Source organism: Lepus europaeus, chromosome 11 (genome assembly GCF_033115175.1).
Source record: "Lepus europaeus isolate LE1 chromosome 11, mLepTim1.pri, whole genome shotgun sequence".
NCBI classification, from domain to species: Eukaryota; Metazoa; Chordata; class Mammalia; order Lagomorpha; family Leporidae; genus Lepus; species Lepus europaeus.
The window spans coordinates 10,677,803-10,812,823 of record NC_084837.1 but is presented as its reverse complement, the minus strand read 5'-3'; the positions used below and the strand labels follow the sequence as shown (position 1 = coordinate 10,812,823).

The window sequence follows — 135,021 nt, the reverse complement described above, 5'->3', positions numbered from 1 at the left end:
GCCTGCGTATCTTACTCACTTTGTAAATAAATTTTGTCCCCTTGCATTAAAAAAAGTTTGCTCTACAATAATCTTGTCATCTAATTCCATTTCCTGTTTGTTTTGTGGCGAACCCTTGGATATCCCACCATGTGGATTATCAATACTTTTGGTTAAATCATGTCTCTCTTTACTGTGACTGCTAATACCAGCCTAGTATTGGGTCTGTTCTTGTTTCACGATTGCATTTGCCCTCCTTATGCGTCTTTCTGTTTTACCTGGAGCTGTTCAATGCCTTGTTTTCAATGCACGTTCCTAGAACCCAGTAAGTGGATGTCAGATTTTCTAGTTCAATGTGAGTCCAGTCCTCAATTTTTTTTTTTGAATCTTTCATCTCCTAGTTGTCGCTCCTATTGTTTTGCCTGTTTTATTTACTGGGAAATTCCTTCCGCTTTTTCTTCAATTAGTTAGGATTATACAGAGAAACAGGATCCTGAGGGTGCAAAGACATTGATTCGCTGGATATGCACAGAGAGACAGATGGAGTGGAGGGGGTGGATTTTAGGGATTGGCTCCTGGGAGTGTGCGAGCTTGCTAAGTCTGTAGGGGAGGGTGGCAGCTGGAGACTGGGAAGAGCTGCAGGTTGAGTCCAAAGGCAGCTTGCCGAAGGATTCCTTCCTGCTCGGGGGAGGCCACTCTTTGTTCTGGTTCTTTCTCCAACTGACGGGTTGAGGCACACTCACATTAGGTAGGGTAAGGTACTTCACTTAAAATCTACCAATTATATGTTAATCTTATCCAAAATATGCATTCACAGAAACATCCAGAATAATGCTTGACCAAGTATCTGGACACCACAGCTCAGCCAAGTTGACACATACTCTCACAAGTCCCCCCTTGTCAACTCGGTCCCCATATTCATTTCCTTAAACCATACTCCATTCCTAATAAAGGCAGTACCATGTCATACTTCTGCCTGGTATGGTACAGCCATCTTGCCCACAACGAGCAATTATGCAGAGGTAGGAGCTAGGCATAGAGGCTGTGTCTGCCCTTGGGACACCCACATCCCATATTAGAGAGCCTGGGTCAAGTCCAGCTCTGCTCCTGAACCAACTTCCTGCCAATATGCATCATAGGAGGCAGAGAGCATTGGCCTGAGTCCCTGGGTCCCTGCCACCCACTTAGGAGACCCAGACTGGGTTCCTGGCTCCAAGCTTCAGTCTGGCCCAGTCCTGGCTGCTACAGGCGTTTGGAGAGTAAACCAGAGGATGGAGGACCTCTCTCTGTCTCTCAGTCTCTCTCTGTCTCTCTGCCTTTCAAATAAAATAAAAAGCAAATCAATATGAAAAAGTTTTAAATATGCATCAAAACATCACAAGAATATAAGAAAATATATAAAAACAATTGTAGCAAAATATTATGTGTAAACTTTATGACATGTAGTAAAACCTAAAAATGTGTAAGTTAGAAAGTTTGAAAATTAATTAACAGTCACCTCAAGAAGTTAGAAACACACCAACAAGAGGAAAATAGTGAAGATAGGAGGGAAATTTTGCAACAGAAAATGAACGTGTACTAGAGAATTTCAAGCAAGGAAAAGTTGCTTTGTAGATTTCACAAAATTAAAATATCCATCAAGAATGACCACAAAACTGAGAAGGCGCAAATAACTAATATCTAGAAACAAAAAGGAAGTGTTCTTAGAGGCTACACAGGTATTAAAAAGAAATTCGAGATTCACACGAACTCTTTACACAATAAGCTTGAAAAATTAGATAAAATGGACACATGCCTTACATATACAGCTTATTCAGGAAGACACAGGAAATCGTAGTAAGAGATAGGGAATCTTATAATTATGGAGCCCATATATCACATCTTGTCTAGATAGTCCCAGTTTATGCATACTATAACATAATAGCCATTAATGATTTTCATAACCTTTTTATTCTCTCAAAAGTGCTCCAGTTTAGAGGATAAACCGTATGTTCATTCTTCCTGCTTTAATAATTACAGAAACAAAACCCACATCCAAAATGCTCCTCCTAAAGGAAGTTCAGGGCCAGACTCCCCAGCAAGTACTACCAAACACTCATGGAAGAAACTGTTTTCTGCGTAGACACGCTACCTCAGAAAATGGAAAAAGAAAGCCCTTCCCTGCTCTTGAGAGTAGCACGGTCTTGTTACTAAACCCTGGCAAAGACTGTAGCGGAAAAGCAAATCACACACACTCTCACTCGAGAGGACAGGTGTGAGAATCCTAGTGCAGGTATCTTCAAACCAAACCCAGGAGTTACATATAAAGGCATTTCAAGGGGTCTTCAAAAACTTCATGGAAAATGATGTGTTATGAAAAAACTATGTGGCCGGTGCTGCGGCTTCACTAGGCTAATCCTCTGCCTGCAGCACCAGCACACTGGGTTCTAGTCCCGGTCGGGGTGCCAGATTCTGTCCCAGTTGCCCCTCTTCCAGGCCAGCTCTCTGCTGTGGCCCAGGAGGGCTGTGGAGGATGGCCCAAGTGCTTGGGCCCTGCACCCGACGGGAGACCAGGAGAAGCACCTGGATCCTTGCTTCGGATCAGCATGGTGCGCTGGCCGCAGCAGCCATTGGAGGGTGAACCAACAGTAAAAGAAAGACCTTTCTCTCTGTCTCTCTCTCTCACTGTCCACTCTGCCTGTCAAAAGTAAATAAATTAATTTAATTAAATTAAAAAAAGAAAAAACTATGCATGAATTTCAATTTTAAATCAAAATTATCATCTTTTTGTTCCATCTTCCACACTTTTTGAAGTCCTTTTGTATATTATGACCAAGTTCCTAACATCCCAGGAAATCAAGGTTGATTCTACACAAGATAATGCACAATATTACCACATTAGAGAAGAAAACTATAATACTTGTCCATAGATTTTTCAAAAGCATTTGTAAAATTCAACGTGCATTTGTGATTGAAAATTCTTATCAAAGTGGGACTGAAAGGCAGCTTCCTTGATGAAAGTTATTGAAAATCATACAGCAGGAGCCGGTGCTGTGGTGCTGGCATCCCACGTGGATGCCGGTTCAAGTCCCGGGTGCTCCACTTCCGATCCGGCTCCCTGCTAATGCTCCTGGGAAAGCAGTGGAAGATCCTGCACCCATGTGGGAGACCTGGAAGGAATCCTGGCTCCTGGCGTATAGGATCAGCCCAGCTCTGACCACTGTGGCCATTTGTGGAGTGAACTAGTGGATGAAGACCTCTCTCATTGTCTCTCCCTCACTCTGTAACTCTGGCTCTCAAATAAATAAATCAATCTTTTTTAAAAAAGAAAATCATACAGCAATGTCACGCGTGATGATGCTGACAGGTGGTGGGCAGCACGTGAGTTTCCTGATGTCCTCTGCTCTCTTGCACATTGCAGCTAATGTTGGTTCTAGCCAACAAAGTCAGGAAATGAAAAGAAACAAACTGATTAAGAACTAGAAAGGAAGGAATAAAACTGTAGTCATTAGTGAATGATAGGCTTATAAAATGAGACGCTTAAATTGAAGATATTTTGTTATTAGAAGTAATCAAAGAGATGAACAAGATTGTGAGATGTAAAAAAAAAAATCAATTACATTTCTATACACCAACATTGAAGTACTGGAAAATAAAAAATATCACTGCAATAGTATCAAAATGTACGTAGTACCTAGAAAGAAAATCTAATAAAAATATCGTGGAGAAAATGAATCTTTTAGTGATACTGAAGATGTTTAATGTAACATTTTTTAAATTTTATTTATTTACTTATTTATTTTTTGACAGGCAGAGTGGACAGTGAGAGAGAGAGAGACTAGGAGAAAGGTTTTCCTTTACTGTTGGTTCATCCCCTAATGGCCACTGTGGCCGGCGCACCGCGCTGATCCGAAGCCAGGAGCCAGGTGCTTCTCCTGGTCTCCCATGGGGTGCAGGGCCCAAGCACCTGGGCCATCCTCCACTGCACTCCCGGGCCACAGCAGAGAGCTGGCCTGGAAGAGGGGCAACCGGGACAGAATTCGGCGCCCCGACCGGGACTAGAACCCGGGGTGCCGGCGCCGCAGGCAGAGGATTAGCCTATTGAGCCACAGCGCTGGCGTTAATGTAACATGTTTAGGGATTGGAACATTGATACCCAAATCTATCAGCTTCTCCTAAATCTATAGATTCAATGCAATCACAATAAACAGAATCGTTTAAGTTTTTGAACGTGGTAAACTGATTTTGAAGCTTATATGGAGCCAGAGAGCACCTGGAAAGCTGAGCCATCCTCGAAGAAGGAAAACAAACTGGGACTAGTTGCCCGTAAAACATCAAGACTTATCACACACTGTGTGGGGACATCTAAAAGTCCATGTAAATACGCACTATGAAAAACTGCATGCATTTCAAGTTTTGTTCTTAAGTTACTTTACCTTGAAATGTTTTGGGTTAACATTTTATATCCGTACGTTTTGATGGGGCATGGTGTGATACCTCAGCCCATGGATACAGTATAAACCAATCAAACCAGGAAACAAGCCTTTCTATGTCCTTCTCTTTCCTTTCCTGTTTGGTTCCTATAAGCTCCTTTCTCTCGTTCTTTATGCAGCAGAGAATACACTGCTGGGAACAACGTTTCCCTGCTGTACTGTGGAACCTTGAACTTGTTACGTGTATCTGAGCCTGCCATCTCCCAACTGCTCACCCACCCCAACCTCTAACAACCACTTTTCTAAGTTCAGATGAACTCTTTTTTAAAAAACTTTCCCTTCGAGATAGAACATATGGTATTTGTCTTTCTATGTTTGGCTTGTTTCACCTGACATAATGATCTCCAGTTCCATTCATTTTGTGCAAATGTCAGGATTTCATTCTCTTTCATGGCTGAATATTCTGTTGTGCGTGTAATCCATGTTTTCTTTATCCACTCACCTATCAATGGATATTTAAGTTGATTCCATATCTTGACCATTGTAAACAATGCTGCAATGAACATGGAAGTGAAGAAATCTTTTTAATATGCTGATTTTATTTCCTTTGGGTAGATGCCTAGAAGTGGGATAGCTGGGTCACACAGTAGGTTTTTGTTTTTTGTTTCTTTTTTTTTAACTTTTGAGGAACCTCTATACTGTTCTCAATAGTGGCTGTATAATGGGCATTCCCACCAATGACATATAAAGGTCAAATTTCTTGCACCAAAATAAAGCCATACTGACTTTTTATGAAATGGCAGAGCTGGGCTCAAGGTTGGGGCACTACAAAGACACCAGTTGCAGGAGCCCCTGTCAAAGCAACAGGAATTCTGCCAAAACTGAAGCAAGACCAAACAGCAAATCTCCTGCGATGCGTGGGTGACAGATCGGTGGAGTCACTAATGCTTTATGAAAAGTTTGTGGGGACAATGCCCCCAAGGAAATCAGCACTTCACAAACAGAAAGCTCATTTAAGAAAGAACAAGATGGTGCTGAGAATTAAGCCCATAGTGGCAGATCACTCACATGAATTTTCCAGGAGAAAAAAAATCTTGTTCTTGACCTAATTGAAGAGGACCATGATTTTTTTTTTTTTTTAGATTAATTAATGGGCATTGTATTTGAAAGTCAGAGAGACACAGAGAGATCTGCCTCCTGCTGCTTCACTCCCCAAGCGCTAGCAAAAAGCCAGGGCTGGGTCAGGCAAAAACAAGGAGCCCAGAACTCAATCTGGGTGGCAGGGACCCAAGGACTTGAGTCACCACCCGCTGCCAGCCAGGGTGCGCGTTAGCTACAAACTGGATCAGAGGCAGAGGGGAGGGGATCCAGCCAGGCACGTCCATGTGGGTACCCCAGGCGGCGTCTTTAACTGCTACACCACATTTGCCCTGAAGACCGACGATGGAGAGCAGAAACAACAACCAACGCCACCGACATCTCTGTTTGGCTCTCACGTGGAACAGACTTTGTGCTTAGGGGCACCAATATGCTTGGACCTGGGTTGGCCGCAGACAAAAGCAGAGCTTTCGATGGAAATTTTCCACAAATGGGATCAAGGTCCTCAAGCATTTCTTCCAGGAGTTTTAACTGGAGATGAAGTACGGCTTTACCGGGATGATCCAGAAGCCAAAGCACAACCACGGCAATGGCTGCCAAGAGATGGCAGTGGTCCGGACAAAGCGAAGGTGGCTCGGTCAAGAGCAAAGGTCACGGCAACAGCTTTTCTGCTGTTCAGGGCGGTTTGCTTGCTGACTTTCTGGAGGGCCTATGAACAACAGCACTGCTCATCAGGAGAGAGTGTGGAGAAACTTAGCCAAAGCCATAGCAGAAAAGTGCCCAGGAAGCTTCACCAGAGAGTCCTACTGCACGGCAATGCTGCTGCCCACTCCTCTCATCACACAGGGCTATCTAATTTTTTTAAAAGATTTATTTATTTATGTGAAAGCCAGAGTTACACAGAGAGGAGAGGCAAAGAGAGAGAGAGAGAGAGAGAGAGAGGTCTTCCATCCTCTGGTTCACTCCCAATTGGCCAAAATAGCCGGAGCTGCACCGATCTGAAGCTAGGAGCCAGGAGCTTCCTCCAGGTCTCCCACGTGGATGCAAGGGCCCAAGGACTTGGGCCATCTTCTACTGCTGTCCCAGGTAACAGAGAGCTGGGTTGGAAGAAGAGCAGCTGGGTCTTGAACCAGCATCGCTGGGATCCCATATGGGATGCCGGCGCTTCAGATCAGGGCATTAATCCACTGCACCACAGTGCCGGCCCCTGTTCCCTAATCTTAAAAATTCCTTAAAGGGCACCTGTTTTTCTTCAGCTAATAGTTTCAAAAAGACCGCACTGACACAGTGGACTGCCCAGGACTCAGTCCTTGGGGACGGGGCCAAGTCTCCGGCACCACAGCTTACACAAGTGTCCTGAACCTGATGGCGCATGCGTGGCACAATAAAGTGTCCACTTTCAATTTTTATCTTTTAACTCCATTTTCCCTTACACTTCTTGTGGCCCCTCATATAATAAATATGTAGTATTGGCTTGGGGTAGGCAGTAGGGCAAAGGAACAGAGTGAGTTCCCAGAAATAAACCTCTGTATGTATGCATCCCGGATGTACAACAGAATTGGCATTGCCCACAGATGATGAAAGCAGGGGTATTTTCATGTTAGATGGTACTGGAACCATTGAGGTCTCTTATTTTAAACCCCCCAAAACCGAAAAATTATCCTATGCCTCACATTGCACACAAAACTCACTTATAGGCAAATCATATGTCAAAAGCAAATATATAACTATTTTTAGAAGATAATGGAAAACATACAGAGAAAATAGTTAAAAAGATAATGCTGAGACTGAAGAAGGATTTCTTAAATGCTACATAAGAAGCATTTAGATATAAAGGAAAAGAGTAACAAAGAAGTCGACTTTAAAGCTAAGAGCTCCAGGGCCTGTGTTGTTGTTTGTGTAATGGGTTAAGCGCCAGATTACAATGCCAGCATCCCATATGGGTGCCGGTCCAGCTGCTGCACTTCTGATCCAGTTCCCTGCTGATGGCCTGGGAAAGCAGTGGACGATGGCCCAAGTCCCTGGGCCCCTGAACCCACGTGGGAGACCTGGAAGAAGCTCCTGGCTCCTGGCTTCATCCTGGCCCAGCCCCGGGCCTTGCAGCCATTTGGGGAGTGAACCAGCAGGTTGGAAAATCTTTCTCTCTTTCTCTTTCTCTCTCTGTCTCTCTCTCTATATATAGAACTCTGTCTTTCAAATAAATAACAGAAAAAAGATATTATTAAAAATAATTAACAGCATCACATCATCCAAAGTCACTAGAAGTAGATTCATATCAAGAAAAAAAAATTTAAATGCCCATTAATCTATTTTTCAATGGAAAAATATACATAGAATTCAAACAGACAGCTCAGGATGGAGGAATTCCAAATGTGCAGTAAACCTGTGAAAGGTGTGAGCTTCATTTATGTTCCAGGAAAAGCCCCCAAAGCCACTGTGAGACACGTACATCCTGCACGATGAGCTCTAAACCAGCAAACTGAGGAGGGCTGAGGAGGGAGGGGGGCGCAAATGCAGGATGGCCTGAGTGTAAACTGGTAACACAGCTTTCAGAAACAGCGCAGCCACGCGGCCAACGGCCAGCGGTCAGTGCAGCCCCTCTCTGCTCAAGGTCTCTCTGCAGTGAGTGGAATTCCCTGAAGCTGAGCTTTCCCAAGACAGGGCCCTGGGGCTGGGGCTGGGATGTTGTGGGGGGTGGGGAGGGGCTCTGGCAGTCACTCCCCGAGGCTCAGTGGTCCTCAGTGCGGCTGGGGATGGGTCAGGTGCATGGCTTTCCTCCATGATCTCAGGATGTGCAGTCCCTCGGGGCTCTGAGCCCACTGTGATCCTCTGGGTATGGTCACTGCGCGCCCCAGGCACCCACGCCCGCTGCACACCCCACACCGGCCCCCAGCCATGGCTCACCCGCCCAGCCCTCCCTAGAAGGGACGTCTCCTGTCTTCTCTGTGTCCACTGGATTCAGCCACAGTCAGGATGCACTTCTAGGGCGGGAGACCCTCGCAAGCATATTTTTCTTTGGGTGACTCTTTCTTGGTACCAGGCACAGTTTTCTTATTTCCTATAGTTTAATAGTTCTTCACACTATGCTGCCCTTTGTGGTTTAAAATCACTCTGTGGTTTCCATCTCTGCAGGCTGCAGAGTGTTGAAGATGTGCCTGTGACTACACAGAATTCTCTTCTCTACGGAGCCTTTTGCCCAAGTGCACTGATCCCCTTCAGTGGGCGTGTTCATGGCAGCAATCTGCCCAAGAGTCAACATCTGAAGAAATACCATAGTTCCCTGCGGTCTGCAGGTGCTTCCAAGACCCCTAGTGGATGCCTGCAGCTGTGGCAGTGCGGAACTCGGTACTTTCTGTTTCTTATATACACACACGCTGACGACCAGGTTACTTTATAACTTAGGCATGGGAAAAGAGTAACAATAACTAATAGTGAAACAGAATAATGGCTGGCTGGCATGGTGGCACAGTGGGTGAAGCTAGCGCCTGCAATGCCGGCGTCCCATTTTGGAGCAAAGATTTGGGTCCCTGCTGCTCTGCTTCTGATCCAGCTCCTTGCTAATGTGCCTGGGAAGGCGATGGAAGATGGCCCAAGGTGAGACGCCAGGATGGAGTTCCTGACTCCTGGCTTCTGGCTTCAGCCTGGTCCAGCCCCAAACTTTGCGGCCATTTGGTGAGTGAACCAGCAGATGAGAGAGCTCTTTCTCTGTCTTTCCCTCTCTCTATTTCAAAAAAATATATCTAAAAAAATCAATAATCATAACAACATAAGGTAACGAAGTTCTATGAATGTGTACTGTACTAACTAAACTTGACTCTGGGTATCTGAAACTATGGATAGCAAAGCCCCGGAAAATGGGAACGATTGTAACTCCAATGTGCATCAAGAGTAGGATGAGTGACTGCCATCCGTGGCCTGAGAATCAGGGAGCTGCCACCAGCTGGAATAAAATGGGCGAATCGCACAAGCCCGGTGCTCACTGATACAAGATGATGTACAAGATGCTATTTACCACGTGACCTCATTCATACGACGTTCAGCTTCGGTAAAATTAAACTACGTTGCTTTAGGGTAAGCATCTATAGAGAGATGGTTAAAATGTGAAGGACAAGGAGTGAATGTTTCAAAAGTTGGGATTGGGGGTCACCTTCAGGATGTCAATTTTGAGCTGATATTCTTTTATCCTGGGTGTTGGTTGCAAAGTATTGGATTATTTTTAACCTTAAGTTAACTTTAAAGCATTCTGTTAAAGCATTCTGTTAAGGTCTTCACAGTGTTTAAAACTGCTAACCAGAACAGAAAGAGACACAGTTCCTGCCTTTATAAAAGGGGGTGGGGAAGCACAGAATCACATGGGTTAATATGGACAGCAGGATGGCTTTTCTGGCTTGCATTTCACCTTTTAAACAAATATCGCTTTACCACCTTTCCCGGTAACAGTGTGGAATAGATCATCTAAAAATCCCCTCCCTGGAACAGACCTCAAAACAATGCATGAAATATGACAAGTATTTTTTTAATGCATTGTCTGGCAGGAAAGTACAGTGAATTCCCAAGATGTTTAACAAGGTGATCACCAACAAGTAGCGCCCTGGGGAAAGACGCCTCGGCTGCCTGCCGGAGGGAAGTGCTGTGCTTGGTTGTAAGGTCACTGACCAGCAGAGAGGCTTTGGGCCAGTGGGAGGTGGGAAGGTTGAACTGGGAACTGGGCCCCTGCAGGAAGGTATTCTACCAGGACAAAGCAGACCAGGAAACTGTCTACCTCCTAACGTGGAGAGGTAAAAACAAAGTTTGCGTTTTAGTTTCCACCCCAGTTAGAATTAAAAACGGGGTGAAATCTTCCCAGAGGATTCATAATCACAGGGCTGGACCTCACACAAGCCTGATATTTGAAATTATCTTAGCCATGTGGACGAGGAACACTATGGCAGGAACATTAACGTTAGGCTTAGTGACTCCAGGCTGATAATTCTTCCGGGCGCCCAGCAGAAGGCACACAAAACCTCTTTGGAGAAACACGGCTGCACTCAGACGTATGAGGCGCCCACCAAGGGTAAACTCAAACCAAAATCTCAGTGACTCGAGGAACAAGTCTGCTGACCAAGAACCAACAGACACAACAGTCAGCAAGACAAGATTCTCAGAACTTCAGGAAGAATAATAAGGAAATATTAATAAAAGATCCAAACCATAAAGCAAGGAACCAACTAACAGGAGAACTTAGTATCAGGAAAGACAAAGTAGATTTGAAAAAGAACCAGACAGAACTTCCAGAAAGGAAAGTCTGTGGTCCTTCAAAAAGTTCGTGGAAAACAGAATTAAAAGATGAACTTAAAGAAAAAAGAAATTTCCAAGTAGTGTTTTTCATGATACACATTATCCATGAACTTTTTGAAGCACCTTGTTAGAGAGGTCACTAAAATTAAATACATCTTCCTGTGTTCTGCAGGCCATGGGCCTCGAAGGAGCCTTTACTGACCTTGGAGCTGCCTAGTTATAACATCCGAACCATCTGGCCGGTGGTTAAGTTGTCTGCATCCCACAATGGAGGACCTGGGTTCAGTTCCCAGCTCCGGCTCCCTGCTCATGCATCCTCTGGGAGCAGCAGTGATGGTTCAAATCACTGTGTTCCTACCATGCACATGAGAGGCCTGATTGTGTTCTGGGCTCCTGGCTTTGGCCTGGCCCTGCCCTGGGTATAGCAGGCATCTGGGGAGTGAACCAGTAGATGGGAGCTCTGTGTGGGTTTGTGTGTCTGTGTGTGTGTCTCCCTGTCTTCCTCTCTCTCTCCATTTCTCTCCCTCTCCAAAAAAAATCATTCCTTGGGTGCATGATAATTTACAGTTTGGAGGTAAGAGGAGTCTTACACATGTCCTTGGTGGGATCTCCTTACCAAAAGTTGTGCACAGCACAGCTCCAGGAGGTAAACCAAGTCCCAGGCAGTACCCAAGTCCCAGCGACAGCCCCCACGCTCTGATGGTTAGGGAGCTGACTTCAGATACATCGCCTTTCCCTGTCAAGAGGCTCGGGCACCTGCTTGAAGACAAGGCGGAGAGTTTGGTGGCACTCCCTGCCGTGAAGCGCTGGTGCAAACAGAGAGAGGATGGAGTCAAAGGGCTGGGGAGGCCGCTTTTGAACACTACAGCAGAAAAATGGCCTTTGTGTCCCAGAAACAGGAATTGAATGTGGTGGCACCAGCCCAGAACTCTGGGGAAGGTTGGGATGCCTCCCAGCTTCCCCGTGGCATGGGTAGGCTGGAGTGAGGGTCAGGGCAGCTCTTGTCAGTCCTCGCACTGTTTCCCAGACACCACTCAGTGGAGATAAGAGCTCTCATGCTTTAATAGTTTGGGCCCCTCGACACACGATGGAGAATGTCTTCCGTGGGAACAGTCTAACACTGCCAAGAATGGGCCGAACTCCCAACGGCAGCCTTGACTTTTGGCCTCTAGAAGCTCTCAAATTCTTAAATGAATCACACAAATTTTGTAGAAAACAGGAAGGGAGAATTGTCTGCCCATCAAGGAAACACACCGCTTTCCTCTTGTCTTCTATCCTGTATGATGGCTTTTTTTTTTTTTTTTTCAAATCTGCTCAGTTTACAACCTGCATATCTTACCTTCCCAGAAACCTCCTAAACTGATGCTTAGTTCACAGCCATCCCAAGACCCTTTTACACAATCTATCTTTCCACAATCACGGTTGTATTTCTTTCTGTCTTGTATTACTTGTGAGCGTATTTATCTTATCTCCTGCAGTAGACAGCAACTTCTTGGAAGACAGAGGAATTCTTTTCTGATCCATTTCAGTTTTCCCACAATCCCTCTCCAGTTCCTTGAACATAGTGGTGCTTAATAAGATGTTTGTCTCATGAGTCAATTGATCTTTGATCTGTTACGTGATAAACATCCCAAATCAGGATGCAACAGTACTTGGAATCTACCATAGTAGTCAAACCAATTAAAGCATTTTTCTCTTCTGTAAAAGAGGTAGCTGCCATTCTAGTGTTGGTAATGCAGCTCCACCTGTCGCGAGGGACCCAGGCACTTCCCTCTTTCTGCTCCATGTTCTTTGGCATGTTGCTTCCACCTTCCGTCTCCAAAGTCAAGATGAAAATCTCACCCACATAACTTCCAGACGGATTCTCTTGCACACTGTGGTACCCTGTTAGGTCAAAGTGCTAACTGGTCAGCTGTTGGTCTAGTGTGTCACACCAGCATCGTGGAGGCTGTGACCCACCAACTCCTGACTCGGGGCCCAACACTCTGGGAAGGCTCCTCCACCTGCCCACTCTCTACAGCCACCCAACGCCCGCACATTGGGCTGTTTACAGATGCACTGCCAGCGACCCTACCAGGAGGGGAGTAGTAGGAAGCAATCGTCACGTCGAGGGCCTTTCATGGACCAAGGCGTCCAGCCCACGCTCACTACGCCTATATTTCACACTGAGGTTCACGTCCCTAACCCTGCGTTCTTTCCACACCGCCACTGTGTCCTGCACAAACACCTCCCTGCCCGTTCCCTGTGTTCTCCTGGGGATTAGATGGAAACCCGGAGCCTGGGCTCTGTTCCTGGCTCAAGACCCTGTCCTTGTAAAATCATCTTTGGCCCCAGTCTAGTGTCACCTTTCCCTAACAATGAGATGGCCAAATTACTGTCTCTGAACTCTTCAGAGGTCTCCTCGTGTGGTTATTGGGAATGAATGGGGTAACTCAAGTAAAAATTAACACTGCCGGTGCCGCGACTCAACAGACTAATCCTCCGCCTGCAGAGCCAGCACACTGAGTTCTAGTCCCGGTTGGGGCGCCGGATTCTGTCCCGGTTGCCCCTCTTCCAGGCCAGCTGTCTGCTGTGGCCTGGGAGTGCAGTGGAGGATGGCCCAAGTGGTTGGGCCCTGCACCCCATGGGAGACCAGGAGAAGCACCTGGCTCCTGGCTTCAGATCAGTGCGGTGTGCCAGCCACAGCGCATGGGCCGCAGAGGCTATCGGAGGGTGAACCAACAGAAAAGGAAGACCTTTCTCTCTGTCTCTCTCTCACTGTCCACTCTGCCTGTCAAAAAAAAAAAAAAGAAAAAAAAGAAAATTAACTTACGGCCTAGTGCCCTTTAAAGGCCCAGAGTTAGTTCCTGTTCTTCCATCTCTTTGCTTCTCAGCAAGCATACAGTTTACCCAGGATGAAAGGCGGGAGTCAGTTGTCTGTGTGTCAGGGGGAACACAAAACCAGAGTGCCTTCTCTCCTGAGGGGAGAGCCGTCCCGTCCCCTAGGGCGGAGTGAGTGGGAATCAATGGCGAAGGGGGTTGGGATCTTGTGGGCATCTCGTCGGCCTGGCCTGGGCACGGGAGGCTGATGCTGGAGGGGAGAAGGAAGGAACCAGCAGGCGGGGACAGGACACCGCGACAAGGCTGGGACAGCAGAGTCTGTCCCGAGAAGCTTGGGGATGGCAACTACCCGCCCGAGTCGTGAGAGCAGTCTGGCCTTCAGCCAGCTCTCCTTAAAAGCTTAAAGAGTGACGTTCCCCCCAGAAAGGGAGCGGATAAAGAAGGCATGCATAGAGGGAAAGGGGTTTAAGTGTTTTCAGAACTAAGGCAAGGGCCACCCGCCAGTCAGGGTGGATGGCAGCCGCACTGGGGTTCTAGACAATTTGCTTTGTAAGTCATTGACCACATAGAGGAGAGTTTGTTAGGTTTGCTTTGTAATGCTAACTAAACAGTGTTCAATATTTATGCTCGAGCTTTAAGTTGAACTCTGGCTTAGAGAGAAAGTGCTGTTAGGTGCCGAGGGACAGCAAGCCCAAGGACACGAGCTGACCACCTCTTGCAGTACCAGAGGCCCTGCGATAGGGGTCTTGGAGGCCTCTAGGTCCCTTCAGAATCTGGAGAGCGGCCCAGCCAAAGTTCCTGGTGGTTGTGTAACCTCAGGCTTCTAAGAAGTTAACCTCCGCAGTACCCCGGTAGGTAGGTGTCTTCTCACGGCAGAGGCCTTAGAACAAAAGGTAGGTGTGTTTAAGGAGGTCAAGCCCAGGTCATTACCATTTGCTTTACGGAATCCATGCTGTTTGTATTTTACATCCTTAACACATGGAAAGAGACCTTGTTAGAAGTAAGAGATTTGCTTTGCTATGGCAACTAAAAGGTGTGGGATATTCATGCTTGAATTGTTAAGTTGAAATCTTGCTTAGTTTCTGTGTCGTTTTGGAGCATTTAAAATCACCTAAGACTTTCTGTTAAAAAAAGAAAAGTCACAAGACGGCTGCCAGAGCTCCAGCCATCATGTCTGCAATTAGGAGAACAGGAAAGGAAAGACAAGGGGCAAATAAGCTCTTCTCTCATCCAAGTCAGCCTCTTTAAAGTGAGTTGGAGGAATCGGCCTTCCAAACCTTCGATTACATTCCATTGCACAGCCCCTTGACTGCAAGGGAGGCTGGAGAGGCAAGCCGTTCGGCTCGGCACACTGACACCCTGAGTACATTCTGAGCCATGTTTCTCAGGAAAGGGGGGAGATGGGACGCTGAGTAAGCAGCCCCCAGTCTTTGCCATAAACGGCCATCACGGTTCATCGGCGTTAGCCTTCTTGGTTCCCTTGCTGCACGTTTCTTCCGGATTGTTAACGTTGTCTTCATGGTCTACAGGTAAGTGATTGGCATTGACGCCAGCGCCAGCCTCCACATTCGGGGATTTCAGTGCAATCTGCTCAGTGCTACCCCACCCCCAACAAGTGAGCTCCCTTTGTTTTTCTTGTCTAAGTGATGTGACACCACCTGGTGTTTTCTGCTTTGGAGCCAAAGCCACCAGAGGCATCATGAGAGTACTCAGAGGGGGGCATGGGCTGGTGGCACAGTGACTCGGGGATTAAAAACCCCTCGGTTAGGACATTCGCTTCCTGCGCAGGAAAATATCCATTACAGGGCTCTGATGGAATTCTGTTGCAAACGCAGAATGTGAGTCCAATCGTCAGGTTGATGCAGTGCTTGCTAAGAAGTATTAAATTCTTTTTTTTTTTTAATTTTTGACAGGTAGAGTGGACAGTGAGAGAGAGAGAGACAGAGAGAAAGGTCTTGCTTTGCCGTTGGTTCACCCTCTAATGGCCGCCATGGCTGGCGCGCTGCGGCCGGCGCACCACACTGATCTGAAGCCAGGAGCCAGGTGCTTATCCTGGTCTCCCATGGGGTGCAGGGCCCAAGCACTTGGGCCATCCTCCACTGCACTCCCTGGCCATAGCAGAGAGCTGGCCTGGAAGAGGGGCAACTGGGACAGAATCCGGCATCCCTACGGGACTAGAACCCTGTGTGCCAGCGCCGCTAGGCGGAGGATTAGCCTGTTGAGCCATGGCACCGGCCAAGAAGTATTAAATTCTAACATCACGAGCAGTTATAGAAGCATTTACGTGGGCTCGTTCTTAACCCACCTTTTACAGATGTTACATTCCTCCTGGAAATTCTTTGAATGGCTGAGGTACAAGGAATAAAGATGATAACGGGTCTATGTGATCATTCGTCCACACGCTATTGGTCAGGTATTATGCTAGATCCCAGAGATATGATTGGGAGTTTAAAAACTGAGGACATTTCCGAGTGAAAGATACAGTCAGAGGTTAGAGTGAACAGTCGGAAACTGAGTTAAGAATCCGAAATCAGCTTCTACCGACCAAATAATTCCAAAAAAGCCTCGCAGAGAATTAATAGCAGATACTAAGCTAGGGTACTTAATCATTCTCCTTCAGCCACACAAAATTAAATTGGAAATTCTGAGATGACTCAGGCAAAGACTGTGAACATGGGATTTTGACGTCTATGAGTTAGACAATCTCTGTAAACCAAGAGAAGAGGAGGAACAAGTCTCTCAGATGGCATAGCATAGATATAAAGTGTGGGTGGCCAGCTATTCTAGAAAGGGTTAAAGAAAAAGGATGCAATTAAAGCTGAGTAAATGGCTTAAAATGCCATTAGAATATTTCAAGCTTTTTAATGCAGGAATTTACACGGAATTATAGGAAATGAAATTGAAAACCAGACCTGGGAAGCACTCAGGAAATGAAGCATAGATCATTTTCAGGGGGGAGAATCACTGGATCATCAGAAACTGAAACTGGTTCATTTGAAGTCGTGAATTTGGCAACTGTCTACACCATGGCAGTCAAAGCGTGTCCATAGCAGAGCCCAGCCCCGAGCTGCATGGATCCCCTGCCCCAGGGGTCTCCAGAGTGCTTGACTGGGAGATCAGATCCCTGTCCTGTGCCTTTGACCTTGTAACATCCGTGGGTCTGACGTGCTCACCTTGTGCTTCTAGATGAATAATTTATAATCTCTCTGGAAATAAAAACTCAGTGTACTCTTAAGTAACTTGTGTTTAAACAGAACCATTATGGTGTCCTGTGCATATCGCATTAATGTTTTAAATGGTTTTTGGAAGGCTGTAAAGGGCGTTTTTGAACACGTTGTAAGGCTGACTCAGTGCCTGGACACGAGAGGCTTAAATGCTTATGAAGCTTTTGCTTGCTACTTTGTATCCCTGCCATGGGCATTGGAAATGTTCGAGAGGCTCACTGTGTTAGACCTGGACTTCCGCGCAGTCCAGGAAGCTTGGCTAAATACAGTAACGTAACGATGGTTAACATCAGAGGTATGGAGTCACTGAAAAAGAGGAAGTGAAAAGAATTGCCCTTATTTTGATTAAAGTGATAAAATTTATAAGTAAAGTAAGAGCTGTTGGTTACGCTTAAATGTTTAAAGGAAAGAAGGTTTTTTACATTTATAACTGTGGTAATATACTCTGGGCTAAAACAAGTAATTGTAAGGATTTGTTTCTGAGCGCAGAAGCCCACCCAAGACAGCAAAAGCCCCAAGGAAAGCGCCAAGCTCAACGGGAGCCAATAGCAAAAGTGGGTGGGGCTGCAGGCAGTCTTGGGGACTACCAAAGCACCCGCATCTTTGCCATGTACGATAAATCACAGCTGTCACATTTGGGCGGGACACACTGATGCTAGGATTCTGAACACAATGCGGAATTACAAAATCAAGCCAACCAACCCAGCCATCACCCCAAGCGTGTGACCTGTGCTGTGATGAGAACGCTGGAGCGACACTGAAATGCACAGCGCTCAATTAGGAGCCACATCTGCCGTGCTGGGCGGATCGCACAACAGGAAGCACACTTACTCCTCCTGCCGAAAATTCAGTGTGCATCCTGCAGCCGGCATCCCCCCACTCTTCCCAACTGACTATTCTAGCAGCCACTATTCTGTGTGCTTCTTAGCAGTCAATGGTTTCCGACTCCACATATAAGCAAGACCAAGTGATATTTGTTTTTCTATGTTGGCTTATTTCACTTACTAGAAAGTTTTAATTCCGCTGTAAAACTACTTAAGGGAAAATCTCTATGACATTGATCCAGGCAAGGGTCACTTAGCTTTGACTCCAAACATCCAGGCAACAAAAACAAAATAGAAAAATGGGATCACATCCAAATCAAAGCTGTATAACAAAGGCACAATGACCATAATGAAGAATTAGCCCAAAGTGTGGGAGAAAATATTTATATGTTATACATCTGATAAAGGGTTAATATCCAAAATATAAAATGAGCTCAAACAACTCATGAAAAAATCCAAATAATCAGATCAACAAATGGGCAGTGAACCTGCACAGACCTTTTGCAAAAGAAAACATACAAATGGCTAACAACAGATTAAAAAAAAATGGTCGATACCACTAATTATTAGGGCGATGCGAATTAAAACAATGCACTGTGACTTCATACCTATAACAGTGACCATTATAAAAAAGATGAAAGACAGCAAGTTTTGTTGAGAATGTGGAGAAAAGAGAACTTTTTACACTGTTGGTGGGAATGGAAATTAGTTCAACTATAATGAAAATCAGAAGTTCCAGAAAAAAACAAAAATAGAATCACCATAGGAGCCAGCAATCCCGCTTCTGAGTATGTACCTAACAGATTTGGGGTCAATGTGTTAAAGAGATGTCCACATGCTTGCATTCATGGTAGCACTGTTCACAATAGCCAAGTTACAAAATCAACATGAAGTGTCCATCAGTGGATTATCTACACACACACATACACACACACAATGGAGTACTATCTGGCCTTTAAAAAGGAGAAATGCTATGGTTCCTAGCAGCAGTCAGGGGGGCTCATACCTTCTTGCCCCACTAAGAGCACCCTACAGAAAGACAACCTGCCCAGAGAGGGATCTGATGGGCAGGTGCGTCCACTAGCAAGGTGGACTCTCAGTCTTGTTCAGCTGGTTCTGGTTGGCTGTCAGTTGCAGGCTTGATGTTTCTGGCTTGTACCCAAATGGGCGGTCCCACATTCTCTGGAAAGACACAAGCATATCCTCGACCCTTGGTTAGCAGAAGCCTTTTAACAGGCGTTGGAATCCAGGGCCTGAATTCTGTGTTCACTTTGACATTAACGGCAAACATGCAGGTGGGATGGGGTCTAGTGGCTTCTTTGAGAGCCTGGGGTGCCCGGGGACTGCCACAAATGTGGGGATCCTCACTGGGTGCAGATGGGATGACCTTGCATGGGTTATTGCCTCGAGGTTGTCTAAGTTCATCCCACGAGTATTTGGGGGGTGGCTGACTAGGCACTGCTGCATTGTCTGCTGTCATTTCATTTTCACCGTCAGCGCTCTCTCTCCCTAAGTCATCAACTGTTGCCTGTAAGGCAGAGGCCTGGAGTGTCAGGCTCTTACCACCCACAGATTCATTATGTTTGGTAATTTGTATGGGATTCTGAGAGGGGGGTATCTTTCCCATGTTTGAGCACTTAAGAGCAGTGCGCCACGCCAACTCTAGCCAAAGCAAAGACACGCACAGCACTGCTGCCATAACAAAGCAAATTCTTAGCCCTCAGCAGCTGACGGCATTCTGCAGGGGTCCCCACGTTAGACGGACAAACAGTGGTGTATCAGCTCGTACGTATGTCCTGTGCTTAGTGGGGGACTTCCCTGATTCGTTAGGTCAAGGCCATATGCCCACACGGTGTCTCTGGAGCGTCACCTCTCTCGAGTGAGGGAAGATGACTTGGTTCCGAATTCTGGGATGATCAGTCCCTTATGTGAATTCGCCGGCCGAACCCAAAGTAAAAGGAGGAGCCGAGAAGCGGCGTACACTTCTGGGTGGTGTGTGCTAACCTGGGGTCACTTTCCACCGAGGACAAGGACAAGGAAAGGGGCGTGGGAGGGGTTCTGTGCTCACCCTCACAGAACCGAACAGCACACAGAACACCGAGGGGCCTACTTGCCGAAATCCAGGGGGACCTCGCCGAGTCCCACACGCTGTCTCTCTCAGCCACGTTGGCGCCAGATGTTGAGCTTGATTTGTTCTGAGAGGAGGAGTGTGGTGGGGGCAAGAGGCGCGGAGTCACCACACAGACCCCGGGAGCCGGCTGAAAGAAGGCCTGAGGCGAGCAGCCCGCAGACTCGTTTACTTCAGTTGGTACAGCGGCTTAAATAGCCAAGGCAGCCAATCCGGTTAAAGGGCGGTTTGTGGCCTAACCAATCACAGGCAGGCTCCGTTGCCATGTGGTTTCCGAAACCATCCAATCACAGCCTGTTGCCAGGCGGGCTCCGTTGCTAGCGGCCATCTTGGCCTGGCCTTCTCATTCCACAGCCCTCAGCAGGAAGCCGAGCAGGACGTAGGGTCACTTCAAATACAGGAACGCGGTCCCCGGAGGACTCCGTCTCCCCAGACCATGCTCCCTAACTTTGCGGAATGCTGAGTCTCTGGGCTGCCTGCCACCCCAAACCTGCCGGGGAGTGCTACCCCTGGTCCCCGGCCAGAGGCCCCCGCAGCTCTCCCACGGCAGGGATGCTGTGGGGAAATGGAGACGCCCTCCACTGAGGGTCCCCACTGCTGCTTCTGAAAGGAGCCAGTCAACGCCACCGATGGAGACCAGCACTGAGAAGACCGGGCAGGGCCAAGCCGCGCCTGGGCACCGCGCTGCTCCACTCAACTGGGGCGCCCAGGGGAGTCCAGCGTGGAGGCAGAAAGGGGCTACCCAGGCGGGGCAGGGGGAGCGCAGGAGTCGGTGTGGGGCGGGGGCACAGTTTCAGCCTGGGAAGAGATTTGGTGGTGGCTGTCAAGCATTGGGCAGGGCCGTGGGTGTCCAAGCGGTTAAGGTGCCCGGTAAGATGCCCGCCGTCCCACCGCGGAGAACCTGGGGTTGATACTTAGCTCCAGCTCGTGACTCTAGCCCCCTGCTAACGCAGACCCTGGGCAGCAGTGATCACTCCCGTGATGTGAGAGACCTGGACTGAGGTCCCAGCTCCCAGCTCTGGCCTGGCCATGCCCTGGCCGCTGCAGGCATTTGGGGGGTGAGCCAGCAGATAGAGGTCTCTCTGTGTCTCAGTGTCTCTCTCTCTTCCTGTGTCTTTCTGCGCGTCAAATAAATACATGTTTTAAAAATAAAAAATGATTGTCCAGGTACTTAGTGCCACTGAATTATATACTTACAAATTGTTAATATGGTGAAATTTAAAATACATATTTTTTAAAAGACCAAGGCAACTAAACAAAACAGCCAATCTCAGAGAAAAATAATTCAGAGAAGAGATAATAACTTAAATTCTAATTAGAATCCTTAAGACATTAGATAGGATATTGTGCCAACAAAAATATGATCGGGTGCTATAAAAAAGTCAGAGCACCAGGCAGGCTAGCTGCAAATTAAAATACAGCTGCCAAAAGAGACATTCAGCAGAAGATCAAGTGGGAAGAAATGTGTGAAACGGGGAACAACAGAGAAAATATGAGAGGCAAAGTAAGAGACACCAAATAGAAACTTCTAGAAGCAGTGGGGAGGAACAAAGAGAGAATGAGAAAAATAAACTGAACAGTTCTCTGAGCTGAAGACAGGCTTCAGACCGCCAGGGTTCACTCCACCTGACCAGGAAGCAGGCAGAGTCAGCCTGGCGAAACTCCAGAATCCAAAGAAAAGAGACTGAAAAGTTTCTCAGTGGCAAAGCAGGTCACCGCAGTGAGAATCAGAAGACGTCAGATCGCTCATCAGTGCCCCTGTTGCTAGAAGACACCGGAGCAATGTCCCGGAAGCTTCAGGACAACACTGAATCAAGCATGGCGGACATGAGGTCACGAGGGATACTTGAGGGCTTGGAGCGCTGCCCATGCACCCAGTGCATGAGAGCTCCCGTGGGCTGGTTCACAGGCCCTGAGTGGGGCGTTAGCCAGAGGAAAACAGAGCTCAAGAAAGAGGGGCGTGTGGGAACGGGAGCAATGGGGACCGAACACGCCTGGCAGGCTGCAGAGACGGCAAAAGCGAAGTCAGGAGAGTCCGGGTGTTTGCAGCACTTTTCTTTGGTCACTAGAAGTTTGGAGACTTAGAATTCCGTCTCCTTTTATTCCGGAGTAATCACCCTACTTATCGCTGCAATAATCACTAATCTTATTATAAATACTCCTTAGTTGACATTTAGTGGTCCATAGACAATTGGGGCTACAGAACAGAATGAAAACATAGCACACGCTGCCAACTTAAGAACACTACAATAACACATAAAAATAAAATAGAATTGGGGCTATTAGGGCACCTCGCCTATTTTCAAGGTATTAACCGACTTACTTCCCGACAGTCTTGCTTCGGTTAGGGGTGTGTGCTGTGGGATGGAGCTACACTTCCTGCTCCCAGAAGCACAGCCTGGTTTCCCTCCTCTGGAGTGCTGGCTGCATTTAATGACTGGTTTCTTAGGAAGAGAACAAAGCAGAAGCCAAGGGGCACCTTTGGAGCATGCATTACAAAAGGCCCTGGGTTCACTCCTGGCGCTACTGGCGTCCTCTCTCCTGTGCCGCTCTGTCTGCCCTCTCTCAAACTTCCCGACGGGAAGGCGTACGGAGTGATGATGACAGCGGCGATAAAAATAATATAATTGAAGTTCTCATTTCAGAGACTCTCCGGAGAGCATTCTTGTGCTAGACAGTCTGTGTGCTTCGCCGGGGGGAGCAGTCGTTTCTGTAGGCAGTGCAGAGCAGATAGCCACACCATGTCTGCATTTGGATGCGCGTGGCTGACTGCCAGCCCTGAGCACACAGCAGGGTGTGGATTTGTAGTCTGTGGATCCTCGCAGTGGCTCCACTGCACTTAAAGATGGAGCTCCAAGGCATTTGTTCTGTTAATGTCATGACCCATCAATGTTAATTAAACAGGGGCCGGTGCTGTGGCACAGCAGGTTAAGATGCTGCCTGCAACCACCTGCTTCACTTCCAATCCAGCTCCTGCTAATGGGCTTGGGAAAGCAGCGGAAAATGGGCCAAGTCCTTGGGCCCCTGCCACCCATGTGGGAGACCTGGATGAAGCTCCTGGCTCCTGGCTTTGGCCTGGCCCAGACCCCGCTGCTGTGGCCATTTGGGGAATGAACCAGTGGATGGAAGAGCTCTCTCTTCTCTCTCTCTCTCTCTCTCTCTCTCCATTTTTCACTGTAACTCTGCTTTCCAAATAAATAAATCTTTTAAAAAATTATCAGTTAAACAAGTCTTACTGAGTAGGAAGGGTTTTAAGCTGGAAATCTTGTGTGTGTGCCCACATTCCTAGAAGAAAATCCCCATGTGTGGTGTGGTCCACTCTCAGGTGCAGCACACGCTGGAATGCATGCCCTACAGCAGCAGCTCCTCCACGTCCACCATCAGTCATCCAAGACTGGGTTTGCCCATAGTGTGTTTTTTTTTTTTTTTCCTGAGTGTGATAGTTGCCATTAACTATAAGGCTATTTGTGAAAGTCCCTCAGAAGTAGAGCGACCTGCACTTTTTTTCTCAAAGATTTATTTTATTTATTTGAAAGGCAGAGTTCCAAAGAGAGAGGGAGAGGCAGAGAGAAAGAGAGATTTTCCATCTGCTGGATCACACCCCACATGGCCACGATGGCCAGGACTGGACCAGACCAAAGCCAGGAGCCATGATGCTCCCGGGTCTCCCCCGTGGCCCTGCACCTGTGTTTGAAGACTTCAGTGATGAGCTCTAGTTTCTCTGCTTCTCCTTCATAAGCAGAATTCATCAACTTGGTTCTGGGAGGCATCACTGGTCTTAGAAAACTTCCGTCACACTACCGCACAGCAATCCACTATGCTGAGCTTGAAAATTATAGGAACACATGGCTGGCTCATGCCATTAGTTGTCAAATTTCTGTGACCGGTGACTATTAGAGAAGTAGGTGGCCAGGCCCGTCTCCCCAGAATGCCAGCTTTCAAAGCAGCTCCATCTCTGTGCCTCCTGTCAATCACGTGTTTATGAATTTTGGGTGCCTATTTGAATTCACTACACAGGCAGATACCCAGTCAGCATGTGCAGGTTAATACTCTAAATCTGTATCAGCATCCTGTTCACCACTTAACCATACATTTAAAAAGATTTATTTATTTATTATATTATTTGAAAGTCAGAATTACACAGAGAGAGGAGAGGCACAGAGAGAGAGAGAGAGAGAGAGAGGTCTTCTATCTGATGGTTCACTCCCCAATTGGCCACAATGGCTGGAGCTGCACCGATCCTAAGCCAGGAGCCAGGAGCTTATTCTGGGTCTCCCACGTGGGTGCAGGGGTCCAAGGACTTGGGCCATCTTCTACTGCTTTCCCAGGCCATAGCAGAGAGCTGGATAGGAAGTGGAGCAGCCAGGTCTCGAACAGGCGGCCATATGGGATGCTGGCGCTTCAGGCCAGGGCGTTAACCCACTGTGCCACAGCGCCAGCCCTAACATTTTTTAAGGTACATTTTTAAAGGTTTATACTTTTTTGGTTCTAGTGCTGCTGCTAAGCTTTCATGAATAGCTCTGAGCCCTTGGTGCAGTTGAGGAGTTAGGGTTGAATGACAATACAATAGTAAGAGCAGCATGCCAACACGGTTCATGGGAAAAGTACCGTACAGTCCCTATTAGCTGAGGGGAACTGGAAGCCACTGAGACATGTTGTCCAGTGAAGAAAAAAATAACACAATTAAGCCAGGGGTGCTTATGTTTGGATACTGAATTGTCACCAAAATGATCTTGGGGTACTGCAGCTTCCTAGGAAGAGGGGAGTGAACCAAGAGCTTGGCAGCATGGCACAGGGGCCCCATCCTGTTTTCAGAATAAAGAAGGAGGGGCTGGTGCTGTGGGGTAGTGGGCTAAGCCTCCACCTGCAGTGCCGGCATCTCGTGGGTGCCGTTTCGAGTCCCAGCTGCTCCACTTCCAATCCAGCTCCCTGCTAATGGCCTGGGAAAGCAGTAGAAGATGGCCCGAGTGCTGGCTCATGAGGTGTGTGCACATCCCTGTGACAGGGAGTGCCAAAGTGCTCTGAACACACTCCTGCCACAGCAAACCCTCCCGCGCTGCTCGGCGGCTGACCGACACCGGGCTCGTCACCAAAGGGACGGTGACGCAATGATATCCACGGTCGTTTCATTCTGCGTGTTCCTCGTGGGTTAGTGGGACTGAGCCTTTCCCATTTTCTCCGCTGCGAATTGCCTCCTTGCTGCTCCACATAACTTCTCTACTGTCGTCTTTTCTTGTTGGTAGACATATAGTCCTAATTGGTCCAGGGAGCGACATGTAGTGCAAATATTTTCTCCTCATTTATGCTAATTTCTCACATGTTGAAGTTCGTCTTTTGATCAGGAAAAGTTTTACATTTGCATGTAGTTCGATTGATTAATCTTCCCTTTTAGAGTGTGTGCTTACTATTAAGAGTCGTTCTGGCAAACTTTCAACAGCTCTGCCTATATGGCACAATGCATTTTATATGTACATACACAAATATGTCAAAATTATAAATAGGCCTAAATTATACAGCTGCAACTAGCTTTAAATATTATAATTAAAATTGTATCATTAAAGTAAATATGCAAATCAATGGTTTAAAAAGAGGCTTCATGCCCGTTTGGTATTTATTTAGCTCCAGAGCTACTGAGATGAATGGCCATAAGCAAACAATTATCTGTGCTGGGGGTGGTGGCCTTAGAAAAACTCAGCCTCCTTTTCCGTTCCATCCTATTTTTGTCCTTAATAGCAGGTATTTATCTCAATTTCAGATTTTTAATAAAATTTTCTTTATAATCATAATCTTGAAAAGATTGAAATAGCATTACATTTCCTGTGGAATGAGACGTCAGATTCATGCCCGGAACCATCTCCTTCTTAGGTGCTTCCTACTTGAGCCCTCGGCATCATTACACAAACTCTTAATTAACCTGTTTTGTTTGTTTGTTTGTTTCCTGCTATCGACAAGTATGGGAAACCGTGGAGCCCAAAGGGTCCATAGGATCTCTGCCCCTTCGGAGGAAGACAGCAGCACTCTCACTGATGGGAAGAAACCTCGGTAGGACGTGCCCCCGACAGAGGACAGTGGGAGGCAGAGGGGGATATGATGGGGGAAACCCCGCGGATATCCACAAGGAGCCGCGGAGCCGAGTTCTCCAAAGGAACGGACGGGGCTTAGGACGAGGAAGAAAACTAGTGAGGAAGAGGAGCTGGCGAGTGGGGCTGCAGGCCGGACCTGTGGGGGACAGCCAGGGTCACGGGGCTCCTCGGAACAAAGGCTCCGAGCTTCCTCGCAGTCTGTCCTCTGTGCACGGGCCCTGGGTGGACAAGGCTCGTGCAGAAAGCAAACAGGTCTTGTGTGCTGCAGGGGGTGACTGGGACGATACCCAGGGGGCGGTGGGGAGTCCAGGCACAGAGCTGGGAGGACTGGTAGGTGCGGGGCAGCTCACGCCCACAGCAGCAGGCTCAGGAATCCGTGTCGGACTCTCCTGCCATCCGAGAGCAAGGCAGAGACCAGAAAGCACACAGCGGTCACTGGGCTGTTACGGTCGTCCACCTCTGCCCTCTGGGAGAGATTCCTTTCTCCTGCCTCCCCTTCGCTGCCCCACGGCCACCCCTCCCCGGCCGTTGAGCTCATCTCTGGATTCCTGGCTGGGCTGGGAGCTGTCCTGACTTTTCGTTAGCAGCAGCTCTCGCCATGGGCGTGGAGAGCTCTTCCCGTGGAAAACACCTCTGCTCCTAGGTCAAAGCTGGCGGAGCTTTCACAAGCATAGTTCTTTTGAAATGTTCTAGTTCTTTCCGAATTTCATTGCACATCACACCATGTCACAAAGACTACACCCGTAATTCTTTTCCTGGTGGGCTTTTTACTTTGTGCCACATGTGCACCCCTAAGACTCGTAGCAGTCCAACAGGCCAGGATCAGACCAGTGACAAAGGTTTCGGGTTTAAGCTCCGGCAGCATTCTGCTTCCCAAACCCAATTTCTGTATCAGTTATTGATTGCTGTGTAATAGGCCAGCCCAGCATTCAATGACTTGAGTCAGTGTCCAGTTCATGGGTCAAATTCTCTGGGTCAGGACTCTGGGTGTGGGTTGATGGCAGCAGCTCATCCCATTTTCAGTGGGGTCTGCTGGGGTGGCTCTTTGGGGGGGTGAGCCAGCAGATGGAAGATTTTTCTCTCTCTCTCTGTCTCTCTCTGTCTCTTTGTCTCTCTCTCCCTCTCTCTGTAATTCTGCCTTAAAAATAGATAAATCTTTAAAAAAAAAAAAAAGGGGGGGGGACTGTGTTCTTGATTCCAGGATCAGCACCTCCCAACATTTTTACTTGTCCATCACATAAAATGATGATTTCCAGAAACATGTGGTTTTTTAATGTAATTATGTAACAGTTAATTCACAGAATGAATGTGGTCTGGGATAATGCGTTGAAGAAGAGCCATGAGTATGCAATCAATTACAGAAATTTTAAGAATATCTGAGAGGCAAATCACCAGGTCATTTAATGCCCTAAACATTTGCCCGGCTTAACCGTTGGTTTGATCTTGCGGAAATTCAGTGCCTGGCCTTTATCCCGTCCAACTTCTTCCTGACTGATTCATTATTTAGCAAAGTGGTTTTCTGAGTGCAGTGTCCCCTGTGGTTGACATCCAGTGGGGGATGGGAGCAGCCATCAGGAATACGCACATGTGGCGAAGAATGGAAGGCAATTTAATCTCATGTTAAAAAAAAAAAGCCCAGATACAAACAATGAACTCTGAGTTTCATGTGCCAAAAAGGACAGGGAACAAGGACCCATAACTGGCTGGAGACCCATTTCTCCTCACGGGTGGTGCTTATGTAATCCAGCTTAGGAAGTCTTACTGGCTGGGGAAGGTGGCTATAAAAGATAAGAATGATGCAAAGGGGGCCGGCGCTGTGGCGTAGCTGATAAAGTCGCTGCCTGCAGGGTCAGCATCCCATATGGGCGCTGGTTCGAGACCCAGCTGCTCCCCTTCTGATCCAGCTCTCAGCTATGGCCTGGGAAAGCAGTAGAAGATGGCCCAAGTCCTTGGACCCCCGCACCCATGTGGGAGACCCAGAGAAAACTCCTGGCTCCTACCTTCAGATCAGCGCAGCTCCAGCAGTTGTGGCCATCTAGGGAGTGAACCAGCGGATGGAAGACCTCTCTCTCTCGCTCTCTCGCTCTCTCGCTCTCCCGCTCTCCCTCTCTGCCTCTCCCTCTCTCTCTGTGTAACTGTGACTTTCAAGTAAAATAAATAAATCTTTAAAAAAAGGAAAAAAATGATGCAAAACTATGACCAAGGAAAAGAGCAAGATTTAATCACAGCCTTATTAACCCATGACAAAGGGCCAAGAGAAGCCTTAACCATGTCTTATGTTATAAAGACAACAGCCCCAAATTTTCCTGACAGCGATTTTTTTTGGAGCCAACTCTTTGGTCATTTGGCTCTAAGTGCTGGGCCCCTGATAAGGTCAGACAGCTTAAAATGTATGTGTGTGCTTACATGCTATAAATAGAAATATACTTGAGGATATATGAAAGAGCAAAGTATTTATCTCACCATGCAGTAAAGCCCTTAAAAATATTCATTATGGTGGGATGTTATATAGTAATTTGAAAACATTAAAATAAGTGGGATGGTTGCTTTGAATTTTTGAAGAATAACACACATATAATTAAAGACTTTCTTCCTCTGTATTGCACTTGCTTAGACTTTTCAGCATTAGTAAAAAGGCTACAGCTAGGAGACAACAATGTGCATATGTATAAGAAAGAAATCATGTTGATTATTCGGGAATTATTAGGGAATTGAAGACATTCCTCTACGTTGGCCTCTGTAGTGCACAAATGACCTAAGCTCTTCAAAAATTAGGTAAACCAGCTGTGTCCTGGTTAAACACAAAAGGTATAATGCAATTTTCCCAAATATGTAATGAAGGGTAGAAGATTGTTGGAGCTGCGGGAATCCTTCCAACATGGATTCCGACACCAGGTAGTGGTGATGTCAACACACAATGTGGATGTACAGAGGCCTCTGAATGACACACTTTGTGGGGTCAGAATGATGCATTTTATGTTCCACGTGGTTCATCTCCCTGAGCCTGAAAAACCCGCGCCAGGAACCCAGAGTCTGGGGTTTGAAGGAAGAAAGGAGACGCCTGCGTTGACCTCGCTGGGACTGCCCGTCTGTTTGCAAGCTGTGTGCTAATTTCTGGGCACGTGGGCGTTCAGTGGGCACAACCTGCAGAGAAGGGGCGGTCGCTTGGACCCAGGCGCACTGACGGGCACGGAGTCTCTGGACGTTTACTCGGTCTGAGTTCATGGCTGAGCCAGCTGCAGACAGGAGCGGGCAGCTTCGAGAGCTGCTGGTGCAGTGCCCTGCAGAGCCAGCTGACCGTGAACGGGAACGGCCGCAGCACAAGCAGTCCTTTATGCCGGCTGGAGCCTGCGGGCAGCACCCTGGCACAATCCCCCCTTCTCTGTTCCCCTGGGACATCTGTGGTCATGGGCCTTTCTGAGCTGGGTGGCTGCAGATGACAGGAAATGGGGGTGGGAGGGTGTTATAAGCAGGGTTTTCTTCAGACTGGGAGACATTCTTGACTAAACATAACAACAGCTGCAAATAGGAAAGGTGGACAAAGCCAGGCAGGGTAGCCCCTGAGCAAATCCTTCCAATTTTACCCAAAAATGTAAGCAACTGGGCACTACTGCAGCCTTTGACCAATATTGACCAATCAGACTCATCAACAGGAGGGGCTAAAATCGCCTGCTCTTCTTGCTTTTTCATGGTTATCATGTAGCCCAGTTGATGGGATTGGAACCCAGGCTGGGAAGGAACGTGATGGTTCTTTGGTAGAGAAGTTTCCACTCTCACCACCGCAGAACAGTGCAAGCCGGAAGGGTCTACTCCAATGGGGGTTGGGTTACCACGTGTGTGTGCTGTGGAGGGTTGGGAGGGGGTCTAACCACAGGATGCTGCCACAGAGTTGTCCAGAGGCTTGGAAAGCAGTGCATCTCACATCGTAACGCACATCGTGTGCGTGGATGAAACAGGGCTCTCCTCGAAGCACGGTTTCCAATTCAGCAGACTGTGATGGTGCTGGTGCTGCCAGCCTGGGGACCACAGCAAGCAGGCAAGGCTCTGAAGGACAGAGGGCGAACAAGCTACTCAGGGGGCTCTAGTAGCTCCCCCCATCACCGGAAGCTTTAACGTGTAATTTTTGCTCTAGGATCAAACACGACACTAACCAAGGAGAGTGCTCTGAGATTGGTCAGTCCTACTCGTGGGCTAGAGCTATGGGTTTCCCTAGGAGGCCATGCCACCTCCAGTGCGGCATTTGGAAGTGTAGATGGTGTTACAGGTTGTCGTGAGTACTGGGAAATGCTACTGCTAGTTGGTGCCTGGGGACCCAGGATGACAAATATCTGAGAATGTGTGGGTGAGCGTGGAACAAAAAGTTGTCACACCCCAAATGCCAGGAGAACCCCCGGAGAGATGCTGAGCCACCCCCGTGGAGACCAAACCCTCGCTGATCGGTCCTCAGCATCATCTCTTCGAGTGGGTGGTCTGGAGCAACAGACCCTGTCTGTGTGTGTAGCTCATCATTTTAGAATCGTGGCTGCCTTTGGAATTTTTCAGTGGGAAGAATGGCACCACGCGCAGTACCGTGGCCAGATAAATTCTCCCCACAGAGGCAGAGTGCCAAGGACAGGTGTCAGGAGGAGCATGCACGGTGACAATTCTGAGTGAAACACAAGCAGAGGGGGTGTGCAGAGCCAGCTAGAGGTGACACCTTCGAATGCCATTGGTGCCCATCTCCCGCCACAATGGTGCTGCGCCCTGTGTGTCCAGTGCCAGACACCAGCTCCAAGGCTTTAGGACTGCAAACTTCCACCCACTCCTTTTCACAAAAGGAAGAACCCCACGAGCCTGTATTTATGGGCCATGATGTCAGACTGACCTCTGACCCCAACACAGAGTGTCAAACATGGCAAGGAACATATTGGAAATTCTTATGGAAACTGAGCTGAGATATAAACAGGTGACAGATAGGAGAGATAAAATAGGGAGGAAAGGGCCGGTGCCGCAGCTCACTAGGCTAATCCTCCACCTGCGGCACTGGCACCCTGGGTTCTAGTCCCAGTCGGGGCGCCGGATTCTGTCCCGGTTGCTCCTCTTCCAGTCCAGCTCTCTGCGGTGGCCCGGGAGTGCAGAAGAGGATGGCCCAAGTCCTTGAGCCCTGCACCTGCATGGGAGACCAGGAGGAAGCACCTGGCTCCCGGCTTCAGATCAGCACAGCGTGTGGCTGTAGCGACCATTTTGGGGGTGAACCAATGGAAGGAAGACCTTTCTCTCTGTCTTTCTCACTGTCTAACTCTGCCTGTCCAAAAAAAAAAATAGGGAGGAAAGAAGTGGGTTTAGGCCAGTGTTAGAAAAGGACGATGCACTTGGATTTTTGCAGGTAAGGAGAGACTCAAATCTTCCTAACGTGGTGGAAACGAAATCTTCACAACTGTTGTTTGAGACATGACTGAAAGACAGAATAAGAGGCGCTCCGATAAACATTCAATGCAACAAATGGAAAATACGGTTTGGCTTCTTGACTCTCCATATTAAGTTCAAGAGAGGAAGCTCCCGAAAGGGTTGGCAGGGTCACTGTGATTTCTTCTGGAAAAGATTTGCTCATGCTGGCTTGGTCTCGGGGGCTGCCAGGAAGCCAGGAAATGCCTCCAGCACCGCAGGAGAGTGGGTGCACAGGCCAAGTCTCCAAGTGCCCCCTCCAGCGCTGCAGTGACCCCCAGGCAATGCTGTCACTCACCACACCAGCTCAGGCATTGCGACAACTTCAAAGACAAGCAAGAGGGCAATGCGATTTAAAAAAAAAAATAGTTATGTAAGTGAAATAATGTGTACGTAACACTCATAATCACATGTAGACCTGACCATGCCGGCTCTGGGGAGGCTGAACAGGCTTCCTGCAAGCCAGGAGGCCAGGAGCTGCTCCAGGGCCCCGGGTACAGTAACACTGTCGTCCCTCGATGAGACCGGCTGCACTGGAGCTGCCGACGATTCACGAACCGGGATCTTGTTGGACATCTGCGAATGCTCTCTTACCCACTTGTGCTCTCACTTCCATTAAGTTGTGTCTCAGCTACACAAATCAGGGGCTCACAGGCAGGGGTGTGTGTGTGTGTGTGTGTGTGCACATGCGCACATGTGCCCTTCCGATTTATTTATCTGTAATTCACTTGCAATATTGCTTGCCAAGATTTGGATGTGCAGAGCAAATGGCATTTCCTAGTTTATTCATATAAATTCTTGCCTTCCTCAAGTACTCCTTATTGCTAGCAGGAAAATAAAACCAATCAACCAACAGAACCCAGCTCACTGGCCCATCTGATTGACGCTTAAGTTGCACGTGACACAGTAAACAGCACTTGGACGCCCTCCAGCCCATCCTCGTGCCTGGTGGCTTCCTTCGGGGCTTGGGAATGCCTTTTCCTGCCTGGGTGCTGGGCTTCCTGCCTGCTTCTGAGCTGAGCTCTGTGGCTGGTGACTCGTGGCGACACCTGCAGGCTCGGGAACCATTGCTAGGGGACCAGGCCCCCGACAGACTCAGCTTCTCCTCCATCTCACTGGCTGACACCCCTGTTGGAGACTCTGCAGGAGCCTCTGTGACCCTGCTTCAGCTGGGCCAGCCCAGTGCTTCAGGGCCCCCCTTCTTCCTGTGCTTCCTGGGGACACTGAGCAGCCCCGGTGCTCCTCCTGCTCTGCTCTTAGCTCCGCCCTCCCAGCCGGAGGGGGCGGGCCTTTCTTTACATCTCTCGTGGACATCCTCCTCCCACCCCATTGAAGAAAACCCCAAGGCCCAGCAGAGACAGGAAGGACTCCTGTCATCTCCACCCAAGAGGCAGCCTTTCGAATGGTAGCTGAGCGAATCCAACAAACGCACAGATTTCTAGCTTCTATGCTGCCGAAGATGCACGCGCCGGGTCTGGGACCAGGAAACGCATCCCCTGACTGCTTCCAGATGGGAAAAGCTGAATGTGGCTTGCAGGCAAAACGCACTGCTTTTGCATTTGTAAACTCATCCCTTCGTTCAACTGTTTTTGTAGAGTCTTAGGAATCAAAAACAAGATAAGCAGCCAATTGTGACTGTCTGTAATTGAGTAGCTGTAATGGATAGAGAACCAGCACAAGAAGAGGTTCTCCCAAGCCCCAGATCAGGTAGGCATCATACTCTGAGTCCTAGCTGTATGCTTGACTATGCCTGCACAGCCTGAAGGCTGGCTGTCACTTTGCACACGCGTTGGCATTGGCCCCTTGTGTTCCTGCCCTCTCCTCGACCTCACACAACCAATGTATGATGACCCTCAACAAAGAAAATGAGGACCTGAATGTCAGGGCATGTGACTCGCATTCTAGGCCACACTGTAACTCCCAGAGCTCTGAGTCAGCAGTCCACTGGCTTCGCCTTCGTACTCCTGACAGCTGTTTATTTCTTTCAGTGTAATTTCAGAGAAAAATATCCGGAAGGGATTCACTGCCCTAGATCTATCAGAAAACATATGTAAGATGGTCTGTAATTTTACAGCACGGAAATCTAAGGCCAAATAATCACATCCTCAAACAGTTACAATTTCGGTAATAATTCGTCTTAAATTAGACAAGGAGGTATGCAAACACACTGCTGATACTTTGAGGAGACTTCATGAAACGCACGGGACGCTAGAAGTGGAGATGTTTTTGCCAGTGCTACTTCAAGGCCATCAGAGAACCACAGAGAGTGAAAGAACCTTGCAAGTCTGTCCTACCGAGGCCCTGCTTTCCAGCTCTAGAACATAGGCTGCTGATTGACGTCTGGCAGGTGCATGGGGCTGCTGGCCTGGAAGCGTGCAGGTTATCAGTGGAGAGACAACGAAGGACCCCAGGCCAAACCACGAGCGCCTGCTTGTCTCAGATTGAAGCCAGGAGCAAGAGGTCGGCGGGGATGGCAGGGCCCTGTAGGCAACATCAGCCCCCAAGCCAGCGGCTACGGGAGACGGAGAGAGCACAGCCGGCCGCTCGCGTCCACGTGGTGACTCCAACCGCCTGCTGACATCCGCTCTGCCTCCCAGCGGGCGTCAGAGTCAGAGTGGCAGCTGAGAACATAACGAAACCAAAAGCAGCCCCAAAACTAACAGAAGAATTAAAACTAGAAAATAGCTACTTAGTCCAAAAGAAGACAGTAAAGGAAAAACCGTCATGAAACTAACAAAAAATCATGAGAGAAAGGCAATAGCATCAGAACGAAGGATACAATTTCAACCTCATACATGACGACATGGATGTGAGCGACATGAAAGGTAGTGATTGTCAGACCGGATGTAAGACAACAGATCTAACTCTATGCTGTCTACAGAAGACACACGTTAGATTCAGAGATTGGAGGCTGGCACCGCGGCTCACTAGGCTAATCCTCTGCCTTGCGGCGCCGGCACACCGGGTTCTAGTCCCAGTTGGGGCGCCGGGATTCTGTCCCGGTTGCCCCTCTTCCAGTCCAGCTCTCTGCTGTGGCCCAGGAAGGCAGTGGAGGATGGCCCAAGTGCTTGGGCCCTGCACCCGCAAGGGAGACCAGGAGAAGCACCTGGCTCCTGGCTTCGGATTAGCGCAATGCGCCGGCGTGCCAGCTGCGGCGGCCATTGGAGGGTGAACCAACGGCAAAAAGGAAGACCTTTCTCTCTCTCTCTCTCTCTATCCACTCTGCCTGTCAGAAAAAAAAAAAGATTCAGAGATTGGAAGTAAAAGAACTGGAGTGGCTGTGCTAATACCAGACAACATAAACACCAAGACCAAAAAGCAGCCGGGACTGAAGGTTTGCAAAGAATTTTCAGTGCCTAGTTTATATCAGGGACTCCCTCTCTGACTTGTACAGTACTGTGGCTGGATGCCTACATGTAACACAGTGTCGTGTACCCCATGACAGCCCCACAGAGAAACCACAGCCCAAACGCCCCGGCTCTGCCTGCCCCTGGCTCCCCATCCGCCCTCTCTGAGTCTCGTTCTACGCTTGCGTTGGCTCTTCTACTGTTGTTTTCACTGTTTAGTTCAGCATGCTTACAGCTCTTGCTGAAATCTGAAATATTACGTATCAGGCAAAGGGAATCGAGGTGCTGAGGTATTTAGTGTGAGGGTTCCTATTTATCCGGCTAAGAATTGGGCTGGGCATACTGTTCGTGGTAGCTGTAGTGATGAGACTAAACATTTTTCTGGTCTTTCTGTTCATAATCCCTGTTACTAGACAGGAGCCCTCTGGATGTGGTGGCAACGGGCAGGGGGGCGGGACGCATTCATTCTATTATCCTGTGAGTAGCTCTTTCAGAAATCTGCTTCCTGGGCTGTGACGTCACAAGTATTTCTGCTTCCCTCACTCCTTAAGGCGAGATGGGAAGACCAGCGTGGGCTGGCGTTGGACTTTTCCCGTATCTCATACCAGTCAGGCTCTTGTAAAACCCATATCCGTTAAGCTCTGGTACGATGGTTTCCCTCGAGGTTCGCCCTTTGTTAAGGGAAATAGGATGCTTTAAGTGTATCTTGACGTGGCCACTTTTCCCATCTCTCTGCCAGAAGCATGAGGACATTGTTATCATAACTTCATCCTGAGACACTAGGGGGCTCCTGGAAGTAGAATTCATGCGTCATGGTCTCTTTGAAGGCTAAGGACCAATGGGTTTTAAAAAAATCTCCTAAGTGAGTCGCACTCATTCTCCACCAGTCAATTTCTCTCTAAGTTTTCCTCTTAGCTGCTTCCTCCCTCTGAGGCTTCTGCTCTCAATAAAGAAGGAATCTCTTTCTTTGTCTGTCTCTCCGATCAGTGGGGATGCTCCAGGGAGACAGGACAAACAGGAGCCATGTGTATAAGGGAAGCTCTAGGAGGGGAATTGGCACACATGGTCATGGAGGTTGAGAGGTTCCAGAACACTCTGTCTCTGTCCAAGCCTGAAATCCAACGGTTTTCTTCTCAGCAAGAAGCTGAAAATCTGCGGACCCAGGGGACCATGGGTGCAAGTCCTGGAGTCCAAAGGCCAGAGAGCTGGGAGTTCTGATGTCCATGGACCAGAGAAGAACACGTTCCAGCACCCACAGAGAAAATGGCAACCCTTCCCTTTGCCTGTTTGCTCTATGGTGCATTGCATGGTACCCACCTATGCAGAGGGCAGACCACCCCCACTAGTCTACTGGCCCAAACACCAACCTCCTTTGACTAGCTGGCCAACCTCTGGACAACGCAGGTGCCAGAAGGGAAGATTCCTGAAGATGGAGATCAAGCTTGTTGTAGTGGGCTGCTGGAGGCTGGGACATCGAGGGCACGATGCTGGCCTCTGGTGAGGGCCTTCTTGCTGCATCGTAGCATGAGGGAGGGCACACATGGTGGGGGAGAGAGCGCAAGCATGCTGGCTCTTAGCAAGTCAGTAGCCCAGTCACAGGGGTCCAACCCTGATGACTTCATCTAACACTACCTCCCTCCCAAAGGCCCTGCCTCCAAATGCCACCAACAGAAGATTCAGTCTCCAACACATGATCTTTGGGGCGCATTCAAACCACAGCCTGAGAGCCTCCAAAGGGAGAAACCCCATTGTCTGGGACTCCCGCCATCCCTGAAGACCCTGGGCACTAGATGGCCATTAGTGACCTCTTCACACCGGGAACTTTTCTTATCGTGCTTCCAACAGATTTTTTAAAAAAAAAATTCAGTTGCTAAGACAAGTGTAGAGTTCATGTTGGTGTGAGGAGTTGACCTCAATTAAAAGTTGAGGGGAAAAAAAGCAAAAGATATGAACAATAACATCATTGGGTTTAAATTTATGTACAAAGCTTCAGTGGCATTGATGAACGGGCCATTTGCATAGCCGCTGGGCACTGCACACATTCTCTCTGTCTTCTCAGGGCTGGGCATACCACGATGCCGCGGTTGTGTTTTGTTCTAATCTTGGGTTCATTTTTAGACCCTAAAACACAAAATGGAACTCAGGAAGTGTGAATTTACTTGAACCAAACTGAAAAAAGGTTTTCTCAACCTCTGCAAGATGAAGCCGCAGAATTCACAACAGTTTTAATTATAACACACTAAATAAATACAATAAGCGGCTCTCTGCTCTGAGGTTGAAATCTCTATTTTTGTCTCCAAGCAAACAGTGGGCTGCAGGGGAAAGTCACTCCATTATGAGTGGTTATTGGATCTCTGAGCATCAACAGCTTCTGTGTCATTATATTGCTTTGTGTGTTAAAGAAAATCATTATCCAAAGATACAAACCTAGAAAAACATTTTCAGGTTTTAGAAGAAATGCTTTTCCCCCAGGCGAAAAGACTAAGCACATAAAAACCACTGTTACACAATAACTTGGAAGCATAATTCTTCCCTTGAAGCTCAGGAAAGCCCTGGAGAGATGAGGGTAGAACGCTGCCTTCCTCGCCCTCTGCCTTCCAGGGCCTTGAAGCTTGGGCCGGGAAAAGCGCGGTTTCTCTAGTTACTGCTACAACCATGATATGCAGGAAGAGCTCTGGGGTTGCCAGAGAGAACATTCCAGAACTTCTTGTTCAGGGCGCTGGTGGGCTGCAGCACGGGGGACTGCCCTGAGACCCTGCCTGGTGTGCCCCCCTTGACCTGACTTCATTCCTCTCCTAGAGAGCTCAGTTGGAAGCACTTTGTGCCCAGGAGTAGGCCTGGGAGGAGGAATCTGGGCTGAATTTTCCCACTGGTCTCAGGAGGTCAACTCACAAAGTCCTCTCTTCCACACCAGCTTAGGAAAGGGACAGGAAAGTGAGCAAACATTGGGTGTAGAAGACAAAGACAACGGCCATCGTTCTTTCCACGCACTTGACCTTGAGAATCATGAAATCAAAGACACACTGGGGCCACACTTCAGGGACTGGCAGATGCCAGTTGGAATTCAGCTGTGTTCTACTCAAAGCTTCCCACAACACCATGGTGATGTCTACATCCAAGGGTTCATCCTTGCAGTTTCTCCAAGAAAAACCAACGAGTAATCCAACCGCCTTCCCTGGGAGGTCCCAGAGAAATGACTGCCCAACCAGTTTTCCATACCCCTAGTCTCATTCCGAACTCTTAAACCGTGTGTTATCCGAAACAATTACTAAGTCACCTAAAGAGGCTTCAGAACCGAGTGGGACATTTCTGCATGATGCCTTCTTTAAAAAATTTAATTGTGGCAAAATGCACACAACACACATTTGCCATCTTAGCCATCTGCAGTGTGCAGTGTGTCTTACAAAACCGAGACTATACCTGTGAATCACGTACCCTACATGTCTCCCTTTCCTCATTCTCTAGCAAACACAACTCTACGTTGTGTTTCTCTGTGTTTGTGACCATGAATATACACCACATATCTATATCTATCTATTATATAGAGATATACACCATATATAGAGAGATATATAAGGTACCTATAATTACATAGATGCCTTATAAAGTGGAATCACGCAGGATTTGTCCTTTTGTGACTGGCTTATTATACTTATGTCCTCAAGGTTCACCCATGTTGTAGTAGCTGTATGAATTCTTTCCTCTTGAAGGTTGAATAATATTATATATGTATAATAATATTCTATATGCACATGCCAACATACGCGGCTTCATTCATTGATAGGCAGTTGAGTTGCTTCCACTTTTTGGCAATTGTGAACAATACGATGAGATCCTGCCTTCAATTCTTTTGGATATTGATCCAGAAGTACAACTGCTATGTTTAATTTTGTAGGTGCTGCCATACTGTTTTCTATAACTTTGATTCCATTTTGCATTCCCAATAGTGCAGAAGAGTTCCAACATCCCTGCATTCTCACTAACACTTGTGATTTGAGAGTGGCCGTCCGAATGCCCGTGAATGGCACGTCATTGTGGCTTTGGTGTGCACTTCCCTTCTGGTCAGTGATGTTGAGTAGCTTTGCCTGTGCTTTTATCCAGGTGTATGTATTCTTTGGATGTCTGTCTATTCAAGCCCTTTGCCTATTGTTAAATTGGATTATTTGGTTTCTGGCAATTGTTATTGAAATCTTAAAGTTCTTTATATATTCTAGATATTAACCTCTTATCAGATATACAATTTGCAAATTTTATCAGGTTCTAGAAGTTGTCTTTTTAATCTGCCCATTGTGTCCTTTGAGGTACAAATATTTTCATTTTTACAGAGTCAAATTTACCTATTTTTACTTTCATTGCCTGTCCGTTTGGAGTTATGTCTAAGAAAGCATTGTCAAATCCAGTGTCTGAAGCTCTCTTCATTTTCTTTTAGGAGTTTCAGAATTTCCACTCTCCTGTTTAGGTCTTTTATCTGTTTTGGGGTTAATTTCTGCATACAGTACAAGGTAAGGATCCAATTTCATTCTTTTGCACATGGCCATCCAGCTTTCCCAGTACCATCTGTGGAATGGGTTCTACGTTATGGTTTGGATAACAGTTTGTATGTCCCTCAGAAGCCTATGTACTGGGGGCTTCTTCCCCAAAGCCTTAAGTTCACGGTTAATAGACTAAGGGTAGCGAGTTAATGTCATGATGATGTGGAGGAGGCAGGCCCAATGGCGGGGCTGCGGACACTGGTTTCAGGTCATTGTGGGGATGTCCTTAGAAGGCTGTGCTCGTGAGAGGTGGCTCACAAAGCCAAGGTGGGCCCAGTGCTCTCTGTGCCCTGGCCCTCGAGGTGATCGACCTCCCGCCATCCTCTGGCTTTACCAGGTGCCCGGTCCTGAACTGTGAACTTCCAAATCCGTAAGCACAAACAGCTGTCCTTCTTCCCCATGTTGTTTTTTTAAAAAACAAATTTTTTTTTGACAGGCAGAGTGGACAGTAGAGAGAGAGAGAGAGAGACAGAGAGAAAGGTCTTCCTTTTCCATTGGTTCACCCTCCAATGGCCACTGCAGCCAGCGTGCTGCGGCCGGCGCACCACGCCGATCCAAAGCCAGGAGCCAGGTGCTTCTCCTGGTCTCCCTTGCGGGTGCAGGGCCCAAGCACTTGGGCCATCCTCCACTGCCTTCCCAGGCCACAGCAGAGAGCTGGACTGGAAGAGGGGCAACCAGGACAAGAATCCAGCGCCCCAACCGGGACTAGAACCTGGTGTGCTGGCGCCGCAGGCGGAGGATGAGCCTAGTGAGCCGCGGCGCCGGCCTCCCTTTAGCTTATCTCAGTATTTCAGGCGTAGTAATGAAAAGCTAACCACATACTGTGCTTTCCTCATTGCATGAAAATCACTTGACCTCATGTTCGAGGGTTTCTTTCTGGGGTCTCTATTATACCCCATTGGTCTACCTGTCTGTCTTCATGCCAGCACCACACTATTTTTATTACTGAAGATGTTCTGAAATCAGGGCATGTGAGGCTTCTGACCCGGCTGTTCTTTGCAATACTATTTTTGCTGTACAGAGTCCTTGCAGGTTCCATATGAACTTCAGGTGGATTTGTTTTTTTATTTCTGCAAAAATACCCATAAGATTTTGACAGAGCTTGCACTAAATCTGTAGGTTATTTGGGTAGTATGAACATCTTAGCAATGCATGAACGCAAGCTGCATTTCCATTTATTGGTGTTTTCAGTTACTTGCAGGAATGCTTTGTAGCTTTCAGTGTATAAGTGTTTTGCATCTTGGTTAATTCCTAAGTATTCTACTGTTCTTGAGTCTATTTTAAATTGAATTTTCCCTTAATTTCCTTTTCTAACAGTTCATTGTTAGTACATGAAAATGCAATCGATTTTCCATGTTAGAACTAGTAAACTTAAATAAGTTTACCAGTTTGTGGAATCTTTAGGCATGTCAACATACAAGATCAAGCTGCCTGTGAACAGGGACAATTTTAGTTTTTCCTTTCCTATTTGGATGTCTTATGACTCATTTTTCTAAAACATTTGTTTATTTACTTGAAAGGCAAAGGGCCGGCGCCGCGGCTCACTAGGCTAATCCTCCGCCTTGCGGCGCCGGCACACCGGGTTCTATTCCCGGTTGGGGCACCGATCCTGTCCCGGTTGCCCCTCTTCCAGGCCAGCTCTCTGCTGTGGCCAGGGAGTAAAGTGGAGGATGGCCCAAGTGCTTGGGCCCTGCACCCCATGGGAGACCAGGAGAAGCACCTGGTTCCTGCCATCGGATCAGCGTGGTGCGCCGGCCGCAGCACGCCTACCACGGCGGCCATTGGAGGGTGAACCAACGGCAAAAGTAAGACCTTTCTCTCTGTCTCTCTCTACTGTCCACTCTGCCTGTCCAAAAAAAAAAAAAAAAAAGAAAGGCAAAGTTAGAGAGGGAAACACACACACACACACAGAGAGAGAGAGAGAGAGAGAGAGAGAGAGAGAATCTTTCATCTGCTGGTTCATTCTCCAAATAGTTGCAATGACCAAGGTTGGATCAGACCAAAGCCAGGAGCCAGGAGCTTCATCCAGGTTTGCTATGTAGGTAGCAGGGGCCCAAATACTTGGGCCATGTTCCACTGCTTTCCTAGGTGCATTTGCAGGGAACTGGGTTGGAAATAGAGCAGCCAGGACTTGAATACATTCTCATATGGGGTGCTGGTGTTACATACAGTGGCATAACAATCCGGGCTACAACATTGGCCCCATGATGCATTTTTATTCGGAGAAAAAAAGCCATAGTCATTATTATGTGTTGTTCTATTAGCTTTTTGTTGTTACAACAAAATAGCCAAGATAAGCTGCTTACACAGGGAAAGAAGTTCATGGTGGCTCATGGTTTTGGAAGTTCACAGTACAAGATCAAACAGGGCCCATCAGTTTGGCCTCTGACGAGCGGTAGACTGCAAAGAAAGGGAAAGACAGGGTGCAGAGAACGGTTGGTCTCAACTTGGCTTTTATAACCAGCCCTTTCATGAGAACCACCTTCAAAGGCTCACTCCATGGCCCAAGGATCTCCCACTAGACCCCCCACTTAACCACCATAACTGGATTAAGTTTGCACCCTCTTAGTACCACTAACGTATGACTGTGGGGTTTAAAGTCCTTCATGAGTTTGGGAGACAAATCATGATTGGGAGCAATCATAACGTACAGATTTACTTGAAAAGCAGAGATACAAAGGGAGACACACACAGAGAGGGACACACACAGAGACATCTTTCAACTGCTGGTTCACTCCCTAAATGCCTGCAACAGCCGAGGCCGGGCCAAGCCAAAGCCAGGGGACTGGACCTCAACTCAGATCTTCCATGTGGGTGACAGGGGCCCAACTTCTTGAGCCATCAGCTTCAGTCTCCCAGGGGGCACATTAGCAGGAACCCTGGCGCTTAAACCCAGACACTCCAATATGGGCTGTGGGTATCTCACAAGGCATCTTTGTTGTTGCACCAAATGCCTGCCCTAGCAGTCATAAAATATAAAAGAAATGGAAATTACAACCACCAAACCAGAGTTCCTAATCAGATCCTCCTGCACGTCAACCTGTGCTTCCACCAATCGGTTTTCCCCTGCAAGGCCTCCGACTCACCGCCGAGCACCCTCAGCCACCAGCCAGATGGCACTGCCTGCGCCATCAGACCAGGACTGTCTCCAGGACAGACGCTCTGTCTTCCACGAAGTTCTCTAGAAATTACCTGGGCATGTGCCCACAGCTGCCTTTGCTTAGTGTCAAGATCCATGAGCTCAACAAAAGTAGTGTTAAATAAAATTACAGGAGGCCATTGTTTTGGGCTAAGCTCTTGTGCAAGGCCCCACCGGCCCTGGCTCAAGATCAGAATGAAGTCACCGACGCTGAAGTTCCGTGTCGCCCGGCTGGAGCTGCGCTGTTTCTCTGACCTCCCGAGGAATCAGGATTAGAGGTGCTAATGGCCACGTGTACCACGCAGGGCAGTTTCAGCCGGCATGGTAAGTCCCCTCTGCTCACCTTACATGGAAACCATAAGGTGAAATGGCCCGCTGGTATAACTAATTATTTTCCCATTGTTTTGTCTATCAAATAAGAAACATTGCCATGACCGATCTGCGATCTGCTTTGTTGTTTCTGCTTCCTCAGGCTCCTTTCTGTCTATAAAGCCAAACTCCTCTACTCAGCTCACTGGAACGTTTCTCCTCCTTTTTATTAAATTGTTTATTTTTATTTTTATTTTTATTAGGTGAGCAAACTTCATGTGTTTCATATGTACAGATTTAAGAGCATAAGATTCTTCTCACACTACCCTCCCTCCTCTTTCCTTTCTTACCTTTTCTTTAGATTTTTACAACGACATATTCTCCGTTCATTTTAGAATCCCAAGCTTAGGCTTCCACCAAATAAAGAATTAAGCAAGCAGTAAGTAGAAAAACCACTGTGAAACATTTATTCTATTTTACGGAATGAAATGTTGCCCAGGTCTAGAATCAAAAAGAAGACCAATGTATAACTAAATTGCTATAATATTGTCCTTTGACAGGATATTTAGACCCAAGTGCTGGGCTTGGAGCTTTAAATATTTATTTATTTATTTATTTAAGAGGTAGATTTACAGACAGGGAGGAAGACAGAGAGAAAGAGGTCTTCCATCCACTGGTTCACTCCCCAAATGGCCGCAACGGCTGGATCTGGGCCAATCTGAAGCCAGGAGCCAGGAGTTTATTCCAGTCTCCCACATGGGTACAGGGGCCCAAGCACTTGGGCCATCTTCCACTGCTTCCTCAGGCCACAGCAGAGAGCTGGAAGGGAAGAGGAGCAGCCGGGACTTGAACAGGTGCCCATATGGAATGCCGGTGCTGCAGGCAGAGGCTTAACCTACTACACCACAGCGCCGGTCCCTGGGCTTGGAATTTTAAAGAGCAATGGTGTCAGCTGGCTGCACGGCATATGGGTCTGTGTAGCTCCTTTTGAAAAACCCTGCTAACATTAGGGACAGGCGAGGCCCTGCTAACATTAGGGACAGGCGAGGGCCCTGCTAACATTAGGGACAGGTGAGGCTCTGCTAACATTAGGGACAGGCAAGGCCCTGCTAACACTAGGGACAGGTGAGGCTCTGCTAACATTAGGGACAGTTGAGGCCCTGCTAACATTAGGGACAGGTGAGGCTCTGCTAACACTAGGGACAGGTGAGGCTCTGCTAACACTAGGGACAGGTGAGGCCCTGCTAACACTAGGGACAGGTGAGGCTCTGCTAACACTAGGGACAGGTGAGGCTCTGCTAACACTAGGGACAGGTGAGGCTCTGCTAACACTAGGGACAGGTGAGGCCCTGCTAACATTAGGGACAGGCGAGGCCCTGCTAACATTAGGGACAGGTGAGGCTCTGCTAACACTAGGGACAGGTGAGGCTCTGCTAACACTAGGGACAGGTGAGGCCCTGCTAACACTAGGGACAGGTGAGGCTCTGCTAACACTAGGGACAGGTGAGGCTCTGCTAACACTAGGGACAGGTGAGGCCCTGCTAACGTTAGGGACAGGTGAGGCTCTGCTAACATTAGGGACAGGCGAGGGCCCTGCTAACATTAGGGACAGGTGAGGCTCTGCTAACATTAGGGACAGTTGAGGCCCTGCTAACATTAGGGACAGGTGAGGCTCTGCTAACATTAGGGACAGGTGAGGCTCTGCTAACACTAGGGACAGGTGAGGCCCTGCTAACACTAGGGACAGGTGAGGCTCTGCTAACACTAGGGACAGGTGAGGCTCTGCTAACACTAGGGACAGGTGAGGCCCTGCTAACATTAGGGACAGGTGAGGCCCTGCTAACATTAGGGACAGGTGAGGCTCTGCTAACATTAGGGGCAGGCGAGGGCCCTGCTAACATTAGGGACAGGTGAGGCTCTGCTAACACTAGGGACAGGTGAGGCTCTGCTAACATTAGGGACAGGTGAGGCTCTGCTAACACTAGGGACAGGTGAGGCTCTGCTAACATTAGGGACAAGTGAGGCCCTGCTAACATTAGGGACAGGTGAGGCTCTGCTAACACTAGGGACAGGTGAGGCTCTGCTTGCTGCGCTCCCTCTGCATGGCTGATGTCCTGACTCCTCTGCAGACTCGTGGCCATAGGTCGCACTCTGGCCTGTGTCATGGGTCACCTGGACCTTGGTCTCTGGTTCTGGAGGCAACCAATTCCCTTTCCTGCCCAGGCCAGGGCCCTCAGGACCTCGCTGCCTGCCTGTGACTCTCATCTCTCAGGCAGGCTCCAGGGCTTTTCCTAGCTGAGGGCTGCAGGGCAGGATGAACCATAAGAGGGGGCCATTGCTGTATCCATCTTTGTTCCGAAAAGGACCATTTCATGTCCTCCAGTTCAGTACTGGTGCAGAAACTACCTGCTGTTGTTGCCCAACAGAGGGCGCAAATCATTCCTCCATCAAAGCACGCTGTCCTGAGCAAACTGCTATCTGCCCTCTCCACTCACACTCCCACCCTGCGGAAACACGCACGGCTCAGTCCCACGTGGCTCGTGACACGCACAATCCAGAAACGCGCACGGCTCAGTCCCACGTGGTTCGTGACACGCACAATCCAGAAAAACGCACGGCTCAGTCCCACGTGGCTCGTGACACGCACAATCCAGAAACGCGCACGGCTCAGTCCCACGTGGCTCGTGACACGCACAATCCAGAAACGCGCACGGCTCAGTCCCACGTGGCTCGTGACACGCACAATCCAGAAACGCGCACGGCTCAGTCCCACGTGGCTCGTGACACGCACAATCCAGAAACGCGCACGGCTCAGCCCCACGTGGCTCGTGACACGCACAATCCAGAAACGCGCACGGTCAGTCCCACGTGGCTCGTGACACACACAATCCAGAAACGCGCACGGCTCAGTCCCACGTGGCGCAGTCACACACACTGCTCAGTGGCATGCGCAGGTCAGTGGCATGCATGGTCCCAGTCCTATCTGCCCAGCCTGGAACAGTGAACACTCCTGCCACCCGTGGACAGCCCCACGTCCTCTTAGCTTCATTCTGCCCCTGGGTCTCTCTGCTTCAGTTGGGCTTCTCAGAGTGCACAATGACAAAATACAGGGAACACCTCCCTGCCCAGTTAAGTAATAAATTACCATCCCCTCCATTTTCTCTTTGACTAAAAGATGTGCTAGTTTTCCGTAAAGTCAGAATTTCTTCCTAGTTACGTAAAGCCACAAAAGCAATGCCCATGTCCTCTGAAAACCCGCTGCTGGAGTTGGGACGATCGAGGAGGACTTTGTTTACTGTCTCAGAAGTCATTCGGGTTTCTGCTGGTGAATCCACTTCTTCTTTCTTTCTCTTTTTTTAAGATTTATTTATTTATTTGAAAGGCAGGGTTACAGAGAGGCAGAGATAGAGGTCTTCCATTCATTGGTTCACTCCCCAGATGGCTGCAATGGCCGGAGGTGTGCTGATCCGAAGCCAGGAGCCAGGAGCTTCTTCCACGTCTCCTATCGGGTGTACAGGGGCCTAAGGCCTTGGGCCATCTTCTACTGCTTTCCCAGGCCACAGCAGTGAGCTGGATTGGAAGTAGAGTAGCCGGGACTCGAACCAGCACCCATATGGGATGCCGGCACTGCAGGCAGCGGCTTTACCCGCTACACCACAGCACCAGCCCCACCACTTCTTGATAATGAGCTGCAGCAAACAGTTTGCCAGAGACAGGGGCTGTGCACACCGCACAAGCACGTGTGCCAGAGACGGGAGTCGTGCACTCCGCACAAGCGTGTGGTGCTTCCCCCTCACCAGTTCTGGCCCAGTCTGCAGAGGCTCCAAGACCCGCTGAGCTCAGGCAGAGGAGCCAGCCCACGGGGAGAGTTCTGGGGTTTGTGCTCCCTCTCACTGCCAGGGAGGCGCTGGGCCAGGGCTGGGTGATGGGCAATTTCAGGGCTGACTTGACTGGATTGGGGAATACCCAGAAACCTGGTGAAGCACCAGGCTTCAGACTCCAGGATTCACCCCAGCACCACTCCCCACCCCCGGCCCCAAACATGCTCACACCCCTGGGCCTTTGGCCTTGGACAGAGTTACACTGCTGGCTTCCTGGTCTGAGGCCTTCAAACTCAGACACAGTCATGCTACCAACATCCTAGGGTGCTGCGGTTTGAATGTCCCACCAAAGCTGGGGCTGCCTAAGAGGGCAGAGGGCCGGTGTCCTGGTGGAGCGGGTTAAGCTGCCTTCAGTGCCAGCAGCCCAAAGGAGCGCCAGGTCGCATCCTAGCTGCCCCACTTCCAGACCAGCTCCCTGTTAATGTGGCCGGGAAAGCAGCAGAAGACGGCTCAAGTGCCTGAGCCCCTGCCTCCCTTGCGGGAGACCTGGGAGAAGCTCCTGGGTCCTGGCTTCTGATTTTGGCCTGGCCCAACCCTGGCCATTGCAGCCATTTGGGGGAGTGAACCAGCCAATGGAAGATCTCCTTGTGTGTGTGTGTGTCTGTGTGTCTGAAACTCTGCCTTTCAAAGAAATAAAATTTCTTAAAAAAAAAAGAAGAGGGTAGAAACTTCATCCAGCTGTGGTGTTTGGAGAGGTGATGATGATGAAACAAGCCATAAGGGTTGTGCCCTAACCCAAGGACATGGTGGCTTTGTAAGAAGAGCAGAGGCCTGAGCTGGGACTCCATGTCCCACACGTGAGGCCCCGCACCGCCCTGAGACTCTGCGGAGAATCCTCACCCAACCAGAATGACCTCAGCAGAGGTGGCCCCTTGGTCTTGAACTTCTCGGTCTTCACAATCATGAATCACAAAGCAGCATAAACCTTTGCTCTTTGGAAAGTCACTCCATCTGGTCCCCAATCTGAGCCGCTGGCTCTGCAGCCTGCACCCGGCCTGTCTCGGGGCGTCCTGGCCCCCACAGCGGTGGGAGTCATTCCCCTCCCACCTGTCCCCATGACCACGCAGATCCTGTTAGTCCTGTTTCTCCGAAGAACCCTGGAGAACATTCGTGGGTTCCAGAAATGCATACGTACAACACAATAGGAAGATGAGCGAAGAAATGGGGATAGAAGAGAAGAGCTGCAGGAAGAAGTCAAGGTGAGTCCATTTTTCGTTTCCCCATTGGTACTTGGAGTTTCTGTCTTTTCTTACTAAGTTGCAGTAGCTCCTCGCCTACCATAGATCTGTGCTCTGCAATACATTAGCCAACAAGGCCCTGTGGCTTCTAACATTAAAATTAGAGTTAAGTAGAATTAAAAAACCAGCTCTTCTTTGGGGCCGGAGCTGTGGCTCAGTAGGTTAATCCTCCGCCTGCAGTGCTGGCATCCCTTATGAGCGCCGGTTTGAGTCCCGGCTGCTCCTCTTCCAATCCAGCTCTCTGCTATGGCCTGGGAGGGCAATGGATCAGCTGCATGGGAGACAGGAAAGAAGCATCTGGTTCCTGGCTTCAGATCGGAGCAGCTCCAGCCATTGTGGCCATCTGGGGAGTGAACCAGCGGATGGAAGACCTTTCTCTCTCTCTCTCTACCTCTCAAATAAATAAATAAAATCTTCAAAAAAAAAAAAAAAGCCAGCTCTTCTGTCATCCTGGCCACATTACTGGGGCTCAGCAGCCACGTGTGGCCAGTGTCCACAGCTTTATCATTTCCATCACTGTGGCCTATACTCTTTTGTTCGGTTCCCTAATCCCTTGTCAACCTTATTCATTTCAGACACCTTCTTATAGTAGGCCGCTTTCTGCTAACCTTGACTGTGATCACGTCACTGAATAGAAATGCTTTGTTTCTACATGGTCACTCCCATCACGGTTTACCCTGTAATGCTTGCTTGGGAGACTGTTATAAGAAATCTCCCTGAGGACTCAACGACATTGCCCCTCACCTCTCTGTAGGAGCCTTGTGTATCACTCTTCACATCAAATCCAAAAGGACTTTGCCTTTCAAAGAAAAAAAAAACCCTGTGAGATCGGGGTCCAGTGCTGTGCTCTTACCAGAAGGCGGTCCCCAACGCCTCAGGTGCTGGGGACTCCATGCTCAAACCCATCTGCTGCTGGGCTTTGGAAGTGGGGCCTTTGAGAGGGATGAGGACGGGAGAGTGGAGTCTCCAGGATGGGATTAGCGGCTTTATAAGAGGGGGAGACACCTGAGCTGGCTCATCCGCCCTCCTCCCACCGTGTCACGACACCCAAGCAGACCAGCACCAGGAACCAGCACCTTGGCCAGCACCTGCCATGCTCTGGAATGAGAGGAAATACGCCTCTGTTCTCTGTGGATTGCCCAGTCTCCAGTCTTTTGGTATAGCAGTAGAAAGTGGACCGAGACAAGCTGTTCCACAGTGGCTTATACCTCCCCCTTTTCCCCACTGCTCTGGGACGTTGCCACCTGCTAGGCCCCATCCCAAGTCTGCGTAGGGCAGCTCAGGGGCTCGCACGCAGGCGGCACCCACCTCTCTGTGTCTCCTCTGCCAGAACCGGGTCGTGGACTGCTGTGGTCTGCGGTGTGCTGCCACGTGGCGGGGTGGGGGAGAGGCTTCCCTCCCTTGCTTTTCTTTTGCCAAATCGTCCTAGCTCTGCCTGGACCTCACTTCCCTAGCTGCGTTTTAAATCTGTTTTTTGAACATAGAGAGGAAATCAGCTCTCACTCCTAAGAAAACACTCTAACTGAAAAATGTAAATGAATGCGGCAAGCCCCGTGATCCGCTTTGAACCTAGGAATGGAACTCCAAGCGTTAGCCGTGAGTGAAAATCCATTCCACGGAGTTTCGATTGGTCTGGGGCACCCGTAAATGCTCATCTCCAAAGTGCTTTGCCTCTGGAAGCCACTAAGGCAGGCACTGCGTTGCCATGGTAACGGTTACTTTTAGTTAGTACTTTTTATAGATTAAAGTGCTACACCCTGGAATCTGTCCGTGTAAAAGCATAAATCTTAAGACAGTATGGTGCTCCATTTAATGTAGATAGCTAATGGAATAGTCAGACCTAACTGACCAGAAATGGAAAGTTTTCAGCCTTTATATTCAAAATGGATATGCAGTATTCCCAGAAATATAACATTTTTGTTAAATATGCTTGCAAAATCCAAGTTAACCATTTTTCATCAATTTATATTTTAAATAATTAATCAATTATGGCATATGCATATATATATAATGACAGAAGGTTGCATCCATCATTTAACTTCTTTAATTTAAAAAAATTATTTATTTATTTGAGAGACAGAGTTATAGATAGAGAGAGGGAGAGACAGAGAAAGAGGTCTTCCATCTGCTGGTTCACCCCTCAAATGGCTGCAATGGCTGGAGCTGGGCTGATTCGAAGCCAGGAGCCAGGAGCTTCTTGTGGGTTTCCTACAAGGACTTGGGCCATCTTCTACTCTTTCCCAGGCAACTAGCAGGGAGCTGGATTGGAAGAGGAGCGGCCAGAACACAAACCAGCATCCATATAGGATGCCGGCACCGCAGGTGGGGGCTTCATCCACTACGCCACAGCACTGGTGCCGATTTTTATTTTCTATCCTTAAGGAAAATCTCCAGTTATTCTGGAGAATTCAAAAGACTTGGAAAGGCGTCAACATTGTTGGACAGTGGGTTAAGCCACCACTTAGAGTGCTGGTAGCCCATACTGGAGCGCCAGTTCAAGTCCCAGCTGCTCTGCTTCTGATCCAGCTCCCAGCTAATGCACCTCTCAAAGCAGCAGAAGATGGTCTAAGTGTTTGGGCCCCTGCCACCCATGTGGGAGATCCAGATGGAGTTCTGAGCTCCTGGTTCCTGTCTGCCCAGACCTGGATGTTACAGCCATTTGAGGAGTGAACCAGCAGATGGAAGATCTCCCTCTCTCTGTCTCTGTCATTCTACCTTTCAAATACATAAGTATATTTTTATAAAAAAAAAAAAAGACTTGGGGGACACGATGTCTCCCCATCACGAGATTGAACATCAGGGAGCCCTGGGTGGAAGGGAGCCTGTGAGCCTGGGCTTGGCTGTTGGCTCTGATCTCTGTTAACTGCGTTGCCTTAAGCTTCTGTTTTCTCAGCAGTAAGACAGGTGTCATCAAAGCAACTCTCCACACAGCACTTGTAAAAACCAAACACATCTTCAGCAAGTGGCATCTGTGGTTTTAAAAAGTGACGGCACAATGGTCTCAAGTCAACATTACAGAAAGAGGGAGTGGACAATACCGTGCACACCAGAGCTGAGCCTACTCTATAGCAGATGGTGTCGGTAGACGCAAGGCCTCAGAGATGGGGGCTGGGCACAGCTTCCACACCCATGGGGAGACGCCCTCAGGACAGTGCTCAGCAGGGCAGGGGGGCTGGGCAGAGGGGTCATGGGGCCGGTGGGGTCCGGGGGAGGGAGGGGACAATGGGGCAACAGTGGGAGGACCCAACAGTGGCTTGAGAGCTGCCTTACACAGAGGGTGACATGGTGATAAGAAGTGTTTCACAAGGAAGATCTGGCAAACTAAGAGATGTGTGGAGACAAGCGTGAGGGCTGCATGTGTCCCTGGTCCGAATCCAGGAAGGGACGCAAAGAGTAAAGATGGAGATATAGGGGCCAACGCTATGGTGCAGTGGGTTAAAGCCCCGTCCTGTAGTGCCGGCATCCCATAGGGGTGCTGGTTCGAGTCCTGGCTGCCCCACTTCCAACCCAGCTCTCGGCTGTGGCCTGGGAAAGCAGTAGAAGATGGCTCAAGTCCTTGGGCCCCTGCACCCAAATGGGAGACCTAGAAGAAGCTCCTGGCTCCTGAGTTCAGATCAGTGCAGCGCCGGCCATAGCGGCCATTTGGGGGGTAAACCAACAGAAGAAAGACCTTTCTCTCTGTCTCTCTGTCTCTCTCTCTCACTGTCTAACTCTACCTGTCAAATAAAAAAAATCTTTAAAAAAAGAAAATGCATTGATGAATATTGTTTCATTGGACTCCCACAAGGGCTCTGTGAGGCAGAACAGGTAGATGTTACATCCTTGTTCAAAACAGAAATAACCCGTTCCTAGGGTCAAAGCAAACCAATTTTTAGACCTTATTCTGTCTCAAAACAAACAAAAAGTTTAAGTGACTGCTTTCACCTGCAAGGGTCAAGCCCATGCTCAAGGTCAGTCTCAGTGCTTCTGGAATTTTCTGGAACCACCTGAAGGGGTCCCCTGGAGCCCACAAGGACACACCCAGTGGCCAGTGGTCTAAGTGATGACTCAGTTATTGTGCAAATGTGTGCAAGGGAGTTAAGACGACTTGTCCTGCACAGGCCAACAGGGGCTGCCTACTAATCTGTGTCCCAGACCGCCCTCCCTGAGCTTTCACATGGCTCTGCGTGTGGTTTTGAACGCCACAGCTCACCTCACACTCACCATGACCACACTGAGCTCACTGCCTGGGTCTCGACTTGCAGCCCAACGTGCTACTTTGGTCCCTGTCCCCTTGTGGGGTAGGCAGCTTTCCACCCAGCTCCCAGTGAGCTCTGTCTCTCAGGATTCCTGCCCTTGTCCCCTCTCCTCGCATGGACAGGCTGCCAACTCGATTTCAATGAATAAAATCCAAAGCATCACTTTTGAGAGCAGCTCTAAAAGTCTGTGGCCGCCATCTTTTCATACACTTTCTTCTTCTGACGACTCTCATGGACTTTCTTAGCAAAGCAAGCTGGGGAGACTCCCTTGGCGAGAAACTGGAGCTAGCCTCCAGCCAGTTGCCTGGAGCGGGCATTGTAGGGCAGAGGGTTGAGCCTCTGCTTGGGATACCTGCTCCCCATATTGGAGTGGCTGCTTCTTCGGTGTCCTGGTCTGGATTCCTAGTCCTGTGCCCGAATGCTGGGTGTCTTAGCTAATCCCATCAGCATATGTTGTATTGCTATTGCATTTGATGGCTGCACTGTTGACGAGTCAAAACAGCCTTGGCAGCCCTGCGGACAATCCAGTTCTGTCCCCCATGCAATATAAAGCCAGGGCCCAAGTTGCCAAATTCGGGCCCCAGCCAGCTCCCAGTGCCCCACTCCGGCCTGTGGCTCCCTCACTGCTCTTCCTGACCTTTGCACTTCCAGCTCCCACACCCCCCCTTCCCAGGAGGCAGGAGCGTTCTCTCAAGGGCAGGTGCCAAGTTCTGAGCTCCTTTTTCCTCTCTTTCCAGAGGATATAGGATGGGCCTCGCAGATGTACCAGGTCTTCTGGGGGAGATGTGAATGCCCCAGCTCCAAGCAGCGCTGGCAACAGGCACCGCCACTCAGTGGCACAGCAGTGACTCACGAAAACAGTGCAGAACAAGTTCCCGGACCCTCCCCAGCAAGTACAAAGCAGGCCATTGACACGCAGCCAGCACAGAGTAAAAGTTCCTCTTCCTGGCTTCCAAAGGCCTCCCACAGACTATGCCAACCTGCTTGCCCGATCCATTCCTCCCCCGAGCCCTCTGTCCCCTCTGTCCCCTCTGCCACCTGCTAGTTCAGAACATTTTGCTGTTAAAAAACAAAACCTACTGACTGGATGAACCTCACAGTCTTTAAGTGGAGTGAAAGAATCTGGACACAAAAGAGCAAATAGACTTGCTTGTGTTAGTTGATCTTGTAGACCGGGCAAAGCTTTTCTAACGTGAAAAGGGGGCCATGCTCAGTGAAGGACCCCTGCAGAAGGACACGAGGGGCTTCCCGGAACAAAAGGGCTGAGATGCAGCCGACAGAGCCGTGTCCGTCCATCAGAATCACACAGCTAGGTTCCTTTGTCACTATAGCATTCTGATGTATGTCGATTTCAGCTCCCATAGGACTATGGTTGAGCAAGAGACAGAAGTGGAAATGGCAGCGTGTCGGTGTCGGTAGCTGCTGGAGCTGGGCTGTGTGCTACCCAGGGCTGAATGGACCTTCCGTCTACTTTGTATGTATTTGAAATTTTCCACATTCAAACATCAAAAACATTTTTATTGAACATATAGTTTGTGCTGGACTATGTGCTGAACGACACCATACAGACAGAAATAAGTTAAAAACGGAACTTTTACTCACTAACATCTAACGCATTGGAAAGGGGAGAATGTGAAGCAGGTGAGGAGAAATGCTAGCCACGTGTACACCTCCAAGTGTTATCCCCTGATGAGGACTCCTCAACGTCTGTAGTTTATCATGGATATATAAGTTTAGATAGAATGTTAGGGGCTGGCACCATGGCTCACTTGGTTAATCCTCCGCCTGCGGTGCCAGCATCCCATGTGGGAGCCAGGTTCTAGTCCCGGCTGCTCCTCTTCCAATCCAGCTCTCTGCTGTGGCCCAGGAAGGCAGTGGAGGATGGCCCAGGTGCTTGGGCCCCTTCACCCGGATGGGAAACCAAGAAGAACCACCTGGCTCCTGGCTTCGGATCGGTGTAGTTCCGGCCATAGCAGCCATTTTGGGGGTGAACCAACGGAAGGAAGACCTTTCTCTCTGCCTCTCTCTCTCACTGTCTAACTCTATCTGTCAAATAAAAAAAAAAATAGAATGTTAGTGGTCTACAGGCATCAGATTCATAGACAATGGTCATTAGGAAAGATTTTGTTTCTATTTGTAGACACCTGTTTATGCCAGTTCCCCGGATGCTTGCTCCATCCAGTCCTCCAAACCTATGTGAAGAGTTTGCATCAGCACCACTACTCAAAACGTGGACTGGGGAGGGTGAGGGTCTCCCCCAGAAGCCGCCTCTTTCACGGAGGATGCGGTGCCCTGAGAATGACAGCAGGACCCACACTGCGCCCTTGGTGTGGTCGATTTACGCTCAGCCTCAAACCCTGGACCCGCAGCCAACACCACAACAGTTCATTACGTCCACCCCGGGGCACCCAAATCAATCCAATCAGAATCCGTGCAGGCAGGGGTCGGCGGTTTGGAAGTGCCTGATGCAACCGTATGCACAGCCGGGACAAGAGCGCCTCATTGCTGAGCTGCCTTAGTCACTGCCTCCGGGAAGCCTCCCTCCCTGCCAGCCCACAGAGAGCCTCTCTCCTCCCCTGCCCTCCCTGCCGGCCCACAGAGAGCCTCTCTCGTCCCCTGCCCTCCCTGCCGGCCCACAGAGAGCCTCTCTCCTCCCCTGCCCTCCCTGCCGGCTCACAGAGAGCCTCTCTCCTCCCGCTCCGTCCTCACTGCTCCCTGCCCGTGTGGTTTCTAGGTATCTGCGGCTTTGTCCTGTTTGAAGCACCCAGTACTTGGCGTCTTTAGCAAGGAAGCGTAGGTAGGCGTTCTTGTGAGAAGGGCTCATCCTTTACTCCCCAGCGTTCCTCACAGTGCCCGGTAGTCATGTGCTAAGTGTTCCTATTTAGGAAACAAGGGACTTTTTCTTTATTATAAGATGACTGTTTTAACACTGGATATACACGTATATTTATTGATAGATGTATCAAGAATTCCTTAAGATACCACACTAAATAATGGTTACTGGTATCAGTTTCTCCACAAGGAAAGTATGCAAAGATGTAGCATCTTCAACATAACTTTTCCAGCATTTAATTTTGGGATTTACCAATTCAATGCATTTGCTATCTTACAAATTAATTTTTGAAAGATTTATTTTATTTATTTGAAAGGCAGAGTGACAGAGAGAGGGAGATCGTTCATCACACTCGTTCTCTCCCTTATTGGCCAGAACAGCCAGAGCTGTGCCAGGCCAAAGCCCAAATCCAGGAGCTCCAACCTAGTCTCCCACATGGGTGTCAGAGCCCAGGCACTTGGGCCATCCTCCACTGTTTTCCCAGGCTGGATCAGAAACAGAGCAGCCAGGGCTCACACAGGCACTGTCGTACGGGAGGCCGGTGATGCTGGTGTTGGCTTAACCCGCTGCACCACCACATTGGCCCCTGTTCTATCGACTCTTACCCATACAGTCGGCCCTCCATCTCTGAGGGTTCCACAGCTGTGGATTCAACTGATTTTGAATGGAAATTTTAAAAAAATTACATTTGGGCCGGTGCCGCGGCTCACTAGGCTAATCCTCCGCCTTGCGGCGCCGGCACCCGGGTTCTAGTCCCGGTCGGGGCACCGATCCTGTCCCGGTTGCCCCTCTTCCAGTCCAGCTCTCTGCTGTGGCTAGGGAGTGCAGTGGAGGATGGCCCAAGTACTTGGGCCCTGCACCCCATGGGAGACCAGGAGAAGCACCTGGCTCCCGCCATCGGATCAGCGCGGTGCGCCGGCCGCAGCACGCTACCGCGGCGGCCATTGGAGGGTGAACCAACGGCAAAAAGGAAGACCTTCCTCTCTGTTTCTCTCTAACTGTCCACTCTGCCTGTCAAAAAAAATAAATAAATAAATAAAATAAAAAATAAAAAATTTAAAAAAATAAAATAAAAATTACATTTGTACTGAATATGTACAGACTCTTCCTTGTCATTATTCCCTGAAGAATGAAGTGTAAATTCTAGTAGATATTATGTCTCTAGGGTGATTTTAAGTATAAGGCAGGATGTGCACAAATTATCTGCAAGTTTGAGTTCACTTTACTAGGAGACTTGAGAATCTGAGGATTTTAGTAACCAAGGGAGGTTTGGGGACTCCCCTGCAAGCCGTTCAGGTGCTGGGTTAGCTGGAGGGGACATGTTGTTCTAATGGAGCTGCTGAGAGCTGAACTGGCCCAGGCCTTGGAGAAGCCTTATCCTCATCAGCTGGCTGCAGATCAGAGAGGAACTGCATCTATGTAACACCCAGCACAAGCAGACAGGAACCGCATCTACATAATACACACACAAGCAGATAGGACTCACATCTATGTAATACACACACAAGCAGACAGGAACCGCATCTATACAACACACACACAAGCAGACAGGAACCGCATCTACACAACACACACACAAGCAGACAGGACTCACATCTACACAACACACACAACCAGACAGGACTCACATCTATGTAATACACACACAACCAGACAGGAACTGCATCTACACAACACACACACAAGTGGAGAGGAACTGCATCTACACAACACACACACAACCAGACAGGAACCGCATCTACACAACATACACAACCAGACAGGAACCACATCTACACAACACACACAACCAGACAGGACGCACATCTATGTAATACACACACAACCAGACAGGAACTGCATCTACACAACACACACACAAGCAGACAGGAACCGCATCTACACAACACACACAACCAGACAGGACTCACATCTACACAACACACACAACCAGACAGGACTCACATCTATGTAATACACACACAACCAGACAGGAACTGCATCTACACAACACACACACAAGTGGAGAGGAACTGCATCTACACAACACACACACAACCAGACAGGAACCACATCTACACAACACACACAACCAGACAGGAACTGTATCTACACAACACCCAGCACAAGCAGATAGTAACTGCATCTACACAACACACACACAACCAGACAGGACGCACATCTATACAACACACACAACCAGACAGGAACCACATCTACACAACACACACACAACCAGACAGGAACCGCATCTACACAACACACACAACCAGACAGGACTCACATCTATGTAATACACACACAAGCAGACAGGAACCACATCTACACAACTCACACAACCAGACAGGAACCACATCTACACAACTCACACAACCAGACAGGAACCACATCTACACAACACACACACAAGCAGACAGGAACTTCATCTATGCGATATGCACCACAGTCAGAACAGCTTTCATGTACAAATAGTCTGAAATTTTGTCAATGAAAAATGTCAAAATTTAGCAGTGCAGAATGACATTGGGTTCAAATGCTCCCTGGACTGAGACCATTGTTTTCCTGGGTGACTGAACCCAGTTCTACTGTCTGTCAAGAAGCTGCTGGAACTTTCATGCTTTGATTAAACAGGGTATGAGCCACAGGCTGATTGCCTGAACCCACTGATACAGACAAAATTCACCCTATCTACCAAAACCATCTTTTCCATGCCAGACTTAGCAATGAAAATACACGAATGACTTAGCTGTCAATTACATACATCATGAAAAATGGCAGTTGCGTTCTCTGTTAGCTCTATATTTTCTTTGCTTAGTCGGCTTTGAAAACTGCTGTTCGCATTCCTTTATAATACTGGTGAGCTTGAAGGCAAATGAAATAAATGGAGAATGAGTTTCAGTCTTAGAAGCCGATATTCTACTGAACCTGAAGAAATTGATATAAAGAGATTGCCTTATGGATCAAAGGCTGTCATTCCTTCATAATGGGGTATTTAGCAAACCACAGGCAAGAGAAGAGCAGATAGTGCTAATAGGAAGAGCAAGGATGTGTTCAGATTTATTTATCGCACAGAAAATCACTGTCAATGCCAAGTTTAAACAATGTGGCATTTAATAACCACTTCATGGTGCCATCTAGTGGTGATGTCCCTCCTGTGCTACAGGAGGACAGAGGTTTATTTTAGCCTGAAACTAGCCAATCCTGGTCATAGTCTACTACAGTGACTGTGACTAGGAGCTGTTAGTGGGGTCAAAGGGGAAAGGTATCTTCTAGAATTCAAAATTTATCTAAGAAGATGATGTGAGTTAACATAGAAAAGGTAAAACAAAGTATTAGTAGGTCGTGTGACATAATATTACACTCTAAAATGTTCCCAAGACTTATCTGATAAATTGTATTAAAAAATAATGTTTTGGCCGGCCCCATGGCTTAACAGGCTAATCCTCCGCCTTGCGGCGCTGGCACACCTGTTGGGGCGCCAGATTCTATCCTGGTTGCCCCTCTTCCAGGCCAGCTCTCTGCTATGGCCCGGGAAGGCAGTGGAGGATGGCCCAAGTGCTTGGGCCCTGCACCCCATGGGAGACCAGGAGAAGCACCTGGCTCCTGGCTTCGGATCAGTGAGATGTGCCGGCCACAGTGGCCATTGGAGGGTGAACCAACGGCAAAAAGGAAGACCTTTCTCTCTGTCTCTCTCTCTCTCACTATCCACTCTGCCTGTCAAAAAAAAATCATATTTTTAAATGCTAACATATGCTGTGGTTAATTTTTCACAATTACAGGAATTTGTTTTTATTACTATTACAGAATTTTTTTATTTTATTTGAAAGAGTTACAGAGAGAGGTAGAGCCAGAGAGAGGCAGAAAGAGAAGTCTTCTGTCCACTGGTTCACTTCCCAAATGGCTGCAACAGCCAGAGCTGAGCTAATCCAAAGCCAGGAGCCAAGAGCTTCTTCAAGCCCTCCCACGCGGGTGCAGGGGCCCAAGGACTTGGGCCATCTTCTACTGCTTTCCCGGGCCATAGCAGAGATCTGGATTGGAAGTGGAGCAGCCAGGATATGAACCGGCACCCAAATGGGATGCCAATGCCACAGGCCAGGGCTTTAACCCACTGTGCCACAACACCAACCCCCAGAATTCTGAATATTCTTGTCTTTTCTTACGTTGAAGAATTGTAGTTTGTGCATTTCTTTCATTAAATGCAAGCTACAGAACAAACACTTTTGATATGGTAGGTGTTACAAAGCAATCCTCTTTAAATTTTTTAAAAATTCATTTGAGAGGCAGAGAGAGTGAGAGCAAGAACTCCCATCTGTTGCTTCCCTCCCCAAACCTCCCAACCACCGAGACTGGGCTGGAGGCAACGCTGGGAGCTGGAAACACAACCCAGCTCTCCCACACGGGTGGCAGGAAGCCAATTACTTGAGCATCGCCTGCTGCCTCCCAGAGTCTGCATTAGCAGGAAGCTGGAGTCAGGTGCGAGAACTGAGAGTGGAATGCAGGCACTTGGAGGAGGGGTGCAGGCATGTTAACTCCTAGGTTCAAAGCCTGTCTTGACAATTATTTCTAAAGAGACTCATGGAGGGTGAAGAAACAAACAGCTGCTCCTCTGACAACTGAGGGTGTAGTAGACAGAGTCACAGGTAATTCAGGCACATTGAAGACATACAACGGCATATATTGGTTCACATACATCTGTAATTAAAAGTGCATTTTCAGATTTATATGTCTAACTCTAGTTTAAACATCAAGATTCATAGTGAATGTATACTTTTTCTCTTGCTTCAAGCATTGCTTTCTAGAATTGGCACCAATTTGTTTGCCTTGTGTAAATATCACAATTAAAGGCATGGGATGTCATTTCTGAACCATAAAAGGTCTGGAAAAGAAATGTTAATGTCTAGGGCAACATTCTTTTTTTTTTTTTTTTTTTTTTACAGGCAGAGTGGACAGTGAGAGAGAGAGACAGAGAGAAAGGTCTTCCTTTGCTGTTGGTTCACCCTCCAATGGCCGCCGTGGCCGGCGCACTGCGGCTGGAGCACCGTGCTGATCCGAAGCCAGGAGCCAGGTGCTTCTCCTGGTCTCCCATGGGGTGCAGGGCCCAAGCACTTGGGCCATCCTCCACTGCCTTCCCCGGCCACAGCAGAGAGCTGGTCTGGAAGAGGGGCAACCGGGACAGAATCTGGTGCCCCGACCGGGACTAGAACCCGGGGTGCCGGCAATGTAGGCAGAGGATTAGCCTATTGAGCCATGGGACCGGCCTAAAATTTCATAATGTATCTATTCTATTTTGCTCACTCAATTAACAGCTGTTTAAAGAAAACCTTCATGTATATGATGATGACGTGAGCTAACCATATGGTGATATGATTTATTGAATGCGAGAAAAATTCCCACACTCAATCTTAATTTCCTTAAAAAGGCAGAAAAACTTACAGTCTTTAAACAGGGAACAGTTTTGTAAAAGAGCAGCAACATCAAGACCAAATGTCTCTTTGGTTTACTTTCATGCTTATTGCAGACAAAATACCATCGCTTGAACTCACCATTTGGCTTTATAAGTACCCTGTTATTATACGATGGATTTCTATTCATTTAAGAAAATAAAGAAGACAAGCAAACAACAACAAAAAGATGAGACATTTCACCTGAAATGCCAGCACTCAAAACACTGTTTAAGGGGCCAGTGTTGTGGTATAGGAGGTTAAGCCACTGCCTGTGACCCCAGCATCCCGCACGGGTGCCAGTTAAAGATTCAGCTGCTCCAATTCCGATCCAGCTCCTTGCTAATGGGCCTGGGAAAACAGTGGAGGATGGCCCAAGTGCCCCCGCACCCATGTGGGAGACCTGGAAGAAGCTCCTGGCTCCTGGCTCCAGATCGACGCAGGTCCAGCTGTTGTGGCCATCTGGGGAGCGAATCAGTGGATAGAAGATCTCTCTCTCTCTCTCTCTCTCTCTCTCTCCTCCTCTCTTTGTAACTCTGCCTTTCAAATTTATAAAATCAAATCTTTAAAAACATTTTTTAAAGATTTTCCCCAAGTGGATACATTTCATATAAAAGATTTACTTATTTATTTAGAAGTCAAAGTTACAGATAGAGAAGGAAAGACAGAGAGGGAGATAAATATATATACATGTATATATATTTTAAATTTATTTATTTATTTGAAAGGCAGAGTGACAGAAAAAGAGCTAGAGGGGGAGACAGAGAATCTTCTGTCCACTGGTTCACTCCCCAAGTAGCATCAACAGCCCGGGCTGGGTCAGGCCGAAGCCAGGGGTGCAGGGGTGCAGGCACTTGGGCCATCTTCTGCTGCTTTCCCAGGAGCATTAGCAGGGAGCAAACCACTGCCCATATGACATCACAGGTGGTGGCTTTACCCTCTATGCCACAGTGCTGGCCGAGGGAGGGAGGGAGGGAAGGAGAGAGAGAGAGAGGGAGAGAGAGAGAGAGGTCTTCCAATCTGCTGGTTCACTCCAAGTGACTGCAACAGCCTGGACTGGGCCAGGACTGAGCCAGGAGCCAGGGGCTTTCTCTGGGTCTCCCACGTGGGTGCAGGGGTTCAAGCACTTGGGCCATCTTCCACTGCTCTTCCCAGGCCATTAGCAGGGAGCTGGATCAGAAGTGGAGGAGCTGGGACATGAACCAGCACCCATACCGGATGCTGGCGTCACAGGAAGTGGCTTAACCCGCTATGCCACAATGCCAGCCCCTGAACACATTTTTAAAAACTAGCAAATTAAGTTGCCATTTGACTTCTCTCACTTAATAATAAACTACAAAGGACTTTGTATGCCAGAAAATATACTTTCCTCAAATTAATTTCCCATGTACAAGTGTGTAACAATTTTCTCAGTCAGTCCTGTAAAGTCGGGCTCTTGAGTTGCTTCCAGGCTTCCTAGCTGTAATAAACCATGAATGCCCTCGTGGCTAAATTTCTGGAAATACCCGGGTTTATTTCCTTACGATAAATTCTCAAATCCCAATCCTAATTTCCTGAAAAAGAACCCGGGGAGAAAATGCTACTGTTTAAATGGTGACAGCTCTTCAAGAGGGCGACATGGAGACACTGGCATCCCCACTTTTGAAACTGCCTGACTTCTAAGGCCGCTGTGTGGGAAGGAATGGGCTAAACCTTTACAGCGCTTGGGCAACGCGTCATATACAAGTCCCCAATTTAAATGTCTGTCTCATCCACAACCCAGCTGACAGAAACATCCAGAATGATGTTTGGTCAGCTATCTAGGCACCATAACCATCATGCCATCCTTATGTTTTTCCTGTGTAGGGAACTAAAAAGCGTAAGAGGGAGAAGAAAGAGGTTTGTAGGACCCAGGGATAGAGCGGATGTGTCAAGGAATAATAATCAAGATGCTACGTTTCCACACGGGACAGAAAGTCAAAACCCAAGGGCTGTTGTGGCTCAACCTGGGAGACACGGGAGAAGCCCCCGGCTCCTGACTTTCGATCAGCCCAGCTCCAGCCAAAGTGGCCATTTGGGGAACAAATCAACAGATGGAAGATCTCTCTCCCTCTCTTTCTCTCACTCTGCCTTTAAAACAAATAAAATCAACCTTTTAAAAATTTTAATAATTAAAAAAAAAATCCAGGAAGATCTGCTGCGTTTGTCACTTTAGCACCTGTGTCCCAGGTACCCTTGGGGGTGCGGTGGGGCCAGGCCAGGCAGACGGACTGCAGAAGCAGTGGTAGGAGGGGCTTAGTCTGACATCTGACGTGCATGGACCAGGGGCATGGAGCAAACACTGGACTCTAGACTGGAGTGTTGTTGTCTTCCTGCAGAGGCTCTAAGCGGAAAAATGCCGAGTGCAGGCCGCTCAGTCCCTCACCCCTCAGCATGCTTAAGTGACAATGATACACCAGGTGTGAAGCGGCCGGGGCACAGAAAGGGACGTAGGAATGGGGGATGCTTCTGTGCACTTTAGAAGACAGGGACTTGGGGCTGGCGCTGTGGTGTAGTGGGTAAAGCCGCCACCTGCAATGCCGGCATCCCATGTGGGTGCTGGTTCTAGTCCAGGCTGCTCCACTTCCGATCCAGCTCTCTGCTATGGCCTGGGAAAGCAGGAGAAGACGGCCTAAGTCCTTGGGCCCCTGCACCCGCGTGGGAGGCCTGGAAGAAGCTCCTGGCTCCTGGCTTTGCATCAGCACAGCTCCAGCTGTTGGGGAGTGGACCAGCGGATGGAAGATCTCTCTCTTTCTCTCTCTCTCTCTCTCTCTCTGCCTCTGCCTCTCCTAACTCTGCCTTTCAAATAAACAAATCATAAAAAAATAAAGACTGTGAGGCACAGAGAAGCTGCGCAGCTTGCCCAAGGCGTTGCGACTCTGAGCTCTGTGTGTCGACCCAGCTCATCCCTGACGCCCGATCATCTGCTCAGACACAGTCTACACGTTGCCATGACACTGGAGTCAGCAAGTCTCTGCCCTCCGTCACACAGGGGGCTTCTCCCATGGGCTGGGGGCTTCAAGACCAAAGGCTGGTGTTTCCTGGGAAAGGAGGGCTGCCCTTCAGGACGGCTCATGGCACTCGGCCTGCCCGGCCAGCCCACAGCCTGCGGGATTTGGACTCAAGGCAGCACCCTCTCTTGGCTGGATTTCCAGCCTCCTGGCTTTCCTGCAGACTTATCACTCTGTGTGTGTGTGTATATGTGTGTATGTGTATGTGTGTATGTATCTGTGTGTATGTGTGTATGTGTATGTATTTGTGTATGTGTGTATCTCTGTATGTATCTGTGTGTATGTGTGTATATGTGTGTATGTATGTATCTGTGTGTATGTGTGTTTGTGTATGTATGTGTGTATGTATATGTGTGCATGTGTGTAAGTGTGTATCTGTGTGCATGTGTGTATGTGTATGTGTGTATGTATTTGTGTATTTGTGTATGTGTGTATCTGTGTATGTGTGTGTATGTGTATGTGTGTGTGTGTATCTGTGTATTATGTGTGTGTGTGTTGTTTTTATATAAGTGAAGCTCTTTCACTTAAATCCCGGGAGGCACCTGCAGTCCAGGACTCTGTCCTAGGAAGGGCAGTGAGTGAAAGGGGCCGCCCTCTGGTCCTGGGTAGGGCTGCAGGATGTCATGATTGCCATGGAGGACTCCAGCCCGGACCACCGGCCCAGCCCCAGCCCGGGAAAGCCTTTTAGGGAACCCAAGACCACCCAGTAACCTCTGGGACCTTTGTCCTCAGAAGACCTGGTTCTCTAATCAACAAGAGAACAGGCAGAAAGCAGGAAGCGCCCTTCCAAAGTGAATAGACTGTGAAGATGGGAACCCCCAGGACATACTGAAAATACGAAGCCTGATGAAAGGTAAGATTAATTACATACAGGGGCCGGCGTTGTGGTGCGGTGGGTTAAAGCCCTGGCCTGCAGCACCAGCATCCCATATGGGCTACAGTTCAAGTCCTGGCTGCTCCTCTTCTGAGCCAGCTCCCTGCTGATGCACCTGAGAAAGCGGCGGAGGATATCCCAAGTGATTGGGCCCCTGCACCCATGTGGGAGACCTGGAGGAAGCTCCTAGCTCCTAGCTTCAGATCAGCCCAGCTCCAGCCATTAGAGCCATTTGGGGAGTGAAACCAGCAGATGGAAGATCTCTCTCTCTCTCTTCTTTACTTCTCTCTGTAACTCTTTCAAATAAATAAAATAAATCTTTTTAAAAAAGATTAAACACATATGCAATGTGTCTTTCTACACTACTTACTGATTTTCATACCTTAAACACTTACAAGCCAGAGGCACATTAAAGAGAACTGATGGCTTAACAATACTAACTACGAATCCCATTTCTCGTCTTTCAACGTGAAAGGACGTCGAACAGAATAGGGGCTGTTCCGATGGTCTTCTTGAGGTCTCATTTTACGCAAATCTGTGCTGTCATAGGGTCTATACCCGCAAGAAATGGCCATGAAGTCTGAGCCCGGTTCAATTCCGTTCTAGCTCGTGAAACGTGTCAGTTATGAGCCATAAGAGCACATGCAGGCGCCTGCATCGAAGCATTCCCGGAACAGAGGGAGCCAAGAGTGTCGTTTCCTTTGGAAGACGCATCGGCACACACTTTAGAGGACCATGGCTCAATGTAAACCCTCAGCTTGGGGCTGAGCTTTGTGTGTGTGTGTGTGTGTGTGTGTTTTTACACTCCTGAAGCACATCACTGTTCAGGCACTCCCAGGCGCATCATCAGCCCATTTTGCATTTGAACAAAGAGTAAGAACTAATGACAATCATCGGGCACCCACTTCAACAGCATGAACTTCCCGCAAGCAGGTGTGAGTGTCCAAGTACCATTCTTACACCGTGCAGCCGCCGAGACATCACACAGTGTCCCGGCCACATTGGAGCACCAGCAAAAACTACCTCTGAGAACTGGCATGGGAACCAGGAAGGGAGAAGGGGAATGAGACAAGACCTGTTAAAGGGTGCACGCTGAGAATGCTAACGTACTTGTCAGGTAAGAGAAGGCTCTGTTCACAGGCAGCATCGAGGGCGTGGCTGGGTTCCTGCGGAGTTCCAACCCTTGCTCCTTCTGCAGCCGATCCGTCTCGTAAGAGCCTGTGTGTCTGCTCTGCATTGTAACAGAAATGGTGTCACTTTTCTAGCAAGAAAGTGAGTTCGCTTGCTACCTGCTGTCTTTCTTTTCTTCTCTAAAGTTACAACAGGATGTTGCTGGAGATTGGGCTGCTTTGAATTATGCATAAAAGGACGAACAGTGTTCAGTTCATGTGTTTTATCTGAGCAAACAGCCATTGGTTCATGGAAAAATGAGTCATTACCAGTTCTTCAAAATAAAGAATTGCTTTTATTAAAGGCTAGGAATCAAGTGGGCATTTGTCAAAAGTGCAGGCTGATATTTCTCTGGTTATGAAGGCTTGGGAGGAAGCACTCCATTTTCTTTGCAATATTTACTAAATGGGCTTCATGGAAACGAAGGCAGAAGGAAAAAGAGGCACCAGACCTCTCTTCTGTGGGTCCCTTCCACGTCCAAAGCCTGTCCCGTCAGCCCCTTCACTCACCTGTGCCTGCGCTGCACCTGCCTCCTCCCATTGTGTGTCCCCATTGCGGCCACACAACCCTTCAGCCACACTGAGCCACCACACTACGGGAAGGCACTGTCAACAGCTGAGCCACAGGGAAGATGGTTAGGCGCTGCTCTCCCGGGGCGCTCCTCACACGCCCACACTTATCCCCTCCCCGTGCTGGGCCTTGCTTCTCCTCTCTGAGATGGGCATGGGAACCAGAGAATTGCAATGGCTGCCTGGAGGCGTGGAAACCAGGCAGAGATGAGCCCCTCCCCCCGCAGGGTGCCCCTCCCCCTGACTCAGGGCTGTCGCCCAGTCTCATCCCTACCGTATCAAGGTGGCCTGTTTCAACAACCTGCACTGTCCACAGACAAAAGTAATGTGGACATAAACAGACTTCTGGGTCCCTGAATGAATTCACTGGCTGGTGACACGGAGCGGAAGGCTACGCTGCTGCCTCCGTCGGGGTGCCCTGCAGGGGAACTGCTCACTGGGACCCCTTCTTGCTACTGGGCTAATTTCTAATGATGGCTGCTGGCCCTTCTGAGCGGCAAGAACCGCATAGCTCCTCCTGGGCGTTCAGCGAGCCGGTTCCACCCCCTACAGTGGGACGCAGTGGATTTCCTACGTAAGGGGGTGCCGTGAGAGCCCAGGAAGAGGCAGTTCCTTCCAGGGTTCCCATGAGACGAGCCCCCCCCCCCCCCCCCGAGCACCCCGGGTCACCCAGTGCTGCAGGGACGTGAGCCTTTGCAAAGAACTCGCTTCATAGCCTGGACTCACCCCTAAGGGACCACTCACGAAACGTGGTCTAAAACTCTAAGTTCTGACCATTGATAGGATATTGCGGTAGCAAAACAGCATTGCAGGATGTTATTAAAAAAAAAAAAAAAAGAAAAGAAAAGAAACGCAAAAATAAGCTCTCCAGTTAAATTTTGATCCTGTCACTGCCATATCATTTTTTATATAACTTGGTTTTTCAGGAGTTTTTCACTCACATGGAAGTTGATCAAAAGGCACAGAAAGCTTGCAGACAGTTCCCACAGCTGTGCCCGTGACAGCATTTTGCACAGCCCTGGACAGTGAACAGAACCAGGAAACCAGCATTGGCACAGCGTGGGACGCCGGCATGACTGGCACTGCACAGCTCACACGTGCACGCATTTTTTTATGGCGGTTGTAGAGTTCTACAAAATGTTACCACATAGATGGATTTGCTTACCCAGTACCACAACCAGATTATTTCTTTTCCAAATCAATTATTTTCATTTTTACTTAAGAACATTTTCAAATAAAGAGCCCAGCTCCAGCCGTTGCAGCCATGGGAGGGAGTGAGCCACCAGATGGAAAATCTCTCTCTCTCTTTCTCTCTCTCTCTCTCTCTCTCATCTGCCTTTCAAACAAATAAGTAAAAATTTTTTTTAAAAAAAAGAGTTAAAATATTAAAGATACGGTACAAACTTCATCTAATTCCTTTCCTTCTTTCTCCTCCTCTGCCAGGACTACTTCCTTACAAAGCAAAATTAGGGGTTGGCGCCGTGGCTTAACAGCCTAATCCTCCACCTTGTGGCGCCGGCACACCAGGTTCTAGTCCCAGTTGGGGTGCCGGATTCTATCCCGGTTGCCCCTCTTCCAGGCCAGCTCTCTGCTGTGGCCCGGGAAGGCAGTGGAGGATGGCCCAAGTCCTTGGGCCCTGCACCCCATGGGAGACCAGGAGAATCACCTGGCTCCCGGCTTCGGATCAGCGTGGTGCGCCGGCCGCAGCAGCCATTGGAGGGTGAACCAACGGCAAAAAGGAAGACCTTTCTCTCTGTCTCTCTCTCTCTCACTGTCCACTCTGCCTGTCAAAAATAAAAAAAAAAAAAAAAGCAAAATTAGGAATATTTTTAAAAACCAACACAAAACTCAGTCTGTGTTTATCTCCTACCTAAAAAGTTCAGTGGTTACTACAGCAGATATGCAGGCTACTTTTTTACTTGCCAGTGTTTTAGGTAATGCTGTGCAAAATATTCATCAGATTTTAAAAATGTGTGATAGATATTTGGTAGCAATTAAGACTTGACAATGTAAAATAAAGAATTACATTGATATTGCTTGCCATAGTGCAGCATGCACAGCAGATAATAAAGTTTACTGAACTAGCGGCCGATGCTGTGGCGTAGCAGGTAAAGCCGCCTCCCACAGTGCCGGCATCCCATATGGGTACCAGTTTGAGTCCCGGCTGCTCCACTTCCAATACAGCTCTCTGCTATGGCCTGGGAAAGCAGTAGAAGATGGCCCAAGTCCTTGGGCCCCCTCACCTGTGTGGGAGACCCGGAGGAAGCTCCTGGCTCCTGGCTTCAGATCTGTGCAGCTCCAGCTGTTGCAGCCAATTGGGGAGTGAACTAGCGGATGAAAGACCTCTCTCTCTCTCTCTCTGCCTCTCCTTCTCTCTCTGTAACTCTTTCAAATAAATAAATAAAAATTTTTTAAAAAAAGTTTACCAAACTAATAAATGAATGAGTGAACAAATAATTTATGTGACTTTACTGCTTAACATAAGCTCCATTTATAAACACTGGTTTTCGCCAGCTGGATTGGCCATTCTACTGAATGTCATGGGGGCTGCAGGAAAGGAACACGTGCAATTAGCCTGTAATTCACGACAACTAGCCCAAAAACCAGGCATAATTTTGCCCCCCTTGAAATACGCACGGACCCATTGTAAAACTGGGGTCTTAGGGTTCTGTGTTGGAGAAGCCGCGTGAGCAACCAAACGCTACTTCTAATCAGCTCGGATGCATTTCCTGCAAGCCCTCAAGACTTGAATGCATGCATGCAGCTGCAGCGTGACAAACATCGTTGGCCACCTGCCCAGAACACCTGCTGCTCTTTCCCCGGGACCCCTCCAGCTGCTGGCCAGCTCTGCCCAGTGGTTCGCCCACCCCCTCCTCCTGCCCCCTGCTCTCTGATCCTTTATCATACAGACTAACCCACACCCTCTCTTAGCAGGAAAGAATCGTTTCGCTCAGCAAGAAGGAGATTGGGAAATGAGGACAGGCAGTCACAGGTCTGTCTGTGGAAGACTGGGAGAAGAGGAACAGCTGAGAAACTTCACGCTAATTTTTGAAAGCAACAGCTTGATGGATATGGAATTCGCATGCAAAAACATTCACCCTTTTATTTATTTATTTTTTGACAGGCAGAGTTAGACAGTGAGAGAGAGAGAGAGACAGAAAGGTCTTCCTTTTGCCGTTGGTTCACCCCCCAAGTGGCCGCTACAGCCGGCGCATTGCAGCCAGCGTGCTGCGCCGATCTGAATCCAGGAGCCAAGTGCTTCCTCCTGGTCTCCCACGCAGGTGCAGGGTCCAAGCACTTGGGCCATCCTCCACTGCCTTCCCGGGCCCCAGCAGAGAGCTGGACTGGAAGAGGAGCAACGGGGACAGAACCCGGCGCCCCAACCGGGACTAGAACCCAGGGTACCGGCGCCACAGGCAGAGGATTAGCCAAGTGAGCCAGTGCGCCGGCCCATTCACCCTTTTAAAGTGCACAGTCAGTGGTCTTTCGGGTGCGACCGCGGGAACCGTCTAATTCCAGACCGTTTTCATCATCCCAGGGAGAAACGTCGCATCCATTAAGCAGTCACTCCCCTCCCCTGCCTCCAGCCCGTGGCCACCAGCGATCTGTTCTCTCTGTGGATGTGCCTGTCCTGGGCCTTGAACACCAATGGAACGTCACAAAGCTTTGTGATTGGCCTCTTCTCCCGGCATAGGCCTTTCAGTTTCCTCAGTGCTGTGGCAGGTGTTGTCACTACATTCCTTTCTACGGCAGAATGACATTCCACTGTGCGGCTAGATATGCCACATTTCCTTTATCCATCGGTGGCTGGACATCTGGGTTGTTTTTCCTTTTTGGTTGTTACGCCTAACGCTGCTGTGAACATTTTCACATGAATTTTGGTGTGGACACAGGTTTTCATTTCTCTTGCCTCTAAACCCAGGAGAGGGATTGGTGGGTCTCATGGGGACTCTCTCATTGTTAAGGAACCACGATCATTTTCATGCCTTCATGCACAGAACAAAAGCTGAGTCCAGCTTCCTTAACTCGTTAATATCTTAACGCCTTGCACCTAAAAATCCTCATTAGAACAAGGAAGAGACAGATCTGTATTAGATGATCAGAAATCACCCTGCAGGTTCTATCAGGGGTTTGCAAGGTTTTATTTGACTTCACACACATTTTTTTCCATATCCTGAGATTTTAGACACTGGACGTCTGTATTAAAACAAAAGGTGGTGCCCTGTTGAAACTCACTCTTACATGGTGTGGCCGGGGTGCCCGATATTGGGATTTGTGCCAATATTGTCCATCACTAAGCTTCCTACCGTGCAGTCATCCATGTTCTTACCTTGGTAATAAAGGAAAAAGCAGGTGAGCAGGTAAGGGCAGAGTTCCTCCAGGTGAGAGCAGAAGGCGCAGAAAGCACGTGGACCTTTGGAAAAAAGCAGCAGGAGGAAAGAGTCCACCCTGGTGGGGCCACAGCCCCCGGACAGGATTTCTCGGTACTCGCGTAGGGAAAACACACCGTCGCACACCAGGCGGGGCAGCACCCGGCTCACGCTGAAGTCCCTCCGGATCTTCTCTTTGTAGCTCACTCGGATTTCTGACAGCCACTTCCGCCTCTTCTCCTTTTCCCTCTGTGCCCCCGTCTCGCAGTAGTAAAACCAAGACTCGCTTCCCCGCTCCAACATGCTGGCTCAGGGGGCCTCCACAGGTAACGCCCACTCTGCGCCGACCCCAGGCAGCGAGGAGGCACGCTGGAATTAATGTGGATCTGCAGGGCAAGGGAAGACCTCGGATTAAAGGCCAGGGAGCCACCCCGTGCAGGCTGTCCTGCCTCAAGAGGATTGCCCGGCACCAATTAACCCCCTGCAGCAATAAAACTCCAACGGATGGACAAGAAATGCAGGTAGCTAACCCTGTTGCAATTTAAATCCTTCCTTGCATCCCCCAATGATCGTTTCCCGGGGCTCCCCTGCCCTTCCAGCCCCCCACACTGCTCTGTGAGTATTTTCAACATTTTGCTTGTACAGTGGTCACCAGCTCATGGTCTCATGGCACGGCCGGAAGCTGGATCAGGCATACCGTCTCCGGACTCCCCTCCACGGCAGCTTGGGGTTAGACACCGCTGTGGGAAAGCTGTGGATGGGAAATCAATGGAGCCAGAGAGCGATTTCATAGCAGCGTTCCCATTTTATTAAGCTGCCTGCTACATCTGATTTCTTAGTAGCAGAGTCCCTCTATTCTTTCTTAAAAGAAAAAAAGAAAAAAAAAAAGATGTTAAAATATTTCCAAGCGTTTGCTTGGTTAAACAATGCAATCCCATAAGATGACCCCTCTCCTCTGATCCGAGCCTGGTGCCCACTTAATGAAACCAGATTAGAAGAGGGGATTATTGCTGCTCGGGGAGGCCACTGCCACCAGCGATGCCTCACCGCGGATTGCGCAGGTATAATACGATCGCTCCAGGCCAGCTTCTTGCTGACACCTGCCTGGAATCTGGCCCCGGCGTCACCTCGGGACACCCTCGCCGCGGCCGCAGGTGATGGGTTCTTTTCTCAGATGTGCTGCCCTCTCCGCCTGCCCACAGAGTCGAATTATGGCAACGGAGTCTTCCTCTCACAGAGCAAGTCACCCCTCTAAATGTCAACGTAAGTGCCCGGCTTGAGGCCCAGGCCTGGCTCTTGGCCCCAGCTCCCTGCTAATGTGCCCCTGGGAGAGGCGAGAGGGAAGTGCTTAAATTCAGGGGACCCACCACCCACCTTGGAGACCTGGACTGAGCTGCTGGCTCCAAGCTTTGGCCAGCTCCAGCCCTGGCAATCATGGACAGTTGGGAATGAACCAGCTCAGTTTGTTGTAATAGAGAGAGAGAAAGAGAGAGAGAGAGAGACCTCAAGATAGATCTAAAGGGGATCAAGTACTTCTTAACATTTTTCCAGTTAGGAAATTGGAGGAAAGAGACCTGGTTGTCCTAATACCCTTGCCAGTTCTGTTTATAAAAGAAGTGATGGTTTTCCATAGCACCTGTGTGGAAGATTTCCTTCTCAGGGAGGTAAGGCTTGTCCTGGCTATGTTGTGACCTTGTGTGTGACCTTGACCACATACTCTGTCACCACGTGCCACTGGCAGTGGAGCCCCCCTCACCTGGGGGAGACGCCCCCTTCCCGCATCGCCAGCTCCCAGAGGTGGCAACACCTGGCCTGAAACCTGTTCCCTGCGCAGGCCAGCCAATCCCCTACCCACACGCTGCCGCCTCCCCCAGGCCTCATCCCCCCGGAGCAGCCCCTGAGCCCCATCGCTCCCTCGGCGGTTCCAAGCAGCCGGTGCTCAGCGGCTCACCAGGGCGCACCTGCGCCCTCCACTCTGCTCCGGAGCCACCCTGCGCCCCGCCTCCTGGCAACGGTGAGCAACAAGCGCCCTCTCCCACGGCGCTCTCCCGGCCTGTTGGAACGACGAAACGCGCGTGTGCAAGCGCCCACGGGAAGCACAACCCCGAGGGGGGGACCCCACCATCCCGCCGGGCTCTTGGAACTTCTGGGAGGAACCCCTGCCACCTGCCGAGGCCGAGAAGCAGCGCCACCTAGCGGCGGTGTTGTCAGCCACCTTGCGAGTCCTTAAGGCCAGCTCTCTGCTGTGGCCAGGGAGTGCAGTGGAGGATGGCCCAAGTGTTTGGGCCCTGCACCCCATGGGAGACCAAGAGAAGTACCTGGCTCCTGCCATCAGATCAGCGCGGTGCGCCGGCAGCAGCGTGCCAGCCGCGGTGGCCACTGGAGGGTGAACCAACAGCAAAGGAAGACCTTTCTCTCTGTCTCTCTCTCACTGTCCACCCTGCCTGTCAAAAAAAAAAAAAAAAAAGTGAGGTTTTACATCAGCGGCAGGACCACAGCCCCGCAGAGTTCCCACGGCCTCCCCACCACCAACACCTGCCCTGGAGCCGTCCCATGGTTGCAATCCATGACCCTCCACGGCTGCACAGTGATGGCGCCGAGATCACTATTTAGAGTAGGGACCACTCCTGTCTGGGGAAATCCATAATGACAGGCGTGTACCATGGCCGTGTCCTGCCCGAAAAGCTCTGTGCTTGGCTGTTTCGTCCCTCCCCTCCCGTCCCCCGCCAGCCTCCAGCCGCTCCTGACCTGGCTGTGCCCACAGCGACCGCGGTAGCCGCTTTGACCCCAAGCTTGGCCGCCCGCTTCCTGCTGGCGAGCACCGCACAGATGGTGGCAAAGGGGCCCCGGAGGTAGAAGAAAGTCACTTTCACAGGTAGTCATGATGCCGCTGAGAGAGGCAGAGAGCGCGAGGAGACAGAGCCCGTGTACAGCATGGAAAGTGACACCGGAGCCGGAACCGCCAGGTTGAAAAGGAGTCGAATCTGGGGGGGGGGGGGGGGGGGGGACCGTAACGCGGGTAAAGTCCCAGAGGCAGGAAGGAGTAGGGTGTGTGTGAGCATCCGAGCTCCGTGAACCAGCACGTGGGGTGCCAGGGAGAAGGGGGCTCCGGGGCTGGGTCTTGCTGGCTGCCCGGGGCTGCCAAGGGCTTTGCATTTCATCTGGTGGCAGTAGGAAGCGCCGCAGCCAGGGTGGAGCAGAACCTGGTAGGTGTTCCCGAACACTGACATTTCACCCTCTGCCCCAACGTTTGTTCTCTCTTTCCCCCTGAACCATTTGCACCTAACTTGCAAACACTGTGACTAAACAGCTTATTTTTGCTAAGAGTGGAGGTGTTCTCTCCTCTAGCTTTAAAACAACCATCAGCTTCACAAATCTATGTTAGAGCTCCGCCTTTATCCAATGTGCCATCTGCACACCGGTTTTGCTGGTTTTCTAATAATGTCTTTTCTGGCATTTTCCTCTCCAACCTAGGGTCCTGCAAATGACCCTCCCGCTCCCTTTAAGTTGGAGCATTTGTGCTGATGTTTTGTTTTATGATATTAACATTTTAAAAAAGATCAATCAGTCATTTATTTATTTATTTGAAAGGCTGAGTTACAGAGAGGCAGAGAGAAGAGAGAGAGAAGTCTTCCATCTGCTGATTCACTTCCCAAATGGCCGCCAACGGCTGGAGCTGTGCTGATCGGAAGCCAGGAGCCAGGAGCTTCCTCTGGGTCTCCCACATGGGTGCAGGGGCCCAAGGACTTGGGCCATCTTCCACTGTTTTCCCGGGCCACAGCAGAGAGCTGGATTGGAAGTGGAGCAGCTGGGACTCGAATCAGTGCCCATATGGGATGCTGGCATTGCAGGTGGCGGCTTTACCCATTATGGCACAGCACCGACCCTGGTATCAACATTTTTAAGAATATAGTTCCTTCCTCCCCCCATTAAAAGTACCGTCCTCACTCAGTGTTTGTGAGACATCTCCCTGTGGTCAGAGATTGGGCTTGTGTACCGCAGGTGTGCGGAGGGGCTATCGCCCCTTCTTCAGAACGGCCTGTCTGGAGGTACACGAAGCCCACCTGCCCCTCCCAGGCGATGGCCATTTTGATCACCTGGTCTAAGGATTGCCGGATTACTCCACTGGAGGACTACTTTTTGTTCTCTCCCTTGCAACTAATCAAGTGCTTGTAGGAAGACATTTTATGATCATGTTTATGATCTTGTTGCTTTCAAAACCGCCACCTACACTCAGAGTGACGATTCTCAAGCCTGATCCACTCTTCACTGTCATGGGGCCGGAGCGATGGTTTCCTAACTCCACGCTGCCCTCTGCATTTGCCAGTTAGCCTTTGGCATTCGACTGTAGGCTTAGCTTCTGCTCCTGTTTGTTTGTTTGTTTAACCTATCTTTGGTTTGGACTTATTCTTCTGGGATCAGGTGCGATCAGGTGGGTTCAGGGTAGCACAGCCACACCTGACTTATGAATTCTCACATTTTTCCCAATGGTTTATGTTCATTACTGTACATACTTATTTTGGGGGCTCAAATGGACCTACTTTGGCCAGCAGGCACCCCCAGAGCTGATCCTTTTCTCCTAGTGATATGCTGCCATAAATTTTGTGGGGAGCACTTCCTTAATCTCCAACAAATGAGATGCCCCAAGCTTATCTTGAACCATACCCCAACCTGGACCAGTCTTTTCTCCCAGGCACCTAGCTTCCTTTAATGGTAGAAGTGTTAGAGATCAAGATCTTAAGTCTAGGTGTCCATCTAGAAAGAAATCTATACTCTCTGTTTTCCCCTTCAGTGAAGAGTTTTATAATTGAGCTTTGAAATTTCCATGTGAAAGGACTTTTGTCCTTTTGCTCTGGGTCTCTTCTTCTTGATTTTTCGGCTGCAGGGAGATACACACATGGACATAAACACACACACAAATCCAAGCACATTCCCACGGGTTTAATTCATTAGGAATTTATTCTGGGCCCTCCAATTCCAATCTACCCCCATAGGGCTGTTGTTTGCCTTCTCCCATTCCATGTTTGTATCTTCCATCTATAATGAGAACCCCCGTTCTTAGTAACTTCAACACATTTCCTCTTGTTGGAATTCCTCCACCCATACCATGACAATAAACACACCTCTGAAAAGGGTTCAGTATCTGTCCATCATTCTTCCCCCACCCGCCCCTATCCTGCACAAGACTGGATACAGCCACTCATTCTTCCCCTCCCAACCCCTTCAGTTTGGTTATGACATCCATTTGAATTAAAATTGAATTCAGGGGCCGACTTCAGGGCATATTAAGCCGAATCCCATATGGGCACTGGTTAGAGACCCGGCTGCTCCACTTCCGCTCCAGCTCCTTGCTAACGCCCCTGGGGAAAAAAGCAGAGGATAGTCCAAGTGCTTGAGCCCCTGCACCCACATAGGAGACCTGGAGGAGGATCATGGCTCCTGGCTAACGCACACCCTGGGGGGCAGCCGCTGAAGGCTCAAGCCCCTGGGTCCCTGCCACCCAGGAGAGAGTGCTGAGTGCTGCAGCCTAGGGGCAGCCTGGCTGTTGCAGGCCCCTGGAGAGTGGACCGGGGGTGGGGCATGTGTGCAGGGCTCTCTCTCATTCGGGAAAGGGAGTTCACTTGGGGAAGGGAGAAGTTGGTCTCTCCAAGTTTGGGCCCACGTAAGTGGCCAAGTCACGTAGCTCCTCGGCACCTCGGTTTCTCCAGGATGTAACACGCCCCTGCAGCATGCCCGGCCTCGGCCCCACCCTGGCCCGTGGCCCCGCCTCTGCAGCGGTCCGCCCTCGGCCCAGACCCAGTCCGTGGCCCCGCCCCTGCAGCGTGCCCCGCCTCGGCCCCTCCCCGTAGCCCCGCCCCGGCCCGTGGCCCCGCCCCGCAGCGTGCCCGGCCTCCGCCCGCCCCGTGGCCCCGCCCTGCAGCGTGCCCCGCCTCGGCCCCTCCCCGTAGCCCCACCCTGGCCCGTGGCCCCGCCCTGCAGCGTGCCCCGGCCCCCCCCTCCGCCCCGTGGCCCCGCCTCTGCAGCGGTCCGCCCTCGGCCCAGACCCACTCCGTGGCCCCGCCCCTGCAGCGTGACCGGGCCCCGCCCTGGCCCGTGGCCCCGCCCCCGCAGCGTGCCCCGCCTCGGCCCCTCCCCGTAGCCCCGCCCCGGCCCGTGGCCCCGCCCTGCAGTGTACCCGGCCTCCGCCCGGCCCGTGGCCCCGCCCTGCATCGTGCCCGGCCTCCGCCCCTCCCCGTAGCCCCGCCCCGGCCCGTGGCCCCGCCCCGCAGCGTGCCCGGCCTTCGCCCGCCCCGTGGCCCCGCCCTGCAGCGTGCCCGGCCTCTGCCCCTCCCCGTAGCCCCGCCCCTCCCCGCGGCCCCGCCCTGCAGCGTGCCCGGCCTCGGCCCCGCCCCCAGCGGCGCGCCGCCCCCGGCCCCGCACGGCCATTCGGTGGCGCTCAACGCGCCGGGCCACAGCGTCCACCGCAGTCGCCGCTCTCGCCGCCCCCGAGGCCTCGGGGCTCGAGGAGCGCGAGCGCCATGGCGGAGGCGCTGGCGGCCGAGGCCGTGGCTTCGCGCCTGCAGCGGCAGGAGGAGGACATCCGCCGGCTGTGGGCGGAGGTCCGGCGCCTGAGGGACGAGCAGCTGAGCGCGGCCGAGCGCGGCCCGGCCGAGGGGCCGTGCCCGACGCGGGAGGTGGCGCGGCTGCGGGCGGAGAACCGCGACCTGCGCCGCCGCCTGTGCCGCCTGCGGCTGAGCGTCGCCGAGGAGCTGGGCCGCGGGGCGGGGGCGGCGGGGGCGGCCGGGGCGCAGGTAACGGCGGGGGCGGGGGCGGCCGGGCGCAGGTGACGGCGGGGGCGGGGGCGGCCGGGGCGCAGGTGACGGCGGGGGCGGGGGCGGCCGGGGCGCAGGTAACGGTGGGGGCGGGGTCGGCCGACGCGCAGGTAACGGTGGGGGCGGCGGGGGCGGGGGCGGCCGGGGCGCAGGTAACGGCGGGGGCGGGGGCGGCGGGGGCGCAGGTAACGGCGGGGGCGGGGGCGGCGGGGGCGCAGGTAACGGCGCGGCCCCCCGCGCCCGCCCGCGGCCCGCCTGACCGCGGGTGTCCCTTCTTAGCTCCGCGCTGTGCAGAACCCCCGCGCTTCCTCTCGAGGCTGGTCCCGGGCCGCTGGGCAGGGGGCTGTGTCTGACGGCATCTCGGGTGGGCCCCCGGCCGGATGAGCGGCCCCGACCCCGGGTGGTGGGAGTCAGGAGGGGCGCGTCTGTCGCTCGTTCCGGCGCGGGGCTCTGGCCGCAGGGTCCGGGCCGGCCTCGCTGGGGTCAGCGACGCGGAGGCGGGCTTGGTGTTCTGACGGCTCCGGGTCGGCCTGGGCTCTGCGGGGTGCAGCCACAGACCCCCGCCGCAGGTGTTAGCTGTACAGGGGATCGGTGATAATGGAATGGAAGTCCACATCGCAGGCATTAACGATGCAGCATTTGATTTTTTTTTTTTTTTTTTAGAGTTACAGAGAAAGGGAGAGAGAGATCTTCCATTTGCTGGTTCGCTCCCCAAATGGCCCCGGCCCCGCCCCATAGCCCCATAGCCAGTGCTGGGCCAGGTGGACTCCTGGAGCCAGGAGCTCCGTCTGGGTGTCCTACGTGGGTGTACAGGGCCCAGACGCTTGGGCCGTCCTCTGCTACTTTGCGCAGGCCTTTAGCCGGGAGCTGGATTGGCAGTGAGGCAGCCTGGACACAGACCTGTGCCCTCACGGCGGCTTTGCCTGCTTCACCACAGCGCAGTATTTTGGTTCATTAAAGGGCCAGTTGACATCAGAACTTTGTCACTAAGGCACTCTCAGGCTGAGAAGTGTTCTTTAGTGACTGGTGCGCTGGCGACGTCTGCGTGAAATGGTGCAGTTAAGGTTTCTGGTGGCACCGCACATTTCTCAGTGACATTAATTCTTAAAAGTCTGGGGAGGGGGCGGTGTTGTGGCATAGCAGGTTAAGCCACCACCTGCAGCGCCAGCATCCCACGTGGTTGCTGGTTTGAGTCCGGCTGCTCTACTGATCCAGCTCCCCGATAATGCACCTGGCAAAGCAGAGGAGGAAGTTCCACGTGCTTGGGCACCTGCACCCACGTGGGAGACCCAGAAGGAGCTCCTGGTTTCATCGTGGACCAGCCGTGGCCATTGCCATACCAGGCCACTTGGGGAGTGCACCAGCAGATGGAGGACCTCTCTCTGTAAATCTACCTTCAAATAAATAAAATACATTTTTAAAAAAGTTTAGAAGGAAAAACTGTGCATAGCAGGAACATGAAATGTATGCACAGGCAGCAGTGAACCCTGGGAGATGGCCCATGGAGTCGTAGATGTGATGGGGAGAAGCCAGCCGTGCGCCTGGACACCTGCTGGCCCCCTCCTGCCTCGGGCTTCAGAAGTGTCACTCTTTCTGTCTGTGGATGCCAGCCCTTCATCATCTCTTTCAGCCTCCAAGTCAAAGCCAAGGCAAAGACACTGACAAGAAGAAAATGAAGGAAAGTGGGCCTGACAGCGAGGTAAGGCCCCGCTGTGGAACTCCTGTGAATGCTACCTGTGGGGCCGGGGCCAGAGGCGCCTTGGGTGCCCACATCCGTGCTGTAGTGTTGTGGGGGTTGGGGTCCCAGCTCTGCCACCGGTTCAGGCTTCCTGGTGGTACACACCGTGGGAGGCAGTGGGATGGTTCCAGTAGTTGGGTCCCTGCCACTCATGTAGGACACCTGAATTGGATTCAGGCTTCTGGCTTTGGCCCAGCCCTGGCTGCTGTGGGCTTTCGAGGAGTGAAGCAGCAGATGGGAGGTCTCTTGCTCACTCGCTCTCTCTTGCTGCTCCCTGTCTGTTTACCTTTCAAATAAATAAGGCTGGCGCTACAGCTCACTAGGCTAATCCTCTGCCTGCGGCGCCAGCACCCTGGGTTCTAGTCCTGGTCGGGGCGCCGGATTCTGTCCCAGTTGCTCCTCTTCCAGTCCAGCTCTCTGCTGTGGCCCGGGAAGGCAATGGAGGATGGCCCAAGTGCTTGGGCCCTGCACCCCCATGGGAGACCAGAAGAAGCACCTGGCTCCTGGCTTCGGATCAGTGCGGTACGCCAGCCGCAGCGCGCTGACCGCAGCAGCCATTGGGGGGTGAACCAACGGAAAAGGAAGAGCTTTCTCTCTGTCTCTCACTGTCTAACTCAGCTTGTCAATAAATAAATAAATAAATAAAGAGTTTAAAATATATAATAAAATATTACCTGTAATTTAAGTATGTCCATAGTAAATTACCTAGGATTTTTATTTTTTTATTATTTATTTTTATTTATTTTTTGACAGGCAGAGTGGACAGTGAGAGAGACAGAAAGGTCTTCCTTTGCCGTTGGTTCACCCTCCAATGGCCGCTGCGGCCAGCGCACCGCACTGATCCAAAGGCAGGAGCAGGTGCTTCTCCTGGTCTCCCATGGGGTGCAGGGCCCAAGCACTTGGGCCATCCTCCATTGCCTTCCCGGGCCACAGCAGAGAGCTGGCCTGGAAGAGGGGCAACCAGGACAGAATCCGGCGCCCTGACCGGGACTAGAACCCGGTGTGCTGGCGGCGCAAGGAGGAGGATTAGCCTAGTGAGCCACGGCGCCGGCTACCTAGGATTTTTAATAAAAACATAATTACAGATTAAATTTTTTTTGTGCTCCATTCATGTTTTAAAATTTTGTAAGTCTTAGTATAAGACATTTTAACTTAGAAGTGAACTAACTACACAACTGTATTTAATATTGAAGTGCCCCTTAGTCTGTTTAAGGTGAGATAGCAGAACTCTTCTCTTGTGTTCAGGAAACTAAAAGCTGCTTTTTAAAAATAAATCATTCAAGCACACGAGAAGTATGTGTTGAGCATCAGCTTTGGTGGGAACAAAGGAACAGTTCCTGGCCTCGGGGATCAGTCTGAGGAGTCAGACAGACGCAGAAACGGCTGGAGTGGAGCGAGAAGGTGCAGGCAGCCCTCCGTCTCCACGGGTTCCACTGCAGGGATCGGCCAGCTCCGATGGAGCTGTTCAGGAAAACGTTTCTGTCCTGAACACGGGCGAGCCTTTTTCTCTTGCCCTCATTCCTTGAGCAGTCCAGTGCGACGGCTGTGGACCCAGCACTCACATTGGCGAGTGAGAGCACACAGAGGATGTGTGCAGGCTATGTGCAGACATTGCACCATTTCCTGGGAGGGACTTGAGCACCAGTGGGCTTTGGTGTCCCTGGGGTTCCGGGACCCCTCCTCACAGACGCCAAGGGGTGACTGTGTGACGCACAGTGAGTGCTGTGTGGTGCGACTCTGCGTACAGCTGCTTCCGCAGTGGGAAGGGGAGGTGGGCTTTGAGTTGGACCCTGAGCGCTAAGAAGGGGTTTGGTCAGTGGTGCAGAGCGTGCTGGAGCCAGGAAGCAGTGTGACGGCGCAGACCTGCAGGTGCTGAGGGGGCAGTGGGCAGGGAACTGACGGAGCCGCTAGGAGGACGGGGCTGTGTGTGCTGACTCCATGGTGTTCCGATGATCCCCAGGTGCAGCACCGGCCACATTTCATAAAAGAAAGGTTGGAGCTCTTCCAAGCGTTGAAGGAAGATTCCCAGGCCCTGCTTCCGGTCCGTGAACAGGAGGACGCCGGCAGTGCGCTCACAGTGAGGGTGGCTGGTGGCGAGACGGTGGAAGGGGCCCGTGGGAGGACAACGCCGTATCAGGTGGCTGCTGCGATTAGGTAACCACAGTCGGGAGACAGTGCTCAGCACTACGTAACTGCCAAAGCCTGGGGGCAGTGCTGCCTGCTCGCTCAGGTGAATCAACTGAACAGCTTTTATCGTCTGGCTTCTAAAAGGGCCATTTGGATAAGTAATTAATTGAACGTCAGAACACAGTGTTTTTCACTTCAAAAGATCCAAGTTCTAATGTTCCAATAAAAATAAATGGTGAAAAAAATCTATAATCCTTGATAGAACATTTTATACTGACTTATTCATCAATCAAGTAACATCTGTGAGTTTAAAATATTATTATTATTATTATTATGTGAGAGGAAGGGAAAGAGCTCTCACTCTCCAAAGGCTGTCATGGCCAAGGCTGGCTGACTGATGCCAGGAGCCAGGAGGGCAATTCAGCTCTCCCATGTAGGTGGCAGGAGCCAAGGACTTGAGCCATCCTGGGGTCCAGATCACCAGGAAGCTGGAATCAGGGGCTGGAGGTGGAGATCGAATCCAGGCTTTCTGACACGGGGTGCAGGCATCGTGACTGGCATGGTAACCACGAGGCCACAAGCCTTCCCTCCTTGGGGTTTTTTGTAGATCTGTTAATTGTAGATTGAGAGTGTACGTGTTAGACGTGTTACCCGTCCTGGACCAGGACTTCAAGCTTTCCAGAAATTACACACATTCATGAAGGTGTATGTTTTCCTTAATGTTCTCTTCCTAGCATCCAGTACAGCTATGTGGGCGCTATAGCACAAAACCTCCAGGTAGGGTAACTTTTACTCTGGAAGGCAGACAGGCTCTGTTCACCCTAACCTCACCGGGGCCCTCGAGGCCCTCCCCGCCCCGTGTGATGTTTTCCAAGAGAGGGGGTATGCTGGGGGGAAATGGGTTTTTGAGGCAAAAATAAGTTTCTTGTTTTTCGTGGAGAAGCAGGTTGCATGTTGAATGTTAGGTCAGTGGTTCTCAAAGTGTGGTCCCCGGACCAGCAGGATTGACGCCGTCTGGAAACGTGTTAGAGAAGCAGATCCTGGGGCCTCCCCTCTCACCTGCCGAGCCAGTCGGCTGTCTTTGTCGTTCGGAGCCCTCCAGGGGCTGCTGGTGTGCGGTCCAGAGGCCCTTGGAGACGGTGGTTTAAGTAGGTCGACGTCAGACACTCTCCTCCGTGGCCTGGAGGTGAGCAGTCTCGGCTGGTGGACGACCCTGGTCCATGCAGTCGCTCACGGCTTCAGCTTCTCTCCGCCCTGGTGACCTGCCCTCCCCATGGGTAGGGTTTGTTGGGGTCCAGGAGTAGAAGCTGGGGCCCAGCCACAGACCTGCAGCCGGCAGGGGAAGAGAGGCTGAACAGCGATGCCTTGAAGCGAGGACCCTGGGGTGGCCCACTGCAGTCCCCCTCTGTGACATCTACGTTAGTCCATGACCGTGCCCAGCTGTGAGAGAACGGATGTTCCTGCAGCCAGCCACAGGCCCAGCTGGAGCATTCTTACCCTGAACGAGAAGAACGGTGTAGGGGTCAGTAGACCGTCTGCCATCCTCCCCTCCAACACCCAGACACCTGCAGGTGGGCACTCAGTATCCAGCACCCCGCCCTCCCCGGGGAGACAGCGCGGGTCCACATCTCAGAGCCTGGGACTCTCACGTGATGTGCGACCCCACCCCCCCACCCCCCCCCGGCTGACCACCGCATCCCAGTAACAGACTCGGAGGCAAGTCTGCTCCCAGCACACACGTGCGGTCAGCGTGCGACAGTCTCAGCGTGTCCGTCTCAGACGGGGAGGAATGCAGCGGACAGAGCTGCGGGGAGCTCGGGGGTTCTGTGGCCGCTGTGAGGCCTGCAGCCTGGCAGCACTCTGTGCAGCGTCCACCCATCCGGCCACCCTCGGCTGTGCGGAAGCAGCTCTCATCCGAGGCTCCCGGGGCCCCAGTTGGGCTCTTTGGGACGTTCATCGCTGTCTGGTACCCTGGTTCGTCCCATCTGAGGTGTGGGAGCTTGTGCTCTGGGGGCTGAACAGTGTGCTCAGCCCAGTTATTGCCGATGCACTCGGGGGGGCTGGGGCGTCTGAAGGATCAAGCAGCCCCAGTTGTGTGTGAGCTGGGCGCAGAGTGTGGTTGGTCATCGGCTTCCTTGGCCTCATATCCGTAGCAGGTCCCTGGTCTGTTTGCGCATGTGAAAGGCCTCCCTGTGCAGTGCACCTTCTGGACGAGGCTCGGCCTTTGTGTTTCGTGCATCCCTGCCTGGCTCGTTCCTCTCTCCCTCAGTTGATTGGACTGAAGGCAGGGGAACCCAGGCCTGTGGGAGAGGAGCACCCTCCCTCTCTGACGCCTGGGGAAGCCCTGCCCGTGCCCATCCCCCTGGCTTTTCAGGACAGCAGGTTGTCTCTCCAGTCTCGCAGGGCCCCGGATTTCTGGGTTCTTAGTCCACCGGAATTAGAGGCCACGAGCGGAGAGAGGCTCGGCTTGCGGAGCCCCGGCCCTTCTCTGCTTGCAGGTTGGGAGGCCGTCAGTCACGCTGCTCAGAGCAGCAGCTTCCTGCCTCCTACAGGTGCTCCCTCACGTGCTCGGGCGCCGTGACCACCGAGCACCACGACCGTGCTGTGCCTGCAAGTTCTAGCAGATACTTTGCTAGGCCATACAAGGGGTCTGGCTTCCACACCTTAGTGTCCATTTCCTTGTAACCGACTACTAAACAAGTACCACGTATCTTGGTTATTTTTAAAATTATTTTTGGGTTTTTATTGCCATATTTTTAAAGTCTAGGCTGAGCTGCTACAACAAAAGCACCACAAAAACTCAATAACTTGAGGTTGGCGCTGTGGCATAGTGGGTAAAGCTACCACCAGCAGTGCTGGCATCCCATATGGGTGCCGGATTGGGTCCCAGCTGCTCCTCTTCCAATCCAGCTCTCTGCTTGTGGCATGGGAAAGTAGTGGAGGATGGCGCAAGTGCTTGAGCGCCTGTACCTGCATGGGAGACCTAGAGGAGGCTCCTGGCTCCTGGCTTCAGATCTGTTCAGTTCCAGCCATCGCAGCCATTTGGGGAGTGAACCCGCAGATGGAAGACAACCTTCCTCTCTGTCTGTAACTCTGCCTCTCAAAAAAAAGAAAAGAACCAAAATGTTTAACAAATCTTGGTTCCCTCTGCAGCTCTTTAATAGCATGCTATAGAAGTCTGTCTCCTGTTCAGGAAAATGCTGTGATTTCTTGTTAGGTTTAAGAAGGAGGTTACCAGGGGCCTGGCATTGTAGGACAGCCGCTGTTCCAGTGTGATAAGCCAGCATCCAGTGTGAGCACTGGTTTGTTTCCCGGCTGCTCCACTTCCAGTCCAGCTCCCTGCTAGGGCACCTGGGAAAGCAATGGAAGATAGACCAACTGCTTGTGCCCTTGCCAAACACAGGGGAGATCTGGATGGAGTTCCTGGCTCCTGGTTTGGGCCTAGCCCAATCCCAGCTGTTGTGGGCAATTTGGGAAGTGAACCAGAAGATGAAAGATTGCTCTTTCTGTCTCTCTCTACCTTCACAGCAAATGAATAAATCATTTAAAAATGACTAAATAACACATACAAAATAGTACTATTCCAGTTTTATATTGATGTGTACGTCAAGTGAGCCAGCAGATGGAAGATCTCCATATGTCTCCTTGACACTTCCTCCCTCTGTGCCTCTGACTTTCAAATAAAATGAAGATAAAGGAACAAAAACATCTTAAAACATATAGAAGGACATACAACAAAATGTTAACAGAAATTTCTGGGTTGGGGGATTGTGGGTGATTTCTTTTTTCTCTGCTTTTCTGTACTTTCTAGGTTTCTTCTCTTGTTATTGTCAATAATTTTCAAACAATAAAAGTTCTTTAAAAGATACCATAAGAAAAAGAAAAAGATGAACGCCTTCATGAAAAGCAGGCAAAGGAAATACTTTATACAAGTAAAAAAGCTTGTAAATACTTGCTAAAGTTAATAATCGAATTAAAGCCATTTTCAACCCCACGTTGACAAAGGTTAAGACCTCTTTCGGGTAGTGTGATGTTTACCAGAAATCTTAAAGGCAAGAGGCCCCTGACCCAGCCGTTGCACTTGTGTGGACTGGTTTCCAGAGAGCAAGGCAGAAGACACGGGTGTGCGTGTGGATGTCTGTGCCGTGTGGGTGTGAAGGTGACCTCGGTGTGCCGGAGTCAAAGCCTCTGTAGTAAGTGTTCTCCCAGGATGCTTTGGAAGTCCACCTGCTGGCATGGAGAGAGCAGGCGATACAGTTACGTTGGCAGCTATGTTTCTGTAAAAAGTGTATGGGAGGTGGGGTAGGAAAAACATGAGTCCCTCAGGTACAGAACTCTAAGTGTGGTTGCTTCTGGATGTAAGATGCCTAAGTCATTTCTGATGTTTTCTTTGTCCTTTGTTTTCCAAGTTGTTACAGTGAAGGTGTATTACTTTTGTTCATAAAATAATTGTTACAAAATGTAAATAAAAACCTGTCCTATTATTTTACATTTGGACTTTATATAAAACCTGGAAATTATTTTTCCCTTTTAAGGACTCATTTACTACGCGGTAAGATTAACCCCGGGTGGCTTTTCTCTCTCTCACTAGCCGAGAGCTGGCGGAGAGCGCTGTGGTCGCCAAGGTGGACGGGGAGCTGTGGGACCTGGACCGCCCTCTGCAGGGGGACTGCACCCTGGAGTTGCTCACGTTTGACAGCGAGGAAGCCCAGGCTGTGAGTATGCCACGTCCAGCTGTGAGCGGGGCTGCTGACGCCGTGAGCCACCTGATGCGAGAGGCCGCATGTTGACGTCAGAGGGGACATTTCTGGCCTTCTAAGATTTAGAAGCTGAATATCAGAGTTCCATAAACATTTAATACAGTGTTCCTTGTGGAAGGAATACATACAAAAACTTAAATTTTTTAGGAAGTTCATATTTATCATTTTTTAAATTTTTTTTTGAGATTAAATATTTGAGTTATAGAGAAAGGTAGAGACAGACACAGAAAGAGGTCTTCCATCTGCTGGTCCACTGACCAAATGGCTGCAATGGCTGGAGCTGAGCTGATTCAAAGCCAGGACCCAGGAGTTCTTTCCTGGTCTCCCATCTGGGTGCAGGGGCCCAAGGACTTGGGCCATCCTCTGGTGCTCTCCCAGGTGCGTTAGCAGGGAGCTGGATTGGAAGTGGAGCAGCTTGGGCTTTAACCTGCTGCACCACAGCACCAGCCCCAAAATGATTGTTTCTTAAAGTTAGAATGTTTCATTTATTTAATCAATGTGTATTTGAAATGATTAACAGATTTTAAACATAGATTTAATAATTTTTAATTTAAAAAGTTTCTGAAGAGGCAGAGAGAGACAGACGAGAAAGCCCCCGTCCACTTTTTCTTGCCCCAGATGCCCTCCATGGCTGGGTGAGGCTGAAGCCAGAAGCCAGGAACTCAAACCACGTCGCTCACGAGGGGGCTGGGACCCCGCTCCTTGAGCCTTGGAAGCCTGCTGCCTTCCAGGATCTGCACTGTAGGGAGCTGGGACCAGGAGCAGGGTGGAGGGAAGGAGCGTCCCAGCTGGCATCCTAATGCTGTGACAGATGTCTGCCCCTACTTTGAAATTTAATGTGTGCGGAGAATTGGAAAAGATCATCAAAACTCAGATATCCTTCAAATACTTATTAATGTACATTTTTATAAAATACCACATTTTCATGTAGGTTTCTGATATTGTCACTTTAACTTTGCTGTCTCCCTTCAAGCAGTTTCTCTTCAACTCCATGATCTCCCATGAAAACCTAATGTATGATTAGCTTAGCTTACACTAATTGTGAAGCTTATGCTAAATTCCTTAATTTCTTATTCCAAAACTTAAGAACCTCATTATAATTTCTGTTTAAAATATGTGAAGTATAACCATTAAATGGTTAAACAATACAATGTAAACAACCCATGATTAAAAGTGACTCAGAAAATACAGTTCTCTAAACTGCTGACTCCTGCCTCAGCCAGGCCTGCCCAGCTCCGTACCAGTGCTGCCCGTGTGCGGCCTCCACTTGGCCGAGGTGCAGGAATCTTCAGTGCGTTCACCGCAGGCTTCTTTCTCTCTGTTTGCCCTCCTCAGTGTGCTGCCCCAGCGCACACCGTGAGGATCCGTGTGGTTACCTGCACTACCCCCCCCCCCCCAGCTGCATCCTCTGGTTTGTGGGTGGACCAGAGCAAGAGACAGCACTGTCCAGATGACTCTGAAGCCGGCCCCTTCTCCACTGACCTGTGTTCCTTCTCTCACAGCTGCGTCCAAGGACTGCCTACTTGCTATTTTGATCGCTGGAGTCCATTCCTCTGCAGCTGTGAAATGCTTTTTTTAGAATGGAAATGGAAGCATTTCTCTTAAACCCCTCTAGTGCATCCCATTGAATCTGGAGAAAACCCAGACTGCTCCCCAGGGCCTGCCTGGCTCGCTGGGGTGGAGTGGGGTGGGGGTCTTCGTTGTTGGGAGATGACATCCCAGAGCTCTCTCCGTCTCCCCCGTCAGCTGTTACTGCGTGAGGGCAGTGGGTCTGTTCCATTCACGGTTGTGCCTCCTGCACCCGAGAGTGCGTGGCTCAGCAGATACCGAGGTGTGGACCGAGCCCCAGCGAGGAGCTCTGGGCTGTCCTCAGCAGCCTGGCACGTCACACCCAGCCCCCTGCCCTGGGGCCGCTGTCCTCTTGGCTCTGAGCGAGTGTGTCAGGCAGCTTTCCGGTTGTGGCTGGTGCCTGCTTAACAGGGCTCTGTCAGCCCCAGACAAGGGGCTTGAGAAAAGTATGCGTGGGTTACAAAAATTTGTTGCACCAAAATAAATTTCCAATTCCATTTTTCTCCAGCTTTTTGAAGTATCCTCATATTTCTTGGTGTCTCTGGTTAGTTTGGGTTTCTAGATGAATTCTTTGGGAATTCAAACCCAGTCCACTCTCCGAACTTGTAGAGCCGATGACCCGGTTAATAACCGCGTGCACACGGCTCAGGGTGTCCCTGGCGGCCAGCAGGGGTTCCCTGGCAGCTCCTCTTTCCTGCTGTGGAGATGCAGGTCCCCTCAGGTCGGTGCCGTCTCCAGCAGGACCCGCAGCTGTCTGCATCCAGCTCAGGGGTACAGGGAAGGGCACTAGGATCTGGCACTCCTCGGCTGTCCCCTCACTCGGGGCCTGGGGCACCTTTGTGTGGGCTGCTCTGCTGGGCCCTGCTGGGTGTCCCGGGTGGCTGATCCCATTCCCCGGAGTCAGTGCACGGGGAAGCAGATGATGGAGGAGCTGAGACCCGGCTGCACTGTGGCAGAGGTTTACTCCAGAGCTGAGCAGGGGCTCTGGTGGACCGCAGGAGAGCTCAGACAACATCCTGTTCCCGTGGGCACTGAAGAGTCCCTCTTCAAATCAATGCACCCTTGTGTTATGGCATTTATCCGCTTAAACTTCATCCCCTGCTTCCTCACGCTGGTTTGCTGCAGATTTCTGTGACGCCGTTTGGTAGCTGACGGGCTGTGTGTCCTGTGCGTGCAGGTGTACTGGCACTCCAGCGCTCACGTTCTCGGGGAGGCCATGGAACTCTACTACGGAGGCCACTTGTGCTACGGTCCGCCCATCGAGAACGGATTTTATTATGACATGTTCATTGAAGACAGGTAACCCGCTGAGGCTGACTTGTGCACCTGTGATTTGGTGTTTTGTGGTGGTTACGTCTTAGCTCAGTCATTACGTACTGTAGATTGTGATTACAGATTGGATGGGCATTTTTGGAACATGTTCTTCAGTGAGTTGATTCCAGGGTAACTTCTCCAGCTGTTTCTTTTCGCCTAGAAGGAGGCTGTAGGCTGTGTAATCTAGTGCAGTGCTCACTTAGACCAGACCACAGGCTTGGCTCCTAGAGAGCAGTTAGTTCAGTTCTGCGAGGGTACAGTCACCCTCAGCAGACGTCTTGCTGTGTGGAATGCCAGGCGGGGCAGCCTGCAGAGAAGCTGGGGCTCCCTAGGCAGCAGGCCCAGCCCCAGTGCACCCCCTGCTCTGCCCTGCCCACAGCCCTGCAGCATGTCCCCAGCTGCACAACTGAAATCCCAGGGCCTTCCCGGTCCTCCCGGCCCCTCGGCGTTCCCATCCTGCTGGTGGTGCACGTCTGCCACTTTCCTAAGTAGTTTTCTGTCTGTCCCTGCTGCTCTGACTTCTGCCTCACTTCAGACCCTACCCCTCGTGCCTGGACAAGTGCAGTGCAACTCGCCTTTGCTGTCACCCCCACTCCTGCCTCATGACCCCCTGCCCAAGCGTCAGCACCATGTCACTGCTACGGACAGACTTGTTCCGTCTGCACTGTTGTACTCACAGCCCTGCACTGTTTTTGTCCAAGGTACTTTTTTTTAAAAAAGGATTTATTTATTTATTTGAAAGTCAGAATTAGAGAAAAACAGAGGTCGTCCATTCTCTGATTCACTCCCCAGATGGCTGTCACTGCCAGCACCCAACAAGGCTGGTGCCAGGAGCCAGGAGCTTCATCCACGTCTCCCACATGGGTTGGGCCATCCTCCGCTGCTTTGTCTAAGCCATTAGCAGGGAGCTGGATCTGAAGTGGAGCAGCCAGAACATGAACTGGAGCCCATATGGGATGCTAGTGGCACAGGCGGTGGCTTTACCTGCTAGGCCACAAAGCTGGCTCCTGTACACATTGCTTCTGAACCCAAGTGTGGATTTTGTTTTTGTTTTTGTTTTTTTTGCTATACCAACAATGGAGTCTAACTCTGGACGCCGTTTAGGTATCCGACAATTCAGTTAAGTTCTGTCATTACCCAAAACTGGCACAGACCCCACAGGCTGAGGGCACAGTTTCACAGCACTGCCCCAGCTGACCGGGGTGGAGAGTGGCAGGCAGCGAGGGGCTTCTCTTCCCCTGTACCCTGGGTGTGTTACCCGACGCTTCCTCAACCCCATTGCTTAGGGTTTGGTTTCTTCACATGCAGGCTGTGCCGTTTTGCTGAGGAGGCACCGTTGGTTAAGTCATTGGCCTGTGACGTTGCGCTCGATCTCCAGCCCCTCCCCACTCCACAGAGTTGGCAGTAGGAGCTGAAGTTCCAGCGCTCTGCCCGGCTGGGGTCTCTGTGGCAGCAGCTCCCATCTGAAGCTGTCGAGAGGCGCCTAGCCAGGTGACATCTCATTAACATACAAGACGCTCTTACCGCTCTGGAGATTCCAGGGCCTTAGGAGCCCTGTGCGTGGGACCCGGATGGTCAGGGATGTGCTGTTGAGGAGGATTTCTGTGGCTGCCTACACGGGGTTCTCTGCTCGGTGTGAGTGATGGAGCAGGGAGCAGACGAGTCTGTCCTAGGGATGCTAATGGTCAGGTTGGAGACGACAGGCAGAAACAACCCACCGCCTACCAGCAGGCAGCAGTGAGTTTGTGAAGGAGGATGAGCCAGGCTGGGCCGGTGGTCCGGGAAGGCTAAGGGGACATTGAAGCAGAGGCCAGAATGGAGGGGGAGCAAGCCCTGAGGATGCTGGGGGTAGTTGTGGACATCTGCAGGGAGACTGTTTTGGGCCTGGTGGGCCTGCCCTGGTGTGGGGGTCAGCCAGCCTTGTGTGAGCACAACCTCCCAGCTGCAGGGGGGTGGGGGCCTCAACCAGGGGACGGCTCCTCCCAGCCTAGACCGCAACCAGGAGGCCAGGGACCGGGTGAGCACTAGTGTACTGCGCCCAGCAGAGTCCCGGTGGGTTCAGGATGAGGCAGACCCTCTGGGAGCAGAGTCCTCGGAGCCCTTCAGGATTGGCTGCAAGATCTCCTAATGGTTCCCTGTGGGCTAAAGGCGCAGGTCAGCCTTCGTTGAGGCCTCTGTCTGCTCTCCAGGCAGTAGGAGAGTGTGCAGACGCCTGACTTCCTTCAGCCCCAGAGCCGTGGGACTCCAGGCCAATTTAGAAAGTGTGTCCACAGTGCCCAGAGCAGTGGGACACCAGGCCGATTTAGAAAGTGTGTCCACAGTGCCCAAGGCAGTGGGACACCAGGCCAATTTAGAAAGTGTGTCCACAGTGCCCAGGGCAGTGGGACACCAGGCCAATTTAGAAAGTGTGTCCACAGAGCCCAGGGCTGCGGGAGCACGAGCAGGGAGGGTCTACTGAGTCCTGCCTGCTCTTTTCAGAGCCGTGTCCAGCTCGGAGTTGCCGGCCCTGGAGAACATGTGCAAAGCTATCATCAAAGAAAGGCAGCCTTTTGAGAGACTGGAAGTCAGCAAGGAAGTCCTCCTGGCAATGTTTAAGGTGAGCTGGAGACGCTCCCGCGTGAAGACCTGGACCAGGAACGTTGAAAGCAGTTCCTGTGGGTGGTCTTTCTCCCCCGAGGAACCGACTGCTCACCAGAATGTCCCAGAGTCTGGAGCCCTTGTCACGGTGCTGGCCACTTGCCACGACATTTCCCCTCTTTCTCTAGTGCCTGACACTTTTAAGGCAGACGGAGGTGGATCGGGGCAGGTGGATGCTTTTCCTGTGTGTGTTTACAACTCTGATTAATTCTGAGTTGCTGGTGTTGGACTGCTGTTCCCACGACCCTTCCTAGGGCCTGTATTAGCAGGAAGCTGGGGTTGGGAGCTGGAGCCAGGGCCAAAGTCAGGAGCCCGGAACTCCGTCTGGTCTCCCACATGGGTAGCAGGGGCCCAAGCTCTTGGGTCATCTTCCACTGCCTTCCCAAGCCATTAACAGGAAGCTCCATTGGGAGTGAAGTAGCAGGGCCTCAACCTGGTGCTCCTTTGGGATGCTGGCATTGCAGGCGGCAGCTTAACCCACTGTGCCACAGTGCCAGCTCCAGATGTGGGCACCTTACCTGTTCTGTGTAGAAGTTTTCAAAATGTAATTGTATCATCAGTTAGTATGATTTTGTTTTTACACAAATTAAAAATGTAGCTGTATCCTCAGAATTTTATTTATTTCATGTAGTTAACATCAGATATTCTAGAACAGTGCTGTTTGGTAGATATGTCATGCAGCCTGCAGATCTGAGCCATGTGCACAATCTTGAATTTCTGGGGGCAGCGTGGACTGAAAAAAAAAATTCTGGCAACTATGATTTAGAAGTAAAAGAAAGGTGAGATTAGTAAGATATCAAAAATTCCATTTCAACATGTAGCCATTATAAAAATAATGAGCAGTTTTTTAAAACTTTTATTCGAAAGGGAGAGAGAGAGAGAGAGGGAGGGAGGGAAGGAGGGAGGGAGGGGCAGAGAGATCCCCCATCGAGTGGTGCACTCCCCAGATGCCTGCGACATTCAGAACCGGACCAAACTGAAGCCAGGAGCTGGGAGTTCGGTCTTGGTCTCCTGTGTGGGTGGCAGGGACCCAGGTACTTGAGCCGTCACCTGCTGCCTCTCAGGGCGCACGTCAGCAGGGAGCTGGCCTGGAAGCAGAGGAGCCAGGGCTCCAGGATGGGATGGATGCAGGTGCCTCAAGCAGTGTCTTAGCCACGGCCCCAACACCCACCCCAACGATCTATTTTGTGTTCTTTCCTCCCCACCCACTCTAACACAGTCCATTCTGCATTCCCAGCACAGCTCATTTCAGATGAGTCTTTTTATTTTTAGCGATTTATGTACTTATTTGAAAGGCAGAGTTACAGAGAGAGACAGAGAGACAGATCTGGTTCACTGCTGGTGCACTCCCGGAATGGCTGTAATGGCGGGGGCTGGGCCAGGCCAAAGCAGGGAGCCAGGGGCTTCATCCAGGTGCCGAGACCCAAATACTTGGGCCATCTTCTGCTTTCCCAGGAGCATTAGCAGGGAGCTGGATCAGACGTGGAGCAGCTGGGATTCACACCTGCGCCTTGTGGGATGCCAGCGGTGTGGGCAGCTGCCCCCAGCACTGGCCCCTGTGGCCCCTGGGCTGGAAGTCCATGTCTCTCGTGACTCAGCTCCTAAGAACATCACAGGCTACTGTGCAGTTTTTATTGAAAAAGTAGAGTTGTGTTTTTTACTTAAACAGTTTGTGTATTAGTGTGTAAATGTTTCTCTTTGTAGTACAATAAATTTAAATGCCGCATTCTGAATGAGAAGGTTGATACTCCGACAACCACGGTTTACAGGTGGGTGCGTGGTGCATGTGCATGGTTTTCAACACTGATCTCTGGTGGAGGTGAGGGCAGGGGCAGGAACAGGGCTGGCTTTATGCTGGACGGTCTGTCTGTAACGTCCCGTGGTCCGCACACTGCAGTGAGCAGCTCCGGAAGTTTAGGACCTAGGGGAAATGCCTGTCTCCTCCTTGGCACTGACACACACATTTTATTTCTGGGAGTCAGCTGTGATGGGCTCTCTCCCTGTGGGTGAGATTGTGTTCACCCGACACCTTACCTCCAGCGGGCTGAGAGGGAAGAGCGCTTCTGTTCCTTGCAGCCACACTTCTGTCAACAAGGCCGTGGCCGCTTCTCTCGCCGTGGTCTCTGCTCACACTGCACTCCCCACGGCCCACAGCCGCTGTAGTAGGGTGTTCACATGGCACAGAAACAAACTATAGACACAAAGGCAAAAAAGGCAAGTGCAGTCAGTGCCGGAATCACTTAGCCTAGCACTGGGCTCCCAGCCCCTTTCATCTGCCCAGTTTTGGAGCTGCCCTCTGGGTCCTGCTGTCTTTCTCTGCCCGCCAGCTGGCTGAGTGCCGCTGGGCCCGTCACGGTCCCATCTTGGAAGCCTTGCTGTGTGTATAGTTATGCTCACAGAGACCCCTGCCAGGGACACGTATGTTCCACGTCAGGGCTTTATGGTTCTCTGGTTCTCCCCTTTGTGCAGAGCTGAGTCGGAATACCACGTTTATCTTATTTTTGCTATTCTTTGACCTGATAACGTTTTTATTTATTACTTGAGTCAAGTAAATGTTTGTGTAACTGTTTTAAGGTTAAAAATAAATGCAGATATGGAAAATATATGCTAAGTTTCAAATTCCTGGCTTCTGACGCTTGATCTTTTGGTGTTTTAAAAGAATATTTCCCAGGTCAGTGTTGACCATTTTTATATCCAGTTTGTGCAGCTTATATTTAATTTTTGAAGGAACAAAGAGCTTTTCCCTGTGAGTGTTGAAGGATAGGAGCTTTGAGAGCTTTCGTGCCAGCAGGCAGCCCTTTGCCTGCGTGCTGACCTTCCTCGTGGACGGGAGCGTGCGTGAAGCCTGGTCTTGCAGAGAACCGGCGTTCCCTGTGTAGAGCTGTGTTGTGTTTGCTCATCTGGCAGCCAGACCCTCTGTTTATTCGTCATGATGTTCACTCCTGTGACCTTCAGGAGTACTTGAAATGGGTTGAAATCGTGAAGGCAGTACTTCCTTCACTTGAGTCAGTTGATGTTAAGTGACCTTCCCTCTGACCAGGGCATTCACATTTTGGCTCGGTTAATATCTGTACTGGAAGAAGAGCCTCTGCTTACGACACTGGGGTTCTCGTTCATTCTGTGTGCGAGGGAAGCCCCAGCTAAAGCCTCGAGTGTTTTAATCCCAGTTTAATAAACTGAGAAACAGCCCGCCGCTTCGTCATAAAACCAGACGTCCTCAAACACGCACCTGGCTGCATGACTTTGGAATATCCAGCTAATGTGCTGTGAGTCGGTGTCGGACGGATTCGTAGCTTCCTGATTTCATGGCTCTGGAGGTTCTTGAGAGCCTTGGGCTGTGCTGGTTAACATGCACAGTTTCTTTTGGAAGATGTTCTTTGGATTTTGAATTTGAGCAAAGGAGAGTAGGCTGGGATCCAAGGCTAGATGCATTGCTTCATTCCTCGACCCCAAATTAAAAATGGCCCAAGACATAAGTCAGTGAAAGCCCCCGCGTCAGCCGTGAGAATGTGGTTGATGAGGAATAGTCCGGTTGCTGTAACTGTGCTGGGCATGGCTGGAATTTCCCTGCAGGTGCGGTCCACTAATTGACCTTTGTAAAGGGCCCCACGTTAGACACACTGGGAAGATCAAAGCCATCAAAATTTTCAAGGTGAGGCTTGACTTATTTATCAATGTAACAAACTTATGTAACCTAGATTATAAGGCATTTTAGTCCTATCTTTTATAGCCTGAACATCATGATGTTTTAAAATACTTCATTCTTACTTGTCTAAAAATAATGCTTATGTGAATTTTGACAGTTAGAACACCATATATGACGTTTATCATTTAACCTTATTGTAAGTGTTAAATGCATTTCTTTTCCATGTATTTTTAATTCTGTACAGTGGTTGTCTGGAGTCACCTAATGTGAGCCAGACCAGCTGTTTGCATGGGAGAAAGGTGTGCTCCAGGAAGAAGAACAGGGCACATGAGGGTGCAGTGGACCGGGTGCTGCCCTGGGAGTCGGGAGGGGTGGGCTGGCTGTGCAGTCCCAGCCTCTGACAGCTCCAATGCAGGACTGGACAGTAGCATCGCCCCGGACTGGCGAGAATCAGCATGAGGGTCTTCTGGCACCAGATGCCTTCCCGACATCAGTTATCCTGAGGGGCTAGTGGCAGAGTATGCGTATGGACCTATAAGACGTGCATATGTGCTTACCAAAATCTTGTGTGATGCTTAGAATTCTTCAACTTACTGGGAGGGCAATCCTGAGATGGAGACCCTGCAGAGGATCTACGGGATATCCTTTCCCGATCCCAAGATGATGAAAACCTGGGAGCAGTTCCAGGAGGAGGCCAAGAACCGAGATCACAGGAAAATCGGGAAGGTATGTCCCCTCCCCGTCACTGCTGGTGGGGACATGCCTGCCGGCTTCTCGTTATGCACCATGAAGTGAAATTTTTGGAAAATATTTTGTTTTTCCTTCTCTCTTCTGTCTTCTGTTTTTCTGGCTCTTGTAGACTGCCATTGAACTCTTGCATGATGATACCCCAAATATCTTTTAACCTCTTCCCTTCTCATATCTTTTATTAGCTTTTTTTTTTTTTTTTTTGACAGGCAGAGTGGACAGTGAGAGAGACAGAAAGGTCTTCCTTTTCTGTTGGTTCACCCCCCAATGGCCGCTGCGGCCGGCACACTGTGCTGATCCGAAGCCAGGAACCAGGTGCTTCTCCTGGTCTCCCATGGGGTGCAGGGCCCAAGGACTTGGGCCATCCTCCACTGCACTCCCGGGCCATAGCATAGAGCTGGACTGGAAGAGGAGCAACTGGGACAGAATCCGGTGCCCTGACCGGGACTAGAACCCAGGGTGCTGGCGCCGCAGGCAGAGGATTAGCCTAGTGAGCCATGGTGCCGGCCTTTTATTAGCTTTTAAAACTTGTATTCTTCTCTTATTTTAAAAAAAAAAGGTTTTATTTATTTTCCTTTTATTAGAAAGGTTAACAGACACAAAGAGATGATTCATTCATTGGTGCACTCCCCAGCTAGCCAGGACTAGACCAGGCTGAAGCCAGAAGCCCATAACTCCACCTAGGCCTTCCACAAGGAGGCATTTGGCCGTCCGCGGCTGTCTCCCGAGGTGTGCGTTAGCAGGAGATTGGATCAGAAGTGGAGCAGCCGGCGCTGTGAGCAGACACTGTGCTATGGCTGTGGCCATCCTGAGTAGCAGCTGAACTGCTGCACCAAAATACCTGCCCCTTTGCTTGTTTGTATCTAATAGAAAATGGTTTTGTTTTGTTTTTTTTTTAAACTGTGCGCAGCTGATAGCAACTTTGGCATTTGAGAGAGCGGCATGCAGAGAGCGTGAGATTTGACAGAGGCAGACCTGGTTTTCATCAGCTCTGCCACTTAAGAGCTGTGTTAGATGATAGCTGTGCTCATCCCTCGTGGAACTCCTGTCCTTGTCTCTCTTGCCGGATGGCTTTGTTGGGCTGGCGTGAGCACGGGCATGGGTGGGGGTGCCCGGCTCTGGGTGGCCTCAGTAAGTGGCAGGCGTGAGACATTGGGGCATCACTTAAAGCCCACCCCTGCAGTGAACTTTCCTGGTCTTTTGTGTGTTACCTCTCCGTGACGTCCACATCCCATGCATGCCAAGCAAGGAAATTAACAGAAAATAACGGTGCCATGAACGCTGAGTCCCAGGCTCAGTAACCGTCAGTGAGTGTGGTAATTTTGTGTGTGCTCTTACGTGTAGTTAGCCATAGGTGGTCTCGAGCCCCTTGGGATGTCTGTTACTCGAAGGCGGAAGTGATGACTGACTATGCAGTAAATACTGGGTGTTTGAAAAGCAATTATTGTTTCAACGCAGGAGCAGGAGCTTTTCTTCTTCCATGATCTCAGCCCTGGAAGCTGTTTCTTCCTTCCCAGAGGAGCCTTCATTTACAACACACTCATGGACTTCATACGAGTAAGTCTGTTCAGGAAATACCTATTCAACTCTGTTGCACTCTCTCCCCTCATAACAGACTGCTCGGGCATTTCCATGAATTTTATTTTAGCAACATTAATGCGAATTTTGAACCTGAAAGTGAAATACTGAATCGTGCTTCCTAATAAAAACGTGGAGATAGTTCCTGTTTTCCTAAGTGTGTTCTTGGGTTTCAGAGGATGCACCTGTGCTGCGCCTGAGTCTGGAGCCACGGGGGTGTCTCCCGTGTGGGTGGTAGCCAGACAGCCACTTGAGGCGTCACCAGTTGTCTGCAAGGGTCTGCCTCAGCAGAAAGCTGAAACGAGGAGCCAAAGCCAGGAATCAGACCGAGGCACTCTGATATGATGTGGGTGCTTAACCACTGGACCAGACACCTGTTGCTACTGCCTCAGCATCAGGCCCTCCTCTGCCCTTAGCCCTGGGCAACCGTTGATCTGTTCTGCGTGCCTAAACTTTTGTGGAAGGAATAACTGTGGCCCTTGAGGCTGACCCCTTCACACAGTGTGACACACTGGGCTCCCACACACACACACACACACTGGTGGCTGCTGCATTTCCCGCCCCGGAGCAGGCCGTCATTGAGACGAGCACGGCTGTTCACACGCCCAGTGGACGGACATCTGGGCAGTTTTCATTTGGGCTCGTTGGAAGTCATGCTGCTACGGGCATGGATGTGCAGGGTTTCTAACCCTGAACACTGGTGGTGTGGCCCAGCCTGAGCCTGACGGCCTGAGACGTGGGGCGACTGCTGGTGCAAGTCCACATCGAAAGCTACTTGTTTAGCTGATGCTAAGGAGCTGTGTAAGAGCTGCCAAGGGGCCGGGTCACCAGGTTCATGTGCGGCTTCCCTTGAGCGCTTCCTGCAGGTGCAGAGCGAGTTGTCAGGGTTCTTCAGGGGACTGCTCGGCCTCAGGGCGAGAGCTCCATCTCCCAGAGCTGGGTTTCCATTGTGCTTCAGAGAAAGAAGTTGGTGGCAGGCGGTCAGCTGTATCTCCCCCACTCCAAACTTTTGAGGAGTTCAGTTCTGTGGAAAAGTCATTAGAGTGCAGTGAACATCCATCCATCTTTCCTGTATCTGGAGTCATCAGCTGGTGCCCCGTAGCCATTTTGCTTTCTCTCTGTCTGCTGTGTATGTGTGCGTGTGTAGAGACAAACCCACATGCGTTTTACTGAGAGTTAAGGCAGCCCGCATAGCATGCGTGTGTTGGGTAGAGAAATGCAGCCGCTGTGGCCCCTTCACTCGCAGCGGGTTGTCCAGTCAGTTTGGGCCACTGTGACAAATGCTAGTGTTGAGGGAGAAGTGAGGTTTCATTTTAATCCAGGTCCTTGCCTTTTCCTTAAAAAGCAGTTTAAGCACAGACACACATATGGTGCTCAAAATGATAAACCAGACACACACATGTGGGCGAAGTTGGAGTCGGCCAGAGGGAGAAGGGGGTGGGGGAAGGGAAGTAGAGAGGGAGACGCTCGGCACCTCTCTGGTCCTCGTCCCAGCGGCAGTGAGAAGTCCCAGCCCCTCCTTTAGAGGTGATGGGGGCCCCTGGGAGGTGTGGAGCTTCACAGCATGTTCTCATGGCAACCCTTCCCCAGTCCCCGGTGAAAGCAGGGCATCCTGGGAAGGGGGAATTCTGACAGCACAGAATCACAGGGGCAGGGCCTTGTGGCGGGACCTGCAGCGCAGCCAGCTGCCTTGTACCGTGTCACCAGCCCAGGTGGCTTGTGCAGCAGTTCTACAGGTTGCAGGTCGGGGTTGGGAGCCCAGCACGATTGGGTTCTGGGGAGGACGCTCTCCCAGGTGCGCACTGCCGACTTGGGCCCTGGCACGGCTGAAAGAGGCTGAGGGCCTTTTCACATGGGCGCCAATCCCATGCACGGGGGCCATCCCATTGTGACTGCGTCACCTGCCGAAGGCCCAGCCTCCTCATGCCAGCACTCTGGGGGAGGGAACGTCCAGCCTGGTGCAGGGGTGGCTTAAAATGAGCTCTGAACGCCTCAGCAGAGCGTCCGTTCCCGGCATGACTGTGTTCCGAGTGGTTGGAAACCACTAGCAGCATGGAGTGAGTGAGTGAGGCTTGGAAAGTGGGCTCCGGCAGAAGTGGACACAGGGTCTCGTTGAATCCACTCTCTAGAACCAGCTGACGTAGCTGCTCAGAACGACTGCCAGTCCTAAGGTCTAGAATTCTGCTGAAGTTTTCTAATTTAGTGCAAACAAAGGGCAGAGGCAGCGGCCTCCTGGCACCTGAGACCCAGGCGCTCACCACCGCCCGAGGCCGCGCCCTGCAGAGGAGCGGCAGAGCCGGCCCCTGCCAGTGCGGGAGGTTGCAGTTGCCTTTTTGTGTCCTAATCCCGGGAAATCTTTATTTATTTATTTTTTTAACTTTCCTAAACTGGTACCTTGAAGAATAAAATGGGGTAATTTTCCCTTGAGAAAATTGTCTTCTCCTGTCCCCAGTGACTCATTAGGGAAACTGGTAATGGGTGGGGAGGGAGAAAAGCCTGCTCACACCTGCACAGATAGCAATGGCTCCGAGTGTGACAAGTTCAATTTCCAACTTTGTTTAAAATTAAATCGGTTAAAGCTATGAATACAACGTGCGTTCAGGCTGATTAAGGGAGAAAATGGCCTCCCACGTCATAGGGAAACAGCCCTTCTGTTTCTCGAGGATGTAGAGTTTTAGAATTTGCACTACAGCAGGTTTGTCTCCATAGTTCTTATTTCAGTGACTAATTTTTGGAGAATTGGGTCACTGCGTGCTACGTGGTGTTACACAGTGTAAAACAGCTGTACCTCGGGAGAATGGCCCTGAGCCCACAGAAAGCTGTTCCTGTGGTCCAGAAACCACCGCACCTAAAGCCGAGGATGCACGAATTAATTCAAGACACCATCCCAGGTTTAAAAACACTCGCCCAGGGTGTTGCTTTGCGTGAGACTGTGATGTGTCCCAGCAGGTTTTAACGTTAAGGCCTTCGTCTTAAAGGAGGAGTATCACAAGCGGGACTTCCTGGAAGTGCTCTCCCCCAACGTGTACAACAGCAAGCTCTGGGAGACCTCGGGCCACTGGCAGCACTACAGCGAGAACATGTTCACCTTCGGTATTGAGAAGGAGACTTTCGCCCTCAAACCCATGAACTGTCCCGGACACTGGTGAGTGTGACAAGAGAATCAGGTCCTTGCCTAACAGCCCATAGCACACTTCCTCATAGTTCGCTTTTAATACAGGGGGCTTGTATTTCCACAAAAAGTTTGTGGAAAAATGAAATTAGAAGAAGTTTAGGGCAGGTGTTATGGCACAGCGAGGTAAGCTGCCACTTGGGATGCCCACGTCCCATTTTGGAGTGCATTTGGGTCCCAGCTACTCTACTTGCAATTCAGTTTTCTGCTATGTGTTCTGGGAGGCAGTGGATGATGGCCCAGTAATTGGGACCTTGCCATCCACGTAGAAGACCCAAATGGAGTTCCTGGCTCCTGGCTTCAGCCTGGCCCACTTCTGGCTATTGCAGGCATTTGGGGAGTGCACAGGTGACTGGAAAATCTCTCTTTGTCCATCTCTATTGCTGCGCCTTTCAAGTAGATGAAAATACATGCTTTTTAATTTAAAAAGATAAGTATATTTAGGTGCCAAAGATTTTTTTTAAAGTCCTCTTGTAGTTTTACGTGATATATATTTTCCATGAGCTTTTTGAAGACCCCTTGTGTTATTAGTTTGCTTTTTGCAGTTGGGGGGTTGCTTTAATCTGAAAAGTGCTTGCCAATCATCATTACCAAGTTATCTCATGCTGGAAATTAAGTTTATCCTTGAAAACACGTTTGATCCTTGGCAGACCTGGAATGTTAGCTTGAAAGCATTTAGGGTTTTTTGTGCTTCTTAGAGGATAATTTTGTATACCAATTTTATGTTATTATAACATCTGTCTTCCTAATAGCAATACACTTCAGACGTACGTATGTGCAAACACTCAGTTCTTAGGTACTGCAGCAAGGTCAGTGAGGTCGTAATGATGAGTCCTGGAGTCACCCTTCCCCCACATTCAGCATCTCTGAGGCCGAGGTGCATCTTACATTACGTCACGATTTAATAAGAGGCTGGTTTCTTCCTTGGTGGTATGTAAACCAAAGGTGTGTCCATGAGAAATTGCAGTTTCCAGAAGGTTGGCATGCAGACCTTGACAGACCAGTGCATTTCACAGCTGGAAGCGAACGAATAGAATTCTGCACGCGCACAGATCCAGCTGTTAACGGCTTTGTCTCATCAGTGCACAGGTGTCTGTGAGTGACCTCAGAAGCTGCGTCTTAAATCCCTGAATATTGAACAAAGTTCTTTGCTTTTCTCAGTAAAGATTTAAAGAATTTCAACTTTAAGGTGACATACATAAAATAATGTTATGAAAACCAATGGGCCAGTAATCTCTCACCTCTCTTTTTTTTAAGATTTTATTTTATTTATTTGACAAGTAGAGTTAGAGAGAGAGAGAAAGAGAGAGAGGTCTTCCTTCCATTGGTTCACCCTCCAATGGCCGCTGCGGCCGGCACACCACTTTGATCCAAAGCCAGGAGCCAGGTGACTCTCCTGGTCTCCCATGGGGTGCAGGGCCCAAGCACTTGGGCCATCCTCCACTGCCCTCCTGGGCCACAGCAGAGAGCTGGACTGGAAGAGGAGCAACCAGGACAGAATCTTGTGCCCATATGGGATGCTGGTGCCAAAGGGGGAGGATTAACCTAGTGTGCCATGGTGACGGCCCCTCCCACCTCTCTTTGTAGACAGAAGGAGCCTAAGCCACTGCCTCCCACCTTAAACCCGGCCCACCTTGCCATTAGGTGCCACTGTAAGCTGTGGCCTGCAGTTTTACCTGGGAGTGGGGCTGAACAAGACTGGACCGCAGTTTTATGTTTCTGTGCTCAGAGTGAGGGAGGGACAGCACGGGGGCTCGTGGTGATGGGAGTGGGAGCCGGGTGTGCTCTCCGCAGGTGACGAGTCTTCAGCCAAAGTGAACGTTCATGGAGTGCTTCGTGCACTTCGAGTTGATTCCGACACAGTGTGTGAGCAGAGAGGGGCAGGGACGTGTTGATGCCATCAGCTATAAAGTGCACAGCAGTGCGGGGACAGAGGCGCGTCCAGGCTGTTCTGTGAGCCCTGTCGGAAGACAGGTCCCCAGGGCTTCACCAAGTAGCCTTTGTGAGGAACAGAAATGAACTTCACAGGGGGCAGCGAAAGAAGAAGAAGAGCCAGACAGGGTTGTTTCTCAGAGTTCTAACGCGCTGTAACATCAGAGCTCAGGAAGTCACGGGACAGCTTTAACCCGGTGATCTGTGAACCAGAGTAAGGAGTGTATAGATCTTGAGGCTTGGATTAGTCTGTTTTCGTCACTATAACAAAATACCTGAGGCGGCTGACTTGGAAAGAAAAGAGGTTTGTTTAGCTCACAGTCTGGAGGTTCAGGGGTCTGTGTCTGGTGATGGCCTTCTTGCCTTTGGGGTCAGAAGGCAGCACCATGTGCCCTGTGGGTGTAGACAGGGAGTGTGTGTGTGTGTGTGTGAGAGAGAGAGAGAGAGAGAAAGTGAACGAGAGTGTGAAAGTATGTGAGAGTATGTATATGTGAGTGTGAGTGTGAAAGTGTGAATATGTGTATGTGTGTGTGTGTGTGTGGTCCCTCAGTCATGGGGGCTGTGCCCTAGTGACATTATCTAACCCTAATCACCTCCCCCAGGCCCCTCTGGTAAACACCATAGCTGGATTAAGGTCCACCCTCTCAGTACCTCCCCATGGGGATTAAATTTCATCACACAGAGCCACTGAACCACATCCAAACCATGGCAAGGCTTAATTGTAATGTCTTACTGTTTAGATGAGCACTCTTCTCCCCTGTAAAAGCTGTGCTATTTCGTCTTTTCTAGTCTAATGTTTGCCCATCGTCCGCGGTCCTGGAGGGAAATGCCTGTTAGGTTTGCTGACTTTGGAGTTCTTCACAGAAACGAGCTGTCGGGGACGCTGAGCGGCTTGACCCGCGTCAGGCGCTTCCAGCAGGATGACGCCCACATCTTCTGCACCGTGGAGCAGGTGCGGTGACACGGGGTGGGCGTGGCTGTCACGGCGTCACTGTGCAGCCCTGGACACCGTGCTCCGTTGTGCTGGTCTTGGGCTGAGGATCCATTCATCTCTGACATCTGTGACTCTGAGCTGGGTCAATGTGATCTCCTGACATGAAGCTTATTAGTTTTTTCATTTGGCATCTATTTGATTAACTTAAATGCCATGAAGTGGAATACTTTAAGGGATTCAGTGTGTTTTTTGTTCAGTATTGCCTAGAACATAGAGTTTACTCTTTAGTACAGATTGTCATGCACAGAGTCACTGTAGGAGCTGGCATTGTGGGGCAGCTGCCAGCTGTGAGGCCAGCATCCCATGTGGGCCCCAGTTCCACCGCTTCCAGTCCGGCTCCCTGCTCCTGCTCCTGGGAAAGCAGCAGCAGATGTCCATCTGTTTGGGTCCCTGCTACTCTTGTGGGAGACCCAGATAGAGTCCTGGCTCCCAGTTTCATCTGGCCCATCCGAAGCAGTTGTAGCCATTTGGGGAGTGAATCAGTGGGTGGTAAATCTCTCTCTCTCTCTCTAACTCTGCCTTTCAAAAAATAAATCTTTTTTAAAAAAGAGAGTCACTATCAAACAGTTTGACCACATTGATATTTATAGAACAGAAGCAGAATATACATTTTGAAAGTACACATAGGATATTTACCATGACATTCTGGGCCGTAAAACAAGTCTTAAGAAATTTAAAGTGACTTTAGTTAAATATTATCTGATCTTTTGGAATTAAAGTAGAAAATAACAAAAAAGCTGTGATTTGGAAGACCCCAAATATGTAAAAAGTAAATAACACACTTTTAAATACCTCATAGATCAAAGAAGTCCAAAGGGAAATTAGAATATATTATATAATGAACAAAAATGGAACATGACAAAATTTGTGGAATGCTATCAAGATGGTGTTTGCTTGGGGCATTTTTGGTACCGGATACCTACTGGGAAAGAAGAAAAATTTCAGATAAACCCCCTCAGTTTCTGCTTAAGGAACCAGAAGAGAAGATCAGAGCCAGTGTAAGCCGAAGAAAATGATGAAGAACAGAGCAGAAATCATTGAACTAGAAAAAAGAAAATCCAGAAACTGATTCTTTGAGAATATCGCTAAAATTGATAAATTTATTTAGGGTTACAGAGAAAAAAAGACAGGGTATAAATTTAAAATACTAGTCATGAGGGAGATGTCACTGCAGACTCTGTAGATATTACTTTATTTTTTTAAGATTATTTATTTGAAAGAGCAACAGAGAGGCAGAAGCAGAGAGAGAGGTCTTCCATCCACTGGTTCGCTCCCCAGATGGCCACAGTGGCCGGAGCTGTGCCGATCTGAAGCCAAGAGCCAGGAACCTCCTTTGGGTCTCCCACATGGGTGCAGGGGCCCAAGGACTTGGGCCACCTTCTACTGCTTTCCCAGGCCATAGCAGAGAGCTGAAATTAGAAGTGGAGCAGTTGGAACTCAAACAGGCACCCATACGGGACGCTGGCACTGCAGGTGGCAGCCTTACCGGCTATGCCACAGCACTGGGCCCAGACTCTGTAGATGTTAAAGAGCTAATAAGGCAATGTTATGAACAACTTTATGCCAATAAATTTAACATCTCTCAGCTGAAGTGAACAAATCTTTTAAAAATACAGATTATCAAACTCCACTTGGGAAGAAATAGGTAATCTGAGTAGTCCTGTATGTACTATAGTAATTTTGAATTAATAGCTAACCTGCCTACAGAGAAAGCTCCAGGCCCAGGTGACTTCACTAGTGAATTCTGCCAACAATTAAGATGTAATTCTTTGAAGAAAAAAAAAAAGTTTGTTTAGTTGAAAGACAGAGATCTTCCATCTCACCCTCCACATGGCTGCAGTGGTCAGAGCTAGACCGATTGGGAGCCAGGAGCTTCTTTGGAAGGATTAACCAAGTGACCACGGCACCGGCCAAATTCAATAATATTTAAAACATGATAATGTATCGTGACCAAGTGGGCTGTATCCCAGAAATGGAAGATTAGCTTAACATTAGAAAACAAACTATTGTAATTCACCAATTAACAGGCTGAAAAAGAGAAAACATGATTTCAGTAGATTCCTGAAAAAGCATTTGGCAAAACTGATACCCGTTTCTCATTAAAAAAAAAACAAAACCCTAACAAACAAGATAAAAGAGAACTTTGCAACCTAATGAAAGGCTTCTGTGAAGAACCTACCACTGTGCTGCTCAAATGCTTTATCCATGAGACCAGGAACAAGGAAGCAAAATCCTCTCCCGTTACTAATGGCTGGGGATTCCCTTTAGTGTGTAAGGCAAGATGGAGATACTGAGCATCATGGCCGTCTATGCAGAGATCAGATGGGAACGACAAAAATGTTATTAGAACTAGTGAGTGAGTTTAGAAAAACTGTAATATGAGGTATCGGTATATAAAAACTAACTACTGTGTCATCTCAAGCTGACTGTTACAAATGTGGGTGACGTACACAGTGGAAGCTACAAGATAAAGCCCGAATAAATGGAGAAATAACCTTGTTCTTGGACTGGAAGACTAAATACTACTAAAATGTCAGTTCTCCCCAGACTGATCTGTAGAGTTAGTGACGTCCCAAGCGATGCTCAGACTTCTTTGTAGAAATTGACAAGCCGATTTGAAAATTTGTATGGAACTCAAAAGAAACTAGAAAAGGTTAAAAAAAAAAAAAAGCCGTGAAAAAGAACAAAAAAAAGTAAGAACATTAGAAGGCTCACTGTGCTTGGTTTCAAGAATTATTGTGGGCCGGCACCGCGGCTCACTAGGCTAATCCTCCGCCTTGCAGCGCTGGCACACCGGGTTCTAGTCCCGATCGGGGCGCCGGTTCTGTCCCGGCTGCCCCTCTTCCAGGCCAGCTCTCTGCTGTGGCCAGGGAGTGCAGTGGAGGATGGCCCAAGTGCTTGGGCCCTGCACCCCATGGGAGACCAGGAGAAGCACCTGGCTCCTGCCATCGGATCAGCGTGGTGCGCCGGCCGCAGCGCGCCGGCCGCGGCGGCCATTGGAGGGTGAACCAACGGCAAAGGAAGACCTTTCTCTCTGTCTCTCTCTCTCACTGTCCACTCTGCCTGTCAAAAAAAAAAAAAAAAAAAAATGGCCTAGATGTAAAACCTGAAAATAACAAAATTTCCAGAAGAAAAATTGGGGAAAATCTTTGTGATCTGGGGTTAGGCATCGCTCTCTGGTTCAGGTCACCATCCTCTCATTTCTCGGCATGTACCCTGCAGCTTCCTAAGGGGCCTTCAGTCTTGCTAATCCATTTCCCATTCTGGGAAAGAACAGACGGGGTCAAGTTCATCCCTTTGTTGTTCCTGAAGCCATCCCCTGAGAAGGCCACACACTGAGAAGGTACAAGATCTCTGACACCCCCCACCCCACCGAGCATAGGCTAGGCTCAGTCTTTTAAAGCAGAAAACCACAGTTGCTTTGGGGAAGAACAAATGGGAACAAGGTCCAGGGGGGTAACATTTGCCCATTATTGTTTTACAGAACATTTGCAGGTGCTATTCAGAACTGTTGAAGGCTCTGAGCCACAGCCTGGGTTTTGAGAAGTCCCTGGTCACAACGGAGATGGGGAGGGTGGGCATGGAGCCATGGGGCAGTTCCTCCTGCCCCTTCACCTTCCTGAGCTTCCTTCCATCGGCTCCCCGTTGCCTACTTTGAAGGCGTTTCCTTTCCTCCGGCCCCTGCCGGCTTCCACCTGACCAGCTGCTGCCCTCCCTTCTCTGCCCGTGCAGCTGCCCACTGCAGTCTGCCTCTCTGGTCCCCGGGCCTCCACCCTCTGTTTCCCTGCTCTGAGAGCTGCTGCCCTTCCACTCCATGGGAACCCTGGTCCTCTGGCCCTTCTGCTCCTGTGCACACGGCAGGCAGTGCCGTTCACCTGCGATGCCATTGCCTGCTGCTTTCTCCACCGCCTGCGCCGGACAGGAGCCTCCGGCAGCTGCACATGCCCGGCACGCACAGGAAGGGTGGAGTGGGCGTTGGAGGGCGCTCTCAACAGTGGCCTCCAGGGCCCTCTGTAAAACGGGCCTATCTCTGACTGTGAAGACTCATTTTATTTGCAGAGTGCCATAATGAATTCCATTTTCTTTTGCTCTAATTTCAGATTGAAGAAGAAATCAAGGGGTGTCTGCAGTTTTTGCAATCCGTTTACTCAACATTTGGCTTCACTTTCCAATTAAACCTGTCGACAAGGCCTGAGAACTTCCTGGGAGAGAGCGAGATGTGGGCTGAAGCTGAAAAGGTGAGGACAGGCACAGCGCTCACCTTTCCTTCTCCCCTCCCTTGCCAGGGGAGCGATGCTGTGTCATTGAAATTTTGAAATTGGAAATGACAAGATAAGTATGCAGGTGGTAGAATGTGGTTATCCGGTTTGCTTCCTAACTAAGGATGATAGTAATACTTTACATTTGTTTCACACTTTCAAGTTCCTGTCAAGCTTTCATTCATATTTTTTTAGTGCCAATCACTAATACCCAGCATGAGGTTTTAGAAGAATTCTGATTTGCAGGAACTTTTGGTTTCTGCAGATTTTTTTTTTGGCAGCATAAGTTATTTTATTTTTTTTTTAATTTAATGAATGCATTTTTCATAGGTACAACTTTAGGAATATAGTGGTTCTTTTCCCCCATACCCCCACTTCCACCCTGATTGCCATCCCACCTGCCTCTCCCTCTCCCATCCCCTTCTTCATTATGGTCCATTTTTAGTTTGATTTTATATACAGAGGACCAACTCCATGTTAAGCACAGATTTCAACAATTTGCACCCACACCCACTCACACACACACACACATACACCATATAGAGTACAGTTTGAGAACAAAATTTGCAGTTAACTCTCATAGTACAACTCATTAAGGACAGAGGTCTTACATGAGGAGCAGGTGCACAGTGACTTCTGTCGTTCTTTTAACAATTAACACTCTTATTTATGACCTCAGTGATCACCTGAGGCTCTTGCCTTGGGCTGCCAAGGCTATGGATGCCTTTTGTAACCATAGACTCTATCAGTATTTGGACTCCGCCATAGGCAAAGTGGAAGTTCTCTCCTCCCTTCAGAGAAAAGTACGTCCTTCTTTGATGACCCCTTCTTTCCACTGAGGTTTCACTGAGCTCCAAGATTTTTCGCCGCAGAGTCTTGGCTTCCCATGCCTGAGATGCTCTCACAGGCCTTTCAGCCCGACCAGGAAGCCTTAAGGGCTGATTCTGAGGTCAGAGTGTTATATACAGCAAATGTCATTCTAGGAGTCTTCTGCAGATGTTTTAAACCATCGTCCGTAGAGTCATCTTGGTCTGCCTCGTGGCATCCCAGGGTTGTGCATTCTAAGTGCAGACACACACGCCTGGTGCTTGGGTCCCCCTCACAGGCAGCACCCACAGTGCCATCCTCTGAAGACCCCCCAGGCACAGGTGTTGCCTCACAGCTTTAAAAAACTGAGAGGAAGGAGCTCCTCATGCTGCCACCTTTGTCTTACTCAACATGAACTGGGTGTAGTGTGTCTCCCATGTTGGCTTTTGCTAGAAACGAGGATGGCATTATGGCCAGGCTCCCTGCCTGCCCATCCGTTCTCCTCTGTAATACTCAGGGAGCTGAACACACACCACCAGGAGTAACAGAAATGCTGCTTTTGTGGCGTAAAATCCGAGAAGTGCGGTGTTACTAACCTGAGTTATGTTATTATGCCTAGAGGCCATTTAGACTTGAGGTCTGAATGGGGCCTGTTCCTCCATGCCCGTCCCAGATTTTTCTTCCATGTCCACTGCATGGAGGAAGAAGGTCTAATGTCCCCACCCCAGGAGGGACACAGGGTCAGTTTACCTGCCAGCCCTGTGGGAGCAGGAGGAGGAAGGAGGACTGGCCTGTGTTCCTGCGTTCAGGCGTGGGCTCTGTGAGTGCAGTGTAGGTGGCTGCTGCGTGTCAGGACAAGTGTGGAGTGGTGGTGGTGGCGTGGTGAGTGTCTCCGGGGAAGCACCTGCTTCGGAAGGTTACACGGGCTGCAGGGAAACCGTTTTCATGAAGTACTGGGCGCAGTACTCAGTACTGGGCAGTGTAAGTGTCCAGCAGGTGTTGGTGTTAGTTACTGTCCAGCCACGCCATCGCTCCATCCGTTTGGAGCCGGCTGGGTGTGGGGCGCTGAAAGAGGGCTGGGCCGGGGTGGGCCAGGCGTCTCCCCACTTGTGCTCCGTTTGGTCGGATGCATTCAGCAGTGCAGCAGCCGTGCCCAGCCCACTGAGGACCGCACCGTGCACCAAGGGAAGGGCATGTCCTGCCCAGGAAAGACCACCGCTCCGGGAGTCAAGGAGAGGGGCATGTGGTCCCTGTCTTCAGGTCTCTGACGTGGCCTCAGAGACGTCCCTGGCATACAGCTCGGGTGTCCTTAGCTTTGGCTTCTTAACTGTGGCTGTTCCTGTTGGTCTTCCTCTCCCTCTGTGCCCCCAGGCCCCGTCACTGGCAGTGACCTCTGCTTTACGCTCTTGCCTGATTGTGGCCTTTCTTGGGCTTGTGGATTCCCCAGGAGACCCCGCCTTCCGGGCGTCACTAGTGACCTACAGAGGCAGGGCCTCCTCTCCCCAAGAACCGAGCAGAGCAGGGCGGCTGCCTCTCTGGAGGGGGCTGCCCCTAGTCTGAAGGAGAGAGGAAGCTGCTCCTGGCGGGTAGATCTCAGGATGAACTCCTGTCTCCAGACTGATCCTGAGGGGACCTGGGGAGCCGTGCCGTCCCCAGGGAGCTCCAGCTGCAGCCCCGTGAGGCGCCAGGAGCTGGGATGCTGACCTGCACTTGGGTGCTGGCTTGACAGTGTTCTGGCCAGGACGCAGGACATGGCCCCGTGCTTCCCAGAGAGCTGTGACCACAGGACGGCCAGAAGGCTCAGCAGCTCCTTAGACTAACGCCTGTGTGGGCAGCCACCCCTGCAGAGCAGGCTGCCTCTCCGCAGGCTCAGCTGAAGCTCACGGTGAGTTAGGCAAAGCCCAGAGTGGGGCCTCCCGCTCCTGCCCCCTGGGCATCTAAGCCCTCAGCTGTACAGAGGAGAGGAAAAGAAGGAGAGAGGGGGAAGGCCTGTGTCTTGGCCTTGTCTCCGCTGTGCGCAGCATGGAAGAGCCAGGCTCTGCGGCCCGTTTCTGTGAGGAGGAGCAGCAGGCCTCGGAACTGGCGGAGGAGGCAGACGCCGGTCAGGGTGTAAGGCAGAGGCAGCCATGGAAGAAGGCCCCGGGGAATCCCTTCTCTGAACTCTGACCTGGAATTCTCCTCCAAGTGGACAGGTGCTACTTGATGGCACATGTCTCTTGATTGTCCTGTTGTCCCAGCTCAACACTTCACTGAACATAAAAGATGCTCTGTGAATGTCTGTTGAATTGAATATTGTGTAATTAAGATTTATGATAACTCAGTTATTCTGTCTAGTTTACTTTTGTGAGTTATATGACAAAAAGGTAAAATTACACTGATGGGCTGGCGCCATGGCTCACTAGGTTAATCCTCTGCCTGCGGCACCGGTACCCTAGGTTCTAGTCCCCTTTGGGGCACTGGATTCTGTCCCAGTTGCTCCTCTTCCAGTCCAGCTCTCTGCTGTGGCCCAGGAAGGCAGTGGAGGATGGCCCAAGTGCTTGAGCCCTGCACCTGCACGAGAGACCAGGAGGAAGCACTTGGCTTCTGGCTTCAGATCAGCGCAGTGCACCGGCCACAGTGGCCATTTGGGAGATGAACCAATGGAAAAGGAAGACCTTTCTCTCTGTCTCTCTCTCACACTGTCTGTAACTCTGCCTGTCAAAAAAAATTACATTGATGGAGAAGTTATAAATGTTCTCTTCTTCCAAAAAATAGCAACTGCAGAATAGCTTGGTGGAATTTGGAAAACCATGGAAATTGAACCCAGGAGATGGAGCATTTTATGGCCCTAAAGTAAGTAGATCATATGCTTTGAAAATGACTGTATTTATAAGAAAAATAAAACCTGTCTAACAAACATTGTTTAATTTCCAGATTGATATAAAAATCAAAGATGCTATTGGCAGATACCATCAATGTGCAACAATTCAGCTGGACTTCCAACTGCCTATTCGATTTAATCTCACATATGTTAGGTGAGTTACTGAATGTGATAAATAATAGAGTACTAATACTTGAATGGTTTGTCATTTGAATATTATAAATACAAAAGTCTTAGTGAATGTCTAGCCTACTGTATACTCAGCATACAGTAGTGCTTTAAGAAGTTCATGGAAAAATTAAAAGATGTTTATTTAACAAAAATTTTGGAATTCATGCATATGAGGAGCCTTCCAGAAGTTTGTGGAAAAAACTGAAGCTATCAACTTTGCACCAAAATAAAATTCTTTTAATTCCATTTCCCATAAACTTGTTGAAGTACCTCACACATTTGTTCATCTGCTGGTGATCTGGTTGAGGAACAGCTTGAATTTCCTGAGGACATGGTCAAGTGCGGGAAGGAAGACAAGTTCCCATAGCATCAGTGACCTCAACAATGTTACACAAAACACTGCCCAAGCTCTGAACTCCCCGGAGGCAGCTGGGGAGACATGACGAAGAGCTGGCACTGGGTCTGTGTCTCCAGGATGAGTAATCTCCCAGAGAAAGCAGGGGAAAAAGGCCACGTCATCACTGCAAGCCAGTGACTTCTGTTTTAAAAAGTCTCTTGGCATACACTGACATTGGCTCTGTGTGTGTGTGTGTGTGTAGGTTTTAACACATGTGTAGATGGAACACCAGCCTCCTCAATTGGGATTCAGCCCAGTCAATTTAGTATCCGTTAATATGGTCCTCATCGTAATTGTTTTGTCCTCTCTGGAGCGTCACATAGATGGAGCCACAAGACTGGCTTCTTCACGTAGCATCAGGCCTCAGAGACCCACCCATGTCCTTGCACGTCTCTGTCCTTTGATCCTGGTGTGCTGCTGTGTGAATGCATCAAGATGTGCTTACCTGGTCGTTCATTCAAGGGCATTTGCATTGTTTCCAGTTTGTGGTGATTATGAATAGACTACTGTAAACATAGGTGTGTAGGTTTTCAAGTGAATGGAAGTTACTGTTTCTTTAGGCTCAACACCTAGAAATGGGTCATGTAAGTGTATGTTTAACTTTGTAAGAAACTGCCAAACCGTTTTGCTTAGTAGCTGTAGCGTTCTGCAGTGCAGGGGAGTTCCAGACGTTCCACAGCCTTGCGCCTTGTCTTGTCAAGTTTGTCTACTGAGCATTCAATAGGGGTGGAGTAGCATTCATTGTGTTTTGTGTACCGTCAGTGGCTAATGTGTTAACATCTTTTTATGTGTTTATTTGCCATTCATGTGTTCTCTTTAGTTCAGACCTTTTGCCCATTTTAAAATTGGCTTCTTCATTTCTTGCATCTTAATTTTGCCATTCATCTAGGTTTTCACATCAGTGAGATTTACTTTGTAAATGCTTCCTTCTGTGGACCATGTTTTTAGCGTCGCGACTACAAATGCTTTGCCTAAGCACTGGTTGTGAAGACTTTCCTGCATTTTATCTTTGAAGTTTTCTACTTTTATTTATTTTTTAAGATTTATTTATTTGAAAGGCAGAGTTACAGAGGGGAAGAGAGAGATCTTCCATCCACTGATTGTCTCTCCAAATGGCTGCAATGGCCAGAGCTAGGCTGATCCAAAGCCAGGAGCTGGGAGCTTCCTCTGGGTCTCCCAGTGGGTGGAGGGGCCCAAGCACTTGGGCCGTCTTCCGCTGCTTTCCCAGGCGTATCAACAGGGAGCTGGATCAGAGGTGGAAAAGGAGGGACATTAACCTGCACAGATATGGGATGCTGGTGCTGCAGGCAGCGGCTTTACCTGCCACACCACAGCACCGGCCCCAAAATGTTCTACTTTTAAATTTTAGAATAAGTATCTAGAAAATGGATCTAACATATGCTTAGAGTTAATTGTTGTTTATAATGTGAAGTTTGAGTTAGGGTTCATTGTATTTAGAAATCTAATTGTTCTAATATCATTGTTGAAATGACTGTTCTTTGGCCATTCATTTGATGTATTTATCTTTTTTTTTTTTTTTTCTGAAGATTTACTTATCTATTTGAAAGGCAAAGTTAGAGAGAGGGAGAGGCAGAGAGAGGGAGCTTCCATCCCCTGGTTCACTTCCCAAGTGGATGCAGTGGCCACAGTGGCTGGGGCTGGGCCAAGCCAAAGCCAGGAGCTCCGTTGAGCTCCATCTGGCGCTCTCATGTGGGTGTAGGGCCCAAGCACTTGGACCATTTTCTGCTGCTTTCCCAGGTGCATTAGCAGGGAGCTGGATAGGAAGTGGAACAGCCTGGACTCGAACCAGTCCTTGTAAGGGATGCTGGCATTGCAGGCAGAGGCGTAACCTGCTGCAGAACAATGCTGACCCCTTGATGTCTTGTCTTTATGAAAAACCAGTTTGATGTACTTATCTGGGTCTGTTTCTAGATTTTCAGTTCTGTTATGATCCACTGACTATCCTTTTATCAGTCTGTACTGCCTTGATTATTGTAGCTTTGTGTAGTAAGTCTTCAAATTAGGGAAAGTGAATTCTTTATTCTTCAGAATTGTTTCTATTTGGATTGTTTAGCTTTTAGTAATTTACCAAACATTTTGGTGAGAATTTTGATTTGAATCACGTGACTTCAGGAGGGCAGTTTGGCCAGAACTGATAACTACATGGAGAATTCCAGTTTTTCTAGATTTCAGCGTGGAAGTCCTAGGGATATCTTGTTAGATGTAGCACCAATTGTATGTGTAGAAATATCCAAGCATGTCACTTTGGGGAATGAGTGTAAATGTTACTGTAGTCCTAATTGTTTATCCATGTTTTCGCTGCTTGTATTAGTTCTAGAAAAGTTGTTTATTTATTTTTTTTTTTTGGCAGAATTTCCTGTAACTAGTCATACCCTCTGCAACTGAGGACAGCTTAACTCTTCATTTCTGATTGCCCTCCCTGGCCATATTGCACTGGCTAGAACTTCTAGCTGAATAAGTAGGTTAGTAATAACAAGACTTCTGAATAGTGACCTAGCGCTGTGCTAAAATAAGAGGGATGAAAGGGACACGCTTACTTTGTTCCCAGTCTAGGAGAAAAGCATACAGTGTTTTGCCATTCAGTATAGCGTTAGGTATGGGTGTTTCATAGATGCTCTTTCTGAAGTTGAAGAAGTTCCCCCAATATTTCTAGTTTTCTAGGGGTTTTTATGTTATTATTACGTGAAGTAGGTATTGAGTTTTGTTAAATTATTTTTCAGTATAAATTTATACGACCTTGTGAGGTTTCTTCTTTAACATGCCAATATGGTGGATTGCATTGATTTAGAATATTGAACCAGCCTTGCATGGCTGGGATGAACTCATTTGGTTATGGAGTATCATTGTTGCTAGATTCAGTCTCCTAATTATTTGTTGAGGATGTTTGAATATATGTTCATGTGGGATATTGAGCTGTAGTTTTCTTGTATTATCTTTGACTGGTTTCAGTATCTGAGTGATACTGGCCTCATAAAACAAGTTAGGAAGTGTTCTATTCTTTTTGGTTTTATGGAAAACATTACTAGAATTGGTGTAACTTCTTTTTTGGGTGTTTGGTAGAATTTGCCATTGAAACTTTAGTATTATAGGCTTCCTATTGGAAGATTTTAAACTTTGAGTTTATTTTATGTAATAAATAGAGGATAATTCATTTTATCCATAGAATCCTTTCTTTTACATCTGAAAATACTTGAACAATTCATTGAAAGCTGAACTGAACAGTTCATTGAAAGCTGAACTGCCGGCGGTGAGTTGTCTTAGTTTTCCTTCACGTGAGAACGTCTCCGTTTTACTTTTGTTCTTAAAGGACCCTTGAAGAGTTCTGGGATGGCAGTCAGCGTACTTTCAGCACTTCAAAGACGTTGCTCCACGTCCTCCCGTCCTCATGGTTTTGATGATGAACCTGTACCGTTTCTCCTTCTGTGTCACATGTCGTTCTGCTCTTGCTCTTTGTCTTGGTGTTCTGCAGTTTGATTGTGATAGGTGTGACTGTGGACTTCCTTGGGGGTGTGCTGGGCTGCTTACATCTGTAAGTTCCGTATTTTGCCAAAATCGAACAGTTCTCAGCCGTTGCTTTTTCCGGATTTTGGTGGCACTGTACTTTTTCTTCTCTGCTTTTGAGACTCAGGTGACCTGAATACCTGACCCTTGGCTCTAGTCTCAGTGTTCTGAGGTTCTGTTTGTGTTTTATTCAGCGTTTCTTGTGTGTGTGTTTCAGATTGGACACTTTGTGTTCCTCTGTCTCTGAGTTCACTGATACCACCTGTCATTTCCTTTGTCCGGCCAGTGACTTTCTCTAGATCTGTCGTCGTATTCTCCGGTTCTAAAATTCCTGTTCTTTATGTCTTCTGTTTCTGAGATTTTAATCTCCCTGTCCACTTCATCCTGTGTCCTGGTCCTGGTTAACGCCCTCATCGGCGTCATCTCACTGCTGGACTGTGCTGTTGTTGGGGGAGGTTAGGGATGTCTTCGCAAATTGAGATTTTCCTCATGGTTCCTATGCCAAGTAATTGTGAATTGAATCCTGGAAATTTTGATTATGATATTTCCTAATGAAAGTATTGGTTTCTCCACGGTAACATCAGTCTGCCCGGTTAGGTTCATGTCCTGGTTTCCAGCCTACCTTCTGTGGGCTGTGGTCCCCATGTCAGCTCAGTTATACTGATGGGTAGCTCTGTCCTGTTTGCACGCCACCCAGTGGTCAGCTCCCAAAATTCAGTAACATAGGCCTTTTGTGTGCAGTTCGCAGCTCTGCACGTGCGGCTCGGAGGTGAGGCCGAGTGAGTTCACTGTCTCTCTTTTGAGCTCCTGCTTTTGTTGATTCTCCTGACACATTTGGTTTCGCTGGGACTTACGTCCGCACTCCACCAGGCTGTTTCCATGACCGCCTGTGTGGCAGAGACCGGGCTCGGGAGGCTGGAGAGGGGGAAGAAGCAGTCGGGAAAAACCCCATGGCCTCGGGACCAGGAAAGGACCCCCGTTCTCGGAATCTTAGGTGCCTGTTTATTCTCTGCTGTGGGGGCACGTGAGCTGGGGAGAACAGAAGACACCCAGGACCCCTGCTCTCCCGCTGTTTCTAAAACTTGGAGGAGTTATCTTTCTGATCCCTCGGTCAGAAAATGAGGGTTCCCCGGAAGCTTTTCCTGGGCTGGCCTTTGAGTGTAGACCACAGGAAACTGGAAGACAAAATTACAGGAAATTCTCTGCTGGTTTGGTGGTCCTTCCGTTTCTGGTCTTCTTCTGCAACCACTTGTTACCATGGCATTCTCAAGGTCCTCAGGTAGCTGCCCCGAGCATCCCCATCCCCCACCCCCGCGGCTGTTTCATTCAGTGAGAGAGACAGGCAGACCAGGCTTATACCATCCTAACAGGAACCAAACCAGGTGTCAAGGCCATCACCGTGATCAAGTAAGGACTCTCCCAAGAAAGTAAGGGAGCCAGGGATAGGATGCCCACATTCTGAGTTGGAGTACACAGGTTCAAGTCCTAGCTCCACTCCACGTTTTCCTGCTCATGCACACCCTGGGAGGCAGCCAGTGAGGGCTCAAGTACTTGGGCCCTGCCACCCATGAGGAGACCTGGATTGAGTTCCTGGCTCCTGGCTTCAGCCTGGCCCGGCAGTGGAGAGATCTCTTTCCCTCACTCTCCCTCCCTTTCTCCCCACTCCGCCTCCCCCTACCCCTCCCTCTCCTCTCCTCCACCCCCTTCCTTCCCTTCTTAGGTAGTCATAATTTAAGAATAGAAAGCTAGGACCATTTAACCCAGAGATGTGTGTGTTGTTGTTTATTACAATCAACAATTTAGAAAGGCATTGTATAAAATTTAGCATTCGTTCCTGTGAGGTAAAGAGGAAGAAATCTCCTTATTCAATAAAAGCGTTTATCAGAAAATTACAGGAACATCGCGTAGCTGGAAAAGCCAATAAACCTACCATTGAACTATGACTAGAAATCACTTTCTGGGAGTACAGATATTTGAAAGAGATAAAATGTTCATCAGGTGTAGTTGTTAAAATACCTAGAAAATTAACAGATTCAAATGAAAAAAACGAACTATATAAGGTAGAAATACAAAAATCAATTTGCTTTCATATAAGCAATAACTTTTTTAGAAGAAATTTATTTATTTATTTGAAAGGCAGAGTTACAGAGAAACACGGCAGAGAGAGAGATAGATATCTTCCATCCACTGGTTCATTCCCCAAATGGCTGCAGTGGATGGAGCTGTGCCTATCCAAAGCCAGGAGCCAGGAGCTTCTTCTGGGTCTCCCACATGGGTGCAGGGACTCAGCCACTTGGACCATATTCCACTGCTTTCTCAGGCCATAGCAGAGATCTGGAGTGGAAGTGGGTCTGGAACTGACTGCCCATATGGGATGCAGGCACCACAGGCAGTGGCTTTACCCCTTACACAACAGCACCAGCCCCTAGCAATTTTAAGAAATGCAATGGGGAAAGACATTTCAGAAGCAGCATCAAAATATACAATATCTAGGAATAAATTTAACAAGAAGTATAAATATATAAGCTTATATGAAATGTACACCATGAAACTTTATCAAAAGCCATAAAAAAAAAAGAGTGGTTTGAATGAAGATTCATACCACACTCTTGGAATGGGAAGAATTGCTATTGTGAAGCTATTCCCACCACATTTCTCTATAAATCAAATGTAATTGTAACCACAGCAGCTGAGATTATTTTGGGGGAACTTGACATTGATTATAATATTTGTCTGATCAGCACAGATGTTGACCATAGTTTGTGTAACTATGTGCCCTTCTTAAGGCTATACCTGTTTAAAATTTTAAAAATTTTGGAATAGCCCAGGAGCCTGCAAAAGGGTCATTCTGCTTTGCTTTCATTCCCTACACAAAAACAAGTAACATTCAGGAATGTTCCGTAGTGGCTTCAGTTGTGGGATAAGTGAGTCCTCTGTGTTTGTGGAGGACTGGCACAGGCTCCCTGCCCCTGGCCCAGAGCTTTCCGTGGGACGGAGATGGAAGACTGTGCTTGCATTTCATCTGGACCTGCCCTTGGCAGAGTGATTGGCAGTGACAAGACCAATTATAACTAACCGGAAGTGGGTTACCAATGGGTCTCTCTGTCTTTGTTTGGGGTGTGTGTGTATGTGTGTTAGTGGTAGCTAGCTGGCACAAGTTTTATATAGAAATTTCTCATAAGAATTTTGTGTCATATATTATATTTGTTGTAATAAAGTGAAATTTATCTTCTGAAATACAGGTATACAGATCTTAGAGTGGCTCACCTTGTTGTGGTTAACAGATGTGATTTGCTTGCTCTACTTTTTTCCAGATGGGAGGAGGGAACTATTAAATGTAAGGAGAATGTCATGTGGGTTTCAGGTCTGTTAAGGGAATTTGATCAGTCAACTTCCAGAACAGCTGCCACGGACTTGTTGAAAGATGAGGTTTACAGCGGGAGCTGTAGGTAGAGGCAGGAACGGGGTGCGTCTGTCTCTTGTTGGATGGGCTCTGTTGACATTGTGTGAAGCTGGCAGAAAGAAGAGCGCCTGGGAGCTCATTGCATGAGTCCAGGCTTTGGCTCTGTTTTCCATGCTGTCCGTAAAATGTCTTTAAAAGGAAAGTAAAAATAATGAGAAAATAAGGCAGTCTTTTGAGAAAACAGGACAGTAAAACAAATGATGTGAATAGAGATCTCCAAACACAAACCTTAAGTCTATAGTCAGATATAAAGTGGGAAGGCAAACGTATTACCTAACCCTGTGAAACACTTCAAGGTATAATTTCTTTCTCCAGTAAGGACGGGGATGACAAGAAGAGACCTGTGATCATTCATCGAGCCGTTCTGGGGTCCGTGGAAAGGATGGTCGCCATTCTCTCAGAAAACTGCGTGGGGAAGTGGTAAGTGATGTGGGAGAGGAACGCTGCGGGGCTAACAAGATAGAGTCAGCAGGAAAAAATGGGTGGCTCCTGCTTTGTAATTTGCAAGTACCCACATAGCAAATAAAGAATTCTTGTTCAATTTTCCAGATCAGAAAACAAAACTGAAAAAAAAAAAAAAAAAAAGAGTGGCATAAAACCACCATTTACCTTTAAGGCACTCAGTTGAATTAGAGAGCTTTTACCAGCCTCCAGCCCTTCAGAGACTCAGTTGCCATCTGGGAAACACAGGGGCCACCCTCCTGGGCACTGCTATCGCCTCTTCAGCCCACGTCATTTACCTTTGGGTGTTGCCTGTGGCTATTGACTGAGGAGCAAAACCCACAAGTGACCTGAACGGTGCACTGGTCCAGACCCAAAGAGGACAGCCACAGTGGCACAGCCGCATGTGGGATGCTGGGGCAAAGGAAGTGTGCTGGGGTGCAGGATCTCCAGTGGTGCATCTCGGGGCCCTCTCTGCCTGGCAGGAAACGCGGCCAGAGGTGTCAGGTCACACTGAGCCATGCCCTGCTTGCTGCTTTGACGCGAGGTCAGAAACTTAGAAGGAATTAGATTGGACAGCAGATGACGATTGGGAGGAGAGGATGTGCAGAGCTTAGCAGTGACCGTGGCTGGCTTCACCGCCACAGTGGTGATCAGAGAACTTCCTCAGTGTGGTGGCACGGACCCATGGGAGGCTGATCCCCTCCGATCACTTTCATCATGAAAGGACCAGCGACGTCTCACTAGGACAGACGGTTACTCTGGGTTTGGCGTTGCTCTTTCCTGCCCTGCTTTTGCCAGCAGCGCTGTATATGCACTTGCTAAGCCATATTCACTTCCAGAAACACAGTGCTTCTAGAATTGTTTTTAACATGCGTTTGTTTATTTGAGAGGCAGTTACAGAGAGAAAGAGGGAGAGACAGGTCTTCCATCCTCTGGTTCACTCCCCAAATGGCCACAACAACCGAGGCTGGGCCAGGCTGAAGCCAGGAGCCCAGAACTTCATGTGGGTCTCCCACATGGGTGCAGGGATCCAAGTACTTGGGCCATCCTCTGTTGCTTTCACAGGCACATTAGGGAGTGGATCTGAAGTGGAGCAGGTGGGACCTGAACTGGCACCTGTATGGGATGCCGGCACTGCAGATGGCAGCTTAACCTGCTGAGCTACAGCACCGGCCTGGGAGTAATTTTATATCAAAGGAGGGGTACCGAGCCAGCATTGAGGCTCACGACGCCTCCACTCAGGAGCAGTTCCGGCACCAGCTGGCAGCTAACAGCACGTCTGGTGATGGTGCCTCCCTGAGCATGCAGTAGTGCTGCAAACTAGCCACTGGTGATGTGTTGGCCTCTTGTCCCGTCTAAGAAACGAGCCGAGCGCCTGCCCGTGCTGCTCAGCTCTGTGTTCGTGGTCCGCTGCCCCCATCACGAGGCTCACCTGGGGCCCCACAGTGGCACCAGGTACCAGATGGCCACCACTGGGGTCACTGCCACAGATTTCTCCAAAAATTCTCTTGCGAGACAGATCCCATGTGATGCCTCCTACAGAGTGCCACTGTGCCCCAAGTCAGCATGCCATACTTGCGCATCTGATTGGCAGAACCAGGATCAAATGTGTGCTCTCCCACGTCTGTGTCTGGGGAGACACTGGAACATTAAGATGGGAAACATTAAGAAGGCCAAACAGGCCTTCCAAGGGTCCTTGGTAGCAGCAGTGTTTAGATCCCAGGAGAAGTGCAAATGCGTATGCTACCTAAGTGTGAATGAGCGTGTTTATATTTCTTTCCAGTTGGTCCCATTGTAAATAGTTTAACATGGGCGAGAGATGATGGCTTCTTGCACTGGAACCGTAGTAGTGAAAGAGGCGAAAAGCTGTGGGAATTAGTGGATGAGGTGGAGAGGGACACAGGAGGTGGCGGCAGTGCACAGGGGCGCTGTCCTTCATCACGGGACTTAGATGTACTCTCCACATTGCACACACCAAGACTTCAGACACTTGCCAGACTCAAAGTGGGAGTCTCCCAAGAGTGGAAGCAGAAGGAGTTGAAGCGTGGCTCCCTTGGAGAAGTCTGGGCACAGGGTGAGGCCAGGGATTAAAAGGAAATGCTTACTTCCTTTTTATACGGGGTGTTTCTGTGTTTTATCAGATGCACTATAAATTTTATCATGTGTATTATTGTGTTTTTATAAATTTAAGGTAAATATGTTAACCTGTACATTCCTGAAGCATGACCTGGGAGTAGTCCGCATTGCATCGCCTTCTACTTTCTCTCACTATCATCATCATGGCAGAAACAACAGTAAACATGCCCCCACATCAAACGCTGCTTACGTCACCCCCCACCTTTTTTTTTAAACAATGTTTTATTTTGAAGAAATTGTGGATTCATGTGTAAGAAATAACAGAAATGAGTCCAGACACGACCATTACCCAGTCTGCCCCCGTGGTACTAATTACAGAACTGTATGCAGTGTCACAACCAGAAGTGGGCATCAGTAGAATCCACCAACCTTATTCATATTTCACCTGCATGTGTGTGTGAGTGTGTGAGTGTTCACTGTGTAAGATTTTATCACATCAGTTGATCACACACCCACCACCAGTAAGATACAGGGCAGTTCCATCACTTATTGAAGTTCCCTCGTGCAGCTGCCCTACCCTACTCTTGTCCACTCAGCTGGCAACCATGAAGTCTGTTCTCACGCATAGTTTTGTCATTTCAAGAGCGTTACTTAAGTGAAATCATAGAATATTCCGTGACCTTTTGAGATTGCTGTTTTTACTCAGTGGAATTTCTTTGTGATCCATCCATGTTTTGTTAGTGTCAGTAGTTGGTTCCTTTTTGTTGCTGGTGGTGTGACTATACCACAGTTTGACCATTCACCTGTTGAAGATGTTTGGGCATTTACAGTTTGGCGTTGTGTGTTAGCTTTTTATTACTACAACTGAATACCTAAGACAAGCTGTGTGTGAAGGTGATTTATTTTGGCTTGTGGTTCTGGAGATTCACAGTACAAGATCACGCAGTCCCCACTGGATAGGCCAAAGATGGCAAAGATAGCGATGTATGGGGAAGAAGTGATCACCTGATAAGCTGGGAGGCAGAGACTGGCCAGGCACAACTCAGAACCAGCCCTCTTGCACAGACTTCCTTCCAAGGGTATGCCCCCAGTGATCTAAGGGCTTCCCCAGGCTCATGGCCTGAACACCATAATTGGCTCAAGCTTCTGCCCTCCTAGCCCACCAACCATGACCTTGGGATTGAAACATCTGTATGAGTTGGGGAGCCAGATGCTGTTCATGCCACAGCAGGTTACTACAGATGGGCTGCTGTCCAGTTAGCACACAGGATACCGTGTGGGCCTGAGTCTTCCTCTCTCTGGGATAAATGCTCAGAGCACAACTCTGGGTTCCATGCAGAGTGCACGTTTAGCCCTGGCACCCACCTGCCAACCCATTCTTCCCTCTGTCACAATTCCAGATTTCCCCTTTGTCGGCTCTGCTTTGAAAAACTCTTTTAAAAGTCTGGTTCACAGGCTGGCACCACAGCTCACTAGGCTAATCCTCCACCTGCGGCGCCAGCACCCCGGGTTCTAGTCCCGGTCAGGGCGCTGGATTCTGTCCCGGGTGCCCCTCTTCCAGGCCAGCTCTCTGCTATGGCCTGGGAGTGCAGTGGAGGATGGCCCAAGTCCTTGGGCCCTGCACCCACATGGGAGACCAGGAGAAGCACCTGGCTCCTGGCTTCGGATCAGCGCAGTGCACCGGCTGCAGCGGCCATTGGAGGGTGAACCAACAGCAAAGGAAGACCTTTCTCTCTGTCTCTGTCTCTCACTGTCTAACTCTGCCTGTCAAAAAAAAAAAGAAAAGTCTGGTTCACTTCTATACCACTCTACTTAAACTGTAGTCTTAAGAAGTTTCTCTTTTAAACAAAAAATCTTTGGTTATTTTAAAATCACGTAATTGATCATTCTGAAATGATACTGAAAATGCCTAGTTTGTTTCTTTTTTAGGCCTCTGTGGCTATCTCCTCGTCAGGTCATGGTCATCCCTGTGGGGCCCACCTGTGAGAAATACGCACTTCAGGTAACATCATCCTGACCTTGCTCCACAATCCATGTAGGTCAGGGACTTCAGATTCTGCGTAATAAACACATTGATTTCTAACGATCCATGTTTCAGTAATTGGGAGTAACACATGAATTATAAATATGTGGCAACATCAGAACTATAATTTCTTAGTGTGTTGAGAAGCCGGTATTTTTAGACACCTCAATTATTTTCCATGAGGCTCTCTTTGGGTAAAGAAACTATTATCTGTTAAGCATGTATCAAATCACCCCAAAATATAGCAGTTTAAAGCAACATGTATTATCCCTGTTTCTGCAAGCCAGGGCCATAGGCATGGCCACGCTGCCTGGATCTCGCGCAGCTGCCTTGCAGGGCTGCTGCCCGGGCTCGCCCCCACAGTGCTGGGCTGGTCAGGCAGCCTGAACACCTCACAGCACCGCAGCTGGGCTGGTCAGGCGGCCTGGGCATCCTCACACCCCGACAGCTGGGCTGGTCAAGCAGCCTGAACACCTCACACTGCCGCATCTGGCTACCCCCCCACCACCACCAAGCAAGTGGTCAGGACGGGCGTGGAAGCCGGACTTCCATAGGCTAGGCCTTCTGCTGTCATCCATGTCACACAGACCACCTCTGCTGGAGCGCGCAGGGACCTCCTCGGGGAACACGGATGGTTTTCTTGGAGTCTGGCTGTCGTAAACAACGTCATAACGAAGGCATTTTGTTTTCTCCTAGGTATATAATGAGTTTTTCGAAGAAGGGTTCATGGCCGACGTTGATTTAGATCATAGTTGTACACTAAACAAGAAGATACGAAATGCACAGCTGGCTCAGTATAACTTTATTTTGGGTAATTTAAGTTTGCACGTATTTCTCCAAATCCCTCTTGTTTTCTTTTCACTTCAATCCCTCCGAAATGGGGTATGTTAAACTATTTGATGACCATAATTTGTTTAATATTTATACACACAAAGAATTGTGGTGCTCCTGGGTTCGCTGTTCCTAGGCACCCTGTTATTTGCTGGAAGGAGCGTTACAAAGTATCAAGAACTCCAGTATTACTAGCAATAGTGTATCTAACCCGCGAGGAGAATAATGGAAAAGTGACCTCATCAGAAGAATTGCACTCATGTTCCAGTCACGTGGCAGGCCTTCAATACTCTCTCTTGCTTTCCTGGTTTATTAGAAACCTTTGGGGTTAACCTAATGGATGGGAAAGATTCCAAATGTAAAATGATCATAAGAAAATGATTCAGATGGAAAAATACAATGTCCCTGAGGCACATGGATAATTTGGATGCAGAATCGAGAATTCTGTCTTAAAAAGTGATTCTGAAACCAAAAGAAACTGATACTGACATGCCCGCAGGCGTGTAATGATGTCTTACGTAAGCTGCAGAAGTCTGTAGAAAGCAAAGTAAACACAGGGCTGTCTTGGCAGCTTTCCATCAGCATGGTTTGACTCTGTAGTCACTGTTGTGGTATTTCAATCAGGCTGCTTTTGGTGACAGAAACCTGATTGGCTCAGACACAACGGGGACTGATTGGACAGGCACTGGGTCCTCGGGTGACATGAAAGGTGGAATTCAATGGCCACACCGGCCACACCGTGAGAAGGGAGACCAGGACCTTAACCCTCGCCAGGATCCTTCCTCCGCATTTCTGGTGTCTTGCTCTGCTTCTGTCAACCTCTACTTTATTCTGCTTTCCTGTCAACAATTTCTTCCTTCCACATGGCTGCCATTTCTTGCACCGTCTCCCGGTACAGGTCACTAGAGAGGATAAGGTGTTCCCACACTGCAGAGGATTCTGCTTGCCAGCATGGGCCTGCTTGTCCACCCCTCAGCATCAGGTATTCGGGGTGGAGTCAGGGTCGGTCTGAGAGAGTGCCCGAGACCACAGTCCTGCTCTCTCACATCCACAGGACAGGTTTAGAAGTCTTTCCCTCCTCAAGAAATTCGCCACCAGAGGAGGAACTTGGTGGTCATTATATTGAGCGTTTAGTGATGAATACTGAAGAAAAACTCAGGATGTGTCATGTGGGTGTTGACTTCATGCTTAAAAGATTGATGATTCAAAATGTTTGCTTTCCTTTTCTGCAGTGGTTGGAGAAAAGGAAATGGTAAATAATGCCGTAAACGTTCGAACAAGAGACAACAAAATTCATGGGGAAATTTCAGTCATTTCTGCCATTGAAAAACTGAAGAATCTCAAGAAATGCCGCACACTGAATGCTGAGGAAGAGTTCTGAAGTTCGTCCTTCGTCCTGGCTTCTGCTGGCTTTGTTTGCACCCTGAGATGTCTCCCCTGACCAGCTGGCCTGTCAGTGCGCGTCTGAGAACCCAGGGCGGCTGCTGGGTCCCCCATGGCCGCCGTGGAGAAGGGAGGAGCGGATGGGCAGCTGCTACGTCCGGAGTTGAACTCCCTGCTGTGCCCGGACGACACCAAAGGGCACACCTGGGAAATCTTGAAGTAATCCGTGTTTTGAAAGACTTCAATGCGAAGTGTTACTCACTGAGAGAACTAGGGAATGAGGATTATGAAATGATTGCGGGGATGTGTGGTTTTCAAAGACAGCCGTCTAATAAAGGTCTGCAGAGCTCTTCTGCATGTGGGGAATCTTATTTCCAGTAGTATCATGTCTCAGGTGTTTTTACCACTGTTTTTCCTTAAGGGCCCGTTGAAACTTTCTCTCTAGAACTGAAGTCTGTTTAAGCAGCCACGGAAGCAGCAGCTGGTGCTCCACACCGGATTACTGACAAAGAACCCAGCGTTGTGGACTCTGTTTACACTGTCGCTTACAGGTGGCAGTTCTAGCGCTTCCAGTCCCTGATTGCTCTGTTCACCTCTAGAGAAGATAAATCCCCAAATCAAGTGCAGGGCAGGCGCCCGCCGTGCGTGCTTCCCCAGCTCCGATGGGCTGTGTTCCACCGGCCCTGCAGGCGCGTGGATTTGATTTTAAGCGGAAGGAGGCCCTGACTTGCTTAGAACATAACTAAAATTTATACCAGTAGAGATTAGCGACCCATCAAGGGACATTTAACGTTTACTGGCGGTGTTTTCGGCCAGGTGTAGGATCTGAAACAGGCCTAAAGAAACCTTCCCAGCGTCCTGAGGATGCGGGCAGTGAGGCAGCCAGCAGCGCTGGCGCGAGGTGCGGGCTCGGTTCACGGAGCGGACCCCCTCAGGGCCCCCATGTCTCCCGGCCACTGCGGGGCTGCCCACCGGCGGATGCAGATGTTTTAGGGGGACGGCGTCGCCAGGGACCCCGCACAGCCCCGCGTGCTTCCCAAGTCGGCAGCCCCTGCTTCCTGGCACCTCACTGCGCACTGCGGCCCCGGAGTGTAGTGAAAAGCGACGCGGGGAGAGGCCCGCCATCCGCTCCCTGCCGGGGACTGCCCGGCAGGTGCACAGCCGGAGAGGGAGCCGCGCAGGCGCGCACCGGCCCTCAGAGCCGCAGTGCGCACGCGCCGCCGGCGCCCCGGCCGCCCTCGCGGAGCCCCGCCCCCGGCCCGGAAGTGCGCGAGCGTCCGCAAGATGGCTGCTGCAGCGGGCGCGCTGCGGGGCCTCGGCCGCCTCTGGCGCTTGCTGCTCTTCGTCTCTCAGTTCTGCGTTCTGTCTGGAGGTGGTGAGTGAGAGGCCGGGCCCGCACCGAGGAGGGCGCGAGGCGGGCGGTGCCCCGGGAGCTGCCGAGCCGAGACGGGGGCGGCGGGGGCGCTGCCGCCGCAGCCGGGGCCTGGCGCGTCCGGGCCGCCGCGAGCGCGAGCGCGGAGCTGGGTCCCGAGGCCGGAGCTGGGTCCCGAGGCCGGAGCTGGGTCCCGAGGCCCGAGCTGGGTCCCGAGGCCCGAGCTGGGTCCCGAGGCCGGAGCTGGGTCCCGAGGCCGGAGCTGGGTCCCGAGGCCGGAGCTGGGTCCCGAGGCCCGAGCTGGGTCCCGAGGCCCGAGCTGGGTCCCGAGGCCGGAGCTGGGTCCCGAGGCCCGAGCTGGGTCCCGAGGCCGGAGCTGGGTCCCGAGGCCCGAGCTGGGTCCCGAGGCCCGAGCTGGGTCCCGAGGCCCGAGCTGGGTCCCGAGGCCGGAGCTGGGTCCCGAGGCCCGAGCTGGGTCCCGAGGCCCGAGCTGGGTCCCGAGGCCCGAGCTGGGTCCCGAGGCCGGAGCTGGGTCCCGAGGCCGGAGCTGGGTCCCGAGGCCGGAGCTGGGTCCCGAGGCCGAGCCCGAGCCCGTGCCGCGGAGCCGGTGGCCTGGGGTGTCCCGCGTGCGGCCCGTCTCTCACTGCGTTGTCTTTGCGTTCAGAGCACTCGCAGCCGCTGGCGCAGCCGGTGAAGGATGCGGCCCCCACGCGAGCGTTCACCGCGGCTCCCAGGGCGCCAGGTACCCACGCCTTCTTGTCGAGTCGTCGTCGTCGCTCGTTTGGTGCCGTGGCGCGGGCTCGCGCCCCTCGGGTCTCCCGTCCCCGTGCCCCGGGCTCGCGCCCCTCGGCTCTCCCGTCCCCGTGCCCCGGGCTCGCGCCCCTCGGCTCTCCCATGCCCGCGGGCCCGTGCCCCTCGGCATCCCCCGTCCCCGTGCCCCGGGCTCGCACCCCTCTGCTCTCCCGTCCCCGTGCCCCGCGCCCTCCATCCCTCGCCTTGCCCCCGAGGTTGTGCGCGAGCCCCACACCCCACCTTCCGCGGGCTGTGGCGTGGGATGACCTTGGAGGGCCTGCGGGGACCTGGAGTCGGGTGGGGGAGGAACCCTGCGCGCACGGCGGCGCGAGGACCCGGTGCTGAGCGGGCAGCCTGGGCTCTGCGGCCCCGTGGACGCTGGTGGCGACGCTGTACCGTCAGCAGCAACACTGTGCTCACGTCTAAAATGCAGAGTTTTTTTTTTTAGAGAAAGCACAAGAAATGCTGTTTTCCAAAGTCGCTCTCAGGAATAGCTATGAAGTTACCGGGGCCTGGTTCCCCCTTAGCCACGGCTGATTGCCCAGGTCCCACATCTCTCAGCGTTAGTTTTTCATCTTATAAAATGGTGGATGTTCTTTCGCGCCCCTGACCCTGCCTGGCATTTTCTGTACGTTGTGTGTACGTGAGAACCGTTCGTGTTTGTGCCTCTTGGGAGGCAGGAGCGGCAGAACCGCACCCAGCCGCGTGCTGGGTGCTCGGGGTCCCGTGCGCCTGTTGTCCCCTCCTCTTGTGGTCAGCACGGTGAGAGAGGGAGCTTCCTGTCGCCTCTCACAGAGAGTACCGAAATCCCGCCGTACGTGACCAAGTGTCCGAGCAACGGTCTGTGCAGCAGACTCCCTGCGGACTGCATAGACTGCGCCACCAACTTCTCCTGCGTCTACGGGAAGCCTGCCACTTTCGATTGTGCCGTGAAGCCGTCTGTGACCTGTGTCGTAAGTGCTTGTTCTTAGCGGTCTGTGTGCCGGAAGCCTCATCTTCAAAGTGCAGTGTAGACTTCTGCAGGGAGAGAGGAGAGATGGATCTTACATCCACCGCAGGCGCCTTCCCCAAGTGCCCGCCACAGCCAGAGCTAGGCAGGGCTGCAGTCAGGAGCCAGGGGCTCCCCCTAGGTCTCCTACATGGGAGGCAGGGGCCCAGGCACTTGGGCCGTCCTCTGCTGCCTCCAGTATGGAATGCGGGCATCCCAAGTGGTGGCTTTAACCTGCTGTGCCACAGTGCCCACACCTGTATTTTTAACTGCTCTGAAAAATGTACAAATAGAAATGAAATGTAAAGCCCTGCGTTCCCTTCCCTGTCAGATTGCTGCTGTTCCAGTCATCCCGGTACCTGGCGGTCTGTTGTTTCAGCTGGGGTGTGCTTGACAAGAGTGTTGCCTTGGGGGTTGGAGAAGAGCCCCAATCCCCCGTGCCAGCGGTGCTCCTGCACTGGGTGCCTGCATTCAGCCTGCTGGCGGATCTGGAGCAGGTGTGGGTCCTGCTTGTGGGTGTCGCGTTCCTCGTGTGCAGGGGCTGGGGGTGTCTATACCAAGGCTGAGCTTTCGAAGGGCTCTGTTCTCTGCAGAGGAGATGGGCTCAGTAAACGCTGCAGTGCCCAGGTGGCTCCCTGGAGCCCTGTCTGGTCTACAGTGGATTCCAGGTAGAAACAGATGCGCCTCTGTTGAAGGTCACTGAGCTGCAAATCCGGAATCAAATCCAGGTTCGCCGACCCTGCCCGGTGCTGCTGCGGTGAGCCCCTCTGCCTTGCAGCTCTCCTCCGGCATCTCCCGTGGTGCTCTGCAGCTCGGCCGTCACTGCCGCCTCCACAGGCACTTGGTGGACCAGTAGGCAGCCCAGTGCAGGGGCACCCCTGGCACGGGGGCTTGGGGTTCTTGTGTCAGGCGTTGGGGCTCTCGTGTCAGGCGATTCCCCTGAGATGCCAGGGAGATGTGGAACTCAGAAGCAAGACAGCACGTTAGACGTAGGAAGCAGCAGGCCGGGCTCGGGGGTCGGGTTATGCTTCTGCCTGGCCGCTCGGTGACCGTCCGTGAATGTACTCCTCTGTCCCTTCAGCCGTCTGGGACTGCGACTGGACAGATTTTTCTCTTTGTGACAGATTTTTTTTTTTTTTATTTTTGACAGGCAGAGTGGACAGTGAGAGAGAGACAGAGAGAAAGGTCTTCCTTTTGCCGTTGGTTCACCCTCCAATGGCCGCCGCGGTAGCGCGCTGCGGCCGGCGCACCGTGCTGTTCCGATGGCAGGAGCCAGGTGCTTCTCCTGGTCTCCCATGGGGTGCAGGGCCCAAGCACTTGGGCCATCCTCCACTGCACTCCCTGGCCACAGCAGAGAGCTGGCCTGGAAGAGGGGCAACCGGGACAGGATCGGTGCCCCGACCGGGACTAGAACCCGGTGTGCCGGCGCCGCAAGGCGGAGGATTAGCCTGTTGAGCCACGGCGCCGGCTTTGTGACAGATTTAGTTAAGCAAAAGTGATGGCAGGATCGCATCACCACAGACAGCCTTGCCGTTTGGGCTGCACGCCGCATACGCCGGGCGTGTGTTTCTGTGGTGACGGCATCGTACTGTGCATTTGCTGTGCGCACGTGTTTTGGTTCCGTTTCCGTGCCACCAACTGCACCGCACGGCTGGGTGCTTTGGGAACGCCCCCTGACACTGACTGCAGCCCTTGCCTGATGAGCTCCTGTCCTTTGGAACGTAGGATCAAGACCTGAGGGCCCAGAAGAGCTTCGTCATCAACATGACGTGCAGGTTCTGCTGGCAGCTGCCCGAAACAGACTACGAGTGCACCAACTCCACCAGCTGCATGGCCGTGTCGTGCCCACGGCAGCGCTACACCGCCAACTGCACCGTGCGGGACCACGTCCATTGCTTGGGTGAGCCGGCGTCCAGGGCAGTCTGGGAGCAGAGCGTTTGTCCTCAGTGTGTCCTCAAGGGGCTTTAGCCACAGTGCTGAGAAATGATTTAAACTATTCAGTCAGAAACAGCAGATTTGGAGTGGAGGTTTGCCTAGCCTCGTTAACAAACTCAGTGAACCGAAAACAAGCATACAGATCTGGGCAGTTCTCTCTTTAAATTTAAAATTCGATAAAACAAGAAGAGGGATGTGAGGTATAAAGTATAACATAAACACAGCCGTAGCCAGAGGAGCTGAACGGCCCCGACGCCTGCAGCTGCCTGTGTGCGTCACCTCCGTCCGCTCGCTTCTCCCCTTTCTCGGAGACCCGAGCACTTCTGACTGTCGTTACCATCCCACTTCCTTTTCAGAATTGCCTAGAGTTCTGTTGTGTGCATGATAGCGTATGCGACACTGTTCAGGGGACAGTGTTGGGGCTGGTTGGGCTCTGCCTGTGACACCGGCGTCCCACATGGGCACCAGTTCCAGTCCTGGCCGCTCCACTTCCGATCCAGCTCTGCTGATGACCTGGGAAGGCGGTGGATGGTGGCCCACGTGCTTGTGCCCCAGCACTCATGTGGGAGACCCAGATGAAGTTCCAGGCTCCTGATTTTTGCTTGGTCCAGCCTGAGCTGTGGCAACCACTTGGGGAGGAACCAGCAGATGGAAGATCTTTCTCTCTGTAACTCTGCCTTTCAAATAAATAAGTAAATCTAAGGCCGGCGCCTCACTAGGCTAATCCTCCACCTTGCGGTGCCGGCACACCAGGTTCTAGTCCCGGTCGGGGCACCGGTCCTGTCCCAGTTGCCCCTCTTCCAGGCCAGCTCTCTGCTGTGGCCCGGGAGTGCAGTGGAGGATGGCCCAAAGTCCTTGGGCCCTGCACCCCGTGGGAGACCAGGAGAAGCACCTGGCTCCTGCCATCGGATCGGCGCGGTGCGCCGGCCGCAGCGCACCTACCACGGCAGCCATTGGAGGGTGAACCAATGGCAAAAGGAAGACCTTTCTCTCTGTCTCTCTCTCAATGTCCACTCTGCCTGTCAAAAAAAAAAAAAAAATAAATCTAAAAGCAAACAAACCCATGCTCTTTAGTGCACATTTTAGGAGTTTATACAGTGACACCAGGCTGTGGTAATGGAGCTTCCTTTCTCCTGTCCACATACTGCTCAGGTTCTTTTAGGGACTTCTGTTTTTTTCTTTTTTGTGCTGCTTTGTGGAGCAACCTAAGACTGTGTCGGTCTCTCCATTCGCCTAGGAATTGGATTGTTGACTGTTTTTGCTGTTGCAGCTGCTGTCGATATTTCTGTACACAGCCCCTAGTTGCACGTGTGCAGGTCTCAGTCCAGAATGGTTTTATAAATTTCCATCCCCACCCAAGGTAGGCCGTTGTTGGCGATGATCCCCCTGACATCGGTTTTGGAACATGGGGTGAGGTAGACTCAGCTTGACAGGTTTTCCCATGTGGCCCGCCAGTTGTCCCAGGGCGACGTGTGCGGGACATTGGGTGTTGAAATGTGGTCATCGCTCTGGCTTGCTGTTGCCCTGGGCGGATGTATCTCCTCTCTCAGGCTTACCTGAAGTCTTGATAGCGGGCCGTAACTCCCCTCCCTGCTTGAGGATGGAGTCGGTGCTCGCAGGGGATGAGGGCCTTTCTGTGCTGTCCACTGTGGTGTACATTTCTTACTGTAAAGAGAGCTGACTTTTTTTAAGATTCTAACTTAGAAAGCCATTATTTACAGTGCAGGGTCCCTGTGAGAGTCATTTTATGTCCTTGGTTCTGAGCGGAGTGTTTATTTTTTTCTTTAAGGGAACCGTACATTTCCCAAGATGCTGTACTGCAATTGGACTGGAGGCTACAAGTGGTCTACCGCTCTGGCTCTCAGGTACACGCCTGTCTGCTGAGTTAAATGTGCCGTCGCACGCCTGGCGTCAGTGCGCTCTCAGGCCCTGAGCTGTCCCTCCTGCACTCGCGTCTGCCCTGTGTCGTAGACTCTGGACAGTGTAGGCCATCAGACCAGCGCCTGAGGCTGGCTTAACTGAGCAGTTAAAAACCAGGTACAGTTTTCTGTCCTGAGTGTGCCTGGGTAGGTAAAATGCTGTAGAGTTTTCAAGTAAGTTTATGATACATTTTTAACATTTTATGGAAATGATGCACACTCAGTATTGAAAACAGGATAAAAGTGTGAGAATCACCTGCGATTTCGCCCTGCAGAGGTTGTAGACCTGTGATCCCCACCTAACAATGGGCTTGCACTTGCTGACGTCTTCAGGTGTCTAAACAGGTCTGTGCAGGTGGGGTCTGGTCCTGACCACCTGATTAGCTGCACTGTGTCCAGTTGGGGTCTCAGGGTGCAAGCCAGACACACTGAGGCCTGCACGGTGGCACAGGGCAGAGTTTCTTGACCTCACACTGGTTACAGTTTGGGCAAAGTCATTCTTTACCTGTGTATACAGTAGGATGTTAGCAGCACCCCAGCCATTCTCTGCTACTAGCTGTCAGTCACAGATACCACTGCCAGTTGTGACAGTGAGAGCGTCTCCAGACATGGCCAGGTATCCCCCAAGGGGTGAGGTGACCCCTGTCTAGAACCACTGCAGCCAGGTTAGGCCGGGGAGCGGGAAGGATGTGGCACGGCCACGCTGGGAACTGAGCCGTGATGGTCAGGTTGGATAACTGGCCTCAGTCTTTGTCAGCAGTTCAAGTTTAGACTGACAGCTGACTTACTTTAAAAAAAAAAAAAAAAAACTGTAATGTAGGGTCATTTTAGATTTATAGGAAACGTACAGAGTTCTGTGTACCCCTCACCCGCTATCCCCAGCACTGTTAATGACTTACATCACCAAAAGACGTTTAACTGCGACTCCTAAAATTCAGAGTCATTTCTCAGAGCTCAAAGTCCTCACAGGAGGTGATGCTCAGGGTTTGTGGGAGGTGCGGCTGGCCTGCAGCATCCGAAGGCGTTGAGTCCCCGATCCCTGCCCTCCGTCGGGTGCCGAGGTCTCCAGGTTTGTGGGAGGTGCAGCCGGCCTGCGGCACCCCACGGCATTGAGTCCCCGATCCCCGCCGTGGGTGCCGAGGCCCCTTGTCTACGGCAGCGTAGTGTTTGCACAGGCGCACACATACCGCTGTGTGCTTAGATTGTGAGTAATCCCTGATACAATATAAAGGCTTCCTGCTTAGCTGTCACGCTGGGCTCCTTAGGGGACAATGACCAGAGGAAAGTCTGTGTGTGTTCCCGCACACAGTTTGTTTTTCTGAAATACAGGAGGTCTGGATACAGAGGCTGAGCATGTGGGGTTGCGGGGCGGGGTGGGGGGCGGGCACAGATCCAGCAGCCTGGCCTTGGGTTGGGCATTGCTGGAACTGCCTCACGACCACTGCTCTCTGTACTTCCTGCTTTGAGTTTTTCCATGGTAAATAGCCCATTGTTAGATCCTACAGTTTGAAAGGACCTTAAGAGAGGGGTGGTCTGGGTCAGCTCCTGAACCCGTCAGTGCACTTTCTGTTGGATTGGCCTCTGCTGGCTTTTGATGCTGAAAAGCAAGATGAGCTGCTTATCTTTATGAGAGAAAATAGGAGATCCAAGTGCACTTTAAAATGGTGTGTTTACTTCTAATGTCGAAGCAGTGATCATTTGGTGCTGTGCCATCTGTGTTCTTACTGAGGGCTCTGACCGACCATTTGCGCCTCTTCACGTGCACAGCCGGGGGTGGTTGGTGAGCCCCGCGGGCTGCAAGGGGCACCTGGGTCTCACAGGTGCTGCCCACTGTGCTGTTGCAGCATCACCCTGGGCGGCTTCGGAGCGGATCGCTTCTACCTGGGCCAGTGGCGGGAAGGCCTTGGCAAGCTCTTCAGCTTCGGGGGCCTGGGCATCTGGACGCTGATCGACGTCTTGCTGATCGGGGTCGGCTACGTGGGCCCCGCAGATGGCTCCCTGTACATCTAGCTGCGGAGCGTGCTTCGAGGGACCGTGCTCCGTGTCCCCTGGATTGATGGGCGGGAGGGACGTCGGTCTGTTCTATGTACAGCATCTGTACTTTGCTTGCCTTGATGAAGGTAAAATAAAGATGAAACACTGAAGCGTGCTAACGTGGGATTTGCTTTTATTTGCCTGAAGTATATTTTTTTCTGTGAAAAAGCGTGAACTTATTTAGACCGGAAGAACGCGTTCTGCAGTGAGTGAAGACCCAGTGAACTCAGGTGCCGTTGTCTCGTGTTGCTTCAGTTGCCCTGTGTCATTGCGTCTCCTGTCTGGTGTGCTCTGCCTGAAGCCCCCGTGGTTACAGGGAAGGGGGGGAGTGGGTCTTCTGTGAACTCGGGAAAGAGACCCCACCCAGCTTCTCTACGCTCTGCAGGGTCCCAGCCATGCAGTGTCTTTATATGTGATTTTGTGGAGTAACTACAGAAATTGTGGTCCTGTTGCTTCGTTAGTAATACAGAAGGTTGCAAGAATGCTGGAGTATGAATAAAA

General features: G+C 50.2%; 2 protein-coding genes across 4 annotated transcripts; both read left to right on the top strand.

Annotated features, from left to right (window-relative positions):
- Positions 1–76,658: 76,658 nt before the first annotated feature.
- On the top strand, positions 76,659–125,879 carry TARS3 (threonyl-tRNA synthetase 3). 3 transcript variants are annotated; one of them, XM_062204978.1, is made up of 19 exons: positions 76,659–77,009; positions 78,661–78,729; positions 80,729–80,922; positions 85,487–85,610; positions 88,402–88,523; positions 91,017–91,134; positions 92,880–92,944; positions 94,749–94,827; positions 95,401–95,547; positions 97,027–97,125; positions 100,125–100,291; positions 103,040–103,202; positions 107,345–107,482; positions 111,065–111,142; positions 111,224–111,324; positions 119,039–119,143; positions 123,173–123,245; positions 123,963–124,077; positions 125,330–125,879. In XM_062204978.1, exons 1-19 carry the CDS (start codon positions 76,737–76,739, stop codon positions 125,476–125,478), a joined length of 2,379 nt encoding a protein of 792 aa, XP_062060962.1. In that variant the 5' UTR covers positions 76,659–76,736; the 3' UTR covers positions 125,479–125,879. The 3 variants fall into 3 exon arrangements, with proteins under 3 accessions (XP_062060962.1, XP_062060965.1, XP_062060964.1); XM_062204981.1 differs by lacking the exon at positions 76,659–77,009 and adding an exon at positions 77,167–77,182 and having other exon boundaries at positions 125,330–125,876; XM_062204980.1 differs by lacking the exon at positions 76,659–77,009 and adding an exon at positions 77,231–77,248 and having other exon boundaries at positions 125,330–125,876.
- Positions 125,880–126,754: 875 nt separating this feature from the next.
- On the top strand, positions 126,755–134,630 carry TM2D3 (TM2 domain containing 3). Its single transcript, XM_062204977.1, has 6 exons — positions 126,755–126,855; positions 127,517–127,594; positions 128,440–128,597; positions 130,358–130,532; positions 132,357–132,432; positions 134,331–134,630. Exons 1-6 carry the CDS (start codon positions 126,765–126,767, stop codon positions 134,494–134,496), a joined length of 744 nt encoding a protein of 247 aa, XP_062060961.1. The 5' UTR covers positions 126,755–126,764; the 3' UTR covers positions 134,497–134,630.
- The last annotated feature ends 391 nt before the right edge of the window (positions 134,631–135,021 follow it).

Excerpts from the sequence above, each read along its gene's own strand:
- TARS3 (XM_062204978.1), top strand. The coding sequence starts at position 76,737 with ATGGCGGAGGCGCTGGCGGCCGAGGCCGTGGCTTCGCGCCTGCAGCGG. Across the intron at positions 107,483-111,064 it reads TGTGGGCTGAAGCTGAAAAG|CAACTGCAGAATAGCTTGGT; the intron begins GTGAGGACAGGC and ends TCCAAAAAATAG. Across the intron at positions 124,078-125,329 it reads TCAGTATAACTTTATTTTGG|TGGTTGGAGAAAAGGAAATG; the intron begins GTAATTTAAGTT and ends CCTTTTCTGCAG.
- TM2D3 (XM_062204977.1), top strand. The coding sequence starts at position 126,765 with ATGGCTGCTGCAGCGGGCGCGCTGCGGGGCCTCGGCCGCCTCTGGCGC. Across the intron at positions 126,856-127,516 it reads CTGCGTTCTGTCTGGAGGTG|AGCACTCGCAGCCGCTGGCG; the intron begins GTGAGTGAGAGG and ends CTTTGCGTTCAG. Across the intron at positions 130,533-132,356 it reads GGACCACGTCCATTGCTTGG|GGAACCGTACATTTCCCAAG; the intron begins GTGAGCCGGCGT and ends TTTTTCTTTAAG.